Here is a 144179-nt window from a genome sequence, read left to right as displayed (position 1 = left end):
TATACGTTTTTGGTTTTGTTCTTGTAAGGGATTGGTCTCCAAAATATGGCCCGCGGGACACATTGGGCCCAGTGACCACGAGATTTTTCGAGCTCAGACTCGAGTCCGAGAACGCGGCGGCTGTTACCCATTATATCCCTCGAATTGTCATGAAGAAGGGTACAATCAAAGATTATACAACTCAGCTCTATCATCTTTGGGTGCAATGGTGGGCCGGGGATTCGGCGGCGGCGGTTGCAATCAAAGATAGTAGAGTAGCTCTGCTCTATAATCTTTGGTCGGAATGGGACGGCTGAACGTTATAACATGCTATCGTTCCACCCTCCCTCTCCCCCCTACTCCCTCTCCCCCTTCTCCCTCTCCCCTTCTCCTTCTCCCCCCTTCTCCCCCCTTCTCCCTCTCCCCTCTCGATCTCTCTCCCTTCTCTCGATCCCTCTCCCTTCTCTCGATCCCTCTCTCCACTCTCTTCTCTCGATCCCTCTCTCCCCTCTCTTCTCTCGATGGTCTTTGTAAGAAGATTTTAATAAACTCTTCTACATTTAAGGTGAAATGACATATTAGAGGCAAAAAGCATCGTCAATATACAGGTCTCTCCACACAACTGAAAACAATTGCACTTAAGTGATATGTCATCCATTGTGCAGGCATCTAGTTATGATCATTTTTTTTATTATTAGTTAATCATAAATGATATCTCCTGTAATTTCAGATGTCAACGGTGGGTCCAGAATACTCGTCGACAAGATCTCCTACACCGAACTACGGAGAGTACTTGTCAGCCAACTGTTGTCTTTGTTCTTTACACTTTGAACTTGACCAGTTTTCCAACAAGCAGACCAAGAACAGGCTAAATTGGAATGCTGTTCCAACGCTCTTCGACGTTCCTAACCCGCCGAAACGTCTGTCTTCCCAACGCAGGTTACTCAAGAGGACGAATGAGAACCTCCCATCCTCACCAACGCCTTTAAAACAGCAACGAGGCAAGTAATTTTCTCCTTTTTAAAATAAATTATATTCTCTCACTTTGGCTAAATATGAGAAAAAAATTGTATCCAAACTGATATGATTGCTAATGGTCAATATGTAATGGCATGTATGGTACTTTGATTTTCATTTGTGAAATGTTCACAAAACTATAATCACATATAAGACTACACAGTGTGGGTGGTGGAATGCGTACTAGTATTTAATTCAAGTAAGAACATCCATTTAAAACTTCCTCAAGCATAATTATTAGAACATTTAAATTGATTTAATTTATAAAAAACCTACAAAAATATATAGATCATGATTTTATTCTGGTAGATTGAAATTGGTGCATCACATATATTTTTAATTATAACTAGACCAAGTGCAGACCCGTTGTGTGTTCCCCCAACGTGCGGTTGTGGGAGGGGGGCGGCACGCAGCGTCACGCACACTAACTATCCCCCTCTCGCATTCACGCTAATTACCCCCTTGATATAAAATTAATATGATTAATTTGCTCCTTTTACCCCATAACCACCCTATCTACTGAAGCATAGCCCCCAACTTGCAGTCACATCAAGAGCAGGGCGGGGGGCGGGCGGGGGTAGAGAGTGAGGGCAGAGAGAGAAGGGGCAGAGAGAGAGAGAGACAGAGACACAGAGAGAGGGGCAAGAGGGATAGGGGTGGAGAGGAGGATAAGAGGGAGGGGGGGTGTGGGGGGAAAGGTGGGGGGAGATGGGGGGGAGAGAGAGGAGAGAGAGAGGGAGAGTGAGGGGGGAGAGTGAGGGGGAGAGGGGGAGAGAGAGGGGGGTGAGGTGGGGAGCAGGGAGGGGGAGGGAGGGGGGATGGTGGAGGGTAGGGGGTGTGGAGGGGTGGCGGAGGGGGAGAGGCGAGGGGGGTGTAGAGGAAAGGGGGGGATAGAGGAAAGGGGGGGAGAACCTCGGCACACATGCGGCGGAGGGGGGCTCTGAGCGAAACGGCCGTAGGTGGCGGCATTCTCTCGGAAATCGCAGCACAGATGGCAAAAAACGGTCAAGAACAGACTTTCAGTAGTAGATGATTATTTATTTACATGTATATGATTAATCTTTTTAATTAGTATGCTTGCCATTTCATTCCCCCTTTTTCTTTTTTCTTGTATTGGCAGTGCCATACAACATACAGACAGAACATTCTTACTGCTCAGCTGCAGACAAAGTTCCGCGGGAAGAACCCAGCAGTGTCTCTACAACTCCTGAAACACCTGATCTTCAAATCACACCAAATGTAAATGACAGCAGAGCTCTGAAGAAGGAAAGACAGCGTACTTTCCGCCTCAAAAAAAAAGTCCAACTGACCAGATTAGCAATGGGAAAGAATACTACAGAAAGTAAGACAATCAGTCACTTGATCAGAGGGGCTGGTGAATTTTTACAAGAACCAGCACTGTCTTTCTTTGCGTCGCAGTTGCGTAATGCGTCTGGACGTAGAAGTGCAAGAGGAAGACGATGGAGTTATTCAGACAAGGTAGTTGCCTTGTCCCTCTACCACCAGAGTCCCCGAGCATATCAGTTCTGCCAGTGCATTTTCACACTTCCATCAATCTCATCACTACGTAGGTGGTTGTGCAATATTGAAGTGCGGCCTGGGTTTCCCCCTAAGATCTTAGAACTTTTAAAAGACAGGGTTGCGGGGATGTCAGAGAGAGATACATTATGTGTAGTCTCCTTTGACGAAATGAGTTTACGTGCAAGCCTCTCTTACAATATTACTGAGGATTCAGTTGAGGGCTTTGAGGACTTTGGATCTCTAGGGAAGACGTCAAGGCCTGCCAACCATGCTCTTGTTTTCATGGTTAGAGGCTTGATGGGGAAATGGAAGCAACCTGTAGGTTACTTTCTTTCACGGGACTGCACAAAGGCTGACAAACTGAAAACATTACTTGATGAATGTTTACAGAAGGTTAAGGCTATTGGACTACAGCCTAAGGCCGTTGTTTGTGACCAAGGCCCAAGCAATGTACGGCTATACTCCAACTTGGGTGTGACGGAAGACCATCCTTTCATCGTCCACGGGGGAACCAATATCTATTGCATGCATGATCCACCCCACTTGTTGAAAAACACTAGATCAAACTTGGAGAAATATGTTTTTGAGGTCAAGGGGGAGGATGGCAGAAAAAAACATATCAAATGGGCACATATTTACGCATTTTATGAGCATGATTCACAGTTGCCCATTAGAAAAGCCCATAAATTAACCAGAGGCCATTTCGTTTTAAACAGCTTCTCTAAAATGAGAGTCAACAAGGCTGCGCAGGTGCTTAGCCATTCAGTAGCAGCAGGTGTCTACACCTATGCAACTCTTGGAAAGTTACCTGCGGAGGCTGTTTATACGGCAGAGTTTATTGAAATGGTTGATGGACTTTTTGACTCCTTTAACAGCAGGTTTTACAAGGACGCCAAAAAGTTAAGGAGGCCTATGTCTGAAAAGTCTGCACATAAGTCATTCTTTGAATCATGCTTGACTGTACTCCAAAGCCTGACAGTGCTTGGAGCTAAAAATGTGTTGTTTGTCAAGGGATGGCGGCTTGCAATTTCTTGCATTTCACAACTGTGGCAGCACATCAAAGAAAGCACAGACGCCCGTTTTATGTTCACATCCAGGATCAATCAGGATGTAGTGGAGAATTTGTTCTCCACTATTCGGCGAAAGGGCGGATTCAGAGAAAATCCATCTGCAAAGGAATTTCGATGTGCTTTTCGGATGGTTATGGTGGCTGAACTGATCAAGCCGTCTGTGAGTGCAAACTGTTCCCCCGACTCAGACACATTTATCTTGACATTGCAGACATTAACAAAAAACAGAGTCAAAAAAACATCTCCATCTGTCTCTCATACAAATAAAACAAAACAGCACAATGCAGTCTGCAGCATTTCAATTGATCTCCCTGAAGAAAATACACTAGCTTACATCGCAGGTCACATCTGTCACAGGATCATTACTTCACACGAACTGTCGTCGAAATGCATCACGTGCAGAGAAGTTCTCTTACGAACTGATACCACTTTACTTGATCCTGCACTCGTATTTATCCACCATAAAGCCTATGACACTTCAACGTCTGACTTTGGCTCATTGATGGTGCCTTCGGAATACTTTCTTGGGTTCTGTGAAGTGTGCGAGCAAGTGTTCCGCACAGAGTTTGATGATGTTAACATGACCAGGGATAACATTTCTCATCTAATAAACACAGCAATACATAACACACAGCAATACAAAGACATGAACTTGTGCTGCAATAGAGTCAAGGTTAGAATTGTAGCTATCTTTGTGAGTATCCACATGCACTATGGACTCAAATTCAAGAATAGAGAAATGCATGACTTGACTGTTAAAAGGAGATGTAAAAAACTTCAAAAAGTGGGACATACGTAAAGTGCATAATTTTCAAAAATTATGTATTTGAAGTAATACTATTCAAGTTCAAGTGATTTTATTGTCATGTGTCCCTGATGGTACAATGAAATTATTGGCTTTGCTTCAGCACAAGAGAACATAGTAGGCATTGAATACAAAACAGATCTGTGTGTCCATACACCATTATATAAATATATACACACATGAATAAATAAACTGATAAAGTGCAAATAACAGATACTGGGCTATTAATGTTCAGAGTTTTGTCAGAGCCAAGTTTAATAGCTTGATGGCTGTGAGGAAGTTGCTATCACTGAACCTGGTCATTGCAGTCTTCAGGCTCCTGTACCTTCTACCTGAAGGTAGCAGGGAGATGAGTGTGTGGCCAGGATGGTGTGGGTCCTTGATGATACTGCCAGCCTTTTTCAGGCAGCGACTGCGATAAATCCCCTCGATGAAAGGGAGTTCAGAGCCGATGATGGACTGGGCAGTGTTTACTACTTTTTGTAGTCTTACTCTATGGGTGCTCAAGTTGCGTAACCAGGCCACGATGCAACCGGTCAGCATGCTCTCTACTGTGCACCTGTAGAAGTTAGAGAGAGTCCTCATTGACAAACAGACTCTCCGTAATCTTCTACGGTAGAGGCGCTGATGTGCTTTCTTAATAATTGCACCAGTGTTCTCGGACCAGGAAAGATCTTCATAGATGTGCACACACAGGAATTTGAAGCTCTTGACCCTTTCAACCATCCACCCGTTGATATAAACGGGACTGTGGGTCCCCATCCTACTCCTTCCAAAGTCCACAATTATTTCCGTGGGTTTGCTGGTGTTGAGGGCCAGGTTATTGTGCTGGCACCATATGGACAGTTGCTCGATCTCTCTTCTATACTCTGACTCATCCCCATCAGTGATACGTCCCACAACAGTGGTGTCATCAGCGAACTTGATGATGGAGTTCGGATTATGACTGGCTATGCAGTCATGAATATAGAGTGAGTACAGCAGGGGGCTGAGCACGCAGCCTTGAGGTGCTCCCGTGCTGATAGTTATCGAGTCTTAACACATTTCCACCAATACGAACAGACTGTGGTCTGAGAATGAGGAAGTTGAGGATCCAATTGCAGAGGGATGCGCAGAAACCCACTTCTGCGAGTTTGGTAACCAGCTTGGAGGGGATGATTGTATTAAATGCCGAGATGTACTCAATGAATAAGAGCCTGACATATTAGTTTTTGTTGTCCAAGTGGTCCAGAGCACAGTGGAGGGCCAGCGAGATTGCGTCCACCGTTGATCTGTTGTGGCAGTAAGCGAACTGCAGTGGGTCTAGGTTTTTGATGCCCTTTTGAAGCAGGTGGGAACCTCAGACCTCGGAAGTGAGAGATTGCAAATGTCCGTAAAAACTCCAGCCAGTTGGTCCGCACAGGTTGTTTATCTACGTAGTTTTGATTGTTACCCATACAAAATCGTGCCAATGACGATTTATTTATCTACATTACTATATTATTCCACGGCAAGCCCCCTTGATGTGGTTGCAAAGTGTTTGCCAAATTGTCTTGGCTTTTAAAGACTCTTCAGAAAATGTGTTGGCTGCTTGCAAAGTGTTTGCCAAATTGTCTTGGCTTTTAAAGACTCTTCTGAAAATGTGTTGGCTACTTGCAAAGTGTTTGCCAAATTGTCTTGGCTTTTAAAGACTCTTCTGAAAATGTGTTGGCTGCTTGCAAAGTGTTGGACTGATTGGCTTGGCTCTTAAAATCGTCGCAACAGTATGCGGATGGATAAAGCGGCAATGTGGTGCTGAGTGGGTAATTTCCGGTTCGTGGCAAGATGGCGCTGACTGCAGAAGGCACCGAGTGAAGACACCGCTGAATAATTCAAGAGAGCTGACTACTCTGTCAATGGTGAGTGTTATTGTTGGACGTTATTTAAAGCACGTATTTGCTTCAACAGCAGCAGCCTCTACAGGAGGCTTTAAACATTTGAGTGAGTCTGTGTGTGTGCGAGTCTGTGTGTGTGTGTGTGTGTATAGATGTGTGTGAGTCTGTGTGTTTGTATATATGCGTGCTTTTATAAAAGTGTGCTTCATTGAATGATGACCTGATATAAATTATCAGATTTTCTTTGTTAAAGTCTGACCGCTGAATCTCTGTATATTTAAATTGTCTCTTTTTTTTATCAACAACAAAGAGACATAAAGACGCAGTGAGCAGCAACAAGAGGCACAGCAAGAAAGAATTATACTCATCTTTGACATTTAAAATGTTGTTATATTTTAAGAGATGTTAAACTTTAATAAATCATTTTTCCACTTTTCATGCCTGCGTGTTCTTCATCACAATGGGAACCTAATGGGCAGGAATGGATACTCTGTGGGAGTATCTTGCTTCTGCCCAAAGATAGGATCTTCGCTTCGGCCTCTGCACAGATCCTATAGCGGAGCAAACATAGAAACATAGAAAATAGATGCAGGAGGAGTCAATTTGGCCCTTCAAGCTAGCACCGCCATTCATTGTGATCGTGGGTGATCGTCCCCTATCAATAACCCGTGCCTGCCTTCTCCCCATATCCCTTGACTTCACTAGCCGCTAGAGCTCTATCTAACTCTCTCTTAAATCCATCCAGTGACTAGGCCTCCACTGCCCTCTGTGGCAGGGAATTCCATAAATTCACACATTTCTCTGGGTGAAAAAGTTTCTTCTCACCTTAGTCTTAAATTACCTGCCCTTTATTCTAAGACTGTGGCCCCTGGTTCTGGACTCACCCAACATTGGGAACATTTCTCCTGCATCTAGCTTGCCCAGTCCTTTAATAATTTAATATGTTTCTATAAGATTCCCCCTCATCCTTCTAAACTCCAGTGAATACAAGCCTAGTCTTTTCAATCTTTACTCATATACAGTCCCACCAACCCAGGGATCAATCTCGTGAACCTACGCTGCAGAAGAACCTCTTCACTCTATACTGAAATCCTCTTGTTATGAAGGTCAACATTCCATAGCTTTCTTTACTGCCTGCTGTACCTCTAAGCCAACTTTCAGTGGCCGGTGTACAAGGACGCCCAGGTCTCGCTGCACATCCCCCTTACCTAACCTAAATCTATTGAGATAATAATCAGCCCCCTTGTTTTTGCCTTCAAAGTGGATAACCTCACATTTATCTATAGTATACTGCACATGCCATGCATCTGCCCACTCACTCAACCTGTCCAGGTCACCCTGCAACCTCCTAACATCCTCTTCACAGTTCACACTGCCACCCAGCTTTGTGTCATTCGCAAACTTGCGAGTGTTGCTCCTAATTCACTCTTCCAAATCATTAATATATATGGTAAACAGTTGCGGCCCCAATACCAAACCTTACGGCACTCCACTCGACACTGCCTGCCATTCTGAAAAGGACCCGTTCACTCCTACTCTTTGCTTCCTGTCTACCAATCAATTTTCTATCCATGTGATCACCCTACCACCAATACCATGTGCTCAAGATGGACCACTCCTGCAAAAAACAATCGACAATCGGCAATGTAGGCAATACGACTTGTCTTTCTTCAGGTTCCCCATTAAGGAGGAAAGGTAAGAAAACATTTATTACTTCTGTGGCACATTGAAAACTTTATTTGGCCTGTTTCATCTCTCACTGTAGTTAGTTCATTGAGCTCAGATAGTTGAGTGCTCATGGCAACATCCTTGTAAAAATCTTCTCAAGAGCATTTTCTTTCTACATCTCTGTTATTTAATGCAGAATAAGAGCATATTGACTGCAGATATTTTCTGTAATTTCAGATGTCGACATTGGACATGATCTACACCGAACTGCGGAGTATTTGTCAAATAACTGCCCTCTTATGTACATTGTGTGAAATTGTGATTTGTTAACTGCACAAATATAATGCGAATGGCGATTTATTTATTATTGTATCTATGTTGGACATTTTGCTCTTTGGTGAAGCAGGGGTGGGGCTATCATTGTGTTACATACGTTAAATTGTACATCACTTTCACTGGTTAGCTGATATGCTGAACTGCAACCCTGTATAACTCGCGCACAGAATAATGTGAATTGTGTAAATCTTATCCCAACGGGTCCCACTTAGTCTATTGATTGTGTATAAGCTGAAAATTTTGTCCTTTGTTTGAAATGTGTAGAATTTGACATCACTTTTATTGATTATCTGATATTCTAAATTCTGCAAGCCTGTATATGTCGTGCACAAAATGATGTAAATAAAAATTGTTTTCCTGTTTAAGAAGTTCAATTGAGAATTATTTGAAATTGTGGGGGTTGGTACAAAATACTGTTGACCCACAAATGTGTTGATATGAGACATTCACATTTAAAAAATCCATGTCCCAAAAAAAGCAAGAAGGTGCCCATGTTATTTGACCAACTTGCCAGATGAATTTAAATATACACAATACACAATACAATTTATTTGTCACTTGAACCTCATAGAGGTTGTTGGAGCCCCCGGCGTGCGCTAGCAAAGTGCCGCAGCCGTTTAAGCCACGCCGGGCGATGATGTAAGGCCCCGCTCCAGGTCATCCTCGACCCCGCTACTCGGGCGGAATAATTCGCCGTTGCGGAAGCCCCGAAAAGCGGTCTCCCAGCAGGGACCCGCAGGCTCCGATATTACTGTCTGCCAGGCCTGCGGTTGGAGCCTCCGAATCTCCGGGGCTCGGGTCACAGCAGCGCATGGGTACATATGTAGGTATGTATGCATTAGTTTTGCTCCTAATTCCCTTTTCCAAATCATTAATATATATGGTAAACAGTTGCAGCCCCAACACCAAGCCTTGTGGCAAAAAAATCCAGAAGATTAGTCAAACATGATTTCCCTTTCATAAATCCATGTTGACTTGGACAGATCCTTTTACTGCTATCCGAATGCCCCATTATTGCATCTTTAATAATTGACTCCAGCATCTTTCACACCACCAAAGTCGGGCTAACTGGTCTGTAATTTCCCGTTTTCTCTCACGCTCCTTTCTTGAAAAGTGGGATAGCATTAGCTATCCTCCAATCCACAGGAGCTGATCGTAAATCTATTGATCGTTGGAAAATGATAATATATATAAATATATATGTATGTGTATATATGCATGTATGTGTATATATGCATGTATATGTGTGTATATATGTATGTGTGTATATATATATATATATATATATATATATATGTGTATATATGTGTATATATGTATGCATATAAATGTATCAATATGTATGTGCATTTGTATGTGTGCATATGTATGTGTATGTGTGTATATATGTGTGTGTATAAATATATATATATATATATATTTATTATTACTATATAATTATATATATAATTGCCTTTATGGTTTATGTACATCATCTTACAAGACAAATAAATTAATAGTGATGATTTAAATCAAAGTTGCTTCTGATACATGAGAATAAACTTTATTATCTCTAACTTGCCTCTCACACACAGACACACATTCATATAAATATATTAAATATATATACGTTAAATTTAATTTTGTGCAGTGTGTGTTAAAGCAATACAATGCAAGGGAAACTACACAAAGGAGGGGGCTGTTACCGCTACAAGATACTCGAGGATCTTTGCTTTGGATCAAAGATTATAGCGGAGCTCTATAATCTTTGCTTTGGATCACAACAGGTGGCATACCGGAAGTCGCGTGTCGCATTGAAAAATGGCGGCCGTGACGTTCCGTCACGTACTACACGTCAGCCCATTGAATTTCGGAAGAGTGGTCTATCTTGTTCCTCTAGGATCTTTGGTCACGACGCTGTCTGAGCTGTGAATCAACTCAACAGACTGAATGTCTACTGACTGTGAGTGCGGTGTTTTGTGTGGTTTTATGGTGACTTTATGGTGGTTTCTCTCAGCATGAAATAGTATGAAACTGCATTTAAATGTTTGTGGCCTTGCTCCATACTTGAAATGGTAAGAAACTACACTTGAATTTGGTGGCCTTGCACCCTGCTTCAAATGGTAGAGAAATGGATATTTCGTCACCTTATTCGTCATTCTCCGGAGCTGTGTTCCGCGGGCGGGGGCGGCGGCCACCAAGCCAATCCGGGAGCCGTTGCGTGCAGTCGGAGCCTGGAGTGCGAAAGGCGCCGGCGACGGGAGCTGCTGAGTGAGTCCGGAGCCGGGCCCTGGAGCTGGTGGGTGCACTCGGAGCCGGGAGCCGCTGAGCCCACACACCCTCATCCCCCACACGCCCCCTCCCACACACACCCCCTACCCCACACACTCCTTCCCCCATACACCCTCCTCCCCAGCTACAGAACGCTCCAGCCGGACCCATTAATCTAGTCTTTACATCTCCGTGGCCAATGTTATTATGAGTTGTAGAAATGAAAAAGCAAGGCATCCTATATAATTCTGTTTACGTTTGTTGGTAATTTACACAGCAGACGGTGTTCTATGAATGAACCGGATGTTCTGTGCTTTTATTAATATAAACCATGCGTGACGGTCCCTGGTGCAGGTACACTTACAATTCTTTGAAATAATGGAAGGGAAACGCGACGGCCGCGTGCGAGCCTTGTTTATTTTCCTGCAAGTTAACTCTTGCTGCCAGTATAATAATCGTTAGGTATTACTGAGAACAACACACATTCAACAGACCGCTTGTCTCCATTGTGCCCCTATCGCAGGCATCTGAGTACAGCAGGCCTGCCTCAATGCGTGTGCGTATTACAAACCAACGAAGGTAGAAATGACTCCCAAAATGGAATAGAATAGGCTTATTGTAATTGCACAAAAACTGTACAACGAAATTCCGTTGCATCTCCTTCGGTGTGTACATAGAAGACACAGGATAAAAGATTTTAAAAGAACAAAACACAACAGCCATTGACTCGCATATACACAAGATCAGTAAAGAAAATAATAAATAGGTAGCAAAAATATTTTAAAAGAATATTGCGCATTATCTTGCACCCCAAATTATATTGTGCTTCCCCCACTGTTATCTGTTAGAGTTAAGTTATTTTATTGCACATGGGTAGAAACTATTCTTTAGTCTTCAGAGCCTTCAGAGACCTGTATCGCCTCCCAGAGGGTAGCAGAGTGAAAAGGTGGATGGCAGGGTGTGATGTGTCCTGCTTGATGTTTGTAGCCCAGCGCAAGCATCGGGCCCTGTATATGTCATCCAGGGAGGGCAGTTGAGCGTTTGTGATGCTCTGTGCAGTTTTTCTAACTCTCTGCAGCGCTCTCCTCTCAGCCACAGTGCAGCTAGCAAACCACACCAGGATGCCACAGGAGACGATACTTTCCACGGTGCGCTGGTAGAAGGACAGCAGCAGCGGCTGTGAAACGTTTGCTCTCCGCAGAAACCTCAGGAAATACAGCCGCTGCTGTGACTTGTTCATCAGAGTGACGGTGTTTATTATCCATTTGAGGTCCTGGGAGATGTATATTCCCAGGAACTTAAAGTTAGTGACTCTCCACCATGTCTCTTTTGATGTAGAGAGGAGCAGATTCCTCTGTCCTCCTCCTGAAGTCAACAACCAGTTCTTTTGTTTTGGTTGGGTTGAGTACTAGGTTATTTTTAGTGCACCAGCCAGTCAGTTTTTGGACTTCATCTCTGTAGGCAGACTCGTCGTTGTGATTTACCAGCCCCACCACAGTCCTGTCATCTGCAAACTTGACATCGCGCAAAAATGCGCGCCAGGCATCGTCAAAATTGCTTAAGAAGCGGTCTGCTGTTAGTTCTCTAGAAGCTTCATCCGCAGGATTTTCTTTTGTGTTAACATATTTCCACGGCGACACATTAGCAGCATGCCTTACGAAAGCGATTCTGTTCACTACAAGAAACATTTGTTCACATTATTAATGTATATAATCACCAGAGTACTATCACTTGCATCTGAAAAAATGATGCAACTGTGCACTGCTGATCTTACCAAAGTTTGCAGGCTTCATACACCGGTCCAATTTAAACTCCAAGATCTTGTCAAGATGCGTTATTGTGTATTGTGCTCTTTTGTTTGTATGGCTACATGGTAAGTCAAATTCCACTGTACCCTAATTGGTGCATGTGACAATAAATGTGAACTTGAACTTGAACTTGAACTTCAACACCCAAGTGCATTCCCAGTGCTCTATCAATTGGCAAATTGTCTTTTTCCAAATCCAACTCCCTGGTCTCTTTAGCTCTGTTATCTGATGGAATAGTTTCCAACACAGCACGGCGGTTGCTGATCAACTTGGATAGTATGAATCCTCACTTATTGCAGAGGGAACTAAGATGTTTTACCATTTGAATGGCTTCTTGTATCGAAGACATGGATTTTAAACAATCATCCACATGAAAGTTATTCCTAAAGGGCCTGTCCCATGAGCATGCGATTCCAAGCGCCAAGCGCGACCTAAAGGGCCGGTCCCACCAGCATGCGCCTGCATGCGGCAAGCACGACCAAACCAGAAGTGGGGGCCACGCGGAAGTCGTGTGAGTGGCACGAAGTTCGAGCAAAGTCAACGGGAAGTTCATGCGTGACGTACGGCGTCGAGGTGGCTGCGGGCCGGCAGGCCGTTGCTGTGCAGAATTTTTGAACACAGTCAGTTTTTCGGAGCCCCGCGCGATGTCGGAACCAGCTCCGCACCACTCCATACGGCTCCGGTGATCGAAGTGGGACCGGCCCTGCGAGGCCGTACGGCTCAAGCGACCACGTTAGGTCGCGCTTGCCGCATGGAGTCGCATGCTCGTGGGACAGGCCCTTTACAGTGTTTGTCACTTCTGGAAAGTAAGCTTTATTGTCCTCAGTGGTCTTCCTTAATGCAAAGAACACACAACTTGGAGATGACACTGCTGCAAAGAGATGTACCTTCATCCGGCATTCAACAAGATCTTGATGTGCATCACCATCAGGCCACCATAGTAATCGCAAGAAGTCAAAGTGTTTTTCTGATACTTTGACTTGATGAAACATTACTTGAATATCAGCCACCAAAGCAACCGTTTGAATTTAATAAAAACTCCAATCAGTGAGTTTGTAAGGCCCGGATCCTGCAGTAGTTGACAGTTGAGTGATATTCCTTTGAATACTGCAGCATGCTCAAAGACCACCCTCAGTGTCCCTTTCTTCAAGTGATGCAGAATATACCAAAACTCTCCGTCACCTCGATTTAGCTGGTCTGTTAACATATAACATATAACATATAACAATTACAACACGGAAACAGGCCATCTCGGCCCTACAAGTCCATGCCGAACAAATGTTTTTTTTGTGTTGGTACCATTTCCGCATAATCATTGACAATCATGTCTTTTAGGAAAGTTGATTATTCCTCATGAAATGTTGTATTCTTGCCAAACTTGCGTTTCAGATTCTGGGTGTGATGCTCTGCCATGCAAGGATTATTCGGCAGACTAACACTTTCTTGCTTGAAAGGTAAATCTGGACAATAGTGTCCTTCTATTATCTTTATTGAATGGTTCATAATACCCAAAAACGTGGATTCTTCTCTGGGTATTTCTTTCGATTCCTTACCGGTAATTTCTCTGGTCATGATTGTATTGCTTGATCAACAGCTCTTCTAATTTAATAGTAGATGTTTGATTGACAGCAGCGACAGGGTGGTTCTTCTGGTTCCTGCTTTCATTGTTCCTTCTCAAAGAGCCATAGATTACCTATCCTCGTAGGGGTTTCAGAGCAAATGGTTCATCCCCTTGGCTCCTCACAGTCTGTATAGGTTCCAGTGCCTTCAAAGCATTCGTTCCGATAAGTAGGTCGATTCCAGCATTTACTTTAGAAATCTTGACATCCTTCAAGTAAGGCCATTGTTTCAAGTCCTCATGTCTGGGTATATTTTGATGACAAATAAAGTGTGTTTACACAAGAGACAAATGGTCTCCTGTGTAAACCCATCAGATATTTGTATAAAATTGTCTTCATCAAGGCTTGATAATTCCATACGTAATGTAATGACTAATTTACTCTTTCTCTTAATTCATGGTATGCAATAGAATCTTAACCTTTCCTCTTATAATGTCCAGCCTTCTCATCAAACCTTCGTAGAAAAGGTACCCGAACTTCCATGATCCAAAAATGTATTTGTTTGCATCAGTGTAGTCGTCTTGCCGTTCCTTACCTATACTGGTAGGATGGAGAATATACAGCTGTCCAGCCCAGGCCCAATATGGGCAGTTATCTGAGGTGAGGTAACAGTATCAACCATATAGCTGGCTTCGCCTCCTGTACTACCTGCTCCGATTTATTTTCCGTCTTTTCCTGTTCAGTTATCCAGGATGATCCCATTTACTCTTATCGCAAGTCATACGACTTGTGTGGTCTGTAACCATGTGTCCTTTCTTCCAACATCCAAAACAGGACCCCTTCTCCTTTAATAAGTTCACCTTTTCCTTTTATTCTTTCTTCTTGAATTTTAGGCACCACTTCATTGGGTCAACAGCTCATTCACACAACAAACAAAACCCTTGTAGCTTAATAGTAAATGCGTTTCCTTTCTTTTCTACTTTTGTTTTTGCAGGTATGACAGCAGTAACAAAACTACTTCCCTTAGGTCCTGGACTTCCTTTTGTTTTAGTAAATTCAGAACCTTTGACGTGTGCTGATTTTGGATCCTGAATATTCCCATAGCGCTGACTTGACATAAATCGTAGTTCCCTGGCTAGGAAATTCACCAGATCAGGAAACATGGCATCTCGGTTTTCATCTTCCTGTATCTGGCCTGCCTTATCTCTCCAGTTTTCTCTGAAGGGCAGTTTAAGAATAATAGACTGCATATTACCAACAACATTCAATTCGTCAATGTGGTTGAGTTTGCTCATTGAGTTACAATAACCTCTAAGAAACATCGCAAACTCGTTCAAATGCCTCCACATTTTCCACCTTGATCACTGACCAGGCAAAGGCCTTCTTCGTGTAAGCATTAGCAATCATCTGTTCGTAACCAAAACTACCAGATTAGTAGTTTTCATTTCCACACCTTTTTGGAAAGTTTCACCGTTTTATGTAAGTTTCATAATGCAAAGGATCACCGTCATATGTTGGGATTTACTTCAGAGGTAAGGTGGAGCTTGATTGCTGATTTTCATTTGATTCTTCACCTATTCAAAGAATTCATTTTGAGATCTCTGATTGGGCACAAATGTATATTGAACAGGCATCTGTAAAGGGTACTGTCTTGGGTAAGCTTTGTCACAAGTGCCATGGCTAGTTGTTTGTCCATGTCTGGGTACAAATGATTGACAGGCAGCTCGAGCCTGTATATCAGGCCTCTGAAAAGGATACTGAATTGATGGTTTGTTACGAGCCTCAACAGACGGCCCGTAACTTATTTGCTTCGGTCTAGCAGTCGCTGAGATAAAGTTTTGTTGCCCATCCACTGGTGCCGTGCATGTTCTAAGTCATGAGGACGGATATTGTCTGGCTGTAGATTTGATTCAGCTGCTGTTTTCAGCTTAGCAGTCCTTCTTGGGTAGTTTTCGACTCTAATGTAGTGACAGTCTTTATGACGTCTCAAGGATTTAGTCCTCAATAGTCACCAATGTGCTGACTATGGGTCAAATGGTAATCTTGCACATTCCACGAGCTCGCCACATGACACTCAAAACCGTCGAAAGATAAATATTCCAGAAACAGTCTCTTGATTAATAGATTCTTTATTGTAGTGGTAAAAAACAGCAAAGTCGCTATGAAAACGTCTTAAAAATTAAAAAGATTTTAAAATGTCAATGTTCACTCCCGCTATTGCCATTACCTCCTTTAACCATCTGGAGATGGTTTGTGTTGATACCTTCTGATGAGGTTTTTTATGACTGATCAGGACCAATTGCTCAGAGCCTCTGAGGTTCTTCGTAACTCTCAGATAATGATGTAAGTATGTTACCACACACAACCGTGGGTCCTCTGGATATGCCAAGAGCTCTATCTTCATCCCTGGCATTCCTGGCCTGCTCTGTTTTTATCAGGTTCCTGATTATGAATGTTATCTTGTTGATATTGGTGGTCATGTAGTCCAGTCTCAACTTTTGCAGAGTCTGGACTCTTTGTGCTGGTACCAGTGCCATCAGCATGACCACCTTCAGAGTGAGTTTTGACCATGGTAAGGCCATCGGCGATCCCCACTGTGGAAGTAGGGTTAGTACCACGCTCACATCCCAGGTGTCCATGTACCTTGGCCTTGGAGGTATTAAGTTGTAAATACGCTTCATAAATCTGATTATGAGGGGATGCATTCCTATCGACCCATGCCCTGCCTCTAGAATTAGATAGGAGGATAGTGCGCTTCTGGCACTATTGATTGCACTATAGCTTAATTTATGGTCCTAGTACAGGGTTGATAGGAACTCTAGGATATCCGTGATCCGAACTATGTCGTATGAAATTTTGTTGGTATTGCAGAACATTTCCCACTTCTTTATATGTGTGGCGTACAGTCTTTTAGTACTGTCCCTCCATACCGTAGTGATCACATCCACAGTTCGTTCAGACAGTCCAAGACCTTGGTATTACCTCCTCAGAATCTGCAAACCAATAAATTAATTAGGTCATGTAATGGATGATTACTCCCTGTAACTGGGTTCAATAGGAGGTCCCTGCTCTTGGTGTACAGCCATTAATGGCTGGGTTATAATTCCCAATTTTTTGGGGAACCAAGCTTGTGTAGGCCAATCTGGCACTACCAATATGCCTGTGGCTTTGTCTTGCTTGATTTTAGTGAAGCATCGGCTGATGCGACAAAATGGAAGAAATGCATACATAAACATTCCTCCCCAATTGAGGGAGAAAGCATCCACTGCCACTGCTCCTGGATCCAGCTCCCAGGCCACATATCTGGGTAACTGATGGTTTAATCTGGATGCAAACATCTGGAATGCCAAATCGTGTGGTTATTTAGTTAAATGCTGCATGGTTCAACATCCATTCTGTGTTGTCATTAAATATCCGTGACCTGGCATCTGCCACCGTGTTATATCTACCTGGTAGATAGACAGCCGTGACCCAAATATCACTCTCGATACACCAGTGCCAAATGAGGTTTGACAATCTGTCACAAGATACAGATTTTAACACCACCCATGTGATTGATATATATCACCGCTGTAGTGTTATCTATCTGAATCTGAACATGCACATGTTGCATGTAGCTGCAGATAGCCTTGAGCCCATATTGCACCCCAACAATTCCAGGTAATTGATTCCATGTCGTTGGAGAATAACAGACTCCTGCTCATTCCATCTGCCCCCACAGCTCTTGACAGAGTCAGTAGCTCCCCATCCTAAACCGCTTGCATCGGTTTGAAGGACCACCGATGGGCTTTCAAGCAAGATTTCCCTTGAGCTATGACCCATGTTCGTCATCCACCATTGTAATTCAACAATGGCCTCTGCTGGCAATCACATGGGTTTGCCAAATTGACCTGCATGGGATCTGAGTGTTCGTTCCTTTGCTCGTTGTAAATTCTGGCAATGCAAATACAATACACAATACAATACAATACAATACAATACAATTTATTTGTCATTTGGACCCCGTTGAGGTCCAAACGAAATGTCATTTCTGCAGCCATACATTACAAAACGAAAAAGACCCGAGACAACACAATTTACACATACATCCATCACATCGCTGTGATGGAAGGCAAAAAAAAACTTATTTCTCCACTGCACTCCCCCCCCCCCCCCTCCCACCCCCGATGTCAGAGTCAAAGTCAAAGCCCCCAGCGGGCGATGGTGATTGTCCCGCGGCCATTAAAGCCACGCCGGGTGATGCAAGGTCGCGCACCGGGTCTTGGTGTTAGAGCCCCGGCGGGTGCTCGCAAAGTCCCACGGCCATTCCAAGCTGCGCGGGGTGATGGTAAGTACCCGCTCCAGGTGCTCTTCAACCCCGTAACTCGGGTGGGAGAAGTCGCTGTTGCGGAAGCCCCGAAAAGCGGTCTCCCACCAGGGACCCGCGGGCTTCCGGTGTTGCCGTCCGCCAGACCTGCGGTTGTAGCCTCCGAATCTCCGGGGGGTCGGGTCGCAGCAGCACTCCACCACAGCTTCACCCGCTCCGGACTCGGCCAACTCCGCGACGGTTAGTAGGCCCGTAACGTACTGCTGGAAATGCAGCTACTAATTTTCCAATTACACTCGCGGTTTGCCTGATAGACGGCTTATACTTGACTATCAGGTTATTGCAGACTTTTGTTAAATCTTGTTGTTTGCCCCTAGGCAACGCCACCAACATTTGAACTGTGTTAATTGTAAACCCTAGGTAATCAATTACCATTGTAGGTGTCAATTTTGATTTAACTGGATGGATGAGGAAACCAAGTCTCTCAAACATGGTTTTGGTTGCTATGACTGATGCTTCTGCCAATTCTTTGGTGACTGCAAAAATAAAAATATCATCCAAATATGCCATGACTATGTGGTTCTGAGACCGTAGTAGACCCAGAATTGGTTTCAGTAGTTTTATAAATAGCCTGGGGGCTGAGGTCAGATCATTTGGCAATGTCTTGTATTGCCACCTTGACCCATCCAGTTACTCTTCAAATATCTCCTGTACTCTTTGTGAATAGACACCGAATAGTATGCATCTTTAAGGTCGATGCATGCCATGTACCCATTTTTGGAAACCAACTGAATAGCTGTTCCAAAATTGTCCATTTGAAATGTTTATATTGCACATATGTATTGAGTTCCATAAGATCTAGAATGATGCGAACCCCTCCACCTTTCTTCTGTATGTGACCTCTCAATGACATTTGTGTCAGATAATGTTCCAATTTCATTCTGTATATCCATAGTTTCTTATTGAGAGAAAATATATGTGCGATAAGATGAATGTAGTGTGGGTGGTAATGAATCCAAAATGACCTCAATTTTGAACCCTTGTGTACTGTGCAGTATAAACGGATCCATCGTGACCCAACACCATTCTTTCAACAAATGTTTCAACCTTCCTGCCACCGGTACGTGAGGCCTGTCTGAATTGTTCCCCAAGGAACTGGTTTAACTTACCTCTGACATTACTGGCGGTATGGCGCTGGTTTCCGTTCGCGAGGTTTGGAAGGTTGAGCTGGTGATTGCTCTCTCCTCATCCTCGCTGTGGGCCGGTTGGGGCCTGCCTCTAAAAAATACCTTGATTCTGGTGTCGGTCTTCCACCTGTACCTGGCCCTCTAAGTGTGAATCGTCTAGAGCTGTAAGGATGCATCCTTGGCAATGGACCCTTTTGAGTGGCCTGGCCTCTGGTTATGAGGCGGACAGTTTTTGCCTCGTCGTCCAAATCCCATACCTGTCTCGGCAGATCTTCCCCAAACAGGTAGTTTGCTGGTTGGACATTATTGGCGTTACATAGAACAGCAAATTTCAAGTTTATTGATGGCGCAAACAATTGATCTCGAAATGGGCATTACACAATAGTGCCATTGTGTCTTGTTCTCTGTCGGTAAGAAGTCCTCCTTCTACTCCTCCTGCAAACGATGTAATGCCAGAACCCAATAATTTTAATACTTTCTGGAATTTCATTTCTTGATTTCTGATGATTGGTCCAACCTGTCCCCAGATGGCATGGTTTACAGCTTGGACCTTCAGGGAAGCACAGTTAGCAGTACCTGTTTATGGGTTCTTCCATGGCCAGACCTTTTAATTGATGAGGTGCTAGATAATTAATGTTGCTCACCAGATCTTCATCCAGGGGAGCATCCAGTGGCGTTGTAATGGCAAACCTGGATGATTGCAGTGGTACTTCCTCTGCACGTCCCTGAGAATGTTCCCCCCCCCCCCCTTGTACTTCCATACTCTGATTCAGAGTAATTCCTTCCAGATGCACTTCCCCCTTCAATGGAGAAGACATTGTGCTGCCCCATGTACGAGGCTGCTGGCACGGTCTGTTGTGGAGACCCGTGCTGATACTGCTCCCTCCTACGGAGCAGATCATTATGGAGCAACTTCTCCATGTGGGGGAGTTGTCCTCGGAGGCTCCCCATTGAGGGAGGACATTCCTCTTCCCCGGACTCATCCGAGTCAATGGGTCTGGCAGACTTGTGAGTGTCTTTACGTCCCGCGGGACCACAACAGCGTTCTCCACCCGCACCAAGTCTGCTGCTGCCGGTTCTGCTGCCGGCGGCAATGTCGGAGAAAGAGACCGTCGCCCGCTACCCGGAATATCGTGGTCTTCGGTGGCTAACATCCCCACGGACCGTCTCTTCACCTTCGACATCTTGGGCCTGAAAATACAATGATTTCTACACCTGAAAAAGAAGGCAGATAAGTTTTAAACTCTTACCTGCTGCTTACTCGGAGCCCCTGCCAGTCGGTTGTTGCTCGTAGCTTTCAGACGTAATGACGCTCACGCAGACGGACGGCCCTTCTTCACGTAGTCACTCACGTGACTCCGAAGTAAAATTAAAGATAACTAGTTATAATGATAACATACTGAGTTAAGCTAAATAGCTACTACAAACATAAACATCCACCACAGTGACTCCTCCACATTCCTCACTGTGAAGGAAGGCAAAAAAAAAAGTTGCATCTCTTCCCTTCTTTGTCCTTGAGCCTTACATTGATGGGACGATCTTGACTCCCGTAGCCGGCGGTCGGCCCCTCTGTTTCGGGGCGATCAAGTTCACACATCAGAGGGATCTCAGGTCACCCACGCAGGGCGATCGGTCCCCAGGTTGGGGCTAAGTGAACCTCTAGCGACTGTGAAGCTTCCCGACACCAGTCTCTTCGGGCTCCTTAATGTTGAAATCCGCAGCCACGGTTGGAGCGTAGTTCCCAGGCAAGGGATCGCAGGCTCCGATGGTAAGTCCATGGCCCCGCGGTGGGGCTCAAAGTCAGTTTCGAGCAAGGCCACCTTCACCATGATGTTATGCCGCAGAGTAACCGGAGATCCGATCCGGAAAATAATCACATTTCTGGCAAGGTAAGAGATTGAAAAATAAAGTTTCCCCGAACCTCTTCCCCCCCCCCCCCCCCCACCATCCCCCCCCCCCCCCCCCCCCCCCCCCCACACACACACACACACACACACACACACACACACACACACACACACACACAACACATAAAACAAACCAGAGAAGTAGGGATTTGACCCATATAGATAATATAGATAAATGTGAGATTATCCACTTTGGTGGCAAAAACGAGAGGACAGATCATTACCTCTATGGCGTTAGGATAGGTAAGGGGGAGGTGCAGTGAGAAAAGCTGGAAAGCTAATGGAATGTTGGCCTTCATAACAAGAGGATTTCAGTATAGGAATCGAGAGGTTCTTCTGCAGTTGTGTAGGGCTCTGGTAAGACCACATCTGGAGTATTCCATACAGTTTTGGTCTCCTAATTTGAGGAAGGACATCCTTGTGATTGAAGCAGTGCAGCGAAGGTTCGATAGAGCTCTAGGGGCTCGTGAGATCACGGGATATGGGGATAAGGCAGGCACGGGTTATTGATTGTGGATGATCAGCCATGATCACAATGAATGGCGGCGCTGGCTCGAAGGGCCGAAAGGCCTCCTCCTGCACCTATTGTCTATGTTTGTATGACCCGAAACGTCACCTATCAGATCGCTCCATAGATGTTGCCTCACCCGCTGAGTTTCTCCAACAGTCTTGCCTACCTTCGATTTTTCCAGCATTTGCAGTTCTTTCTTAAACAAGAAAACATTAACACTTACTTTACTAAAGCTTTAAAAAAAAGACCGAAAAGACAGGTAGGCCTTTGGCGAGGCTGCCATTGCGGACGGTGCCACCCCGTTGGAATATATAGCATATAGAGGCAGAGATACAGTGCATTATGGGAAATATTTTCCCAACATGCAGAGGGAACAAGCCGAGTCTATCCAATCTTTCCTGTGCTATGACGGTCCAGACAATACCCTTGCAAATCTCACCTACGCCCTCCCCAGTGCAACCTCCTCCTATCTAAAACACGGCGACCAGCGATGCAGCCAATATTCCAGTTCTGGCCATAATAGTAATTCAGTTGAGAGAAATATAGAATAAGAATAAGAATAAGAATAGTTTCTATATTGTCATTGTAACATGAACCATGTACAACGAAATTTAAAAATGTCAGCCAGTCAGTGCAGCATTCAAACATTTCTAAAAGCTAACGATACATACAAGGTAAAATATTAAAAGATAAACAACTAAATAAATATCACGAAAAAAGCACGCATAAACACCCAACTCTCCATCCTTCTGTCGATTTCACAGTGTACCACAGTCCCTTAGTATGTCTCGCCCCTGCGTTCCTTGGCGGCTACATTTAGTGCTTTTATAGCAGTGGGGTAAAAACTGTTTTTTAATCTGTTCGTCCTTGTCCTTGTAGATCTGTACCGTCTGCCTGACGGCAACAGTTCAAACAGGGAGTGTCTGGGGTGGGAAATGTCCTTTATGATACTCTGGGATTTTTTGGTGCAGCGGGAACTGTGTAAGTCCCCCAAGGTAAGGAGCGGGCAGCCGACAATCCTCTGGGCGTTGTCAATGGCCCTCTGGAGCGCTTTCCTCTGAGCCGCTGTGCAACTAGTGTACCACACGCATACACAGTATGTTAGTATGCTCTCAATGGAGCACCGATAAAAGGACAGCAGCAGTCTCTGAGTGATGTTATTCTTCCTGAGCACCCTCAGGAAGTGCAGTCTCTGCTGGACCTTTTTCAGCAGCGCAGTGGTGTTCACGTGCCACGTCAGGTCCTCCTCAATATGGATTCCCAGGAAGTGGAAATCCGCCACCCTCTCTACACAGTCCCCTCTGATAGTCAATGGTACCATGTCCGTTTTATTCTTCCTGAAGTCTATTATTACTTCCTTTGTCTTTAAGGTGTTGAGGAGCAGGTTATTTTCTTCACACCACACTGTCAGCTGCTCCACCTCATCCCGGTAGGTGTACTCGTCCCCCCCGGAGATGAGTCCCACCACCGTAGTGTCATCCGCAAATTTGACAATGTGGATGAAATGTTAGCCCCTATACAAATGTGCATCTGCCACGCACTTCGTGTGGTGGAGAACAAATCTCTCGCAACTTACCCACACAGGCATTGGAAAGTATAAATAGGATAGACACTAAGTGCGTGGACAATTCAACAGGTTAGGCTACAGTCAGATCCCTTCTTCAGACCGTTCTTCATACTCATCAGAGAGTATAACTATATGATTATATCCTTGAAGTGTAGCAGGAATTTGATGACCTAATGGTCCCATTCCCATGCTGTGTGAATCTATAACTCCATTGGCTCTCTAAAAGCTTGAAACAAATTACAATTGTTTTTAATGAAATAGTCACTTAAAAGCAATGCACAACAATGGCCTAAGGCCTCTATTACAATGGCTTTGAACAGCAAAATCATAACATTGGATCTCACCTAAATTTCCAAAAGAGTGGCACACCGGTGCAGCTGATAGAACAAAAATGTGCGAATGTTGATTGCCCTCTGTAAATTGCCCCTCGTGTGTAGGGAGTGGAAGATAAATCGGGATAATCGAACTAGTGCGAACGGGTGGTCGATGCTCGGCGTGGACCGGGTGAGCAGATATGCCTGTTACATAGAAACTAGATGCAGGAGGAGGCCATTCGGCCCTTCGAACCAGCACCGACATTCATTGTGATCATGACTGATCGTCCCCTATCAATAACCCGTCCATGCCTTCTCCCCATATCCATTGACTCCACTAGTGCCTAGAACTCTATCTAATTCTCTCTTAAATCCATCTAGTGACTTGGCCTCCACTGCCCTCTGTGGCAGGGCATTCCATAAACTCACAACTCTTTGGGTGATTTTTTTTTTCTCATCTCAGTCTAAATGACCTCCCCTTTATTCTAAGACTGTGGCCCCTAGTTTTGGACTCGCCCAACATTGGGACCATATTTCCTGCATCTAGCTTGTCCAGTCCTTTTATAATTTTATATGTTTCCATAAGATCCATTGTTGACATTTTATGTTCCTAAATTAAACTACAGTGGAACTGTGAATGTTTCTGACAACAATTTTAAAGCCATGATCTGGTGAAGTAAAGATATATTCAAGGATAACTGAGAACTGTCTTGAATGCATGGCCGTGCCTGCAGTTGTGTACGTGGCACAACCTCCTGAGAGTTGAATTACACAAATCAATTAACATTTGCCTCTGATTTACTGTACCACAAAAAAACGTGTCACTTTCCTGGGCTATGAAGGATGACCAGTGACATCCACCACAAAGAACCGCTTCCGTGCAGTTGAAGATCAACCATTACACCGTCACGCGCCCATCCTCACCAAAGAATCCTGCCAAGCCACGTCACGCCACAAGCTGGTTCAGTACACATACTCGTAAAGGATTCAAACTCTCCTTCTCCGGCTCTCTGACCCAGCCCACGGGACACCGCAGAAGATGACAAGCACACTTTTCTTCGTTTTTGGATTATTGTTGCTGTCTCAGCCATTGGTAGACGGAGGTGAGCTACTTTTCAAGGATGGTAGATATCGTTGGTCGAGGGTATTTCTAAAACTGGTCTATTCTCCGGTTAGCCTTTTCAATAATCAAGCGATGATAGGATCGTACTGGAAAGTAATTTTGAAGATGACATCGCAGACGTGCGTCAGGTTCACCGGCTTCTCATGGGGGTTGCAAATGGACTGAGTGTACAGGTAAAGCCGGAATCCTGTCCCATTTACGCGAGCACCCTATGTCTGAAGAAGGGTCTCGACTAGAATCGTCTCCTATTCCTTTTCTCCAGCGACGCTGTTTGACCCGTTGAGTTACTCCAGCTAGTTGTGTATGTCTTGGTTTGATACCACCAACCATCTGGCGTCGACGAACCACCTTGCTTCCTCAAGTTTATAATCAGCATATTCATCTTACAGATATGAAGGGAGAGGTTATTGTCGGGCACCTGCCAATATATACTCTATCCCCTTCCTGCGCTCGGTTCGTAATTCGGCCAATCAGAGAGTTGTTGTCTGCAAATGTGTTTAAGGAATTAGAACATAACTTAGCTGCATTGTCGTGACTTTACAGGGAGTAGAGTGAACGGGAAGTTGCGGGGCACCGGAGTTGTTGCCACCTATTCACACCGACTGAAATCCGCGGGTAAAGATTTGAGTAGTTTGCGCAGGAATTTGGAATTTGGTATGGATTATGGTACTGAAGGCTATGAATTTGATTTATAATTGATGAAAAACGTAGGAATCCTTGATGGCAGAACGATTGTCGAATGTTAGGAGCCGTAGTCGGCTGATTCGTAGGAGTTTAGTGCCAGTCAAACAGCTCCTTCTGTTCAGCAGATGCAACAGTAAGCAAACAGCCGCGCGTCAAGGCTGGCACAGGAACTGCAGTAAACGTGTACCATCATCAGTTCCTCGAAACACTTGGTGGTCGATGTCAGAACCTCAGGACTGTAGCATCTAAGACAGGCTACTTTAATTTCCTTCGGAACTGGCATTATATGTCATTTTTACGTGAGTGGTGATCACAAAATACAGTGAGAGGTTGAACGAGTTATCGAATACACGTGCCAGCTGGTCCGCATAGGCCATGGAGACGCGGCTATGGGACTCCAGTGGCTCTCTGGGGATTCACTCTCAAGAAAGCCAACTTATGTCAGCCTCTGCAACCGTTGATAGAGACGCACCGGAAACTGGCGGGCAGGTGGAATTGCACTATTTTTAAAGAGGGTAGAGAATGCAATGAGATCACCAGTGAAACACTGATTGTTGACACTTCCCGCCTTCGCTTTGTGGCCCCTTGTAGCCTTGATGTACTGGTGTACGGGTTTCCAGTTAGCCTCGAAGCGACAGTTTTGGCTGGAATTTCCTCCTGTCAAAGTTCCAAAATAAATGTATTGTACCGCTTGGGCTCGTCCGACTTGAATGCTGCAGACTTGTACTTCACCTCTGACTGGTTTCATCTGTGGTTTCCGATTGGGGGATGCACGTGTTGTCTTCTTGGGACAGAGAAGGCTTTCGCCGAAGCTATTATAGGGAAAGATAAGTTCTCCACATTTAGCAACGTTTGCAGCGGTATTGTCAGTAGATTTTTAGTTTAGTTTAGTTTAGATCAAAGATACAGCGCGTAAATTGGCCTTTCGGCCAACCGAGTCCGCATCGATCACCAATCCCCGCACATTAACAGTATCCTACACACACTGGGAAATGTTTTTATTAATACCAAGCCAATTAACCTACAAACCTGTACGTCCTTTGAGTGTGGGAGGAATCCAAAGATCTCTGGAATAACCCACGATGGCCACAGGGAGAATGTACAAACGCCGCGAAGACAATACCCGTAGTCAGGATCGAACCCTGGACTCTAGCGCTGTAAGGAAGCAACTCTATTGCTGCACCACCGCGCTGCCCTGGATGTATTGTCTTTAGATACATTTACAGATCCAGAGTAAGAAGAAGCGTCAAATGCCTCGTGCTATGTGAGCACATATTTCATGAATGCGGTTAAAATGCATTGCGTTGTGTTTAAAACTCACTCAGAGCGATGCAAATGATTTTAATAGACGTATTTATATACAGAGAGGTGATGGATGAGACATTGCTGTCCATTTTCCACACCTTACATGAGGACGGTCCATCAGTAGAGCGGCAACGTGCCTCTGATGATGAGGAATGGAAGTGATGAAGGCAGAAATAAAACAGTGGAAAGCTTCTGTTTAAGGGTCTTGGAATTCAACTGCAGGAATAATTTGAAGAAAAGCAACTCACCCCTCCAAACCACGTCCTCCAAAGCATCCCTTCCCCAGGTACCTTCCTCTGTAACCGTAGAAGATGCAACGCCTGTCCATCGACTTTATCCAGGGAACCCGACAGTCCTTTCAGGCTAGGCAGAGGTTCACTTGCACCTTCTCCAACCTCATCGACTGTATCCCTTGTTCAAGAGGTGGACTTATACATCGGCGAGACCAAACGCAGACTGGGCGATCGTTTCGCGGAACACCTTCGCTCAGCTTGCTTGAACCTACCTGCTCTCGCGTTTGCTGGACACTTTAATCCTTCTTCCCATTCCCGCACAGACGTTTCCGTCCTTGGTCTCCTCCATTGCCAGAGTGAGTCTAAACGCAAATTGGAGGAACAGCATCTCATATTTCGCTTGCCAGCTTACAGCGCAGGGGTATGAATATTGAATCATTTCAGGTAGCCCCGACATTCCCTCTCTCTCTATTGCTCGCCCACCCAAATCGCACTAGCTTCGTATTTTCACCCTACAAACAGCTCACAATGGCCTGTTTAATTTATCATCGTTACGTTTTGGCATACTTTTCATTCATTGTTCTTTATCTCGCCACATCGCCGTCTATATCGCTTGTTTCCCTTATCACTAACTGGCCTGAGGAAGGGTCTCGACATTGTATTGTATTGTATTGTATATCTTTATTGTCATTTCCTGAGTATTCACATACCCAGAGGAAACAAAAAAAACGTTGCTCAACCAGTGTCCATTCAGTGTGCATTAAAAATAAATAGAAATAAAAAATACATGTATCATGAACAAATTTAACACTCTACTAAACATTCAAGGCGTTCCGATCGGCAGCGGCACAACAGTGGCTCTGCTGCAGTGTGTCCAGGTTGGGGGTTTGTGCGCGATACTTGGCAGAGGGAAAAGTCCATTTAACAGTCTTATAGCCTGTGGGAAGAAGCTGAGGAGCATCCTGCTGGTTTTGCAGCTAATGCTCCTGTACCTCTTCCCAGATGGCAGGATGGAGAAAATGTCATGCGATGGGTGGTAGGGGTCTTTGATGATGGAATTGGCTCTGCTGATACATCTCTTCCTGTATATGTCCAGCAGGAAGGGGAGTGGAGCACCAATAATCCTGCTGGCGGTCTTCACAATCCTGTCTAGTTGTTGCCGTTCGTACGCCTTGCAGCTCCCGAACCAGGACGTGATGCCGTAGGTCAATGTGCTCTCCACAGTCCCCCTATAAAAAGTCCGTAGGTGTGTAGTGGGGAGACCTGCTTTACGTAGTCTTCGGAGAGGGTGTAGTCGCTGCTGGGCTCTCTTGACCAGTGCTGTGGTGTTGGCCGTGGACGTGAAACTTCACCCAATCCTTCTCTTCCAACATGCTGCCTGTCCCACTGAGTTACTGCAGCTTTTTGTGCTTACCCATTTTGTGTCATAGAAACATAGAAAATAGGTGCAGGAGTAGGCCAGTCGGTCCTTCGAGCCTGCACCGCCATTCAATATGATCATGGCTGATCATCCAACTCAGTATCCTGTACCTGCCTTCTCACCATACCCCCTTTAGCCACAAGGACCACATCTAACTCCCTCTTAAATATAGCCAATGAACTGGCCTCAACTACCTTCTGTGGCAGATAATTCCACAGATTCACTACTCTCTGTGTAAAACATGATTTTCTCATCTCGGTCCTAAAAGACTTCCCCCTTATCCTTAAACTGTGACCCCTTGTTCTGGACTACCCCAACATCGGGAATAATCTGCCTGCATCTATCCTGCCCAAACCCCTAAGAATTTTGTAAGTTTCTATAAGATCCCCCCTCAATCTTCTAAATTCTAGCGAGTACAAGCCGAGTTTATCCAGTCTTTCTTCATATGAAAGTCCTGCCATTCCAGGAAGCAGTCTGGTGAACCTTCTCTGTACTATGGCAAAAATGTCTTTCCTCAGATTAGGAGACCAAAATTGTACGCAATACTCTAGGTGCGGTCGTGAATTTAGAAAAGCAAGGGGGTAGCGCTTTGTGAAGCAGGGTAATTTGAAACGCAAAGTCGCGACAGTTACCGCCCTGTTTTATCCCGCGCCAACTGAACCCTCATCAGAACTATCAACATGTCAAATCCTCTACTATCACTGCCCCTCTTTTTCCCAACGCCAAGTAAAACCTATCAAAATTTTTAGGGATGACATGAGAAGGACCAGGTGGAGAAATGGGCCAGGTTGTTCGTGTACCGAATACCACAAAATGTTCTGGCCGCGTTCCAGTGACGTCTGTCTAATATCCTCTCCAAACGTTCCTAATGTTGATTTTGTTTCATGATCAGACTGCCAATCGAAACACGGAAAATGTCGCTGGCGCTGTAACCCATACCAGGTGAAGATTGGCTCATGTATTTCTGGGAGAATATGTTGTCAGCAAGTTTACAGCAAGTTGTCAGCAATCCAATGAGACAATCTCCAGGAGAACGTTTAATTGTTTGTGTCCGCACACGCGACTCTATGTAACAATTATATAAACAGCTGAACGAATAAAGAAAATATGTTGCATGATCGCTTTCCTTCACTCCACGCACTTTTATTTTCGAAGATGTCTTCCCTAATAATTATTGTTAGGGGGGAAACTGTCTATTGGATAAAAGGTGGCAAATATTGGTGCGGAAATGCAAAAACTGCGGATGCCAGAAATCCAAAAATCCACACACACTGTGCCATAGTACGGAAGGAGTGACAAACGGAGGGATTTTAATGACGAAGTGACACAATTTGCAGTAGTACTGATGTAGTGAACCATTGAGGGTGGTACTGATGTGGTGACACACTGTTGGGTAGTGACACACTGTGTGATTATATTAATGTCGTGAAAAATGTGTGGGGTGGTAATTATGGAGGGACACACTGAAGGGCAATACTGATGGGGTGACAACATTGGAGCAATACTGATGTACTCACACTCTGTGATGTGGTACTGATGGAAACATAGAAACATAGAAATTAGGTGCAGGAGTAGGCCATTCGGCCCTTCGAGCCTGCACCGCCATTCAATATGATCATGGCTGATCATCCAACTCAATATCCCGTACCTGCCTTCTCTCCATACCCTCTGATCCCCTTGGCCACAAGGGCCACATCTAACTCCCTCTTAAATATAGCCAATGAACTAGCCTCAACTACCCTCTGTGGCAGAGAGTTCCAGAGATTCACCACTCTCTGTGTGAAAAAAGTTCTCCTCATCTCGGTTTTAAAGGATTTCCCCCTTATCCTTAAGCTGTGACCCCTTGTCCTGGACTTCCCCAACATCGGGAACAATCTTCCTGCATCTAGCCTGTCCAACCCCTTAAGAATTTTGTAAGTTTCTATAAGATCCCCTCTCGATCTCCTAAATTCTAGAGAGTATAAACCAAGTCTATCCAGTCTTTCTTCATAAGACAGGCCTGACATCCCAGGAATCAGTCTGGTGAACTGTCTCTGGAGTGACACACCGTTGGACAGTACTGATGGAGGGAATCACACTTGCACATTTCTAGTGGTGTTGTACAACGTGGGATATTTTTGATTGAATGACACCCTGCTGGATAGAACCAATGGAGTGACACACTATGATTTAGCACTGATGAAGAGACACACTGAGGGCTCGTATACATGGAGTGAGGCACGAAAGTAGTATGGGAGTATAGTATCTTTATATTTTTATATTCTTAGTGTTTGTAATACCTGAGATACTTAATTATTATCCTCTGTGTTTTAGCTTTCGTTCTGCATCTTTGGATTAGCTCTTGCTCTGCATGTTGATATAAGGCATTTGTGTGCTTTGGTTTGTTTTTGTAAACCGTGTGCAGGCGTTTGGGTTCTTCTCTCGTAGCTAGGTCGACAATTAGTGTAAATCAATGGTCACAGGCATATGAGCTTTGTATTCTGCAACAAACCTAGCTGGATGAGCAAGATGTACGGGGGGGGGGGGGGGGGGGGGGGGGGGGGCACGATAAGATAAGTCATGTGGTTTGAATAAGGATGAATTGAGAAATTGAAAATAATTGAGGTAGGAGGGGAGCTGTGGATGCAGGTAATTGGTCAATGACAAGGGAATGGCTGCAAGTGCTTGGTTATTGATGAGGGAATGTCTGCAAGTGATTGCGTACCGGGGTTGGGACATACAGAGTTTAAAATGCCATAAAAAGAAGCAATTATTTGTCTGAATTGGGCAGTCAGGTAATTAACTCTTTAATTGTTCCAACTTTGATTTGTAAATAAAGGTTCGAACTTTTTGAATAATTTTCCGCGTGGCCTGACTTAATTTTGAGTATCGGTAACCACAACAAAACTGGCGTTGCGAGAAGGGTTGGAAAGAGGCCAGTTCGGTAAAGAACGGACAGCCAAGGGCGTTTCCCAGCCGCTCAGTGGCTCCCAGAGATAACAGGACAAGTATGGCCACCCACAAAAAGAGAGGCAGTTTTCAGCTTTATTTGGACTAGAATTAGAATTAGATTTCTTTATTGTCATTCAGACCTTTCGGTCTGAACGAAATTATGTTGCCTGCAGTCACACACAGAACCACTAAAAACAAAACCTACAATATATATAAATTAAACATCCACCACAGTGAGTTCACCAAGCACATCCTCACTGTGATGGAGGCAAAGTCTTAGTCTCCGTCTCTTCCCTCCTTGTTCTCCCTCTAATAACCTGTTGTAAACAGGAAGGCATTGGGGACACAGTAGCGTCTAGGTGATCAGAGGGCCTCTCCGATCCAAATAACCTGTCACTAAATTATTCTAAGAGGAAACCTGGAGGATTACTTGAGGAGACTGCGCAGTAGGGTAAGTGGAAAATAATTGATATGAGAAAGTAGATTCTGTGTGATGTGAATTAGACCTTGTGGATACAACCCTAAGAAGAGTAAGGGTATTGAAAGGTCAAAGCATTCCGCCAGCACCGTCCAAGACGAAAAGGGGATCTGTCTGGGCAGAACAGGTAAAGTCAGGGAGAATAGGGACTAATCAGGTAACATAAAATTGCGAATTGTTAAGGGCCAAGGCAGAGAAAGAAAGTGCTGCTACGAAGAGTCAGAAAACAAGCAAATAGCACTTAGGAACAAACCCAGTACTGACAATTTTTCTGGAGACCCCTTGTCTGGCATCACGACCCTGTTTATAGATGAGGGGGATGAAGGAACAAATTCGGTGGGGATTGAGGAATAAAGTTGGGAATAGTGTAGACCACCTCCCCCATATAATATCCCGCAGGGGGAGGCTCTAGCACCCCTACAGGGAAGGGCACACCCAGACGAAAATGATACTGATAGCGACTTCGAGACTGAAAAGGCAGATGAGAAAGAAGAAGGGAAAGGGCTGAGGAAGAAGGAACAGTATTGAACCCAGCAGTGAGAGTGTGAAACAACGCAGAGCACCAGAGAGAGAAACAGCAGACAAACCGGAAGAAAAAAGCATGAGAATCGGGCTACTCAAGACCTGTAAATCCCAGCCAACAGCCTGTACTTTTGTTTAAAACACTTGCCTTCGAACTTGGAATAACTTTTGGCACAGAGCAGCGAGCTTCTCTCTGCTGAATAGAAACAAAGAGGAGGGTGTGTGGCTTTGTTTGTGGGGATTCATGGGTGTGGGGTGTGGCAAGACCCTGAATGACAGGGAGTCTGACTAATCACAATCTGGATCAATGTCCAATCACAGTACCCAGGATCCTGACTGACGGGGACTTGGACCATCCCACTGTGAATTATGCCTGCTCATTCCTAGCAGATAAATCCTTTTTCATATTAACTCTCTCATTCCAACAAGACGACTTTCACAAATTAAAGACAGTTATAGCCAAACTGCAAGCATCAGTACCGCCACTCCACCTGGCCATTATTAAGTGCAATGCCTATATGAGTGGCCCAACAAAGCATTCTGCCAGGGGAATGCCCGAGCTGACAGTACAGCCCGCACGGCAGCTTGCACATTCTTTGTACTGGTCCCCACAGAACCAAATATTCTAGTAAACCGAACGGCCTTGTCAGACAAGGGGAAAAAAGGAACCTCGGTTCTCTTGTAGTATGCGACCATAATTTGTAAGGAATATTAAAGAACAGTTGCGCTGCGCACAGGTGAAGGACACAGGCAATGAGTTCTCGCAACCACGCGTTCAGGCATTTACAGACCTACAGGGCCAAACACGCGAACTCACGCACCTTCACGCTCGCATGCGATCACACATTCTTACACATTTAAAACTCCCACCTCCGCAAATTCACAAACGGAAATATTCTCTCTCACACACGCACTTACACATTCTCACATCATCACGCTCACTCAAACACCAAACACAGACACACATAGTCCAACTCTACCAAACTGCCACACGCAAACACACATGCGCGCCCACAAACACACACACAGACACACACACACACACACACACACACACACACACACACACACACACACAATCAAACGCACTCGCCTTCTCTGTCACGCACCATCGCGCGTTCAAGGACGCTCAATAACTCATATTCACTATTGTCAAAAATGAGTATATGCGTGAGTGTGTGTGTACTCATACTCGGAAACACTTACACCCTAATGGACACTTCCACAGACACATAATCACAAACTCTCACTAACGTTCATATCTCCCCTCTCAGAAACACACACACTTACCCACACACGTGCATCTGCCATACACCGAGCCATACACATTCGCACACACACTCGTGCTATGATTTTGAGTTACCTAATTTAAAGTAACCCATGCACCCGTCTCCCTCCGTGCATCCCCACCCAAGTCGTTGTACTAGCATCTACGCTGTCTTGCACGATCTCATTATCTGTAACATTTCACCAAGGCCGCTGTGAGCAATGGCCTGTTCATTTAGTATCGTTCTTTGTTTACATATCTTTCATTCATTTGTTGTATATCTCTTTATATCACCATCCATATCTCTTGTTTCCCTTTCCTCTGGCCCTCAGTCTGAATATGGGTCTCAACGCGAAACGTCACCTATTCATTTTATACAGAGATGCTGCATTCCCCACTGAGTTACTCCAGCATTTGGTGTCTATCTTCGGCTTAAACCAGCATCTGCAGTTCCTTCCTAAACATACTCTAAGACCCTCACGAAATGCATTACGCATGCTCTTACATTCAGACATTCATGCAATGTCTCACATACAAACAAACACACACAATCACACGCACGCTCCCTCACATTCAACATCATACACACGCCATGACACATTGCCAATCACAAACACATACACGCGCTCTCACATTCAAACACACCAACGCACACACACGTGCTCACAAAAACTCACACTGAAACACTCACTCGCAACCACCAAACGCAGTCACTTACTTAACACTCACGTTGTTACTCACACGCTCGCACTCACGTACTCTCAAACTTACGTACTCACACTCACATATTTAGACACCTTCTCCTTCATATACACCCACTCATACCTTACAATCATTCGAACTCACATACCAACCCATATATACGCAGTTATTCCCGCATGGTCAAACCATTACAATCACATAGACATGCACACACTCACAGATTGTCTCTTACACTCAGACACACTGCCACTAACACATACTTACTCGTTCGTTCAGTTTAGTTCATTTTAGTTTATTGTTGTAACGCCTTCTCGTATAGTCAAAGGCTTGTTTGACCTGCTCTGTCAGGTTGGCTGAGAGGCGGTGGAGGGCGAGCGTGAGAGCAGAAGGAAAGAAAGAGAACATTTGAGTGGGAGAATATGAGGGCGGAGATAGTGAGTTGGGGAGGGGAGACAGAGGCATCATGACCGAGGTAGCGAGCATCAGGAAAGCGAGAGGGAGGAAGAAGAGACGTGGAAGAAGGATGGTGAAGAGAGTCCAAAACGAGAGCAGGTGGTGGATAGGGGAAAGGCGAGCGAGAGAGAGAACGGGCAAGATAAAGACGCAAGAAGAGAAAGATTGAGGGTGAAAGATAGGGGGAGAGAGATGGAGATTGAGGAAAGATGGAGGCAAAATGGAATGGGCGGGACTGAGTTAGGCGCGCGTGCATGAAGAGAGTGAATGTGGAAAAGGGAAGTGGACAGTTGAGCGAGCAATGATAGATGGTTAGGGAAAGCCATGAAAGAATAGGTTGAGAGGGGAACCAACAGAGTGCTATAGAGACGTACGGAGAAAGGGTGGAAAAGAAATAAAGAAGTCACTTTGATGGCGGCATTAGGTTGGCCGGAAGTGATAGGAAACAATGAGTGAGCAAGATAGGGTGTAAGGGAGAGGAGTGAGAGAGATAGGGAGTGTGTAAGAGATGGGGTGGGAGGAGCACGGGGAGTGAAAGTAGGATAGGGGAAGGAGAGCTGATGGCGATGAGGGGGAGATTTGGGAGTGAGATAGGGAGAATAGAGATGGGGGGAGTGGAAGATAGGAAAGGGCCGAGAGAGAGAAGCGAGACTGAGGGATTGTGTAATGGAGAATGCGAAGGCGACCCGACTCGGAGTTGACGCTGCGGGACTCGGAGCTGAGGCGGAGGCAGCGGCGACATCACTTCGGAGGGTCCGCTGGACTGGAGAGCGGCATCTTCGGCCTGGATCCGCCCCCAGCGCAGAGGGAGAACAAGGTGAAACAGACAGAGACTAAGACTTTTGCCTCCATTACAGTGAGGAGGTGCTTGGTGAACTCACTGTGGTGGATGTTAATTGGTGTTTATTTTATGTTTTGTTATTTATTATTATTGTGTATGACTGCAGGCAACGAAATTTCGTTCAGATCGAAAGGTCTGAATGACAATAAAGGAATTGAATCTAATCTAATCGAAAGAGAGAAGGAATGTCAGTGCGACTGGGTGGGATTTTGTGACTTCGGAGTGGCCAAGGCAGATAGGGGAGAGATATAGGGAAAATGGCGGGAGTGAGATTGATGGGAGAGGGAGGAAAAATGGAAGAGTGTGATAGACCGAGAAAGAGGCGCAGCGATGAAACACGGAGAGGGGGTGCGGAAGGAGAGAGTTCAGAATGGGAGCAATAATGTGTGCGAGAGGGAAAGAGGGGATCAGGCTAGGTTAGTTTATTGTCGCATAGAAACATACATACAGAAAAATAGGTGAAGCAGTAGCACCGCCATTCAACATGATCATGGCTGATCATCTAAAATCAGTACCCCGTTTCTGTTTATCCCCATGTCCCTTGAATCATTTAGCCCCAAGAGCTAAATCTAACTCTCTCTTGAAAACATCCAGTGAATTGGCCTCCATTGCATTCTGTGGCAGATAATTCTACAGATTCACAACTCTCTGGGTGAAAAAATGTTTATTCATCTCAGTCCTAAACAGCCTGCCCCTTATTTTTACTATGTGACCCCTGGTTCTGGACTCCCCCAACATCAGGAACACTTTTACTGCATCTAGCCAGTCCAGTACTTTAAGAATTGGTTATGGTTCTATAAGACCCCCCTCATCCTTCTATGTCTCAGTGAAAATAAGGCCAGTCGACCCATTCTTTCATCAAATGTTAGTCCCTAATCCCGGTGAATTTACGCTACACTCCCTCAATAGCAATAATGTCCTTCCTCAAATTAGGATACCAAACTTGCACGCAATATTCCAGGTGCGGTAGGACCTCCTTGCTCCTAAACTCAAATCAGCTCGCAATGAAGGCCATCTTGTCATTAGCTGCTGTGCTTGCAAGCCTACTTTCAGCGACAGCTGTACAAGCACACACAGGCCTCGTTGCACCTCCCCTTAAACCTAACCTGACATAATACAGATAATAATCTGCCTTCCTGTTCTTGCCACCAAAGTGGATAACCTCACATTTATCCACATTACACTGCAACTGCCATGCTTCTGTCCACGCACCCAATCTATCCAAGCTACCCTGCAGGATCATAGCATCCTCATCACAGCTCATACTGCCACCCACCTTTGTGTCATCCGCAAACCTCGACATGTCACATGGAATACCCTCGTCTAAATCGTTAATATATATTGTAAATAACCGGGGTCCCAGCACCGAGCCTTGCTCCCCCCTCCCCCACTAGTCACCGCCTGCCATTCTGAAAAGGACCCATTACTTCCCACTCTTTGCTTCCTATCTGCCAACCCGTTCTCTCTCCATGTCAATCCATCCATGTCAAGACCCTACCCCCAATACCGTGTGCTTTAATTTTGCACACTAATCTCTTCTGTGCGAACTTGTCAAAGGCTTTTAAAAGTCTAGATACACCACATCCATTGCTCCCCCTTATCCATTCTACTTGTTACATTCTCAAAACATTCCAGAGGATTAGTCAGGCATGATTTCCACTTCTTAAATCCATGCTGACTTTGACCAATCCTGTCACTGCATTCCAAATGCGCTGCTAAAACACCTTTAATAATCGTCTCCAGCATGTTCCCCGCTACCGATCTAAGGCTAACTGGTCTATAATTCCCCGTTTTATCTCTTAAAAAGTGGAGTTCCATTGGCTACCTTCCAGTCCACAGGAACTGATTCAGAGTCGAGAGGACATTGGGAAATGATCACCAATGCATCCCCGTTTTATAGGGCCACCTCCTCGAGTAATCTGGGATGCAGACCGTCAGATCCTGGGGATTAATCTGCCTTCAGTCCCACCATTTTACCTAACACCAATTCCTGACTCATGTGGATTCCTTTCAGTTCGTCCCTACCACTAGATCTTCGGTCCCCAAATATTTCTGAGAGATTGGTTGTGTCTTCCTTAGTGATCACAGGACCAAAGTATTTGTTCACTGTTCTGCCATTTCCTTGTTTTCCATTATAAATCCACCTCTCTCTGATTGTAAGGGACCTCCATTTGGCTTCACTAATCTTTTCCTTTTTACATATCTAAGGAAGCTTTTAGAGAATGTTCCAGCAATGGGGATATTGTTTCGAACTGCATCAGATACAAGTCTCCACTTCATATTGTTTGTTTGGTTTCCTTCAATTCTCTTCACGCAGAAAGGAGATTCGTGACTCTAGGGACCCTGTCGGAACTTCTTGTGCCCAGTCGGAAGATGGATTACGCGACCATTCTCCGCATGTTGAGGAATTAGTTTAACAGATCGCCTCGGACTAAAATGGCCCATGCTCTAGACTTTGCCATTCCATGTGTTCGCGGTTCATCTGACCGTAAGTCGCAAACCCACACACCCGGCGACTACGGGAACCATTCATTTCTTGCTTGCCTAATTTGTATCTGTATTTGCTCTATGATGATGAAATACTCCGTCTTCATCACCTCTGAGGAGCAACGTCCCAAAGATTCACGACACTGAAAAGAAACGTTGCTTCCTCAGACATGTCCTACATGTGCATGAAACAAAGAGTGATGAAGCACAGCTCCCTTCTGTCAGGCCCGGTTAATGCGCAATAAAAGCTTTCCATTATACCTCGGTTACGGAGCCATAGCTGCAGGATGACCAAGGCTGGAAGCTAACCATGCAAGGGTATTAAATATTCAGGAAGGATAGACAGAAAGGAAGAGGGGTGGCATTGCTGGAGATTAAAGCTATAGTGAGGAGAGGCATTAGCTTGGATGCTGTAGAATAGTAAGATTAAACGAGAACTTACCAGTTTGAAGTTTGATCTGTATTTTATGAGGAGTTACGATGAGGGATTACGTGAAGAAGCCCGCCCCAGGACGCATTGCGGCATACTTCAAAGCAGCGGTGTGGAATCACAGATAGACACAACGATTTGAAGTAACATAGTAAAGAATAAAGAGACATCAATTATCAGTTTGATCCATGTAATGAGGGTGGGAGCGGAGGGCACGTAATCCCTCATCGTAACTCCTCATAAAATACAGATCAAACTTCAAACTGGTAAGTTCTCGTTTAATCTTACTATTTTACTTCGGAGTCACGTGAGTGACTACGTGAAGATTTCAAAGCTTCTGTGATTTCAAACCGTGTAACAGCTTTATATCACTCGCTGCCGAAGCCTTTGAGGGAGGAAGCGTGTTATCATAATCAACCAATGATTCTGTTTATAGAAAAAACCAATGGTATTTTTACAATAACACTGAAGAATTTTAAATGCTCCCCTTGGCTAATTTGAATATTTGCAGATTGGAATCTTCCTGCAAATAAAAACAGGTTTTGTCAACAGTTTATAATAATTTATTTCTCTGAACGTTTTACCCCCACTATTCTGCTGTAGCCAGGATGTGGTTTACAGGCACGTCCATTCTTTTTGCCGTTGACGTGGAAGCTTCTCCTGTGGGATGACAACTTTATACATGTTAGTTTTATCCCAGGAGCTTTAACCTGCTTGAGCCATTTCAAAAAAGGCTTGTTACCCGACCACAAGGTGTTTTGTGACCAACCCACAAGGCTTTTCATCTCCCTCGCATAATTAGGTTGTGTCTATGTAAGGTAATAGGGTCTTGGCACATACCGTGTTTTCTGGCGGGTAGCCCGGGTTTTATGACTGGATAAGGTGTTCCTGGTCTGGTTTGACCATTCCCTGGACAAATGATAGAGATCTGGTCTGAAGCTGTGAGGATGGTGTCCAGTTGAAAATGGGAGTAGTGACTGGACACTCTGTGCTGCTCCATGAGCCTTCAACATATGTTTTTAGTGCATAGAAGGTTCAGGTTTAGGGCTCTGGCTGGTGGGATCCCCTGAAGTATGGTAACCACTGTGACATCCCATATATAGGTGTACCTAGTCTAGGGGTTTAGAGTTTTAATACCCTTCAAATTTACCTCCAGCCAGTGACCCCATGGCCTGTTGTCCTGTAGCTGTTTTGAAAAAGAACAGGCAGGGCAATTCTAGCTGTGTTGATGGCACTGTAGCCGAATCCTTCATCATGATGAAGGTTCTCCAGGAATTCCAGTTCGTAGTACCTGTATCGGATGAGTAGGTTTCCCCTTTATCCTTGCAGTACTTCTCTTGATGCTGGACAAGTGTTGTAGTCCAGTGGATGTTCAAAAGGATGCTGACATGGTGTCGATTATTCAGTATAACAATCCCAGTCCCAGAGGCTTGCGCAGAATCTGCAGCTCAGGAGCTTATTTCTCATGGCACAGTTGATTTGTGCCCGGCTCCGATTATTAATAATTCTGGGTACTGGAAAACACCATCCAAGTTTCAACAGCCATGTCATGGCGTGAAGTGAAACAAGGGCTGCGTAAGTCCGTCAGGTACTATCAAATACTGAAGCAGAATCCTTTTGTACTGTGCGTTGTTCTCGATTGGTGAGGCAGAAGGGAAAAATACATAGAATTAATTTCACCAATGCAGCGTGAACGCATTTGTCTATCAATATTATAAATACATTCTTGAATGACAACATGACCTATAGGTCAGAAAAGTTAATATATATAGCTGACGATCTTTCTGCTGGAACTATCTGTCCCAGAGAAATTTTTTAATGAGGATTCCACTGCCCCAGGGTCTGGTTTCCCCCCGCGACATACATAGGACATCCCCAAACACCTGGTGATATAGCGTTAATGCAAATAATCGATATCAGTTTCACATTCCATTTTAATTGTCATTGTCAGTGTACAGTACAGCGACAATGAAATGCATTAATATCTGTTGCATCATATAGCTTAATAGTTTTGTTAACTTTATATGAAAACATCTAATTGATGTGGTCCTTAATATTATGTGACCTGGTGTCTGTCACTGTATTTTGCTTACCGCCCAGGTAAGTTGTTGATAGTCAAATACATCTATGGATATACCATTGCCAAATTGGTTTGACCAACTTCTCATATGATACCGACTTTATGCTGCCATATGGTTAATATAGGCCACCTCCATAGTGTAGTCTATTTATACCCATACATGCAAGTGCTTTAAAACTCATAAAATTCACCCGAACATTTTTTAGATAATTAATGCCCAGTATAAGTGGTAACCCCACCACTGTCTTTCTGATATTACTTCAGTGGGTAACTTCATGAGATGCTCAATGACAACCTATATGTTGTTTTTGATACTAACATCTGAATGATGTAGACAGAAATGGTACCATTTTTTTCCCCAATTACTCTGTTATTTGTCGAGTAGTTGGTAGTTTGACCATTACTTTGTGCTTGTTTGTGCCAATTCAACTATGTTGTCTCTTGGCATCCTTATAGTTACGTGGACTGAATTAATATGAAAGCCAAGATAGTCCAAGAAAGCGCTCTATATGCTGGTAGGAACCAGACCCACCTACCTCCATGGTTATTGGCGGTTTTGTGTTTTCTGTTTTCTGAGTGCTTTTGTTCTGAGGATGTGCTGGCGACGTTGGGGGGGGCGCATTTTCCAGGGGGTCCGCGGCGGGCCCTGATCTAAAAGATCTTTGGGGATAGTGCGGCCCCAAGCGTTCACCAGTCCCATATTCTAGACATAGACTGGTGGATGCCGTGAGGTGCTGCTGTTAGGGTATCGAAAGTCGTGGTTTGCTCGTCCCTTGGCCTGCCCTCATGATGCCGAAGGTTTTTGATGCCTCTTCGATCTCCTTCAGCTTTTTGTTCAGATCTCTCCCAAATAGCAGTGAGTCTGCCTCCGCTGCTGGGCTTTGCTCAAGCCTGCATCTTTGAGATTGAGGGCAGGTGTTGTATTTCCCTTCAGAGATTGTTTAGTTCGAATTGTGGTACACCTTAATACCAGCACTTTCTGGTGGCATGTGTTGATCTCGTTATCTCCACAGAACAAGCATAGGCTGTGATAGCTGACATCAGGAGCCTTCGGATCCGCTGTAGCTTGAGTTTTTATGCCCGCATAAGGGCCCCCACTACTTCCAGATTTTGCTGTTTTAGGCTTATTCCCCTTAAGGGCCTCACAGTTCTCTGGTGCTGTATATTCTTGCTGGCTGCCATTGTTTTGGCTCCGGCGGTGCTCCAGCCCGTGGGGTTGCTACGAAGCGGTCCACCACACCCAACAGCTGTTCCTGATCCTGCACCTCATGCATACTCCCGATTTTGTCCGCCTGCCCCATTTGCAGACCAGCCCTGCCCTGGTCACCAATGCTAGCCTCCTGCTCCAACCCGTGGTATGAGGGTAGCAAAGGGCAGTGCCTGATACGACACTATGGAGGAGGTGCCTGTCCTGTCTCGCCGGGAGCGCTGCTGTTCCCGGTGGACCTTCTCCTCCAGGAGCTGCTAAGTGCAGCTCAAGCGGCTGTCTCTCTCTGCTTTGGTAGAGACATGTCCCCCTCCGACGAATCGGAGACGACCGGCCGTTTGGCTTCCTGGCCGCTTTCCCAGTCCGCCATGCAGGCTCTGGCGAGACTGGCTTGGCTCGGTCTCAGGGATAGCGAAAAACGCTCTGCGAGCGACGCTGCCGCCGGTTGCTGCCCCGCTGGTAGAGTTGGAGCGGGGCAGTTTCTCTTTGCGAGTTTTTTGCATTGAGTTCCTGAAATCTGTAATAAAACACAACTGCAAACTCACCTTTCCAATGCCCAAGAGCCGCTCCTGCAGCTCAGGCGGCTGTCTCTCCCCCTCCTGGGTGGAGAGACGTCCTAGTCCGATGTCGGCTCCACCGCCCGGTTTTACACACATCCAGCCCGCTGCTCAGGCGCTAGCGGGCTGGCTCGGTCGCGGTGTCGGGTTTGCGGACCGCCCGCTAAGCGGTCCTACCCCCTGTTTGCTGCCCAATGACGTCCTTTCGTCCAGCGGGCAGGTGCAGCATTTCCCCCCCCCCCCAAGCCCGCAGCTGATGCTGACGGGCTTGGTGCAGTGTCGGGAGCGGGCCGCTGATTAGTGGTCCTCGCTCTCTCTCTCTCTCTGCACTCGGGCTGCTGCTCACCTGCACTCGGGCTGCAGCGCACTCCACGCCAGCACTGCACAGTGGGTCCCCTTACCGGCTCCGCAAATGTCGGAAGCCTCCTCCCGCCCGCTTGCCTGCCTCACCTGGACAGTACTCGAGGGCGAGCGAGGACTGAGGGGAACCCCAACGCAGTGCTAGCGCCGTCTTCCTGCGCTCTTGATGTCGCCCCTGTGGAGAGTTTACCGGCACCGGCACAGCTCTCATCCATGGTCCGCCGGCGCTCTCTCTCCCTAGTAGCGTCTTTCCTCCCCTCGAACGGAAAACTCCTCCCGGAGTCCAAGGGGCCGCTTGCACGCCCTGCGGGAAACAAGCAGACGCAAAGGGGCTGTAAAAGTAAAGGTAAGTACTTACCTAAACTTAGATTTTTTCTCGTTTCTTCGGGAGCCCTGTCTCCCGCCTGCCGCTTTGCATCCTGAAACGTAATGCCGCAATGCGTCCTGGGGCGGGCTTCTTCACGTAGTCACTCACGTGACTCCGAAGTAAAATCGGTATGGGTAGAACTGCGAAATAGTAAAGGGCACAAAACGTTTGTTGGAGTCGTATACAGACCACCAAATAGCAATAGGGAGGTTCAATCAAGAAATTAGGGATGCGTGTAGCAAAGGTGACTTTAATCTACATATAGATTGGGCCAACCAAATTGATAGCAGCGCTGAGGAAGGGGATTTCCCTGAATGTATACGGGATGTTTTTCTCAACCAATATGTAGAATAACCGACTAGAGGGCAGGCCGTCCTAGACTGGGTATTGTGTAATGAGGAAGGATTCGTTAGGGACCTGGTTGTACAGAGCCCCTTGAGCAACAGTGACCATAATATGGTGAACTTCTACATGGTTAATTCAGAGACTAGGATCCTGAACTTAAAGAAATGAGATTTTGAATATATGAGACGAGAATTGGCGAAGAAAGACTGGCAAATTTTTGCTTTAAGGATTGACGGTTAAAAATCACATGGATGAACTGCAAAACATGCTCATCCCTGTCTGGCAAAAAAAAAAATAAACTGCGGAACGCGGCTCAACCCTGCCCAGGGAGGGAAATCAAGGACAGTGTAAAATCCAAGGAAAATGCACATAAATTGCAGCGAGAAAGCAGCAAGCCCCAGGATTGGGAGAAGTTTAGAACACAACATAGGAGGACCAATGGGTTAATTGAGAGGTGGGGGTGGGGGGGGGGGGGAGAGGGAGCATGCAAGAAAGCCTGCGGGGAATATAAACATCCACCACCCCTTGGTCAAACTGACTGTCAGGTCCCGATGTCACTGCTTCCAAATTGGTCTTTACGTTGGCTATCCTTGAACTCCACTCCTAAACCTGCTGCAGAATCTCGACCAAAAATTCCTTTCGGCGAACATTCCTTTCGGCCAAAGATACTGGTCAAATCAGATTTGCATATTTCAGCACTTACAGTATATTGTGTCACGCTCAACCGAGTATTGTGCTTCCCTCCTCTTCGTTCTTGCTCCTGCCCACCCCAAATACGTCTTTCCCTCTCTGCTTCTTTCGGCTTTCTGTCTTGCATTACTTCAATACCTCTCTTTACGTCGTCTATGGTTGATCCAGTGGGTGGCACTGTTCGTCGATGGCGCTGTGGACTGCAGCTGCTCTTCCAGTCCAGGTGCTGTGAGTCGCTGTTGCAGTTTATTGGTGTGCCGAACAACTTTATTCCCTTAGTCCCACCTGCCTGCACTCATACCATAGCCCTCCATTCCCTTCTTATCCATTTCGTTGTCTCTGTACTGTACACTGACAATGACAATTAAAATTGAATCTGAATCTGAATATGCCTATCCAATTTATTTTTAAATGGTATCAACGAACCTGCCTCCACCACTTCCACTGGAAGCTCATTCCACACCGCTACCACTCTCTGAGTAAAGAAGTTCACCCTCATGTTACCCCTAAACTTCTGTCCCTTAATTCTGAAGTCATGTCCTCTTGTTTGAATATTCAAACACATTCTCAAAGGGAAAAGCTGATCCACATCAACTCTGTCTATCCCTCTCATCATTTTAAAGACCTCTATCAAGTCCCCCCTTAACCTTCTGCGCTCAAGAGAATAAAGACCTAATTTATTCAACCTTTCTTTGTAACTTATTTTTTGAAACCCAGGCAACATTCTAGTAAATCTCCTCTGTACTCTCTCTATTTTGTTGACATCCTTCCTATAATTGGGAGACCAAAATTGTACACCATACACCAGATTTGGTCTCACCAATGCCTTGTACAATTTTAACATTATATCCCAGCTTCTATACTCAATGCTCTGATTTATAAAGGCTAGCATACCAAAAGCTTTCTTTACCACCCTATCTATATGAGATTCCACCTTCAAGTAACTATGCACAGTTATTCCCAGATCCCTCTGTTCAACTGTATTCTTCAATTCCCTACATTTACCATGTACGTCCTATTTTGATTTGTCCTGCCAAGGTGTAGCACCTCACATTTATCAGCATTAAACTCCATCTGCCATCTTTCAGCCCATTCTTCCAAATGGCCTAAATCACTCTGTAGACTTTGGAAATCCTCTTCATTATCCACAACAGCCCCATCTTGGTATCATCTGCATACTTACTAATCCAATTTACCACACCTTCATCCAGATCATTGATGCACATGAAAAACAACAACGGGTCCAACACCGATCCATGAGGCACCCCACTAGTCACCTGCCTCCAACCCGATAAACAGCCATCCACCATTACCCTCTGGGTCTCCCATTCAGCCACTGTTGAATCCATCTTGCTATTCCTGCATTTATACCCAACAGTTGAACCTTCTTAACCAACCTTCCATGAGGAACCTTGTCAAAGGCCTTACTAAAGTCCATATAGACAACATCCATTGCTTTACCCTCGTCAATTTCCCTAGTAACCTCTTCAAAAAATTCAAGAAGATTAGTCAAACATGACCTTCCAGGCACAAATCCATGCTGACTGTTCCTAATCAGACCCTGTTTATCTAGATGCGTATATATATTATCTCTAAGTATCTTTTCCATTAATTTGCCCACCACTGAAGTCAAACTAACAGGCCTATAATTGCTAGGTTTACTCTTAGAACCCTTTTTAAACAATGGAACAACATGCGCAGTACACCAATCCTCGGGGACTATTCCCGTTTCTAATGACATTTGAAATATTTCTGTCATAGCCCCGGCTATTTCTACACTAACTTCCCTCAATGTCCTAGGGAATATCCTGTCAGGACATGGAGACTTATCCACTTTTATATTTTTCAAAAGTGTCAGTACTTCTTTTACTTTGAAATTTATAGTATCCATAGCTACTCTACTAGTTTCCCTTACCTCACATAATTCAATATCCTTCTCCTTGGTGAATACCGAAGAAAAGAAATTGTTCAATATCTCCCCCATCTCTTTTGGCTCTGCAGATAGCTGTCCACTCTGTCTCTCCAATGGACCAATTTTATCCCTCGTTATCCTTTTGCTATTAATATAGCTGTAGAAACCCTTTGGATTTACTTTCACCTTACTAGCCAAAACAACCTCATGTCTTCTTTTAGCTTTTCTAATTTATTTCTTAAGATTCTTTTTACATTCCTTATACTCCTCAAGCACATCATTTACTTCATGCTGCCTATAATTATTGTAGATCTCTCTCTTTTTTCGAACCAAGTGTCCAATTTCCCTTGAAAACCAAGGCTTTTTCCAATTTTTACTATTTCCTTTCAACCGAACAGGGACATAAAGATTCTGTACTCTGAAAATGTCATCTTTAAATGGCTTCCATTACTCCTCCACATTCTTCCCATCAAACAAAATGTCCCAATTCACTCCTTTTAAATCCTTTCGCATCTCCTCAAAGTTAGCCTTTCTCCAAACAAAAATCTCAACCCTAGGTCCAGTTCTGACCCTCTCCATAATTATATTGAAACTAATGGTATTGTGATCACTGGACCCGAAGTGTTCCCCAACGCATACCTCCGCCACCTGTCCCGTCTCATTTCCTAACAGGAGGTCCAGCACTGCCCATTCTCTAGTCGGTACCTCTATGTATTGCTGCAAAAACTATCCTGCACACATTTTACAAACTCCAAACCATCAAGCCCATTTACAGAATGTGTTTCCCAGTCTATGTGTGGAAAATTGAAATCTCCCACAATCACTACTTTGTGCTTACCACTAATATCTGCATGTTTCATGGCATGTTTAACTCTGTATGTCCCATCCGTGGTGCATTTCCATACTCAATCACTTGCAGATATTCCCCTATCATCAGCCAATCACACATACCCTCCTTCCCAGTACGTTTCCATTCCATAACAGTTATAAATCACATGATTCCCCTTTGTAAGGCCTCTTGCTTCCCTAGTGGCTTATTACAAAGTCACAAAGGTCATATAACGGTCAGAATGAATAATGCTAATTGCTCCTTGCTAGGATAGCATCGAGAGTTCCATGTTGTTTTTGGTCTCTTTATCGCTCTGATGCAGTTACACAAGAATGGCTTATCGTAGCAGAGACAAGTTAGTCCAGACATACATAGACCCTGGGCCTCTTTTATCGTTCTAGTCATCAAATACTAATTTTAACCCCAAGAATATAATTACATTTAAGTATACAAACGCCAATACAAACGCATTTAAGTATAAAATATAAAGATAATATATTACATAATCCCCCCATTGAGACCTAATTGGTCTCATAGAATATGAAAACCACAAGCTGCACATATCAAGCTGCACATGTCGGCGTCAAATCAAGCTGTAACTAGCCCCAATATCAGGTTCCTTATGTTCAGCCTTGCAGTGTTCTTTCTCTGGAATCATTGGTAACTGGATTAAAAACCCACCCCATTTGGATGTGGCGGGAAAAAAGACCCAGCTCCCCTTACAGACTATTGTTCAATATTCCTCTGATGTCATCGTAGTATACTATCCGCGGAGTCTGCTTCTCTGGGGGAACAGATTCACCTTTTTTCTGGAGCAACGAAAGCTGCTTTACAATGGCTCTTACTTGAAGAAACTCAGTACAGGGTAAGACACAACATAGCACAACAGTAATCACCAGCAGCACAACTCCAATAGTTACCCCCAACTTAGCTAACCATGCTCCCAAACCTCCGAAGAAACCCGCCTTCTGTTTAAGCTCTTATCCGTTGCTTTAGTGTAGGACCCTTGAGGGCTGGTGTTGTTATGTATGAAGGTGCAGCAGTGTTCCCCAAACAATACACATACATTGCCTTATTCTGGCCTCATTTACACCAGCCTCAGGGTCACTAGTATCTCCAAAAAAAACTCACTAACTATCTGGTTAAGGCGCTGGTCTCACCTTACGCCTTTGTCCACCTGTTCACTTACCTCGGGTTTATCATCGAGCCGTACGTGGGGGGACATCCCTTGTGCAATGATTGAGATGGTACCATGTATATCGACCTTCTACCTGAACAGCGGTAGGTGAGGCGTTAATTACTATAACCATATAACCATATAACAATTACAGCACGGAAACAGGTCATCTCGACCCTTCTAGTCCGTGCTGAACACATAATCTCTGCTAGTCCCATATACCTGCGCTCAGACCATAACCCTCCATTTCCTTCCCATCCATATAACTATCCAATTTATTTTTAAATGATAAAAACGAACCTGCCTCCACCGCCTTCACTGAAAGCTCATTCCACACAGCTACCACTCTCTGAGTAAAGAAGTTCCCCCTCATGTTACCCCTAAACTTTAGTCCCTTAATTCTCAAGTCATGTCCCCTTGTTTGAATCTTCCCTACTCTCAGTGGAAAAAGCTTTTCCACGTCAACTCTGTCTATCCCTCTCATCATTTTAAAAACCTCTATCAAGTCCCCCCGTAACCTTCTGCGCTCCAAAGAATAGAGCCCTAACTTGTTCAACCTTTCTCTGTAACTTAGTTGCTGAAACCCAGGCAACATTCTAGTAAATCTCCTCTGTAAACGGCCCTTCTTGGCTCATTTCACTTCCTTCAGAAGGCTCGTACATACATTGTCTCTGGGTTTTACGGGTCCTTCCTCCTGGTCCACCTCCGACTGTTTTTGCTTTGCCTGTGCATAAATAGACGTGTATCATAGTTAACTGTTACATATACTGCTTAAGTTCTAGCTCTAACTGTCCAAACTTGGTCCCTTGAAGGGACCTCTCCATTTTGGCGCCGGCATGGGTCGGCCAGTAAGCATCTCATGTGGTGTCAAAATTTACATGCGACAGCTCATCAGTGCCAATGGCAGGGCATCAATCCAATTCAACTTTGCAGTTACACATATCGTATTTAGCTTAGCCTTCAACGTCCCATTAATTCTTTCCATCATGCCCTGTGACTGAGGATGATACACACAACTAAACACACACCTCACACTGTGACACAATGTGGCTACCAAAGCCTGTAAATAGGGTGACCAGAACCCATCCTTTTATATCTTTCTTATTACTTCCCCCTTTTACAATGATCTAACACATGTACTTCTGAAATAAGAATGGTGAGAAATGGTGTGGGTGCTACCAACAACCTTTCAGTAGTCCACATGCCCTTCAAATTCTGCTTAGCTCTCCTTTGTCTCCACATTGTTTGCTCTGCTAAGGTTGCCTTACCTTACATTTGAATTATGTCATCTATCTATCTATCTATCTATCTATCTATCTATCTATCTATCTATCTATCTATCTATCTATCTATCTATCTATCTATCTATCTATCTATCTATCTATCTATCTATCTATCTAGGTTATATAGCTATCTGGTTATATAGTTATTTAGCTATCCATCTCGCTAATTAGCGATCTAGCCAGCTGGCAATCTGGTTATCTGGCTATCGAGCTAAAGATCTTGTATCTAGTATCTTGCTCTAGCTATCTAGCTATCTGCTAGTGGACTATCTGGCTATGAGCTGGTTATCCTGCTCCCTGCTATATAGCTATCTTGCTGTGTGAGAAAGAACTACAGATGCTGGATACAATCTTAAGGGTCTCGACCTTAAACGTCACCCATTCCTTCTCGCCATATGGACAATATTTCAGAATGGAAAATGGTCTGTAAGTAAAAATGTCATGAATTCATCTTCTGCGCAGATGTTGTCTGACGAATAGAGTTCCTCCAGCTCCTTGTGCTTTTGTCACATAGCGGAATTAACTAGTGATGCTGAAAATTCTCTGTCAAATGTTGCCTAACTACGATCGTTTCCAGTGCTTTCTCTTATGATTCCGTATCTCCGCATCTGCGAGTAGTAGAGTCATACCGCGCCGAAGCTGGCCCTTCGACCAAGCAGATCTAATCCGACCGATATGCTCTACCCAGCCCAATCCTATTTGTCTGCGATTGCCCCTTATTGTTCTAAAGCTTTCATATCCATGTGCGTGTCCAAATTAATATTTGATCTTATTATTGTGCTGCTTCAACAACATCATCTGACGTCTCGTTCCATATACTCTCCATCCTCAGTGTGAAAAAGTTTCCCTACTAACCCTTGCCCCCTCGCCTACTTTTCTTCTTGTGTTACCCACCCTGGGAATTTACACTGTCTAACTCCGTCCTGAATTAATACACATCTACAAGATCACATCTACACCCCCATACGATCGCCTTGCATTTTCGCCCTCGTCTTTTAATATTTCAGCTGATTGACATAGTTCCATAATTGTGAGTGTCCCATGAATACAATTTGTTCGAGTAAATAATTAAAACAAACAATAATAGAAAATAAGGAAATACGCCGTGATCAATGCAACCACGTGTACCATTGGTACAGTTCTTCAACTAATTGTCATCCTATACAGGGTTGTAATTGATCTGACGAGCGGGATAAGTTTCGTGTCGAAGACGCCATGATTCTTAAACTCGCTTGCAGCACTTATGCCCGGAATGGCACCGAACTTCTAACTTCACATCGCCAGGGTAAGAACACAAGTGTTTGCACACTCCTTTTTTTCTGTTTGCAGAGGTCGCCTGGGCATCAACAAAACACTTTTCAACAAAAATAAAAACAAATAATTTTTCAAACGAATCTGAATTTATGAAACCTTATGATGTGCTGTGAGGTAAAACTGTTTTACGTGGAATTCATGCACATATTCCAGATGGCTCTTGTTCTGATCGGGATCAATAAGTGGGACTGGGTTCGATATTGACCTCGGGTGCTGTCTGTGCCGAGTGTACACGTTCTCCACGTGACCGCGCAAATTTAATCTGGAGGAGCCGGTTTGTATCCACACCGCAAAGACCTGCAAATTAATTGGCCTCTATAAATTGTCATTAGTATACAATGAATGGGGAAGTGGGCTAACATTGAACAGGGCCAGTCCATGCTGTCCACTACTCTAAATAAATTAACTGCTCTGTCTTTATTCCAAGAGGATTTGTCGACCCATGATCGAGCAATGGGTGATAATCATCATCGTTTCCCATTTAAACCCCCTTTTCACGGTGCGACTTGACGCAAGAGGTAACCAGAGTTTGACATCGTGGGAACCTCGTGCGGTAACAATACGGCATTCGTGGACCACCGTGGCGCTAACGGCATGTAATCGTGTACCTTGGGTACTCGGGAGAAAATTCAAACATGTTTGAATTTGTCCAAGAGTGACTTGTACACTTGTGGTTAAGCATTGCAACATTTTATGAAAGAAGTGTCCCGTGCGATATCCATAGTAACTCTTGCGGTCACCGGGGGAACTCCTGCCAACGGTGAACCCGGAAGTTGGATAGAGTGAATCCAGCCAGTTTGCTATTTACATACAAATCTAATAAAACTAGCTAAGCATTTCATTAATGTCAGTGTGTCTCTTTTTGTCTGAAAGATGGGGGTGTCTTCATTTACTGGCGGTGGGTGTCTGTCACTGAAACAGGCAGGTAAGATTTCGCATCCACCTTGTCTCTCTCTCTCTCTCCCTCCCTCTCACACTGAACTCCGCGGGCAGACAGCATTTACGAGAGAGGAGGGATCCTGGTCAGGCGTTTGAAGATAGACAGTTGCTTGGAGCAACTCAGCGGGACAGGCAGCATCTCTGGAGAGAAGGAACGTAAATGCTGCCTGGCCCGCGGAGTTCCTCCATCATGCCTGTGTGAGAGTCGGGGGAGGGAGAGTGTGAAGAAGGCTCTCGACCCGAAACGCCACCCGTTCCTTCTCTCCAGAGATGCTGCCTGTCCCGAGAGTTGCTCACCTCTGTCCCCCCCCAGAAAACTCCCAGAATGCGAGAAACTCATTCTAGCAGTCTATGGAACGAAGGAAATAGACAACGTTCGCTGAGTTTCTCCAGCATTCGCGTGTGTGGGTAGTTGGTGTGAGGGGGGGGGGGGGGGAGAGATTAAGGCAAGATGGGTCGCTGTTCATTTCTCTCCGTAATGCTGCCTCCCTCAAATCATGCCTGTGTGATTCAAGCAGAAATCAAAGGGCCAGCACCTGACCGGAGACAAGAGCAACTCAGCGGGACAGGCAGGGTTTAAATTAAAGTTCTTTCATGCGAGACGCTGTTATCGAGTGAAAGTTTCTTCAGACTGAAAGTTTCACCTCTCAAAATAAAATAACACAATACACGGTCAATGTGAGATACACTTTATTCATATTTGACAAAATAAAAAGACGACTTCTTGCACATATTGAGAGAAGGTGCATCACACCAAACAACATTTGTCTAAAAAAACAGATTATTCTTCAGCTCATTAAAGAGCTCGGGTGAAAAAAACGAATAGAGTGTGTGACAACAAAGTAACATAATTTGTGCCACGTGATTAACTACAGGATGCCCCGATCTCTTCCTCGTACACTACACTTCGACGGAGGCATCGTGGGTTGGGAAGCTCAACGTTTAGTTCCCGATGACTGTCTGAATCGGGGTTATTGGAGAATCTGAGACGTTTTAATGTGTACTGGAGATGGCTCACCTCTGTCGTTCAGCAGAAACTCAGAATTGCGAACCATTCTATAGTATACAGATTCGACTCTTTTCTAATAATATTTGCAGATACCCTAACCATCCCTCAAATCACCATTCAAGCATTGAAATCAAAGGGCCGACCGGAGACAAGAGCGGGTTTAAATTAAACTTTTGCGAACGCTGTTATCGAGTGATTAAAAAAAAAAACTACACGCGCATACACATCGACCCACCCTGAGCCAAGAAGAAAAATGCCTCTGTAGTCAGTTGATTCAACACAACTATCGCGAAAACAAATAAAAGAGCGTTTCTCGTCTTCTGCATTTCCCCTTGTTCTGGGTCACTATGGCGAGGACGCAGATTGTAATTCCGATTGATTATTTAGGCATTTATACTGAGCGTGGCTGGGCAAGGAATTGGCAGCAATAGCTTGGTGATGGGTTGGCGCGGTCGTTGTGAATGATATGATCCTGGAGGCGACTCTCAGTCTGAACATTCCATTTTGGCGCATAAATGCTGCTCAGTTGCCGGGAAATATTGCCTGTCGGAGCCAACTGATTTATCAATAATTATCTGCGTTTTGTTACAGCCCAAGATTGAGACGTCAAATTGGTGGCAAGCTGCGAGAGGGCCGTGTGTCAAGCTTCCGGGCACGTCTTCTTCCCCACGGCATTCTTGTGCGTGTGATTATTCCACTGTATTCAGGTTTCTTGCATCATAACCTTAACACAGATTTCAGTTTTTATTAATTCCACTGTGGGTTTACCACTGTACGATGAGGGATTACGTGCCCTCCGCTCCCAACCCTCTCTCATAAAGGTCAGCTGGTAGTTCTAGTTTCTCGAATCTTCCTATATTCAGTTCAACAACTGTTATCCGTGATTTCACACCGCTGCTGTGAAGATTGACGCGCATTCGTCTGGCGGGCTCTTCACAGAATCCCTCAACATAACTCCTCATAAAATAAAGATCAAACTTCAAACTGGTAAGCTCGTTTAATCTTACTATTTTACTTCGGAGTCACGTGAGTGACGACGTGAAGATTTCAAAGCTCTGTGATTTTATGCCGTGGAAACAAGTCCATGCGTCACACCCTGTGTTAGTTGACCAAGGAGGAGTGAAATTATAATGCATGCAGACATGACATGGATTTAAAGCATGCTGATGCTTTATTAATACAAATAATAAATATTGAAATAAAATGACCCCTAACATTCAGAGTAAATTATAAGACAGAATTCAAAATAGAATTAGCAAACACCCCTGGCTTGGCAATTGGTAATGTCTGAAAAGTTCTTTTATTTGACCATCCTGCCGCCACAAGGATGTGGTCCATAGGAACTTCTAATCCTCTCGCCGCCAACGTTGTTGCATCCCTGGTGGAGTGAGATTTTAAAATATCAGTGTCCACACCTGCACAAGCCATCACCTGTCTTAACCACCTCGAGATGGTCTGCACTGACATTCTTTTGTGAGGTTGTTTGTAACTAACAAACACTGCTAGTTCAGTGCCTCTGTGGTTTTTCGTGACCTTGATATATTGTAATAAATGTGTGATTGCACACAAGCAAAAGTCCACGGGGTATGCTACAAATTCCAATTTGAGACCTGATGCCCCTGGTCTGCTCTGCTTGACTAGGCCATGCACATAGAAAGTTATTTTGTTGGCAGCTATTACCATAGTGTCCAGTCACAGTTTATACAGCGACTGGACCCGTTGCGCCAAAACCAGCGCCATGAGCATGACCACTTTAAAAGTTAATTTGGCCAGAGACAGAGATGCATCTGGAGCCCACTGCGGAAGCAGCGCCAGTTTAAAGATCACATCCCAAATCTCCGAGTATCTAGACCTGGGGGGATTGGTGTTGAAGATACCCTTCATGAGTTTCGATACTAGTGGGTGAGACCCCACAGCGTGGTGTCCAGGCCGCAGCAATAAATATGATGATAGTGCACTCCTGGCACAATTGATGGCACTGTAACTCAGTCTTTCATCAAAAAATGGACTAACAGGAATTCCATAACATCTGTCACACGTGCCGTGTTATATGTGATGTTAGACCATAAGCAGAAAGTTTCCCATTTCCTAATATAGATGATGTACTGCTTTTTGGTGGTATCTCTCCAAGCCGCAGTGATCATGGCCAAAGTTCAATCCGTCAGTCCGAGCCCCAGAAACGATCTCCTCAGAGCCTGCAAATCAATACATTTATCCAGTCATGTAATGGGTGGCTCTCCCCTGTTACAGGATGAACCAGCAGATTACTACATTTGGGAATGGTCATACAAGGCTCAGATACCACTCCCAGAATCAATGGGAACCATGACTGAGTAGGCCAGTCGGGTACTACCAAAATACCCGATTCGGAGTCTTGGTGGATCTTTTGCAAGACCCGACTGATGAGGCAAAAGGGAGGAAATGCATAAAAAAACAATCCTCCCCATGTAGCGAGATTGTATCCTTTGCCACTGCCCCAGGGTCTGGCTCCCATGCTACATACTTTGGCAATTGGTGATTAAGCCGGGATGCGAATAGATTGATATCCGGCGTTCCATACCGAGCAACAATGTTGGTGAACACTTTATGGTCCAACATCCATTCGGCGTTGTCATTAACTTTCTGTGACCTGATGTCTGCCACTGTATTGATCCTACCTGGTAGGTAGGTAATTGAGATCAGGTAAATGCTTCTTAATATACACCAGTGCCAAATAAGGTTAGCCAAATTATCACAGGATATTGACTTAATTCCACCCATGTGATTAATATATGCCACCGCTGTGGTGTTGTCAATCTGAAGCTGAACATGCAGATGGTGCATATTTGTACAATAAGCCTAGAGCCCATAGAATGCTCCCAACAACTCCAGATAATTAATACCATGTGACTGAAGAAATGATGACTCATGCAAATCCCATCTGCCACCGCAACTAGAGATGATATTAGTAGCTCCCCATCCTTGAGCGCTAGCATCAGTTTGTAATATAACTGAAGGACTGCTGACTAAAATGGTGTTGGAGCAATGCTGAATGTTGGTCGTCCACCATTGTAATTCTGAAATAGCATTGGCTGGTAATCGCATAGGCCTGTTGAAATGACCTGCATGATTTTTTGTGCTTGCTCCTTTGTTCAAGTTCAAGTTCGTGAGTTTATTGTCATGTGTCCCTGTATAGGACAATGAAATTCATGCTTTGCTTAAGCACACAGAACATAGTAGGCATTTACTACAAAACAGATAAATGTGTCCATATAGCATGATATAAATATATACACACATGAATAAATAAACTGATCAAGTGCAAATAGCAGAAAGTGGTTATTAATAATCAGAGTTTTGTCCGAGCCAGGTTTGCACGTTGTAAATTTTGATAATGCAAAGGTCCAAACAGTGTGGCTGGAAACGCAGCCACTAATGTGCCAATTACCCAGGCCACTTGCCGAATAGATGGTTGCTCAACAACAACAAGGTTGTTACAGGCTTCGATTAATTCTAATCTCCTGTCCCAGGGCAGAGTCACAGACTTGTGAACAGAGTTAATAGTAAACCCCAAATAATCAATAACTGTGGATGGTACCAATTTAGATGTATCTGGATGGATGAGAAACCCCAATCGGCGCTTCCCGGAGCCAATGATTGGACTTGAATTTTGAGTCAGCGGCGGCGCTCCCGTGATCCAAATAATCCTTCCCATACGGGTGGGGCAAAAACCTCACTCTCTCCATACTCCCCATGAAGCTGCTGATCCTATTATCTCTCTATCTCCCCTCCCTCCCTCTCTTTCTCCCCACCATCATAGGCTGTGGGCCGAGCATCAAAAATGTGCCTAGAAATCAATTTCCGTGACCCAAGTCACCAAACTACATGAGATTTTCCACAGATTTAGATGAAATATAATTGAGAAGGATGTCTTAACTCGTCATTGCCAAACTTTGCACATTAATTAATTATAACTAATTAGAAAATGAGATCCGGAAAATAAACGCCATCTAGTGGCCAATGCACGTATTACATCATGGGCAGCCTATGTCCGTGTTGCAGTCCATTTAAACTATATATTATTATACCAATATATATATATAACATATATATATAACATATATATATATAACATATATATATATATATATATATATATTTAACCTGTAAATATGAATGTAATCATATTTTGTGTGGACAGGCTCTGAAGAGTGGAGGGGCAGAAGCTGCAGAAAAAAAATCTTATATTACTTATATAACAAATGAATAAAGATAAAACGTCAATGCCTTACTTTTGATGAAATGCAGCGAGCAAACGCGATAATTCCCGATATTTTCAATATTTATATCTCCACGGCGAATGTTTGCTAACCACTTCCGCTGTTGTTGCCCCTTCTGCTCCCTCTTGTATTTACCTTCGTTTTTATCTATCTTCTGGACTGTAAAGTAAGATAACTGTGCCTCACGGTCACCCCGACTGGCAGTTATTTACACCTCAAAAACGGGCCGTTTTCGCGGTTTTTAACGGGTTTGAAAGTGCGCGTTTTCAGCATCAATAACATGTACTGGAAGTGACGCTTGTACCCCAGTTGGATTTTGCGGTCACGTGGGTGAGGATCTATGATCCAGTGACCTTTCGTGAAATCACCCTATACTCTGTAGTCACATGTACCTCGTAACAGTGGAATTATTTGCTTTTGCATACAATCCAGTAAAATACAGACCTGGCCTCCTCCATGGCCAGAGTGAGTCCCACCGCAAATTGGAAGAGCAGCACCTCATATTTCACATGGGTAGTTTACACACCAGCAGTATGACCATTGACGTCCAATTTCAGGTAGGCCTTGCTGTCTCCCTGCTTCCTCTCCACTTCCCAGCTCCACCACATCCCACTGTCTCCGCCTCTTCCTTCTTCCTCACGCCCCCTCCCCCACCCCACACCAGTCTGAAGAAGGTTGATATTGTCACTTCAATACCAGACACAATAACATCACTTCAATACCAGGCACTGTAATGAAGAAGGGTCTCGATCCTAAACGTCATCCATTCCTTCTCTCCAGAGATGCTGCCTCACCCGCTGAGTTTCTCCAGCATTTTTATCTACCTTCGATTTTTCCAGCATCTGCAGTTCTTTCTGAAACAATCATACTCTATTGTTCAATGTACCTCGGATCAGTGAAATGCCTTGTTTTTCCAAGCAATCCGGTAAAATACAGATCTGACCTGGACGGTACAGCAAGGGCGCCGACTAGGTTGCGACTAAGTTCATGGAAAAGTCAAAGGTGAGAGGACATCGATTTTTGCACAGTAGGGGGATCTTTCAAGGAGATGTGCGGGGCATGTTTCATTACACAGGGTGTAGCAACGTTACAAAATTTTGAGATTTAAAAAATCAAGTCTGCAATTTATCCCATCAGATAAAGCATAACAATAAGTTTAATTTGACACCTAATTCACTTTCATATCTCAAGTAATAAAAAAGTTATGGCCATTTTCATACTCGGAAATTAGCATCTTGTTCCCTATTGATTTTCTATGGACATAACAAAAAAGCTGTGATCGTGGACAGTCAAAAGCACATAACCTTCTTAAAAATTAAGAGAACTGAATGAAATTTTCAGTTATCATAGATTGAACCATTCTGAAACAAATATAAAATAATCTAACTTGGATGACCTGAAATTAAAGCATATAATTAGTTAGTTACCCAATTGTAGCTAATTTCAAACTTCAATTTACTAGATCTAAACATCTATCCATTTCTTAATAAATGATTAACATTTTTAAATAGCCCAAGTGTCCAAATTCACAAATAATTCACAATAAAACATGATTTTAAAATCTCATTTACATCAATTTATAGGCCAAATGGAAGGAATTTAGTGTTCAATTGCTGTAAATTAAAGTCAATTTAAATCGGCTTTCTAGTGGGTTCCTGTGAACGCGCTGGTTTAGAACGTTCACATCGCGCTGGATTTGTGCCTCAAATGCCCAGAAAAATACTGCGGGATATAAAGAGCCCAAAATGAGCTACTCGCTATAGAAAACGTTAATAACAGGGTTATATACATGCCCCATTTAATGTAAAAATAAAGTACATACCTTTAATTGTTTGCTTTATAAAACCCTGGGGCTGCCAGAGGTTTCGGAGTGAGAGAGTAATTTTTAAACTACTCTAACTATTTTACAAGGCCATAAAAAACTAATAATACCTTTTGCGACGGGGTCTTTCAGCGATTTTCCGTTAATGATTTACTAGGCTGAACATTTTCGATTGCAACAGCCTAGTAAAAATCGCGTTTTAAACCCGCCCCCTCTAAACAGCGCCAAAATCACACACAAGGGGTGGGGCAGATGCTCAGCCACGATTCAGGTAGGTTTTGTAACATACCTACAGGATGGCGGGTGCCTGGAACGCGCTGCTGGAGTGGTAGTCGAGGTACATGTGGTAGAGGCTTTGCAGTCTAATGTAGGCTGAAAGAACTGTTCTATTCCATTAACAAAGTTACCCCTCAGGTTCCTCTTAAACGTTTCCACCCTCACCTTAAACCTATGTCCTCTGGTACTTGATTCCCCTCCTCTGGGCAAGAGGCTCTGATCTGTTCCTCTCATGATATTTTACATGTCTTCTAAGATCGTCCCTCATCATGGAAAAGCAGCCAACATAATCAAATACTTGTTCTACCCCGGTCATTCCCTTTTCTCACCCTTCTTGTCGGGCAGAAGGTACAGAATCTTGAAAGCGCCTACTACCAGTCTCAGGAACAGCCTCCTCCCCTCTGTTATCAGGCTTCTGAATGGTCCTTCCATAAGCTGGACATTCTGGGTTGAAGGGCCTGTTCCTGTGCTGTATTGATGACGTCTTGTTTTCTCTGTTGAGCGGCTGTGCAAGGTTGATTTTCTGACCAGAGTGGGGCTTACTTTACTTTAGACATACAGCATGGAACTAGGCCCTTTGGCCCACCGAGTCCACATCGACCATCGATCACCAATTAACACTCGGTCTCTGTTATCCCACCTTCCACCAATGCAACATCTCCAAGTTTGTGGATGACACGAAGCTGGGAGGCAGTGTTAGCTGTGAGGAGGATGCTAGGAGGCGGCAAGGTGACTTGGATAGGCTAGGTTAGCGGGCAAATGCATGGCAGATGCAGTATGATGTGGATAAATGTGAGGTTACACACATAGAGGCGTGAATCTGTGGAATTCCCTGCCACAGAAGGTAGTTGAGGCCAGTTCATTGGCTATATTTAAGAGGGAGTTAGATGTGGCCCTTGTGGCTAAAGGGATCAGGGGGTATGGAGAGAAGACAGGTACAGGATACTGAGTTGGATGATCAGCCATGATCATATTGAATGGCTGTGCAGCCTCAAAGGGCCGAATGGTCTACCCCTGCACCTATTTTCTATGTTTCTATGTTATCCACTTTGGTGGCAAAAACAGGAAAGTAGACTATTATCTGAATGGTGGCCGATTAAGAAATGGGGAGATGCAACGAGACCTGGGTGTCATGGTACACCAGTCATTGAAAGGTGCAGCAGCAGGCAGTGAAGAAAGCCAATGATATGGTAGCATTCATAGCAAAGGGATTTGAGTATAGTAGCAGGGAGGTTCTACTGCAGGTGTACAGGGTCTTGGTGAGACCACACCTGGAGTATGGTGTACAGTTTTGGTCTCCTAATCTGAGGAAAGACATTATTGACATACAGAGATGGTTCACCAGACTGATTCCTGGGATGTCAGGACTTTCATATGAAGAAAGACTGGATAGACCCGGCTTGTACTCGCTAGAATTTAGAAGATTGAGGGGGGATCTTATAGAAACTTACAAAATTCTTAAAGGGTTGAACAGGCTAGATGCAGGAAGATTGTTCCCGTTGTTGGGGAAGTCCAGAACAAGGGGTCACAGTTTAAGGATAAGGGGGAAATCTTTTAGGACCGAAATGAGAAAAACATTTTTCACACAGAGAGTGGTGAATCTCTGGAACTCTCTGCCACAGAAGGTAGTTGAGGCCAGTTCATTGGCTATATTTAAGAGGAAGTTAGATGTGGCCCTTGTGGCTAAAGGGATCAGGGGGTATGGAGAGAAGGCAGGTACAGGATACTGAGATGGATGATCAGCCATGATCAGATTGAATGGCTGACTGGTAGGTTGATTCGTTGATTTGTAGCGGCCGGAGGCTCTTGGCCGCTGAGACCTCCCAATTGGGCCCCATGCTGGAGTAATCTACTCTCGGCTCGGGACCTCGGCTTCCACTCCTGCCGCCGGCCCTCTCCCTCCCTTCTCTCCTTCCCTTCCCTCCCTCCCTCCCTTCTCTCCTTCCATCCCTTCTTCCTCTCTCATTTTCCCTTCTCTCCTTCACTCTCTCCCTTCTTTATTTACTTCCCTCCCTCCATATAACCATATAACAATTACAGCACGGAAACAGGCCATCTCGGCCCTACAAGTCCGTGCCGAACAATTATTTTCCCCTAGTCCCATCTACCCGCACTCAGACCATAACCCTCCATTCCCTTCCCATCCATATACCTATCCAATTTATTTTTAAATGATAAAATCGAACCTGCCTCCATCACTTCCACTGGAAGCTCATTCCACACAGCTACCACTCTCTGAGTAAAGAAGTCCCCCATGTTACCCCTAAACTTCTGTCCCTTGATTCTGAAGTCATATCCTCTTGTTTGAATCTTCCCTATACTCGATGGGAAAAGCCTGTCCACGTCAACTCTGTCTATAACCATATAACAATTACAGCACGGAAACAGGCCATCTCGGCCCTACAAGTCCGTGCCGAACAACTTTTTTTCCCCTTAGTCCCACCTGCCTGCACTCATACCATAACCCTCCATTCCCTTCTCATCCATATGCCTATCCAATTTATTTTTAAATGATACCAATGAACCTGCCTCCACCACTTCCACTGGAAGCTCATTCCACACCGCTACCACTCTCTGAGTAAAGAAGTTCCCCCTCATATTACCCCTAAACTTCTGTCCCTTAATTCTGGTCATGTCCTCTTGTTTGAATCTTCCCTATTCTCAAAGGGAAAAGCTTGTCCACATCAACTCTGTCTATCCCTCTCATCATTTTAAAGACCTCTATCAAGTCCCCCCTTAACCTACTGCCCTCCAGAGAATAAAGACCTAACTTATTCAACCTATCTCAGTAACTTAGTTGTTGAAACCCAGGCAACATTCTAGTAAATCTCCTCTGTACTCTCTCTATTTTGTTGACATCCTTCTTATAATTAGGCGACCAAAATTGTACACCATACTCCAGAATTGGTCTCACCAATGCCTTGTACAATTTTAACATTACATCCCAACTTCTATACTCAATACTCTGATTTATAAAGACTAGCATACCAAAAGCTTTCTTTACCACCCTATCTACACGAGATTCCACCTCCAGGGAACTATGCAGTTATTTCTAGATCCCTCTGTTCACCTGTATTCCTCAATTCGCTACCATTTACCATGTACGTCCTATTTTGATTTGTCCTGCCAAGATGTAGCACCTCACACTTATCAGCATTAAACTCCATTCTTCCAAATGGCCTAAATCTCTCTGTAGACTTTGGAAATCTACTTCATTATCCACAACACTACCTATCTTAGTAACATCTGCATACTTACTAATCCAATTTACCACACCTTCATCCAGATTATTGATGGACATGACAAACAACAGTGGACCCAACACAGATCGCTGAGGCACCCCACTAGTCACCTGCCTCCAACCTGACAAACAGCCATCCACCATTACTCTCTAGAACCCTTTTTAAACAATGCGACATGCGCAGTACGCCAATCCTCGGGCACTATTCCCATCTCTAATGACATTTGAAATATTTCTGTCATAGCCCCTGCTATTTCTACAATAACTTCCCTCAATGTCCCAGGGAATATCCTGTCAGACCCTGGAGACTTATCCACTTTTATATTTTTCAAAAGTGTCAGTATTTTTTCTTTGAATCTCATAGTATCCATAGCTACTTTACTTGTCTCCCTTACCTCACATAATTCAATATCCTTCTCCTTGGTGAATACCGAAGAAATGAAATTGTTCAATATCTCCCCCATCTCTTTCGGCTCTGCAGATAGCTGTCCACTCTGTCTCTCTAATGGACCAATTTTATCTCTCATTATCCTTTTGCTATTAATGTAGCTGTAGAAACCCTTTGGATTTACTTTCACCTTACTTGTCAAAGCGACCTCCCTTCTCTCCTTCCTCCCTTCTCTCCTTTCCTCCCTTCTCTCCTTTCCTCCCAGACACATCATGCACAGACAACTAACAGACACACAACTATCACGCACAGACAACTAACACACACACACACACACACACACACACACACACACTAACACACACACAAAATGTGGTTTTCTACCGCCTGTCCTGGATATATTTTCTCGGGGAGCTAGGTAACGCTGAAGGTACACAGAAATGCTGGAGAAACTCAGCAGGTGCAGCAGCATCTATGGAGCGAAGGAGATAGGCAATATTTCGGGTCGAAACCCTTCTTCAGACTGATACGGGGTGGGGGGAGGCGGGAAGAAGAAAGGAAAAAGGAGGAGCCCGAGGGCTGAGGAAGGAAGGGGAGGAGACAGCAAGGGTTGACAGAATTGTGAGAAATCAATGTTCATGCCACCAGGATGCAGACTCCCCAAGCGGAATATGAGGTGCTGTTCCTCCAATTTCCGGTGTTGCTCGCTCTGGCCATGGAGGAGACCCAGGACAGAAAGGTCGAATATGGAATGGGAGGGGAAGTTGAAGTGCTGAGCCACCGGGAGATCAGGTTGGTTTTTGCGGACCGAGCGGAGGTGTTCGGCGAAATGGTCGCCAAGCCTCCGCTTGGTCTCACCGATGTAGATCAGCTGACATCTAGAGCAGCAGATGCAGTAGATGAGGTTGGAGGAGGTGCAGGTGAACCTTTGTCGCACCTGGAACGACTGCTTGGGCCCCTGAATGGAGTCGAGGGGGGAGGTAAAGCAACAGGTGTAGCATCTCTTGCGGTTGCAAAGGAAAGTGCCCGGGGAAGAGGTGGAGCGGGAGGGAAGGGAAGAATTGACAAGGGAGTTACGGAGGGAGCTGTCTTTGCGGAAGGCAGACAGGGGGGAGATGGGAAGATGTGGTGAGTGGTGGGGTCACGTTGGAGGTGGCGAAACTGACGGAGGACTATTTGTTGTATGTGCCAGCTAGTGGGGTGAAAGGTGAGGACCAGGGGGACTCTGCGCTTGTTGCGAGTGGGGGGATGGGGAGAGAGAGCACTGTTACGGGGTATGGAGATTCCTCCAATTTCCAGTGTTGCTCACGCTTTCCTCCAATATCTGGCGTTGCTCCACGCCTCACCCCACCCCCTATTGAATTGAATTGAATTGAATCCTTTATTTGTCATTCAGACCTTTCGGTCTGAACGAAATGTCTTCCTCTACTTCTTCTTCTTATAGGATTCTGGCAGTGTAGACGCTGCTAAGCGTATTGTTAAAGAGGGAACTGCAGATGCTGGAGAATCGAAGATTACACAGAAAAGCTGGAGAAACTCAGCGGGTGCAGCAGCATCTATGGAGCGAAGGAAATAGGCAACGTTTCGGGCCGAAACCCTTCTTCAGACTCAGATTCACATTCTGAAGAAGGGTTTCGGCCCGAAACGTTGCCTATTTCCTTCGCTCCATAGATGCTGCTGCACCCGCTGAGTTTCTCCAGCTTTTCTGTGTAACCTGCTAAGCGTATTACTGCCCTCCACAGGTTAAAGTTTGAACTAAATTCTTACATACAGTCCTGTAACTTGCAGGAATTGAAGAACAGCCCTGGATATCAGTTGATGTTTCTCACTGTGTCCAAACAAAGATGAAACAGAAAAAGCCTCAACTCCAAGTCCTGTGAACGAAATGTCGTTGCCTGCAGCCATACATGTAATAATAAACAACACACAATAAACACAAATTAACATCCACCACAGTGAGTTCACCAAGCACCTCCTCACTGTGATGGAGGCAAAAGTCTTAGGGTTGCTGTCTCTTCCCTCCTCTTCTTCCTCTGCACTGATGCAATACCCCACCGGGCGATGGTGAGTCAGTCCCGCGGTTCAAGCTCCGCAGCCCGGGGGTGGTCGGCGCTGCCGCCCTCCAGTCCAGCGGACGCAGTTGTTGCCAAGGGAGCTCCGGAAAACAGGCATCAACCTGTGACCCGCGAGCTCCCGACGATGTCATCCACTGGCCCGCGGTCGAGCCCCGGATTCAGGTCGCCGCCGCCAGAACGCAGCATTAGCCACCGAAGCACCGTCTCCACCCCGCACCGGGCCGCCCCCACGGGAGCGCCATTGCAGCCACGAGCCGGGCCGCCGTCACGGGAGTGTCTCAGCCCCGCACTGGTCTGAAGAAGGGTTTCGGCCCGAAACGTTGCCTAGCTCCTTTGCTCCATAGATGCTGCTGCACCCGCTGAGTTTCTCCAGCATTTTTGTGTACCTTCGGTTTTCCAGCATCTGCAGTTCCTTCTTAAACACTAGGTAACGCTGAAGATTTGTTCAGATTCAATTTTAATTGTCATTGTCAGAGTACAGTACAGAGACAACGAAATGTTCCGACTGCCGGTCTGCGAAAATGTTTTATTTTAAATCGCTGGACCATTTCAGCGCTGGAGTAAACTAAAAAGCCGCTTCTAATGTCGTGAACGCCAACAACAGTGACGGATTTCAGGTACTGGACAGGTATTTTACATATAAACGTGCTTCTTAGGATTACCTTAATCCACATTTTACATTGTGAAAAGGTGACTTGGGCCCCATACGAACCGGTAGTATTTTTCCTGCCAATATGGGGGTTTAAATTCACTGCAACCGCAACGTTCCAAACGATCGCATTCCACAAAATCTCACTCGCAAGATGATTAAAATGGCCATTAATTTACAGGAATTAAACACTAAATTCCTTCCATTTGGCCTATAAATTCATGACAATTAGATTTAAAAATCATGTTATATTGTGAATTCTTGGGTAAATGTTATTTGGACACTTAGGCTATTTAAAAATGTTAATTTTTTCTTAAGAAATGGATAGATGTTTAGATCTAGTAATTGAAATTTGGAATTAGCTACAATTGGGTAACTAACTAATTATATGCTTTAAATTGCAGGTAATCCAAGTAAGATTGTTTCATATTTGTTTCAAAATGCTTCAATCTATAATAACTGAACATTTCTTTCAGTTCTCTTATTTTTTAAGAAAGTTATGGGCTTTTGACTGTCACATCTCCAGTTTAAATTCCAGTTGGAATATTTTGGAGGACCAAGTAACCAAGAACAGCTTTTGTGTTAAGTCAAATTAGTGTCAAATTAAACTTCTTTTTATGCTTTATCTGATGGGATAAAATGCAGACTTGATTTTTAAAATCTCAAAATTTCATAACATTGCTACTTAAACTTTCTCTCTCCCCCTCCCCCCCCCCCCCCCCTCTCTCTCTCTCTCTCTCTCTCTGTGTCTCTCTCTCTCTCTCTCTCTCTCTCTTCTCTCTCTCTCTCTCTCTCTCTCTCTCTCTTTAAGACTTATTAGATGTTCACTTTGGAAGGATTTCATCATATTTTAAAATCATTTTAAGTTGCTACACTGCCCACAACAAAAATGGCAGAGGGAAGCGGCGATAATGGGAACGGATGGACACAGCTGCCCTTAACAAAGATGCCCCCCCCCCCCCCGGACCAGTGACCTAAGATCCTATGGCAAGGATCTTTGGGTGACACTAGTGCCCCTAACAAAGATGGCCACCCCCCTGGGTCTTTAGTGCCCCTGACAAAGATGGCCACCTTCCCCATGCACATTAGTGCCCCTAACTAAGATGGCCAACCTCCCCTGGGACATTAGTGCCACTAACAAAGATGGCCGACCTCCCCAGGGACATTAGTGCCACTAACAAAGATGGACGACCCTTGTCTCTGCGTGTTCGTGCCCCACCGAACTCATCTCCACATACCTTGACTCCATACTATCCCCCTTGGTCAAATCCCTTCCCACCTATGTTCTAGACACCTCAGACACTCTCCGCCGCCTCCGCGCATTCCACCCTCTAGGGCCCCACCCCCTCATTTTCACCATGGACGTCCAGTCACTCTACACCTCCATCCCCCACCAGGATGGCCTCAAAGCCCTCCGGTTCTTCCTCGACCAGAGGAGCAACCTATACCCAGCAACTGACACCCTCCTCCGCCTAGCGGAGTTGGTCCTCACCCTCAACAACTTTACGTTTGACTCCTCCCATTTCCTCCAAACACAAGGCGTAGCTATGGGCACACGCATGGGCCCCAGCTACGCCTGCCTCTTTGTCGGGTACATTGAACAATCCTTGTTCAATATGTACCAGGGCCCCATCCCCAACCTCTACCTCCTGCACATTGACGACTGCTTTGGGGCCACCTCCTGCACCCACACACAACTGACTGACTTCATCCACTTCACCACCAACTTCCATCCAGCACTCCATACACCTGGACCATTTCCGACACTTCCCTACCATTACTTGACCTCACCATCTCCATCGCAAGGGACAGACTTCTGACCGACATACACTACAAACCCACTGACTCACATGGCTATCTGGACTACATGTCTTCCCACCCTTCCCCCTGTAAAGACTCCATCCCCTACTCCCAATTCCTCCGCATACGCCGCATCTGTACCCAGGATGAGACCAGGGCATCGGAAATGTCCTCGCTCTTCAGGGAACGGGGATTCCCCTCCTCCGCCATAGATGAGGCTCGCACCAGGGTCTCGTCCATACCCCGCAACACTGCTCTCTCTCCCCATCCCCGCACTCGCAACAAGGGCAGAGTCCCCCTAGTCCTCACCTTTCACCCCACCAGCCAGCAAATACAACAAATAATCCTATGCCATTTCCGCCACCTCCAACGTGACCCCACCACTCGCCACATCTTCCCATCTCCCCCTATGTCTGCCTTCCGCAAAGACTGCTCCCTCCGCAACTCCCTTGTCAATTCTTCCCTCCCCTCCCGTACCACCCCCTCCCCAGGCACTTTCCGTTGCAATCGCAAGAAATGCACCACCTGTCCCTTCACCTCCCCCCTCGACTCCATTCAAGGACCCAAGCAGTCGTTCCAGGTGCGACAAAGGTTTACCTGTATCTCCTCCAACCTCATCTACTGCATGCATCCGCTGCTCTAGATGTCAGCTGATTTACATCGGGGAGACTAAGCGGAGGTTGGGCGATCGTTTCGCCGAACACCTCCGCTCAGTCCGCAATAATCTACCTGAACTCCCGGTGGCTCAGCACTTCAACTCCCCCTCCCATTCCCAATCCGACCTCTCTGTCCTGGGTCTCCTCCATTGCCAGAGTGAGCAACACCGGAAATTGGAGGAACAGCACCTCGTATTCCGCCTGGGTTGCTTGCGTCCGGTGGCATGAACATTGAATTCTCCCAATTTTGCTAGCCCTTGCTAGCTCCTCCCCTTCTTTAACCCTCGAGCTGTCTCCCATCCCCCCGCCCTCGGGCTCCTCCTCCTCCCTTTTTCCTTCCTTCTCCCCCCCACCCCCCATCAGTCTGAAGAAGGGTTTTGGCCCGAAACGTCGCCTATTTCCTTCGCTCCATAGATGCTGCTGCACCCGCTGAGTTTCTCCAGCATTTTTGTGTACCTTTGATCTTCCAGCATCTGCAGTTCCTTTTTGAACCCTTCATCAAGGTTGCCTACTCAGAAGTTCTCCTCCTACTTACTGTGAAATATCCATCAGTTCAGTGACATTGGTGCCTGTACCAAAGATGGCCGCTCTCCGTGAGGCGTGCCCGCAACAATGATGGCCATCCCGCCGTTTCCGGTGCCAGTGACGATATCGGGGGAGCAGCGATGGCGGTTGATTTTCCCCAGCGAGGAGGAGGAGGCGCTGCACAGAAAGTACAGCAAGCTGAGGAAGAAAGTGGTGTGGAGCAAAGATCTTATAGCAGAGCAAGATGGGTTACTCCCACGCAAACGTGTAGTACGTTCATGGGCGGATTCATGGGTGATTATAGGACTCATTTTAGCAACCAGTCCCCGCCATCTTGTTCCGCCATCTTGCTTCCGGTCAAAGATCGGATCTTTGTTTCCGCAGCGGGGAGGGAGTGTGGGGCCCGGGTCAGCGGGGAGAGGGGGTGTGGGGCCCGGGGAGAGGGGCATAGGAGGGGGGGCAGGCGAGGGAGTGAGGGGTGGGATAAGGCCTAGTGTGTGAAGTTGCGGGAAGGTTTACAATGTTTCTTATTTAATGTCCCTTGTCTAGTCTGAAATAAAGTTCATCATTGGATCAGAAAAATATAATTGTGTGTGTTATATGATTCTATACATTTATATCACATTCATGTATGTGTGTTTATAAACATTTTATTATTTAACAAGAATTAACAGAATTATGAATCTAACCCTACATTACGCACAAAAACAACCCCCGCAATGTCAATTACCCTGCGAGTCGGGTCGGTTCCGGTTACTACAAAATCAACTCAAACCATATAATATAATACCATATAACAATCACAGCACGGAAACAGGCCATCTCGACCCTTCTAGTCCGTGCCGAAAACATAATCTCCCCTAGTCCCATATACCTGCGCTCAGACCATAACCCTCCATTCCCTTCCCATCCATATAACTATCCAATTTATTTTTAAATGATAAAAACGAACCTGCCTCCACCACCTTCACTGGAAGCACATTCCACACAGCCACCACTCTCTGAGTAAAGACGTTCCCCCTCATGTTACCCCTAAACTTCAGTCCCTTAATTCTCAAGTCATGTCCCCTTCGTTCTATGTTCTACTATGATTCTGTAGAGCCATTTCAAAAGAAATGATTTAAAAAAGACAATTACAAGAGTCAAATTTTATTCTTGACAAGTATGAACTGACAGAATTATGAATCTAACCCTATAATCACACACACAAACTGTTGCCCCGCAACATTGATTACACTGCGAGTTGGGTCGGGTCAGGTAGGCTCCGGTTACTAAAATGGGCGGGGGATAATGCCCAGGATCCCCTCCGTAGCGGACTACACGTCAGCCCATTGTATTTCGCAGGAGTGGCCCATCTTGCTCTGCTCTAAGATCTTTGGTGTGGAGAGGGTGGGGAGAGACACGGGGAGACAGGGAGGAGGGAGAGTGGGGGAGAGAGGAGGTGAGTGAGAGGGAGAGAGAGTGTGGAGGAGAGAGGGGGAGAAAGTACAGCAAGATGAGGAAGAAGGAGAGGTGGAGAGGGTGGGGGAAGTCACTGCAGTTCTACACTGGTACTGCACAGAGAGAGAGGGTGGAGGAAGACGGGGAGAGAGCGTGGGAGAAGACACAGGGAGCGAGACGGGGAGGAGGGTTGGGGGGAGAGAAAGGAGGAGGGAGAGACACGGGGATAGAGAGTGGGGGAGGGGGAGAGGGAGAGAGTGGGTCGGGCATGGTGGGGGGAGAGTTCAAGTGAGTTTATTGCCATGTGTCCCTGATAGGACAATGAAATTCTTGCTTTGCTTCAGCACACAGAACATAGGCATTTACGACAAAACAGATCAGTGTGTCCATATATCATAATATAAATGTATAAACATATGAATAAATAAACTGATGAAGTTCAAATAACAGGTAATGGGTTATTAATGATCAGAATTTTGTCCGAGCCAGGTTTAATAGCCTGATGGCTGTGGGGAAGTAGCTATTCCTGAACCTGGTCGTTGCAGTCTTCAGGCTCCTGTACCTTCTACCTGAAGTTAGCAGGGAGATGAGTGTGTGCCCAGGAAGGTGTGGGTCCTTGATGATACTGCCAGCCTTTTTGAGGCAGAAACTGCGATAAATCCCCTCGATGGAAGGAAGGTCAGAGCCGGCAGAGTGTGGAGGAGGGTGAGAGATGGAGAGAGAGCGAGAGAGTACAGCAAGCTGAGTGTAGATTGATGTCACTCAGGTTATGTCAAGCTTTGTCAGTTACGCCCACTTGCTTTTTACATGAGTCCTGCTTGCCTTTTCCCTTCTAGTATTAGAGATGAGCAAGCAGGAAGTCATATTTACTGTATTGTTAATAACGTTCTGCACTTTTATTATCGTGTAAAATAATGGCTCTTTCTCACGGTGCGACCTGAAGCAAGGCTTAACAAGAGTTTAACATCGTGGGAACCTCCTGCGATAACAGTACGGCATTCGTGGACCACCGAGGACCTCCGTGGCGCTAACGGCAGGTAGTCGTGTAACTTGTTAAGGTCGGGAGAAAATTCAAACATTTTTGGCAATGTGTCTCCAAGAGTGACTTGAGCAGCGTCTGGTATCCTGCTTCCAACGCTCTGATACCTGGAACTGAAAAGGATTTGCACATAGAACTCAAGACACATAAAAACATAAATTACATAAAACATTTAAAAAAGCCAATGCCAAAAAATTTTCAAAGGCGTACATCTGCTTCTCGATGGCCTCCTTTCAGCCGGTGTTGTGCTCAACCCATATTACCGTTCGCAGGAGTTCCCCACAGTACCCGGAAGAGTCATTACGGATATCGCACGGATATCGCACTGGCATCTGCGTTCATACAATGTTGCAACGCTGCTCAAGTCACTCTTGGAGAAATTGGGCTTCAGTTATTATACAGCCAATGAACACTGAGATAGAAGGTGGACTGGAGAGGGAGGGAGGAGGGTGAGGGAGAGAGAGAGGGAGGAGGGGAGGGGGAGAGAAGGAGAGAAGGAGAGAGAGAGAGAGGGGGGGAGGGTGTGGGAGAGAGGAGAGGGGGATGAGAAAGAGGGGAGAGAGAGGGTACGAGAGAGAGGGGGGGAGAGGGAGGCAGGTTAATTTCACAGCATGTAATGTGCATGTGACAAATACAATTGACTGACTTTGGGGGAGAGAGAGGCGAGGGAGAGAGATAGAGAGTAGAGCAAGCTGAGAAAAAAAAAGGTGGGGTAGATGGGAGAGAGGGGGAATACAGTAATCTGAGGAAGAAGGTGGGGGAGACACGTGGAGAGAGAGGGGAGAAGGGTGGGAGAAGACAGAGACAGAGAGGGTATAGTGGGAGATAGAGAGCTTGGAGGAGAGCGAGGAAAGTACAGAAAAACTAAGGAAGAAGGTGATGTGCAGAGGGTGGGGGGAGACAGGAGAGGGTGGAGGATGGAGTGGAGGAGAGAGGGTAGGAAAGAGGGGGGGGGAAGAGAGTGGGTAGGGCACGATTGGGGAGAGAGAGGGGGCAGAGTGGGGGAGTGTGGAGGAGTGAGATGGAGAGAGAGAGAGAGAGAGAGAGTGAGAGAGAGAGAGAGAGAGAGAGAGAGAGAGAGAGAGAGAGAGAGAGAGGGAGAGGAGAGAGGAGAGAGGGAGAGGAGAGAGGGAGGGGAGAGGGTGGAGGAGAACGGAAGAATGGGGGGAGAGAGATTGCAGGAGAGGGGGGGGGAGAGAAGGAGGGGAGAGACGGGCAGTGTGGAGAGAGAGAGGAGGAGGGGGGGGGGAGGGGGGATTTGGGGGAGGGTAGATGGGCACAGAGAGAGAGAGAGGAGAAAGTACAGCTTGCTGAGGAAACAGGTTCGAGGGTGACAGTGGGGGAGAGAGCGGGGAGGGGAGAGGAGGGTGGGGTGTAGTGATGGGGGGGCGAGAAGATAGATGGGAGGAGAGGTATTGGGAGGGATGAAGTGGGAGGAGAGGCCAGTGATGGAAGAGGAGGTGGAGGGAAGGGAGGATAGTGGGAGAGGGTGAGGGAGGTGGATGGAGGGGATGAGGGGGGGGGAAGGAGTTGGAGGGGGGTTGGGGGCGAGGGTGGAAGTCTGTGGGGTGAATGTCCGTGACATTTGAGGTGGGGGGATGAGAGAGGGGAGGGGGTAAGGGGGGGGTGAGGAGGAGGTGTGAGGGGGGAGCGAGAGAGGGTAAGGGGGGGGTGAGAGGGAGGGCAGTGTGACAGAGGGAGGGGGTGAGATGGGGGTGTGAGAGAGAGAGAGGGGGAAGTGTGAGAGAGGGGGGGGTGTGAGAGGTGGGGGGGTGAGAGAAGGAGTGGGGTGTGAGAGAGGGTCTTTGTGGCTCCCGGTACCTGGCCAGGGATGTTCCGTTTGCAGAAGAAAGCGCTGCTGGTCTTGAAGAAGCAGAGTTCAGGAGCTCAGAGCAGCCAGGGAGGCATCAAACGCTGTCGGTGACCTCGCAGTGACCTCCTCCTCGCTGAATTACACTCAACACCTCCGCTCAGTCCGTCTACCAACTACAGGCTCGGCGAACGCTTTGCCCAACACCTCCGCTCAGTCTGCCTTAACCCACCTGATCATCCGGTGGCTCAGCACTTCAACTCCCCCTCCCATTCCCAATCCTGACCTTTCTGTCCTGGGCCATCTCCATTGTCAGAGTGAGGACCAGCGCAAATTGGAGGAACAACACCTCATATTTCACTTGGGTAGTTTACACCTCAGCAGTATGAACATTGACTTCTCTAACTTCAGATAACCCTTGCATTCTCTCTCTCTTCATCCCCTCCCCCTTCCCAGTTCTCCCAACAGTCCTACTGTTCCCGCCTACATTCTTTCTTTGACCCCCCCCCCTCCACTGACATCAGACTAAAGAAGGGTTTTGACCCGAAACGTGGCCTATTCCTTCTCTCCAGAGATGCTGCCTCACCCCAGGGCTCGAAATTAGCGGTTGCCCAGGTGCCATTGACTCCCCCAAAGTGCCGCCGGGCAACCTAAACGCCAAGTCATTTGGCCCAGCTTGGCACTGCATATACTGTTTATACTGATAGACACAAAAAACGGAAGTAACTCAGCAGGTCAGGCAGCAGCTCTGGAGAAAAGGAACATGACTTTTCGTGTCGGTGACGGCTGTATTGCAGGGCAAAGATACTAGGTGCGTGGTGACGAAGGGTCGGAGCGAATAATGGGCCCCGAACAGCGGCAGCAGCGGCCTTGACAGAGGCTCCATTTCCTCCTCCCCGGCACCCCGCCCGCCCTGATAGCGGCCACTGCTTGCAAATCCGCTAACGGCGCTTTCAAAACAAACCCACCACATGCCGAGGCTGGGAGGAGGGAGGGAGGGGGAGGCCTCCTTCCATCGTCTGAAGCAGCTGCACTAAAGATCCTATAGCTATATGATCTTTGAGCTGCACTGCTCAGCCCCGCACCTTGCTGTTGGCTGGCGAAGGAGGAGAAGCAGTGGCGAGGAGATCCCAACCGCCTCCCCCTTTGGCGGCGACACTTGGCGTTGGACAGGGATGGCCAAGGTAGCAGGGCAATGTTGCCCGAGGAGCGCTGACCTTCCTTCCTCCCCACCTCCTTTGCCCCTTCCCCTCTCTCTCGCGCTCTCTCTTGTACGCCCCCCTCCACCCACCTACCTTACCCTGAGACCCCTCCTCTCCATCCCGCACTGATCCCCATTCCTGCCTCTATTCAGTCCTCACTGACATACCCTGTGCTCCCCTCCCCATCAAAGCCCAATCTAGTCATCACCCTACCCACCTTGCATTGATTCTCCTGCCACCTCTCCATCCATCCTACACTGGTCCCCCAATTCATCCTGTACTGACCCCCCTTCCCATCCATCCTGCACTTCTCCCCAATTTATACTGCACTAATCCACCCATTCATCCCATACTGACCCAGCCTCCATTTACCCTGCACCGCTCCTCCCATACATCCTGTAGTGATCTCACCATTCATCTTTTACTGATCCCCCATTCGTCCTGTGCTGATCATCCTGTACTGATCCCCTCATTCATCCTATATTGATCCCCTCATTCATCCTGTAGTGATGACCCATTCATCCTGCACAGACCCTCCGATCCACACTGTCTGACCCCCCTGCCCATTCATCCTGTATTGATCCCACCCATTCATCCTGTGCTGAACCCCCCCCCCATCCATCCTGTACTGATCCCCCTCCCCATTCATCCTGTACTGATCCTACCCATTCATCCTGTGCTGCACCCCCCCCCCATCCATCCTGTACTGATCCCTGCATCCATCCTGTAGTGATCCCCTCATTCACCTGTACTGATCCCCTCCCCCCCATCCATCCTGTACTGATCCCCTTCCCCCCCATCCATCCTGTACTGATCCCCCGATTCAAGATGAATGGGGGGAACAGTCTGAAGAAGGTTCTCGACCCGAAACGTTGCCTATTTCCTTAGCTCCATAGATGCTGCCTCACCCGCTGAATTTCTCCAGCATTTTGTGTACCCCCATTCATCCTGCACTGACCCCCCCCCTCCATCCCGTACTGATCCCCCCATTCAACACCACTGACATCCCCCGTGCTCTCCCCTCACAATTTGACAAACTCCAACCAACACGTACTAATTCACCTGCCTCAATCCATCCATTCCGCACTGATTGCCTTCTCAACCTCCCTCCGCCATCTATCCACCCCGTACTGAGTCACACACCCCCTGACCCTATTGTGCTTCATGGTCTTCAGAGCGAACATTGACTATGTTTGATAATGGAATGCAATCAAATGTGTTTTAATTCCCAATGTTATTATTTGTTTTGACACCTTTAAACATATTACCAAAATAACTTTTGCTGCAGTTATGTCCTTTGACCATCTCTTGTCAGTTAGTGTAACGTTTAACCTGTCAGATGGGTATAGTCGGTTTTAACAGCTATTATCATAAAATGCCTTTAGAAATGTCCTCACAACCTGTATATTTTGTTATGGATAAATTAAGTGGGAAGCGAGAGTGTTTCTGTTCCAATAGCAATAACGACCCATGCTATGGCCATGTCATGGTAATTTTCGGTCCCTCACAGAAAAAATGCTAGCATCAATCAGTAGTGTGTATGGTTAAGCATATATGTTACCATGGTCCAGGATTTATTGACTCAGGTCGATCATTTGCTGAATAATCCAACCACATTTGTGTTGGGAAGTGGAAAGAACTACCTGTAATAGAAATTGCATTAATTGCAATGTGTAAAAAGAGTTGAGATATTGTATTATAATTTTGCTGCATGTCATTATGGTATATACCATGTCTTGATAGGTGAATATGTTTAGTTTGTGGCTTTATTTGAAGCAAAAATAATATGTGAATGTAGACAAAAGTGCTGGAGAAACTCAGCAAATGTGGCAGCATCTATGGAGCGAAGGAAATAGGCAACGTTTCGGGCCGAAACCCTTCTTCAGACTGATGGGTTTCGGCCTGAAACGTTGCCTATTTCCTTCGTTCCATAGATGCTGCTGCACCCGCTGAGTTTCTCCAGCACTTTTGTCTACCTTTGATTTTCCAGCATCTGCAGTTCCTTCTTGAACATAATATGTGAATGCTTCATTGAGCATAATTCCAACTGGTAACTACGCACTTCGTCCGAACACATTATCGTGCGCATCATGCAAACCGTCTTAAATGACCACCTAAACTGTCATTTGGAAACCTAAAAAGCTGTCACGGTTGCCCGGCTGGCAACAGGGAAAAAAAGTTAAGCGAGAGCCCTAGTGTAACCGCATGGGATTTCTCCACGATCTTCATAGATACCATTTGCTCGCATGTGAGCAGTCAATCCAGCGACAGCTAACCCAATCCCATTTTACAAACATTAATCCGATCCCTACACTTTTGGACAAGATGCTAAAAATGAAGTAAACTTACAGTCTTTAATGCTTCCTTCACGAGTTCATCCTCGATGTTGGCCTGTATGTGTGCTACAAAGCAAAGGGAATAAATAATCATCTTAGAAGATAGGCAAATGCTGGTTTAAACCGGTTAAACATAAAAAGCTGGATTAATTTAGTAGGACGAAGTATCTCTAGAGAGAAGGAATAGTGGACATTTCAGGTCGAGACCCTTCTTCAGATTGAGAGTCACGGGAGAGGGAAACGAGAGATATGGTCGGTGATATAAAAAAAAACAAATGAAATCTGAAAAAAAGCAATGATGATAAAGAAAACACATCATTGTTAGCTGTAGGTACACAGCTGGAGGTACACAAAAATGCTGGAGAAACTCAGCGGGTGCAGCAGCAACTATGGAGTGAAGGAAATAGATGACGTTTCGGGCCGAAACCCTTCTTCAGACTGGTTAGCTGTAGGCTAGGTGAAAATGAGTTACAGACAATGAGACTTCACAAGATGACATTGAAGCTGGAACAACAAGCAGGATGGAGGAGGGACGGAGAAAGAACATTATTTGAAGTTAGAGAGATCAATATTCCACCGCTGGGTTGTAAGCTGCTCAAGCGGAATATGAGGTGCTGTTCCTCAAACAGACTTACAGGCTTTGATGAAGCCTAACGTTGTGCACAAATTAAGTGTTCAACAGGTTGGTGCACTGCAGCGCAGATGAAAGCGGCAATGCAAAGTAAAATTGAAAAGGAATGATTTGCAAATTGCAAGCTGGAGACACAAGAAAGTGCAGATGCTGGAATCTTGAACAAAACACAAACTGCTGGAGGAACTCAGCAGTTCAGGCAACATCTGTGGAGGCAATGGACAGATGACGTTTCATTTTGGGATGTTTAAGAAAGAACAGCAGATGCTGGAAAAATTGAAGGAAGACAAAAATGCTGGAAAAACTCAGCGGGTGAGACAGCATCTATAGAGCGAAGGAATAGGTGACGTTTCGGGTCGAGACCCCTCTTCAGACGAAAGAAGGGTCTCGCCCTGAAACGTCACCTATTCCTTCACTCCATAAATGCTGCCTCACCCGCTGAGTTTCTCCAGCATTTTTGTCTACTTTCATTTTGGGATGCTTCCTCAGACAGCAATGATCAAGGATCCTAGAATCATATCGTGCAGAAACAGCCCTGTTGGTCCAACTCCTGCATGCCAAGCGAGATGCCCCATCCTGCCCGCATTTGGTCCAAATCCCTCTAAATCTTTCCGATCCATGTACCTGTCCAAATGCCATTTTAACCTTGTTATAGATTTGCCACAGCTACTTCCTCTAGCGGCTCATTGCAGAAATCCATCATCCTCTCTGGGTAAAATACATTGTACAATCTATTCCCCTCATGATTCCATGCACCTCTTTAAGATCACCTCTCAGCCTCCTGCGCTCCAAGTACAGAAATCCAAACATGCTGCAATAAGAAAACATACAGAAAATGTGTGGACATTTGTGAACTCTTGAATCTGATGACGTTTACAATAAAAGTGACACAAATTGTACCATGTCCTGGCTACAACAATCCAATATTAAACCTAGCACCTTAATTCCCACCAACCACACAGACAATTCTGCAAAGGTTTTATTAAAAGCCACAAAGTGCTCGAGTAACTCAGCGGGTCAGGCAGCATCTGTGGAGAACATGGATAGGTCACATTTCACAGAGTGCTGGAGTAACTCAGCGGGTCAGGCAGCATCTCTGGTAAACATGGATTGGTTGAGACCCTTCTTACTCAAAACATTGCTTATCCATGTTCTCCAGAGGTGCTGTCTGGCCACACATTGTTACTCCAGTACTCTGTGTCTCATTATAAACCTACATCTGCAATTACTTGTATCTCCTTTTATTAACAGCTATCGTGTGAAGATGAGCAAGCAGCCCCCATCGTGCGTTAGGCTCAGCAGGAACGGTACTCACTGTCCACTTCGTCCAGGATAAACTCATCGGAGGTGATGTCCCGTTCACCCATCAGCATCTCACCGCCCACTGCCTACATCCGCTGCCCCTACAACACAGAAAACGCCGGTATCATCGTACAAACTCCAAAGACCAACAGGTTTGTGCGTTAAAGACTTCTGTAAAAATTGTAAATTGTCCCCAGTGTGTGTGGATAGTGATAGTGAGCGGGGATCGCTGGTCGGCACGGACTCGCTGGGCCGAAGGGCCTGTTTCCGCGCAGTGTCTCTAAACTAAACTAAACCCATGCTGGCATCTCCACCCGACTAGCGCAAGGGGGGTTTATGCTGGATGGTGATTTGGGGAAGATTTCCACCATGATGTCTACAGGTGGGTAGTTTATGGCCTCTGTGCCTTCAGTCTCCATTAGAGGTTAAAGGTCGGCTGAGCAAGGCCAGTTCTTGCCTTGGGTTTGGCCAAAGATCTTATAGCGGAGCAAGATAGGCCACTCCTGCTAAATGCAATGGACTGACGTGTAGTACGCTATGGAGGGGATCATGGGCATTTTTCCACGCCCATTTTAGCAACCTGAGCCTACCTAACCCGACCCGACTCGCACTGTAATCAATGTTGCGGGGCAACAGTTTGTGTGGGTCAGATTCATAAATCTGTCAGTTCAAACTTCTTGTCAAGAATAAAATTTGATTCTGGTAATTGTCTTTTTTAATGTTTTTTAAATCATTTCTTTTTAAATGGCTCACAAGCAGTGTTTGAGTTGATTTTGTAGTAACCGGAATCGACCCGACTCGCAGGGTGATTGACAGGGGGGAACTTTTTGTGCGTGATATAGGGTTAGATTCATAATTCTGTTAGTTCATAATTCTGTTGATTATTGTTAAGGAATAAAATGTTTATAAACACACATACATGAAAATTATATAAATGTATATAACACACACATATTTCTTCTAAACCAATAATGAACTTTATTTCAGACTAGACAAGGGACATTAAATAAGAAACATTGTAAATAAGAAACATTGTCTTGGGCACTCCTTCTCCCCGCTGCCCCGGGCCCCGCACTCCTTCTCCCCGCTGCCCCGCACTCTCTCTCCCCGCTGCCCCGGGCCCCGCACTCTCTCTCCCCGCTGCCCCGGGCCCCGCACTCTCTCTCCCCGCTGCCCCGGGCCCCGCACTCTCTCTCCCCGCTGCCCCGGGCCCCGCACTCCTTCTCCCCGCTGCCCCGGGCCCCGCACTCTCTCTCTCCCCGCTGCCCCGGGCCCCGCACTCCTTCTCCCCGCTGCCCCGCACTCTCTCTCCACGCTGCGGATCCAATCTTTGGCCGGAAGCAAGAAAGCGGAGCAAGATGGCGGAACAAGATGGCGGAGTCAGCTTGCTAAAATGTGTCCTGTAATCACCCATGAAACTGCCCATGAGCGGACCTCACGTTTGCGTGAGAGTAACCTATCTTGCTTCGCTCTAAGATCTTTGGGTTTGGCCATTCATGATTGCTGCAACCAAAGATCCTATAAAGATCCTCTGCTATATGATCTTTGGCTGCAACTGTTCACGACGTTGCTGTCAGTGGCCCAACTTACACTGGTACCTCACCCCCTCCATCACCACCGTCGTCATCGCGGCCACTTCCGGGAAATGGCGGACTACAACTCCCAGCAACCCCCGCGGCGCGGCCTAGCCCGGGACCCGCAGCCTGGACCTGGAGTTGATCCGCAGCCCCCTGGGCCTGGAGTTGTGCTCTCTGCCGCTTGCGGCTGGATTTCTGCTCCTTGCGGCGGGGCAGCGGCCTAGCCCGGGTCCCCACAGCCTGGGCCTGGAGTTGTACAGCCGGCCTTCTCCCTCTGCCTTGTCCCACAGTCTAACCCAGGCCAACAGACCCACAAACAACAGCAGCCTCTCTTCCTCCTTCCCCCTGACCACATCACCCCTCGCTGCTGTGGAGCAAGGATCTGCCCTTGTTGCTTCACACTGAAGACAGTCACTACATCCTGCAGTTACTCAGCGGGTCGAGCAGCATCTGTGGAGAGGAAGGAATAGGTGACGTTGCAGGCCGAGACCCTTCTCCAGAGACACCTTGAGGCCTAAGGGATCTCCAGCAGTGGATATAATCCTCTCAGGAATGAACTCCAAGCCATTGACTCCTTGCAGAGACCAGATGAATTATTATGTGTGGGGTGAAAGACCAAGAGCATTGATGCTTATTTTATTTCTGCTCTGAAGCTGTGCGCTGGCACCATCGAGACAGGCTGCTCAGTTGGGATATTGTTGACCGAGGTACAGTGAAAAGCTTCTGTTTGCAATGAGCTGCCGGCAGCTGATCAGCTTCACCCGGGCGGTGGAGGATGGAGACGCTTGGAGGGACGGTGAACGGCGTGTGCCCTGCTCTCCCCTCCCCAGGGGGGGAGGGTTGGATGGGGAGCAGGCCAGGAGCTTCTATGAGAGCGTCCTTGCTTCCAGCAGCCAGGCCAGCACCAGCAGCCGGGCCAGCACCAACTCCAGTGCAGTCCGTAAACACAAGGCCGAGTGGAGGGGAGTGCGAGCAGGTGGCCCCAGCGGGCATCAGGTCGAGGGAGGGCAGAGGAACGGGCATCTGCTGCTGAAATCTGCTCAGAACGGGGACCTCAAAATGCTTCGGAGGTTGCTGGAGACAGGAGTGAGCGATATAAACTTCCGGGACAGTTACTACTGGACTGCCACCATGTGTGCAGCGTACAGTGGGCAGCTGGAAGCAGTGAGATACTTGCTGAGTCTTGGAGCTGCATGGGTCGGAGTGTGTGACTGCACGGGACGCGATGCTCTGGATTTGGCCCGACAGGCTGGACATGCAGAAATTGTCACCACTCTGGAGGAATATCACACTCCAGAGGAACAAGAAGACCGCAGGTATGAGGCTCTTGGTGGTCTGGGCAGTGCAGTGCCTCTGCGGAAACCCGCAACCTCTTTCCCTTCCAGCCTCTCACCTGCACATTTCCAAATCGGGAGGCTAAAATAAAAGATAGACACAAATAGATAGTTTGAGGAATTCTCTGGAGGCCGGTTCTCTGGGTACTTTCAAGAGAGAGCTAGATAGGGCTCATAAAGAAAGCGGTCAGGGGATATGGGGAGAAGGCAGGAACGGGGTACTGATTGTGGATGATCAGCCATGATCACATTGAATGGCGGTACTGATTTGAAGGGCCGAATGGCCTACTCCTGCACCTATTGTCTATTGTCTAGATTGCTGGAGAGACTCGGGTATGGTGACACAGGCAGCATCTCTGGAGAGAAGGAATGGGTGACGTCTCGGGCCAAAATCCTTCTTCAGAAGTTAAAATAAAAATGAACTGCAGATGCTAGTTTATACCAAAGATAGACACAAACTGCTGGAGGAACTCAGCAGGTCAGGCAGCATCTCTGGAGAAAATAGACGTTTAATTGATTAGCACGGGTGTCATGGGATATGGGGCGAAGGCAGGGGAATGGGGTTGAGAAGGAAAGATAGATCAGTCATGATTGAATGGCAGGGCAGACTTGATGGAGGAGTAGGCCATTAGGCCCTTCGAGCCTGCACCGCCATTCAATATGATCATGGCTGATCATCCAACAGTACCTGCCTTCTATCCATACCCCCTGATCCCTTTATCCACAAGGGTCACATTTAACTCCCTCTTAAATATAGCCAATGAACTGGCCTCAACTACTTTCTGTGGCAGAGAGTTCCAGAGTTTCACCACTCTCTGTGTGAAAAATGTTTTTCTCATCTCGGTCCTAAAGGATTTCCCCTCTATCCTTAAGCTGTGACCCCTTGTCCTGGACTTCTCCAACATCGGGAATAATCTTCCTGCATCTAGCCTGTCCAACCCCTTAAGAATTTTGTAAATTTCTATAAGATCCCCGCTCAATCTCCTAAATTCTAGCGAGTACGAGCAGAGTCTATCCAGTCTTTCTTCATATGAAAGTCCTGACATCCCAGGAATCAGTCTGGTGAACCTTCTCTGCACTCCCTCTATGGCAATAGTCCTTCCTCAGATTTGGAGACCAAAACTGTACGCAATACTCCAGGTGTGGTCTCACCAAGACCCTGTACAACTGCAGTAGAACCTCCCTGCTCCTTTACTCAAATCCTTTTGGTATGAATGCTAACATACCATTGGCTTTCTTCACTGCCTGTTGCACCTGCATGCCTACTTTCAATGACCGGTGTACCATGACACCCAGGTCTCATTGCATTTCCCCTTTTCCTAATCGGCCATCATTTAGATAATAGTCTGCTTTCCTGTTTTTGCCACCAAAATGGATAACCTCACATTTATCCACATTATACTGCATCTGCCATGCATTTGCCCACTCTCCCAGCCTATCCAAGTCACCTTGCAGCCTCCTAGCATCCTCCTCACAGCTAACACTGCCCCCCCCCAGCTTAGTGTCATCAGCAAACTTGGAGATGTTGCATTCAATTCCCACGTCCAAATCATTAATATATATTTAAATAGCTGGGGTCCCAGCACTGAGCCTTGCGGTACCCCACTAGTCACTGCCTGCCATTCTGAAAAAGACCCTTTTACTCGTACTCTTTGCTTCCTGTTTGCCAGCCAGTTCTCTATCCACATCAGTACTGAACCCCCAATACCGTGTGCTTTAAGTTTGTATATGGGACCTTGTCGAAAGCCTTCTGAAAGTCCAAATATAACACATCCACTGATTCTCCCCTATCCACTGTACTAGTTACATCCTCGACATTTCGGGTAGGTCTTCAATCTGAAGAGTCCTAACCCGAAACGTAACCTATCCATATACCCATAGTCTATCCCTCTCATCATTTTAAAGACCTCTATCAGGTCCCCCCTTAACCTTCTGCGCTCCAGAGAATAAAGACCTAACTTATTCAACCTATCTCTGTAACTTAGTTGTTGAAACCCCAGGCAACATTCTAGTAAATCTCCTCTGTACTCTCTCTATTTTGTTGAAATCCTTCCTATAATTGGGCGACCAAAATTGTACACCATACTCAGATTTGGTCTCACCAATGCCTTGTACAATTTAACATTACATCCCAGCTTCTATACTCAGATCCATCTTCTCCAGGGATGCTGCCTAACCCGATGAGTTCCTCCAGCATTTTGTATTCATCAAGGGAGGTTATAATTCAGTTATGTAGGGCATTGGTGGAATACATTTGTAGCTGTATTCAGAATTTATCTCAGCATTTAAGGATGGATATTAATGTGTTGGAAGGAGTCAGGGAAGGTTTATTGAGAAAGTCGAATGTGCTAATTGTTAAACAAAGGACACAGAATGGTGGAGTAACTCAGCGGGTCAGGCAGCATCAGTGGAGAACATGGATAGGTGACATTTCACAGAGTGCTGGAGTAGCTCAGCGGGTCAGGCAGCATCTCTGGAGAACATGGACAGGTGATATTTCAGATTGTCCTCCATGTTTAGAATTCTCTACCCTGGGGAAAGACTGCAAGTGTTCACTTTATCCATGCCCCTCATGATCTTGTACATCTTAACAAGCTCACACATCTACCTCATAAGTCGTTTATTGTCATATGTCCCAGGTAGAACATTGATATTCTTTACTTGCAGCAGCACAACACAATATGTAAAAATAGTACACTGTAAACTGCATAATAAACGAGAAAAAACTTTCAGATTACACACCCACACACATACACACATACACACACACACACGCACACACACGCACGCGCACACACACGCACGCAGAAATGCTGCCTTCTCTGCAGAGATGCTGCCTGACCCGCTGAGTTACTCCAGCATTTTGTGTCTGACTTGAACTAAGGATGGTTCCTCATTCACTTGGCAGGGAGCGGCCGGAGGAGGGGAGGAGGAAGCTGTGCCAGGTTTGCGAGCTGGAATACCGAGAGGACAGCGTGCAGCAACATGAGAGATCCACCCTGCACCTTGTGAGCAAAGGCAATACTCCAGCACCCACACATTACTCCATCCCCGACACCAACGTGGGCTTCCGCATGATGCTGCGGGAGGGCTGGGACCGGGAGAGGGGCCTGGGCCCCTGCGGGAAGGGCCGCAAGTTCCCCGTCAGCACCGTGCTGAAGAGGGACCAGCGGGGGCTGGGCTTCCAGAGGGGCCCACGGCCCAAGGTCACTCACTTCCAGGCCCGCGACCCCGAGGCGGTGCAGCAGCCGCGCGGCGCTCCTGGCCGCGTCCACAGGGTGGCGACTGTGAGCCGCAGGGAGGAGCGGCGCAGGGAGGCCAGGGGCAGGGAGTGGGAGAGGGATCTCAGAGTCTACATGGACCTGTAGGTGACCAGATACCTCTCCAACGGACTGATCCATCTTCCAGCACCTCCCCACTGCTCTCACACCTCCCCACACCTCTCCCACTGCTCTCCCTCCTCTCTCTCCAATCTCCATCCCTTCCCCTCCCCTCGTACCCCACCCACACCACTCCTCTCCCACCCCACCCCTCTCCTCCCACCCCTCACTCTACCACCCCCACCGCTCACCCAACTCATCTCCCTCTCCCACCTCCACCCCCTCACCTACTGTCCCACCCCTCTGCCGTAACACACTCCTACCACTCTACCCTCTTCAACCATCACCCCATCCCACCCCCCTCCTCATCCGCACCCCTCCTCAGAATGGACAATTAACAAAATAAAGCAATGATTTTCAACAGCAATTTTATCAGCCTCCATATCACATGCTGAATATTCTTTCTCTTGAGGGAGCGCAGCGTAGGTTCACCAGGTTAATTCCCGGGATGGCGGGAATGAAATATGATGAAAGAATGGATCGACTGGGCTTATCTTCACTGGAATTTAGAAGGGCGAGAGAGCATCCTAGAGAAACAAACACAATTATTAAGGGATTGGACAGGCTAGATGCAGGAAAAATGTTCCCGATGTTGGGCGATCCAGAATCAGGGGGGTCACAGTTTAAAAATAAGGAGTCGGCCATTTGGGACTGAAATAAGCAACAACTTTTTCACCCAGAGAGTTGTGAATCTGGAATTCTCTGCCACAGAAGGCAGTGGAGGCCAAATCACTGGATGTTTTCAAGAGAGAGTTCGATATAGCTGCTAGGGCTAATGGAATCAAGGGATATGGGGAGAAAGCAGGAACTGGGTACTGATTATATGTGATCAGGCATGAATATATTGAATGGCAGAGTAGACTCGATGGACCGAGTGGCCTAATTCTTCTTTTGGAGGGGGTGGGAGGGGAGGGGAGGGGGACGAGCGATGGACAAACCAGGCGGGTCGGGCAGCTTCGGTGCATCAGGCGGTGTCTAGACCCCCAGCAATATAACCATATAACCATGCTACATACCGCCCCACAGACGCTGCCCGACCCGCCGTTCCTGCAGCCCGGGTCGTGAGGGGAGCAGCGGGGTCTGTCTACAATTTTAGACCCAGCGTTTGGACAGGAACTCTCCGTATTGGTGTGTAGGAAGGAAGCGCAGATGCTGGTCTTTACCGAATATAGACACAGAGTGCTGGAGTAACTCAGCGGGTCAGGCAGCGTCTGTGGAGAACATGGATAGCTGACATTTCGGGTCTGAAGAAGGATCCCGACCAGAAAAACGGCACTTTTTTCTCTGGGGAACATATCTTTTCCCCCCAGAGATGCTGCCTGGCCCGCTGAGTTTCTCCAGCACTCTGTCCATCTACTGTGTCGGACGCAACTTTAGATGAGGGTTTACACGGAAGTTTGTGGTAAACTGGCAGTTTGTGTCGATATACTACGACGTGAGACCCCCAGCGACCACCCCACAAGGACCCCCCCACCACCCCCACCCCCCCCCCCCCACGGCACTGTGTGGATCAGCAAAGCCCACATTACAATACAGTATAAACCAAAGATCTTATAGCGGAGCGCTTCGCTATATTTGGTATAAACACGAAGACGCTGCAAGCCCCGCCCTAACCCCACTCATTGGCTGAGCAATAATGCGGGATTTAAACTTTAAACCAATTCACCATCAGAGGTAAATCCAAGATTGTAACCGACAGCAAAGATCCTATAAGATCTTTGACCGACAGCGCTCAGTCTGTATCGCAGTTTCTCCGCCGTTGCTGGTGAGTTTCTGTCTCCGCTCCCGGCAGCTCACAGCCCAGTGGGATGAATATTGATTTCGCTCACTTCAGAACGTCACCCATTTATTCTCTCCATAGATGCTGCCTGTCCTGCTGAGTTACTTCATCTTTTTATATCCAGCTCCTCTCCCCCCCTCCCCGCACCTCTTCCCCCATCCCATCTCCTCCCGCCGCATCTCCCCCCCCCCCCCCCCCGCATCTCTTGCCATAACCCCCCCCCCCCCCCCCCCCCCCCCCCCCCCCAATGCATCTCGCACTCTCCTCCAGCCCAGCGCGCCCCTTGACTCGGGGGTGACTCGGTGCAGCGTGGAGTCGGCGCCCGTTGAGCAGAGGGGATATGCGGCGCTCTATCGGGAAGGTGGATGGTCTGATGTGGCTGCTGTGGCTGCTGGCAGGTACAGAGAGCGAGAGGCCACTCGGCCCGCACGTTACTGCTGCCTCACAGCGCCAGGAACCCTGGTTTAGATGCTGACTCCGGGCGCTGTTTGTACGGTCTCCCCGTGACCGCGTGGGTTTCCACCGGGTGACATTTCGGGTCTGAAGAAGGGTCTCGACCCGAAACGTCACCCATTCCTTCTCTCCAGAGGTGCTGCCTGTCCCGCTGAGTTACTCCAGTTTGTTGTGTCTATCTCAGGTTTGTAGGTTAATTGGCTTCTGTAAATTGTCATAGAAACATAGAAAATATGTGCAGGAGGAGGCTTTTCGGCCCTTCGAGCCAGCATCGCCATTCATTGTGACCATGGCTGATCGTCCCCAATCAATACAGCATGGTATGGCAGCTGCACCATGGCAGACAGGGAGAGGCTTCAGAGGGTAACTAGGACAGCACAGAAGATCATTGGTTGCCCTCTCCCCTCCCTGATGGATATTTACACCTCCCGCTGCCTTAGCAGGGCAAATAATATCATCAAGGACAGCTCCCATCCTGCGTTTGGACTGTTTGACCTGCTGCCCTCTGGAAGGCGCTATAGGTGCATGACCGCGTGGGTTTCCACCGGGTGACATTTCGGGTCTGAAGAAGGGTTTCGGCCCGAAACGTTGCCTATTTCCTTCGCTCCATAGATGCTGCTGCACCCGCTGAGTTTCTCCAGCTTTTCTGTGTAACCTACATAGGTGCATCAAATCTAGGACAAATAGACTCAGGAATAGTTGTTTTCCGAAAGTCATAACTGCTCTTAATTCACACATGCACTGACTTCACAGCCCAACACCCGGACTTCCATCTATTCTATCCACATACTGAAATTTGGAACTGTAATGTGTATTGTAACTAATTTTTAATATTTAAATTTTTTTTTTAAATATTTAATATAATCTTTAAACATCTGCCTAAGAATACTACCTATTCATCCTTCACCATTTAGCCTTTATAGATATGTATATAGCGCCGCAGAATTGTGCACCTATCCCCCCCTCCCCCTTTTGTTTTGTTTTCTGTTTCTTGTTTTTTGTACTAAATTATATGTATGCACTGAGTACGAGCTGCTTTTAATCTCATTGTACATGTATAGTGACAATACATGGCATATCTAAATATCTATCTAATAACCCGTGCCTGCTTTCTCCCCATATCCCTTCATTCCACTAGCCCCTGTCGCTGATGTATGTAGGTTAGAATCAGCGTACGTGGTGATCGCTGGTCGGCGCGGACTCGATGGGCCGAAGGGCCTGTTCCCACGCTGTTCCCAAACTGAAATAAAACCAGTCAGGAGTGCACAATTGTCGGTAAAACACAGAGTGCTGGAGGAAAGCAGCGGGTCGGGCAGCGTCTGTGGGGGGAATGAACAGGCGACCCTTTAGACTGGTGGAGAAGGGGGAGATGTGAGAGGAAATCAGGGCACCCAGAGAAAACCCACGCAGTCACAGGGAAAACTTTCAAACTTATTACAGACAGCACCCGTAGTCAGGATGGAACCCGGGCCTCTAGCGCTGTGATGCAGCATGTCTACCGCTGTGCAGACCCTGTTCTTGGCTCCTGTACCTTCTTTAAGATGTGGGTTCATCTGAGCACTGCTTTGATATAGTTTCAGACACAACAACAAAATGCTGCAGTAACTCAGCGGGACAGGCAGCATCTCTGGAGCGAGGGAATGGGTGACCTTTCTTCAGACTAGTTGGGGTAGAAAGGTCCCCTAACAAGTTGTGAATCTGTGGAATTCTCTGCCACAGAAGGCAGTGGGGGGGGGGGGGGGGGGGTTTGTATAGAATGAGCTGCCGGAGGAAGCTTAAAGGTTGGTATATTAAACATTTGGACAGGTCCTTGGATATGGAAGATTTGAAGGAATATAGAAACAGTAGGTGCAGGAGTAGGCCCATCGAGCCAGCACCACCATTCAATAAGATTGTGGATGTTCATCATTCCTGCTTTTTCCCCTATCCCTTAATTCCGTTAGCCCTGAGCGCCATATCAATCTCTCTCTTGAAAACATCCAGTGAATTGGCCTCCCTTGCCTTCTGTGACAGACAATTCTGCAGACTCGCAACTCTCTGGGTGAAGAAGCTTTTCCACATTTCAATAGACAATAGGTGCAGTAGGCCATTCGGCCCTACATGCCAGCACCGCCATTCAATGTGATCGTGGCTGATCATCCACAATCAGTTCCTGCTTTCTCCCCATATCCCCTGAATCTGTTCTTTGAGAGCCCTCTCTTGAAAGTTTCCAGAGAACTGAGGCAGAGAATTCCATAGACTCACAACTCTCCGTGTGAATAAATCCTAAATGGCCTACCCCTTATTCTTAAACTTGGTTCTGGACTCCCCCAACATGGGGAACATGTTTCCATATGGGCCAGATGTAGGCAGGTGGGATGGGTTTGTGTAGACACCTTGGTTGGCAGAGATGAGATAGGCCGAAGTGCCTGTTTCTTTGCTGTATCTGTGCTGGTGAACCTCCACTGCACCTTGCTACAGCACGGTGACCAGAGGTCCACACTGGTGCGGCCACTACATGTTGTCTATCGTGTTGCACGGTGCATTGTCTGCGCTTGACCCATGTCTCCAGTCAGCCCCCATCACCGCTGGATTGTGTACCATTCCCGGCCCTTGTGTTGCAGGCCTCCACACTGCGGCGCTGTGCAGAGCAGGAACGGCAGCCACCGCGGGCTCCATCACCACCGTCCCCGTGGGTGGAACGGTGATGTTCCCCATCCTACATCACAGCCAGGAGAGGTTCGAGGTAGCGATGGGGCGGGTCCATCCCGATCTTGCAATCCTGGCCTGGAAGTCTGACAGCCCGGAGTATCCATACATGGTGCGCCAGTCCTACAGGAACAGGGTCCGCTTCCGACGGGACACCTTCATCGAGCTGCGGGCCGTGAGGCCGGGTGACCAGGGGACGTACGAGGTGCAGACAAACTACTTGGGGAAGGAGCTGAGGGACCGTGACCGGGAGCACTTTGAGCTGCGAGTGATCGGTGAGTAGCGTCGTGGAGAGTTGTACAGTATCCAGACTGGCCCTTCGGCCCACCTGGTCCATGCTGACCCCCTGGGCATTCTGGCCCAGTCCCACCCGCCTGCACACAGAACTCTAAACCCTTTCTCTCCGTCAATGAATGAAACTTTATTGCCACATGTTCTTTGTTTTTCACACCCAAGGTAAGCAAAGAGTCGCCACCTAAAGGGCACTGAAAGCATTGCAAATAATTCCATTTTACACAAAGCATTTAACACTTTCCATTTGTGGTCCCCCTTAGTTCCCGGCGGTCCCCCCACGCTGAGATGGAATTCTCGGCCTCAGAGGGCGGTGGAGGCCAATTCTCTGGATGCTTTCAAGAGAGAGCTAGACAGAGCTTTAAATATAGTGGAGTCAGGACAGAAGGCAGGAACGGGGTACTGATTGTGGATGATCAGCCATGATCATATTGAATGGTGGTGCTGGCTCGAGGGGCCGAATGGCCTACTCCTGCACCTATTGTCTATATATGGAGTAGAATTGAGGCAGTGTGGCCCAAGTCCACTCCGCCATTCAATCATGGCTGATCTATCTCTCATTCTCCATTTCCTGCCTTCTCCCCACAACCCCTGACAACCGTACTAATCCAGAATCTATCTATCTCTGCCTTAAAAATATCCATGACGGACTCCACAGCCTTCTGTGGCAAAGAATTATTTGTGGAGTCCGTCATGGATATTCGCCACTCTCTGACCAAGGAGATTTCTCCTCCTCTACGTCCTAAAAGAAAGTCCTTTAATTCTGAGGCTATGACCTCTTCTCCTGGACTCTCCCACGAATGGAAACATCCTTCCGCATCCAAATCCAAAATCAACCCAACCTCTCACTCTAGCTGAAACCATGTAATCCAGGCAGCAGTCTGGTAAAACTACCTCTGCACCTTCTCCAATCCCTCCACATCTCCCATTGTAACGGGGTGACCAGAACTACACACAATACTGCATATGGGGCTTAACCAGAGCCGTATAGAGCTGCATCATGACTTCCTGCATCTTGTGTTCAATGCCCCTATACATTGAAGGCAAGCACACCACACGTCTTCTTTACCACCCTATCTGCTGGTGCTACCACCTTTAGTGGGCTATGGGCTTGAACTCTCTGCGGTTTAGCTGGACTTTGCACTGTGCTGCTTTGCAGAGCCGATGTCCACACCGACCGTGGAGGTCAGCCACAACTCGTCGCATCTCACGCTGAACTGCTCCACCACCAGCGGCTGCCCCGTCACCTACCGGTGGGAGCGGCGATCGCAGGATCCCGGCGTGGGGAACGCCACCTTCCCCGGAGCCGTGCTGTACCTGCCGCAACCGGAGCAGCACACCTGCACCTACAGCTGCGTCGCAGAAGATTGCTGCAGCAGCCGTGCAGTCCCTGCAACGCTGCACTGCCACGCCCAACACAGAGGTGAGTGGGTGAATGCTGGGTCTCTGTCCAATGGGAGAGTCATGCAGGATGGAACAGGCCATTTGGCCGGTCTGCTCCCTGCCCATCAACATGCCCCATCTACACTAGTCCCACTTGCTCGCGTTTGGCCTATATCCTTGGTGTCCTTGGTGTCCTTGGGCAAGACACTTCACCCACCTTTGCCTGTAATGGAATGTTACGGCGGCAGGCGCGGGCACACTGCGACGCCCTGTGTCTCCCTTTCAAGGGAGATGCTAAAAATGCATTTCGTTGTCTCTGTACTGTACACTGACAATGACAATAAATTGAATCATTTCATTTCATTTCATTTCATATCCCTATAATAATAATAATAATATATATATTTTATTGTCAACGAGATTTAGTATGCACCTTCCAACCGATGTAAAAGAAAAGTAAAATAAATAAATAAGCTGTGTGACGTGACCATCCGAGGGAGACAGTCCAGGGGGGATGGGGGGCACTCAGCAGGGCTGGTTCAGAGCCGCTATAGCTCTGGGAATAAAGCTGTTTCTGAGTCTGGAGATTCGGGCGTAGAAGGTCTTGCAACGTCTGCCGGAGGGAAGTAGTTCGAACAGTCCGTTACAAGGGTGTGAGGAGTCTTTATGGATGCTGACGGCCTTCCTGAGGCACCATGTGTGGTAGATGCCCTCCAAGGCTGGTAGCTGTGTCCCAATAATCCACTGCACTCTGTGGACGACGCGCTGAAGAGCTCTCCTCTCCGCCTCCGTGCAGCTGAGATACCACACAGAGATGCCATACATTAATATGCTCTCTGTGGTGCAGCGGTAGAACGTTGTCAGCAGCTGTTGGGGCAGACCAGTCTTTTTTTAATGTCCTCAGGAAGAACAGTCGTTGCTGTGCCTTCTTGGCCAGCGCAACGGTGTTGGTGGACCATGTGAGGTCCTCTGAACTGTGAGTGCCCAGAAACTTAAAGATGGACACTCTCTCCACACTTTCCCCGTAAATGGAGATTTAAAATGTATTCTCCATTATGGGACCTCCTGAAGTCAATATTCAGCTCAGGGGGGTTTCACGGCAGTCGGGTCACAACCCATGACTCGTACAGTTACTACGCTACTCCAAATGGATTACACGCGATGTACTGTGGGTAGGCACTTCCCATTGTTTCCAGCATAGCGGGCCCGTTAAAACCCGCCAAAATTGTCACTTTTTGCGCTGTAAATAATTATCGAAATCGGGATAAGCGTGTGAGACATTTAGCCTACTTCAGAATTCCAAAAGTGAGGAGAAATGACGGTAGATAGAAGCGAGATCTCAAGGGACAACAACAGCCAGAGCGAACATTAACCGTTTGCTCACTGCATTTCATCAACAGACGTTATTTGTGTTTTTTCTTGATTACTTTGGCATCTAAAAAGTTTCAGAAGTGATAAATCTGGCTGTAATTTTTTGAAATCGCCCATGGTTCTCAAGTGGGTTTTTACATACGAAATGAAAAAGCATCTGAAGAAAAATTTACAGCCAGATTTATCACTTCTGAGAATTTTTAGATACCAAAGGAATCAAGAAAAAACACAAATAATGCCTTACTTGATGAAATGCAGTGAGCAAACGCGATAATTCCCAATATTTTCAATGTTTACCAAGCACTTTAGCTGCTGTAGTCCCTTCAGTTCTCGCTTCTCTATACCTTCATTTCGCTTCACGTTTGGAATTCTAAAGTTGGGTACATGTCTCTCACACTTACCCCGACTCCCACAATTTTTTTCAGCGCAAAAACATTTTGGCGGTTTTTAACAGGTAGGAAAGTACGCGTTTCTAGCATTAATAACATATACCGGATGTCTTCCAGTTGGATTTAGCGGCTCCGTGCGTCGAGCCCTATGACCCAGTGACCTTACGTGCAACCCCCCATAAACGTTTCCAGAGGGCGGCACGTTGCCACAGCGGATAGAGTTGCCGCCACCAAGCGCCAGAGACCCAGGTTCAATCCTGACTACGGGTGCTGTCTGTATGGAGTTTGCACGCTCTCCCCGTGACCTGCGTGGGTTTATCCGGGATCCTCCCACATTCCAACGACGTGCGGGTTTGTTGGATATTTGACGATAATTATAAGTTGTTCCCGGTAAATTGTCCCCGTGCAGGGTGGTGTTAGTGTGCGGGGATCGCTGGTCAGTGCGGACTCAGTGGGCCGAAGGGCCTGTTTCCGTGCTGTTTCTCTAAATTAAACCAGACTCCAGGTTCACCACCATGTGGCGATATCTCCTCCAGGGTCCAGGAGTCGTTGGGTGATCGTTCTCTCCGTGTCCCTTCTCGCTGTGATCCTTCTCACTGTTGCCGTGCTGGGAGTCTGGGCATCGAATCTCCGCAGAAACCGTGCTGTGAGTGTCCTCCTCACCTTCACACTCTCGCCCCCCCTCCCTCTAACCCGTCCCTCCCCCCTCTCCGCTCCCCTTTCCTCTTCCCCCACCCCTTTCCTCTTCCTCCTCTCCCGCCCCGTCAACCATCCCCGCACCCCTCTCTCTCCCGGCTAACAATGTGGGGTCTCTCTCTCTCTCTCTCTTTCTCTCGCAGGAACAAGGAGCGGGGTGTGGGACCGGGAAAGTTGCAGAGTGTGGACCGGTGTACGTGGGGGTCACAGTGCACCCAGTCGCTGGGTGATGGGGAACGAGTTTGCTGCTGTCCCATCTCTGTGGCAGATATGAGTCCCCTGTCCCTGGTTCCAGAGCCCCCCAGCCTGACACTGTGGGGACGTGTAGGGGGAGGGGAGATCACTGGACAGATGAAGACTACAGAATGTATGAGCTATGAGGAATTGAGGACCACGGCCACCAACAAACCATGATGTCACTGATTGGGGTTTGAAGATTCTGTCTGTGTTCTCCGTCTATTTGTCTGTCTTTTCTCTGTATTTTGCTTTATACCTAACGCAGTACAATGTCCATGCCGAACATGATGCCTTCAGACTTTAGAATCACGGTGTTAAATTTTAAAAGATTAATATGTGAATGATTTGTAAAATATACCATCAACCTGAATAAAACTTGATACAACACACCACAGGACAATGGTGATTAAGGTGGTCCAAAATTGTAGCGCTATCTTGTACCGTTTTGGAGTTTCAGGAACTCCGCACAGACAGACATAGAAACAAACAAGATGAGAGTTTTAGTAATATTTAGACGTGTGGGTAAGTTTTACTTTGTTACAAAGTGATGGGGGCCCGGAACACGTGGTCAAGGGTGGTGGTGGAGGCAGATATGATAGTGGAGGTTCACAGGCACATGATTATGGGGGGGGATGTGGATCATGTACAGGCAGATGTAATGAGGTTATTTTGGCATTGTGTTCAGAATGGACATTGTGGGCCGAAGGGCCTGTGTTGTACTTCTCTATGTTCTATAAGAATCTTGTGGTAAACTTTACCAAAGTCTATATATACAACATCTATCCAATCCCCATTGACTATTGTTGCATTTGGTGCTCTTTGGGAAAGTGTAATTTATACAAAGTCTGACTATTGATGCAATGGATGTTTGTTCTGCATGTTTTAGTGCAGCTTGTGATGACATTGTAACATACGCTTTGTACATATTAAATCAGATTTATTGTAACACCTGCTGTCTGACATGTCAGCCCCTGTCTGATGTAACAAAGGCCATTGGTGTTGGTTCATTGTTGTATGTGTACAGGGATCCAGTGACAAACTCCTGTCTCTGTGTTAGCCAGTTAAGTACAACAGGCAGGACTGACATATGTTGGAAGAATGCTGGGCTTTTATTCACTGGAATTTAGAAGGATGGAATCTTATAGAAAAGTGTCAAACAGGCTATCGACAATAGGTACAGGAGTAGGCCATTCGGCCCTTCGAGCCAGCACCGCCATTCAATGTGATCATGGCTGATCTTCCCCAATCAGTACCCCGTTCCTTCCTTCACCCCATATCCCCTGAGCCCGCTATCTTTAAAAACTCTATCTAGCTCTCTCTTGAAAGTATCCAGAGAACCGGCCTCCACCGTCTTCTGAGGCAGAGAATTCCACACTCACAACTCTCTGTGTGAAAAAGGTTACATGCAGGAAAATGTGTTTGCGATGTTGGGGGGGGGGGGGGGGGGGGGGGGCAGTCCAGAACCAGGGGGGTCACAGTTTAAGAATGAGAGGTGGGCCATTTAAGAAAGATGAGGGAAATATTTTTCATCCTGCTTTAGGATGACCAGCAGTGATTATATTGAATGACGGTGCTGGCTCGGACGGGGAGGGGGGGCTAAATGGGAAAAGTGGGAGGCGGGGTGGGAGATGAGGGTACGGGGGAGGGTAGAGATGAGCAGGGTGAGGGGGAGCCAATGATAGATGGTGGGAATGATGTGTGACCCCGGGGAGGAGCTGGTAAAAGCCGGTGGGTCGGGCACCATCTGTGCATCAGGCAGCGTCCCGAACCCCAGCAATGACCGTCTCACCGCCCCCACAAAGTCCCTGCAGCCCGGGGACGTGAGGGGGGGGGGGGGAGCGGAGGCCCAGTTATGGACGCCACCGCGTGTAGACGTGTAACTGCCTGCTCTCCTGTGTTGGAGAGAACCGCCCATACAATGCGCGTCCCGAGGGGGCGTGAACTAAACCACTTCTGGTTTAACCAGAGAGGGTTGAATTGTAGGTACACAAAAATGCTGGAGAAACTCAGCGGGTGCAGCAGCATCTATGGAGCGAAGGAAATAGGCGACGTTTCGGGCCGAAACCCTTCTTCAGACTGATGGGGGGTGGGGAGGAGAAGGAAGGAAAAAGGGAGGAGGAGGAGCCCGAGGGCAGGGGGATGGGAGGAGACAGCTCGAGGGTTAAGGAAGAGGAGGAGACAGCAAGGGCTAGCAAAATTGGGAGAATTCAACGTTCATGCCACCGGACGCAAACAACCCAGGCGGAATATGAGGTGCTGTTCCTCATCATTGTCAGATTTGGAGACCAAAACTGTACGCAATACTCCAGGTGTGGTCCCACCAAGACCACGTACAACTGCAGTAGAACCTCCCTGCTCCTATACTCAAATCCTTTTGCAATGAAAGCTAACATACCATTCACTTTCTTTACTGCCTGCTGCGCCTGCATGCCTACCTTCAATGACTGGTGTACCATGACACCCAGGTCTCGCTGCATCTCCCCTTTTCCTAGTCAGCCACCATTTAGATAATAGTCTGCTTTCCTGTTTTTGCCACCAAAATGGATAACCTCACATTTATCCACATTACACTGCATCTGCCAAACATTTGCCCACTCACCCAGCCTATCCAAGTCACCTTGCATCCTCCTCACAGCTAACACTGCCCCCCCAGCTTAGTGTCATCTGCAAACTTGGAGATATTGCCTTCAATTCCCTCATCCAGATCATTAATATATATTGTAAATAGCTGGGGTCCCAGCACTGAGCCTTGCGGTACCCCACTAGTCACTGCCCGCCATTGTGAAAAGGACCCGTTTACTCATACTCTTTGCTTCCTGTTTGCCAGCCAGTTCTCTATCCACATCAATACTGAACCCCTAATGCCATGTTGGGACAGGGTGGGGAGAAACTCCTGCCCGCAATATAACCATATAATAAACCATATAACAATTACAGCACGGAAACAGGCCATCTCGGCCCTACAAGTCCGTGCCGAACAACTTTTTTTTCCCCTTAGTCCCACCTGCCTGCACTCATACCATAACCCTCCATTCCCTTCTCATCCATATGCCTATCCAATTTAAAGTAGAGAGGAGATTTAAATGTAGAGAGGAGTTTGTGGTCTGCACCCTCAAGGTGAATCGGGCCTTGGTGAGTGTCTGAGAAAGCTGAACCTGAATCGGACAGAGAAGGAAAGTAAACTTCAGTGCGAGAAACATCAGGAAGAACTGAAGCTGTTTTGTGAAACAGACAAGAAAGTGTGATTTGTCGCGATGCGCGGGAACACAAGTCTCACAGCTTCACACCGATAGAAGAAGCTGTTGAAACCTACAAGGTAAAAGCAAAACCGATATTGATCACATCATTGTGTCATGTTTTGTTTATTTGCTGACATTTTTATTCTCTGATCTGAAACCCAACTCCAGGATCAGGTGAAATCTTACAGCGAATGCAGCGCCGGAGACCCAGGTTGGATCCCGACGACGGGTGCTGTCTGTACGGAGTTTGTACTTTCTCCCCGTGACCTTTTCTCTGAGATCTTCGGTTTCCTCCCACACTCCAAAGACGTACAGGTTTGTAGGTTCATTGGCTTGGTAAATGTAAAAATTGTTAATGTGTGGGGATCACTGGTCGGCGCGGACCCGGTGGGCCGAAGGGCCTGTTTTCGAGGTTGTATCTCTAAACTAAAAAAAAACGAAACATATTTTGTCAGAGGGTAATTAATATATGGAACTCATTGGACATGTTGGGCCAAATGACTTATTTCTGTGCTCCATGCCACAAGGTTGATTGGCCAACTACCTCCTTGCATATCATTAGGAAACACAATTCACAGGAAGAGTCGCACAACCTTCAGTCACTGATCACGTCCCAGTTTGCTGAACTACACCAGATTTTCACTGAGAAAGAGCGGCGTGTACTCGCAGATATCCGGGAAGAAGAGATGAAAATTCGGAACGCAATGGAGAAAAGGCTTCAAGAGATTCAAGCAAATTTAAATTCCATCCAAAAGGAACTCTCAACGTTGCAGGAACAGATAGATCAAAAAGACAACGGGATATTTCTGAAGGTACACAAAAATGCTGGAGAAACTCAGCATCTGCAGTTCCTTCTTGAACACAGGATATTTCTGAAGGTGAGGGGTTACACTACAGTTAGGCGAAGTGAAACTGCACAGTCACAACATGGTGGGTGACATTTCGCAAACGAATGCATCATTTACCAGTAATTCAGAGCTGGGTCAATGTTCCGTCTGTTCCAGCGATGTGCTGCTGTTATTCCCAAACTAAATGGCCTCCTGCATAAATTATGGGATCTCAGGACAGGCTGCAAACTCCTTGAGAAAGAGTCGCTGTGATCGAGTCGCTGTGATCTCCCCCGGTTATTTTTCTGCTGGTAATATACTTGTACAATCTTGTAGAGGGATTTGTCACAATTATCCAAGCCACACCGAGAGCATTTTACCTAGACCTTAACGATGAAATGATGATACAGCATTGGAGGCAACAGCAAACTGAATCACCAGGATATTGCAGGATGAGGGGCTTGGCTCATCAGCAGGGTTTATCGAGGTTGGATCGATGTATCCTCGCAGTTTAAAAGAATGAAGAGTCATTTTACCATTGTCCCCAAGGTCCACGACTGGATAGAGATTCAGATTCAGATTCAGATTCAATTTTAATTGTCATTGTCAGTGTACAGTACAGAGACAACGAAATGCATTTAGCATCTCCCTGGAAGAGCGACATAGCGAACGATTTGAATAAATAATAATAAGTGTCCGGGGGGGGGGGGGGGGTGGTGATTGGCAGTCACCGAGGTACGTTGTTGAGTAGAGTGACAGCCGGCGGAAAGAAGCTGCTCCTCGACCTGCTGGTTCGGCAATGGAGAGACCTGTAGCGCCTCCCGGATGGTAGGAGGGTAAACAGTCCATGGTTGGGGTGAGAGCAGTCCTTGGCGATGCTGAGCGCCCTCCGCAGACAACGCTTGCTTTGGACAGACTCAATGGAGGGGAGTGAGGAACCGGTGATGCGTTGGGCAATTTTCACCACCCTCTGCAATGCCTTCCGGTCGGAGACAGAGCAGTTGCCATACCATACTGTGATGCAGTTGGTAAGGATGCTCTCGATGAGCAGTGAATCTCTGGAATTATCCAACCCAGAGCCTTTGGGGATTGAAACTTTCAGCAGTATTTGAACCAGAGGGAGAGACCTTTTTTTTTCAATTCCAGGGGGGGCCATGAGGGGAATGGGGAAAAAAGGGAGAGTTCTGTCCTGTACAAGATTAGCTATGACCACATTGTGGGGATTAACATTAATCTAGAACGTGGCGCACACATCATAATTTATCATCTGTCATCTATGAATTGAACTTGCTGGGAATGGGGCAAACAGGGGGGAATCTCTTGTGCTTATCCTGCTTCCCCTTCAATGTATCTCCAACATTGGCTTCGGCCACTTTTGTGCGATTGAGTTCCACGTTCCCTTTGCTGCATGACTAATGGGATTTATTAAAGGCTATCGCATATTTCATCTTTGAATTTTGGTCTCCCTAAAAGTAGCAATACTATTTGTCCTCCCCACCCATTTAAATCCACAGATAATTTTAAATCACCCCATCCCTTCATTCCCTGGCATCTTCTTCAGATAACACTCACCACCTTCTCATTCTTGCCCGTAACTTGCACCCTCCCAATGATGGCATCATTTGGTCAGAGAAGGTGGTAGGACACGCTCTTCAATGAAACACTATGTTTTTGTAGAACAGCTCCGAAATTGTGGAAGCTCGGATTCTGACCAGCTGTTAAATATTTGCAGGGGTAGTGATGAACTTCGTTCATTGTCAGTGACAGATGGTGCCTTGCCGATTGAAAAGATTCATCACCACTTTGTGTTGAACACGCTGTGGAGAGAAACTTGTGCCATTCAGCGAGGTAAAACTTGTTCAGTTTCCATTCTTCTCATTGATTACACCTTTAAGTACCACAAATGCAAAGATTACGCTGAAATTGTACTCATCTCCACCTCTGGCAACTCGTTCTATCTCTCTACCATCCACTGTCTGAAAACATTGACCTTCAATGCCTTTTCCAACTTTACCCTCTCACTTTAAACTGATGCCCTCAATCTTTAGACTTTAGAAAATTCTGTCTTCCATTGTTCAGCCCATTAGACCTGCTAATTAAAATCACATTTCAGCTCAGGTCACCTTCTTCACTCTCCATGACGCTACCAATGTTAGTGTCCTCCACAAACCTACTAACATGCCAACCATATACTCATACATAGCGTTCGTACAAATAACGACCAACAATGGAGATAGAGTCGAGCTCTATGATGCACCCTTTGCGAGAGCCTCCAGTCTGACAATCATTCCTCCACCAACCCTCTGTCTCCTGCCTTCAGGCCACGGTTATGCTCCATTGTGTAATTCTTCCTGGATTCGATCAGATCCAAACATCCAGACCACGTACCACGCAGATGGTTTAAGTTGTTTCTCCAACATAGCAGTAAATATCTGGAATTGTGTGACGTCATTGATGGTGACGGGCCAGATTTTTGAGTATAGGTGAAGGGGAAATAGTTGGATATTGGAAAGATCATTAAACTGAGGGTGATGGGGAAGTCACACTGAAGAGGAACTGGAGCCAACTTCGTTCAGCCATTATCACATTGAACAGAGGATGGGCCTGAGAGGCGGAGCCATTTTCTTCCTGTCTCATGTTTTTTTTCTACTTATACAAAGATAAACTTTGCACAGAGCGAATGTAGCAACGATTGACAATACTTGGTTCCGTAACGATATTTGTTGTGCGGGTGACATTGAGTAGACTCTGCTCGAGAGTCCAATTGTATTTGAGGAGATCGCTGGGAAATACAAAGTTCCTACACGGCTCAGTGGGCCGGATGCAGGGAGGATGTTTCCCCTGTCTGAGGGGTTTGGAGCCAACAGAAAACCCTTTTCAGAATGTGGGCTGGACCATTTAGGACAGAGACAAGGAGACATTACTACACACAGAGACTGGGCAACCTTTGGAATTCCCTGCACACCCGGTGGCTGTGGATAATCAGTCATTCAGTGTTCTTGGAGCCAGAGAGCCATGGTTGTACATTACATAGTCAGGCCCTTTGACCCATCGCGTCCATGACCACCTTTATTCCCAGCTATTCTAATCCCATTTGGCCACATTAGAAACATACATTGCTAAATCGGAATGCCTCTTAAATGTAGTGGTTACATCTGATTCCACCACCTCTTCAGGCAAAATATTCCAGTTATTAACAACTCCGTGTGTGAAGAAAACTTACTACTCAGATCTACTTTAAAACTCCATCCTCTCGTGTTAAACCCGTGCCCTCCAGTTTTTATATCGCTGTACGAGCATAAGGTTTCAATGATCAAGCCTATATCCCTCAGCAGACTTTGACAGACTTCCTTGCTATCCCCAACATTACCCGTTCTCCACAAACCTAGTAGTCACACCTCCTACATTCACATCCAAGCCATGAAAATATAGGCTTGGATGTGACAGGAGTCCCGGATGGTAGTTTGCCTCCCTGGTGCCAGGGTCAGGGATGTGTCTGAATGGGTCCAAGAAATCCTGAAATGGGAGGGAGAGGAGCCTGAGGTTGTGGTGCATATAGGTACCAACGACATAGGGAAAAAAAGAGAAAAGGTCCTGAAAGAAGAATGTAGGGAGTTAGGTAGAGAGTTAAGGAGAAGGACTGGAAAGGTAACAATCTCAGGATTACTGCCTGTGCCACGCGACAGTGAGAGTAGGAATGGAGCGAGGTGGAGGATAAATGCGTGGATGAGGGACTGGTGCAGTGGGTATGGATTGAAGTTTCTGGATCATTGGGACCTCTTTTGGGGAAGGTGCGACTTGTACAGAAAGGACGGGTTGCACTTGAACTCAAGGGGGACCAATATCCTGGCGGGGAGATTTGCAAAGGCTACTGGGGAGACTTTAAACTAGTATGGTTGGGGGGAGGGACTCAAATTGGAAAAGCTAGCAGTCAGTGTGTGAAGCAGGGGGCAGAGAATGTTAGCACTCTGACCCAAAATGTAGGGGAGAGAGAAGAAAAAGAAAATAATCAGAGAATAAGAGAGGGTGGGTTTCTTAAATGTGTATATTTTAATGCTAGGAGCATTGTAAGAAAAGTGGATGAACTTAGAGCCTGTATTGACACCTGGAAGTATGATGTTGTGGCGATCAGTGAAACATGGTTGCAGGAGGGCTGTGATTGGAAACTAAATATTCCAGGATTTCGTTGCTTCAGGTGTGATAGAATAGGAGGGGCAAGAGGTGGAGGTGTTGCATTGCTTATCAGGGAAGATATTACAGCAGTGCTTTGGCAGGATAGATTAGAGGGCTCGTCTAGGGAGGCTATTTTGGTGGAACTGAGAAATGGGAAAGGGGTAGCAACACTTGTAGGGGTGTATTATAGACCGCCAAATGGGGAGCGAGAATTGGAAGAGCAAATATGTAAGGAGATAGCAGATATTAGTAGTAAGCACAAGGTAGTGATTGTGGGAGATTTCAATTTTCCACACATAGACTGGGAAACACATTCTGTAAATGGGCTGGGTGGGTTGGAGTTTGTAAAATGTGTGCAGGATAGTTTTTTGCAACAATACATAGAAGTACCTACTAGAGAAGGGGCGGTACTGGACCTCCTGTTAGGAAATGAGATAGGTCAGGTGGCAGAGGTATGCGTTTCGGAACAGTTTGGGTCCAGTGATCACAATACCATTAGTTTCAATATAATTATGGAGAGGGACAAAACTGGACCTAGGGTTGAGATTTTTGATTGGAGAAAGGCTAACTTTGAGGAGATGCGAAAGGATTTAAAAGGAGTAAATTGGGACAGTTTGTTTTATGGGAAAGATGTGGAAGAGAAATGGAGTACATTTAAAGGTGAAATTTTAAGAGTACAGAATCTTTATGTCCCTGTTCGGTTGAAAGGAAATCGTAAAAATTGTAAAGAGCCATGGTTTTCAAGGGAAATTGGACACTTGCTTCAGAAAAAGAGGGAGATCTACAATAATTATAGGCAGCATGGAGTAAATGAGGTGCTTGAGGAGTATAAAGAATGTAAAAAGAATCTTAAGAAAGAAATTAGAAAAGCTAAAAGAAGATATGAGGTTGCTTTGGCAAGTAAGGTAAAAGTAAATCCGAAGGGTTTCTACCGCTATATTAATAGCAAAAGGATAACGAGGGATAAAATTGGTCCATTAGAGAGTCAGAGTGGACAACTATCTGCAGAGCCAAAAGAGATGGGGGAGATATTGAACAGTTTCTTTTCTTCGGTATTCACCAAGGAGAAGGATATTGAATTATGTGAGGTAAGGGAAACAAGTAGAGTAGCTATGGAAGCTATGAGCATCAAAGAAGAGGAAGTACTGACACTTTTGAGAAATATAAAAGTGGATAAGTCTCCAGGTCCGGACAGGATATTCCCTAGGACATTGAGGGAAGTTAGTGTAGAAATAGCACGGGCTATGGCAGAAATATTTCAAATGTCATTAGAAACGGGAATAGTGCCGGAGGATTGGCGTACTGCGCATGTTGTTCCATTGTTTAAAAAGGGGTCTAAGAGTAAACCTAGCAATTATAGACCTGTTAGTTTGACGTCAGTGGTGGGCAAATTAATGGAAAGAATACTTAGAGATAATATATATAAGCATCTGGATAAACAGGGTCTGATTAGGAACAGTCAACATGGATTTGTGCCTGGAAGGTCATGTTTAACTAATCTTCTTGAATTTTTTGAAGATGTTACTCTGGAAATTGATGAGGGTAAAGCAGTGGATGTTGTGTATATGGACTTCAGTAAGGCCTTTGACAAGGTTCCTCATGGAAGGTTGGTTAAGAAGGTTCAATGGTTGGGTATTAATGGTGAGTAGTAAGATGGATTCAACAGTGGCTGAATGGGAGATGCCAGAGAGTAATGGTGGATGGTTGTTTGTCAGGTTGGAGGCCAGTGACGAGTGGGGTGCCACAGGGATCTGTGTTGGGTCCACTGTTGTTTGTCATGTACATCAATGATCTGGATGATGGTGTGGTAAATTGGATTAGTAAGTATGCAGATGATACTAAGATAGGTGGGGTTGTGGATAATGAAGTAGTGTTTCAAAGTCTACAGAGAGATTTATGCCAGTTGGAAGAGTGGGCTGAAAGATGGCAGATGGAGTTTAATGCTGATAAGTGTGAGGTGCTACATCTTGGCAGGACAAATCAAAATAGGACGTACATGGTAAATGGTAGGGAATTGAAGAATGTAGGTGAACAGAGGGATCTGGGAATAACTGTGCACAGTTCCCTGAAAGTGGAATCTCATGTAGATAGGGTGGTAAAGAAAGCTTTTGGTGTGCTGGCCTTTATAAATCAGAGCATTGAGTATAGAAGTTGGGATGTAATGTTAAAATTGTACAAGGCATTGTTGAGGGCAATCCTGGAGTATGGTGTACAATTTTGGTCGCCTAATTATAGGAAGGATGTCAACAAAGTAGAGAGAGTACAGAGGAGATTTACTAGAATGTTGCGTGGGTTTCAGCAACTAAGTTACAGAGAAAGGTTGAACAAGTTAGGGCTTTATTCTTTGGAGCGCAGAAGGTTAAGGGGGGACTTGATAGAGGTTTTTAAAATGATGAGAGGGATAGACAGAGTTGACGTGGAAAAGCTTTTCTCACTGAGAGTAGGGAAGATTCAAACAAGGGGACATGACTTGAGAATTAAGGGACTGAAGTTTAGGGGTAACATGAGGGGGAACTTCTTTACTCAGAGAGTGGTAGCTGTGTGGAATGAGCTTCCAGTGAAGGTGGTGGAGGCAGGTTCGTTTTTATCATTTAAAAATAAATTGGATAGTTATATGGATGGGAAGGGAATGGAGGGTTATGGTCTGAGCGCAGGTATATGGGACTAGGGGAGATTATGCGTTCGGCACGGACTAGAAGGCTCGAGATGGCATGTTTCCGTGCTGTTATTGTTATATGGTTATATAAACAGCAAAGGTTGCAGCACCGTTCGACTTAGATCCCACCTGTCTTTGCCTTCTGGAAAACATAGCAGCCTTACATGCAAAACATAGTCAAGTCCCACAGTGAGTTCATATAAAGAAAGCAAGTAAACAGTAGCAGATTGCCTCACCCGTCCAAGTAATAAATATATACAGTGTTTACAGTGCGAAAATTCCATCTGACATTTTCATTTCCACAAATAATGTCCCCCACCCGTGCCACTCATGTGGCCCCCTGGCGTGGGCTACCTTCCCTTAATTTAATTGGAGGGGCGTCTCCATCATACCGTGCCCCCTATGTCCAGCAGCGGAAGGACCCTAGACTGTGGTCCTCCCCCACCGAGCCTTGGCGTTGGCTGCACCAAGCTTCAGCGAGTCCCTTAGCACGTACTCCTGCAATCTGCAGTGGGCCAGTCGGCAACATTCCCTGACGGACATCTCGCTCTGCTGGGTGGTGAGCAACGCTCGGGCAGACCAAAGAGCGTCTTTGACCGAGTTGATGACCCTCCAGCAGCACTCGATGTCAGTCTCTGAATGTGTCCCTGGGAACAGTCCGTAAATCACAGAGTCCTCTGTGATGGAGCTGTTCGGGAAAAATCGTTCCAGGGACCCTTGCATACCTCTCCAGACTCTTTTTGCAAACCCACACTCTGCAAAGTGGTGGGCAACCGTCTCCTCTCCACTGCAACCGTCCCGGGGGCAGCGTGAGCTGGTAGTGAGGTTCCGGCGGTGCAGGAAGGATCTAACTGAGAGGGTTCCCCTCACCACCAGCCAAGCCAGGTCTTGGTGCTTGTTGGTCAGTTCTGGCGATGAGGCATTTTGCCAGACAAGCTGGGCAGTCTGCTCTGGGAACCACGCCACCGGATCCATCGAGTCCTTTCCCTGCAGTGCCTGCAGGACATTCCGTGCTGACCACTGCCCGATGGACTTGTGGGCAAAGGTGTTGGTCCGGAAGAAGCTTTCCACAGACGACAGGCAATGTCCACCTGACTGGCACTTTGCGTGGCATCTGCGCCAGGCCCATCCTTCGCAACACCGGGGACAGGTAGAACCTCAGCAGGTAGTGACACTTAGTGCCCACGTGCCTTGGCTCTACACTCCGCCTGATGCAGCCACACACAAAGGTGGCCATCAGGGTGAGGGCGACGTTGGGCACGCTTTTACCCCCGTTGTCTGCCGACTTGTACATTGTGACCCGTCGCACCCGGTCCATCCTCGACCCCCAGATGAACTGGAAGACGGCCCGGGTGATCCCCGTGGCGTAGGAGGGAGGGACAGGCCACACTTGTGCCGAGTACAGCAACCCCGAGCACCGCACACCTGATGACCACATTTTTCCCGGTTATGGAGAGGGAGCGTTGCCTCCACAGCTCCAGCTTCCTCCCCACCTTGGCTATCCGCTCCAGCCAATTCTTGTTACTCGCCTCAGCCCCCCCAAACCAGATCCCCAGCACCTTCAAGAAGTCAGGCTTGATGGTGAAGGGGATGGAAGATCAGTCGGGCCAGTTGCCAAAGAGCATGGCCTCGCTCTTCCTGCGGTTCACCCTGGCTCCCGTGGCCGACTCAAACTGGTCGCAGATGCTGATCAATCTGCGGACCGACCTTGGATCCGAGCAGAAGACGGCGACATCGTCCATGTACAGGGAGGTCTTTACTTGAATGCCCCCACTGCCTGGTAATGTCACTCCTCTTATGCTCACATCCTTCCTGATGAACTCGGCAAAAGATAGCAAAAGGTGTCTCCACCACACCCTGCCCTCCATGTTCAGCATCGGAAGGACCTGAGACTGTGGTCCTCCCACACCGAGCCTTGACGTTGGCTGCACCAGTCTTCAGTGCGTCCCTCAGCACGTACTCCTGCAGTCTGCAGCGGGCCAGTCGGCAACATTCCCCGATGGACATCTCGCTCTGCTGGGTGGTGAACAACGGGCAGACCAAAGAGCGTCTTGGTGACCTTCCAGCAGCACTCGATGCCACTCTGAATGTGTCCCTGGGTACAGTCTGTAAATCACAGAGTCCTCTATAACCATATAACAATTACAGCACGGAAACAGGCCATCTCGACCCCTCTAGTCCGTGCCGAACACATAATCTCCCCTAGTCCCATATACCTGCGCTCAGACCATAACCCTCCATTCCCTTCCCATCCATATAACTATCCAATTTATTTTTAAATGATAAAAACGAACCTGCCTCCACCACCTTCACTGGAAGCTCATTCCACACAGCTACCACTCTCTGAGTAAAGAAGTTCCCCCTCATGTTACCCCTAAACTTCAGTCCCTTAATTCTCAAGTCATGTCCCCTTGTTTGAATCTTCCCTACTCTCAGTGGGAAAAGCTTTTCCACGTCAACTCTGTCTATCCCTCTCATCATTTTAAAAACCTCTATCAAGTCCCCCCTTAACCTTCTGCGCTCCAAAGAATAAAGCCCTAACTTGTTCAACCTTTCTCTGTAACTTAGTTGCTGAAACCCAGGCAACGTTCTAGTAAATCTCCTCTGTACTCTCTCTATTTTGTTGACATCCTTCCTATAATTAGGCGACCAAAATTGTACACCATACTCCAGAATTGGCCTCACCAATGCCTTGTACAATTTTAACATTACACACAGAGAGTGGTGAATCTCTGGAACTCTCTGCCACAGAGGGTAGTTGAGGCCAGTTCATTGGCTATATTTAAGAGGGAGTTAGATGTGGCCCTTGTGGCTAAGGGGATTAGGGGGTATGGAGAGAAGGCAGGTATGGGAATCGCCTATCCGACCCCCTGACTATAGAGTCCCCTATTACAATTGCCCTCCCCTTCTTTTCCTTACCCTTCTGAGCAACAGGACCTGTCTTTGTGCCAGAGGCCCGGCCGCTGTCGCTGCCCCCAGGTAGGCTGTCTCCCCCACCCTTACTCAAGCATGAGTACTTATTTTCAAGGTGTACAGCCACTGGGGTACTCACCAGTCCCTGCCTCTGCCCGTTGCCCTTCCTAACTGTGACCCAGTTTTCTGTCTCCCGTGGTCTTGGAGTGACCACCTCCCTGTAACTCCTTTCTATGACCTCCTCGCTCTCCCTGAGCAGACAGAGGTCATCGAGTTGCTGTTCCAGGTTCCTGACACGGTCCCTTAGGAGCCCCATCTCGACGCACCTTGCGCAGATGTGGACGTCTGGAGGGCACTCCGACTCCATGACCTCCCACATCTGACATCCAGAACAGTAAACTGCCCTGGCCTTCATTCTCCCCCTTATCCAAATACAATAAAGCCTTACAATTACAATACAAATACAATACAAGCCAATCAGCTGCTTCTGCTGGTCCTCTTCTATGACGGAGCTGTTCGGAATAAACCATGACAGGGACCCTTGCAGACCTCTCCAGACTGGCTTTGCGAATCCACACTCTGCAAAGAGGTGGGCAACCATCTCCTCTCCATAGCAGCCGTCCCGAGGCAGCGCGCACTTATAGTGAGGTTCCGACGGTGCAGGAAGGATCTGCCTGGGAGGGCTCCCCTCACCCGCCAGCCAAGCCAGGTCTTGGTGCTTGTTGGTGAGTTGTGGTGATGAGACATTTTGCCAGACAAGCTGGGCAGTCTGCTCTGGGAACCACGCCACCGGATCCATGGAGACATTCCCCTGCAGTGTCACCAGGACCTTCCATGTTGACCACTTCCTGATGGACTTGTGGTCAAAGGTGTTGGTCCGAAAGAACCTTTCCACGAATGACAGATGGGGGCGGCAATGTCCAGCTGACTGGCACATTGTGTGGCATCTGCGCCAGGCCCATCCTTCGCAACACCGGGGACAGGTAGAACCTCAGCAGGCAGTGGCACTTGGTGCCCACGTGCCTTGGCTCTAGGCTCCGCGTGATGCAGCCACACATGAAGGTGGACATCAGGGTGAGAGCAACGTTGGGCACCCTGGTCTGAGCAGAAGACAGCGACATCGTCCATGTACAGGGAGGTTTTGACCTGAGTGCCCCCACTCACTCCCACTCCGACTTATTGGTCCTCTATAACTCTGTGAAGATAGGGAATACAAGTAATAATTAGGTATAGAAAGGAACTGTAGATGTGAGTTTAAACCAAAGATAGACACAAAAATACTGGAGCAACTCAGCGGGACAGGCAGCATCTCTGAAGAGAAGCAATGGGGGACGTTTTCCTAAATGTCTTAACAAATAAACGTTTAGTGGCAGGTCGACTAAATGTTTCACTTTGCATTGAGAACGATATAAATCATTTAAAAAAAACAGTCGTCAGTGAGACATAACAGACGTGTGGAGCTTCTTGAGTGGTTACATGTAGGCGGCGGGATCTAGGACCCGGGTGAGCACAGGGCTAGTCGCGAGAGCGAGCGCGGCTGGTCGGCTCCCATTGAAGCGGATAGTGGTGCGCGGGCACGGGGGGAACGCAGCGCTGGGACTGGGTGGGTCGGGCGGCCACGGGGTCCGCTCGCTCGTCCGTTCACCGGAGACCAAAGTGAGGGCGGATCGAGCAGCGGCAGCTTAGCGCAGCAACAGAGTAGAGCCCAGCGCCTTGTGGCCGTGTCTGTCTGTCTGTCTGTCTGTCTGTCTGTCTGTCTGTCTCCCGGAGGAGGGGAGGGGGACTGCGGAGGCGGGGGATCTGGGCTGTGTCTCGGCTGCCAGCGGCCGCCGAGACGTTCCTGAGCGAGGGCAAGGGGAGAGGTCTATAGGGTGATTTCACTAAAGGTCACTGGAGCGTAGATCCGCACCCACGTGACCAAAATTCTCAAGTGGAGGACACTCGAGGGTTCGGTACATGTTAGTGGATGGGAAAAAACGCATTTTCCCACCCGTTAAAAACATAGAAAACGGCGAGGTTGTGAGCTGCAAATTACTGTGCCAGTCGAGGTGACCGTGAGGCACAGCTACCTAGATTTACAGGGGGAAAAAAAGATAGCAAGTAAGGTAAATTCAAGAGGGAACTGAAGGTGCCAAACCGACGGAAATGAACAGCCGACATTTGCCGTGGATATTTACAGGTCCAAAATATCGGGAATTATCGCGTTTGCTCGCTGAATTTATCAAAAGTAAGTTAATAATGCCTTACTTTTGATGAAATTCAGCGAGCAAACGCGATAATTCCCGATATTTTGGACCTGTAAATATCCACGGCAAATGTCGGCTGTTCATTTCCGTCGGTTTGGCACCTTCAGTTCCCTCTTGAATTTACCTTACTTGCTATCTTTTTTTTCCCCTGTAAATCTAGGTAGCTGTGCCTCACGGTCACCCCGACTGGCACAGTAATTTGCAGCTCACAACCTCGCCGTTTTCTATGTTTTTAACGGGTGGGAAAATGCGTTTTTTCCCATCCACTAACATGTACCGAACCCTCGAGTGTCCTCCACTTGAGAATTTTGGTCACGTGGGTGCGGATCTACGCTCCAGTGACCTTTAGTGAAATCACCCTATAGACAAGCAAGGGCCTGCAGAGCAAAGATCTTATAGCGAAGCAAGATAGGCTACTCCTGCTAAATGCAATGGACTGACGTGTAGTACGCTATGGAGGGGATCATGGGCATTTTCCACGCTCATTTTAGCAACCTGAGCCTACCTAACCCGACCCGACTCGCACTGTAATCAATGTTGCGGGGCAACAGTTTGTGTGGGTCAGATTCATAAATCTGTCAGTTCAAACTTCTTGTCAAGAATAAAATTTGATTCTGGTAATTGTCTTTTTTAATGTTTTTTAAATCATTTCTTTTTAAATGGCTCACAAACAGTGTTTGAGTTGATTTTGTAGTAACCAGAACCGACCCGACTCGCAGGGTGATTGACAGGGGGGGACTTTTTGTGCGTGATTATAGGGTTAGATTCATAATTCTGTTAGTTCATAATTCTGTTGATTCTTGTTAAAGAATGAAATGTTTATAAACCCACATACATGAAAATTATATAAATGTATATAACACACACAATTATATTTCTTCTAATCCAATAATGAACTTTATTTCCGACTAGACAAGGGACATTAAATAAGAAACATTGTCTTGGGGCACTCTCTCTCCCTGCTGCCCCGGGCCCCGCACTCTCTCTCCCCGCTGCCCCGGACCCCGCACTCTCTCTCCCCTCTGCCCCGGGCCCCGCACTCTCTCTCTCCCCGCCCCCGGGCCCCGCACTCTCTCTCCCCGCTGCCCCGGGCCCCGCACTCTCTCTCCCCGCTGCCCCGGACACTCTCTCTCCCCGCTGCCCCCGGGCCCCGCACTCTCTCTCTCCCCGCTGCCCCGGGCCCCGCACTCCTTCTCCCCCTCCCTCTCCCCGCTGCCCCGGACCCCGCACTCTCTCTCCCCGCTGCCCCGGGCCCCGCACCCCTTCTCCCCGCTGCCCCGGACCCCGCACTCCTTCTCCCCGCTGCCCCGCACTCTCTCCCCTCCCCGCTGCCCCGCACTCTCTCTCCCCGCTGCCCCGGGCCCCGCACTCTCTCTCCCCGCTGCCCCGGACTCTCTCTCCCCGCTGCCCCGGGCCCCGCACTCCTTCTCCTCGCTGCGGATCCAATCTTTGGCCGGAAGCAAGAAGGCGGGAGCAAGAAAGCGGAACAAGATTGCGGAGTCAGGTTGCTAAAATGTGTCCTATAATCACCCATGAATCCGCCCATGAGCGTACCTCACTTTTGCGTGAGAATAATCCATCTTGCTTCGCTATAAGATCTTTGGTTGGGGGGAGAGAGGGGAGGAGGGAGAGAGGGGGAGGAGGGAGAGACACGGGGATAGAGAGTGGGGGAGGGGGAGAGGGAGAGAGTGGGTCAGGCAAGGTGGGGGGAGAGATCAAGTGAGTTTATTGTCATGTGTCCCTGATAGGACAATGAAATTCTTGCTTTGCTTCAGCACACAGAACATAGTAGGCATTTACTACAAAACAGATCAGTGTGTCCATATAACATAATATAAATGTATAAACATATGAATAAATAAACTGATAACGTTCAAATAACAGGTAATGGGTTATTAATGATCAGAATTGTGTCCGAGCCAGGTTTAATAGCCTGATGGCTGTGGGGAAGTAGCTATTCCTGAACCTGGTCGTTGCAGTCTTCAGGCTCCTGTACCTTCTACCTGAAGTTAGCAGGGAGATGAATGTGTGGCCAGGATGGTGTGGGTCCTTGATGATACTGCCAGCCTTTTTGAGGCAGAAACTGCGATAAATCCCCTCGATGGAAGGAAGGTCAGAGCCGGCAGAGTGTGGAGGAGGGTGAGAGATGGAGAGAGAGAGAGAGTACAGCAAGCTGAGTGTAGATCGATGTCACTCATGTTATGTCAAGCTTTGTTAGCTACACCCACTTGCTTTTTACATGAGTCCTGCTTGCCTGTTCCCTTCTAGTATTAGAGACGAGCAAGCAGGAAGTCATATTTACTGTATTGTTAATAACGTTTCTGCACTTTTATTATTTTGTAAGGCTTCAGTTATTATACAGCCAATGAACACTGAGATAGAAGGTGGACTTGAGAGCGAGAGAGGAGGGTGAGGGAGAGAGAGAGGGAGGAGGGTGGGGGGGGAGAGAGAGAGGGGGAGAGGGTGGGGGGGGGAGAGAGAGGGGGGAGGGTGGGGGAGGGGGATGAGAAAGAGGGGGAGAGAGGGTGGGAGAGAGAGACGGGGAGAGGAGGGAGAGGGAGACAGAGGAGGGGGTGGGGGGGTGGTTAATTTCACAGCATGTATTGTGCATGTGACAAATACAGTTGACTGACTTTGGGGGAGAGAGAGGAGAGGGAGAGATCGAGTAGAGCAAGCTGAGAAAAAAAAGGTGGGGTGGGGGGGAGAGAGGAGTTGGGGGAATACAGTAAGCTGAGGAAGAAGGTGGCGGAGACACGGGGAGAGAGAGGGGAGGAGGGTGGGAGAAGATAGAGACAGAGAGGGTATAGTGGGAGATAGAGAGTTTGGAGGAGAGCGAGGAATGTTCAGAAAAACTAAGGAAGAAGGTGATGTGCAGAGGGTGGGGGGGGAGACAGGAGAGGGTGGAGGATGGAGGGAGGAGAGGAGAGAGGGTAGGAAAGAGGGGGTGGGGGAGAGTGGGTAGCAACGATTGGGGAGGAGAGAGAGGGGGCAGAGTGGGGAAGTGTGGAGGAGGGAGTGAGAGGAGAGAGAGAGAGAGAGAGAGAGAGAGTACAGCATGCTGAGAGAAAAGGTGGGGTGGAGAGAGAGGGAGAGGGAGAGGGTGGAGGAGAATGGAAAGAATGGGGGGAGAGAGATTGCAGGAGAGGGTGGGGAAGAGAAGGAGGGGAGAGACGGGCAGTGTGGAGAGAGAGAGAGGAGAAGGGTGGGGGAGGGGGTATTTGGGGGAGGGTGGATGGGCACAGAGAGAGAGAGAGCGAGGAGAAAGTACAGCTTGCTGAGGAAACAGGTTCGAGGGTGACAGTGGGGGAGAGAGCGGGGAGGGGGGAGGAGGGTGGGGTGTAGTGATGATGGGGGGGGGCGAGAAGATAGATGGGAGGAGAGGTATTGGGGGGGATGAAGTGGGAGGAGAGGCCAGTGATGGAAGAGGAGGTGGAGGCAAGGGAGGATAGTAGGAGAGGGTGAGGGAGGTGGATGGAGGGGATGAGGGGGATGAGGGGGAAGGAGTTGGAGGGGGGGTTGGGGGCGAGGGTGGAAGTCTGTGGGGTGAATGTCCGTGACATTTGAGGTGGGGGGGAGAGAGGGAGGGGGGGGTAAGGGGGGGGTGAGGAGGAGGTGTGAGGGGGGAGTGAGAGAGGGTAAGGGAGGGGTGAGGAGGAGGTGTGAGGGGGGAGTGAGAGAGGGTGATAGAGGGGGGTGAGAGGGGCGGGCGGTTGTGACAGAGGGAGGGGGGGCGAGATGGGGGTGTGAGAGAGAGAGGGGGAAGTGTGAGAGAGGGGGGGGTGTGTGAGAGGTGGGGGGGTGAGAGAAGGAGTGGGGTGTGAGAGAGGGTCTTTGTGGCTCCCGGTATCTGGCCAGGGATGTTCCGTTTGCAGAAGAAAGCGCTGCTGGTCTTGAAGAAGCAGAGTTCAGGAGCTCGGAGCACCCAGGGAGGCATCAAACGCCGTCGGTGACCTCGCAGTGACCTCCTCCTCGCTGAATTACACTCAACACCTCCGCTCAGTCCGTCTACCAACTGCAGGCTCGGTGAACACTTTGCCCAACACCTCCGCTCAGTCTGCCTTAACCCACCTGATCACCCAGTGGCTCAGCACTTCAACTCCCCCTCCCATTCCCAATCCTGACCTTTCTGTCCTGGGCCATCTCCATTGTCAGAGTGAGGACCAGCGCAAATTGGAGGAACAGCACCTCATATTTCACTTGGAGGAGGGAGGGAGGGGGAGGCCTCCTTCCATCGTCTGAAGCAGCTGCACTAAAGATCCTATAGCTATAGGATCTTTGAGCTGCACCACTCGGCCCTGCACCTTGCTGTTGGCTGGCGAAGGAGGAGAAGCGGTGGCAAGGAGATCCCAACCGCCTCCCCCTTTGGCGGCGGCACTTGGCGTTGGACAGGGACGGCCAAGGTAGCGGGGCAATAGTGTCCGAGGAGCGCTGACCTTCCTTCCTCCCCACCTCCTTTGCCCCTTCCCCTCTCTCTCGCGCTCTCTCTTGTACGCCCCCCTCCACCCTCGAGGTGGCCTGTATGTGTGCTACAAAGCAAAGGGAATAAATAATCATCTTAGAAGATAGGTTGTGCAGGAAGAAATTGCAAATGCTGGTTTAAACCGGTTAAACATAAAAAGCTGGATTAATTCAGTAGGACGAAGTATCTCTAGAGAGAAGGAATAGTGGACATTTCAGGTCGAGACCCTTCTTCAGATTGAGAGTCACGGGAGAGGGAAACGAGAGATATGGTCAGTGATATAAAAAAAACAAATGAAAGATCTGCAAAAAAAGCAATGATGATAAAGGAAACACATCATTGTTAGCTGTAGGTACACAAAAATGCTGCAGAAACTCAGCGGGTGCAGCAGCAACTATGGAGTGAAGGAAATAGATGACGTTTCGGGCCGAAACCCTTCTTCAGACTGGTTAGCTGTAGGCTAGGTGAAAATGAGTTACAGACAATGAGACTTCACAAGATGACATTGAAGCTGGAACAACAAGCAGGGTGGAGGAGGGACGGAGAAAGAACATTATTTGAAGTTAGAGAGATCAATATTCCACCGCTGGGTTGTAAGCTGCTCAAGCGGAATATGAGGTGCTGTTCCTCAAACAGACTTACAGGCTTTGATGAAGCCTAACGTTGTGCACAAATTAAGTGTTCAACAGGTTGGTGCACTGCAGCGCAGATGAAAGCGGCAATGCAAAGTAAAATTGAAAAGGAATGATTTGCAAATTGCAAGCTGGAGACACAAGAAAGTGCAGATGCTGGAATCTTGAACAAAACACAAACTGCTGGAGGAACTGGACAGTTGTCGTTTCATTTTCAGACGAAAGAAGGGTCTCGCCCTGAAACGTCACCTATTCCTTCACTCCATAAATGCTGTCTCACCCGCTGAGTTTCTCCAGCATTTTAGTCTACTTTCATTTTGGGATGCTTCCTCAGACAGCAATGATCAAGGATCCTAGAATCATATAGTGTAGTAACAGCCATGTTGGTCCAACTCCTGCATGCCAAGCGAGATGCCCCATCCTGCCTGCATTTGGTCCAAATCCCTCTAAATCTTTCCGATCCATGTACCTGTCCAAATGCCATTTTAACCATGTTATAGATTTGCCTGAACTACTTTCTCTAGCGGCTCATTGCAGAAATCCATCATCCTCTCTGGGTAAAATACATTGTACACTCAACCAATCTATTCCCCTCATGATTTCATGCACCTCTTTAAGATCACCCCTCAGCCTCCTGCCCTCCAAGTACAGAAATCCGAACATGCTTCAATAAAAAAAAATACAGAAAATTTGTGGACATTTGTGAACTTTGAATCTGATGACGTTTACAATAAAAGTGACCCAAATTGTTCCATTTCCTGGCTACAACAATTCAAAAGCCCGAACAAGTTAGGGCTTTATTCTTTGGAGCGCAGAAGGTTAAGGGGGGACTTGATAGAGGTTTTTAAAATGATGAGAGGGATAGACAGAGATGACGTGGAAAAGCTTTTCCCACTGAGAGTAGGGAAGATTCAAACAAGGGGACATGACTTGAGAATTAAGGGACTGAAGTTTAGGGGTAACATGAGGGGGAACTTCTTTACTCAGAGAGTGGTAGCTGTGTGGAATGAGCTTCCAGTGAAGGTGGTGGAGGCAGGTTCGTTTTTATCATTAAAAATAAATTGGATAGTTATATGGATGGGAAGGGAATGGAGGGTTATGGTCTGAGCGCAGGTTATGGGACTAGGGGAGATTATGTGTTCGGCACGGACTAGAAGGGTCGAGATGGCCTGTTTCCGTGCTGTAATTGTTATATGGTTATATGGTTATAATATTAAACCTAGCACCTTAATTCCCACCAACCACACAGACAATTCTGCAAAGGTTTTAATAAGAGCCACAACGTGCTCGAGTAACTCAGCGGGTCAGGCAGCATCTGTGTAGAACATGGATAGGTCACATTTCACAGTGCTGGAGTAACTCAGCGGGTCAGGCAGCATCTCTGGTAAACATGGATAGGTTGAGACCCTTCTTACTCAAAACATTGCTTATCCATGTTCTCCAGAGGTGCTGTCTGGCCACATATTGTTACTCCAGTACTCTGTATCTCATTATAAACCTACATCTGCAATTACTTGTATCTCCTTTTATTAATAGCTGTCGTGTGAAGCTGAGCAAGCAGCGCCCATCGTGCGTTATGCTCAGGAGGAACGGTACTCACTGTCCACTTCGTCCAGGATAAACTCATCGGAGGTGATGTCCCGTTCACCCATCAGCATCTCACCGCCCACTGCCTGCATCCGCTGCCCCTACAACACAGAAAACGCCGGTATCATCGTACAAACTCCAAAAACCAACAGGTTTGTGCGTTAACGACTTCTGTAAAAATTGTAAATTGTCCCCAGTGTGTGTGGATAGTGATAGTGAGCGGGGATCGCTGGTCGGCACGGACTCGCTGGGCCGAAGGGCCTGTTTCCGCGCTGTGTCTTTAAACTAAACTAAACCCATGCTGGGAGTTCCACCCGACTAGCGCCAGGGGGGTTTATGCTGGATGGTGATTTGGGGAAGATTTCCACCATGATGTCTACAGGTGGGTAGTTTATGGCCTCTGTGCCTTCAGTCTCCATTAGAGGTTAAAGGTCGGCTGAGCAAGGCCAGTTCGTGCCTTGGGTTTGGCCATTCATGATTGCTGCAACCAAAGATCATATAAAGATCCTCTGCTATATGATCTTTGGCTGCAACTGTTCACGACGTTGCTGTCAGTGGCCCAACTTACACTGGTACCTCCCCCCCCTCCATCACCACCGTCGTCATCGCGGCCACTTCCGGGCAATGGCGGACTACAACTCCCAGCAACCCCCGCGGCGCGGCCTAGCCCGGGACCCGCAGCCTGGACCTGGAGTTGATCCGCAGCCCCCTGGGCCTGGAGTTGTGCTCTCTGCCGCTTGCGGCTGGATTTCTGCTCCTTGCGGCGGGGCAGCGGCCTAGCCCCGGTCCCCACAGCCTGGGCCTGGAGTTGTACAGCCGGCCTTCTCCCTCTGCCTTGTCCCCCAGTCTAACCCAGGCCAACAGACCCACAAACAACAGCAGCCTCTCTTCCTCCTTCCCCCTGACCACATCGCCCATCGCTGCTGTGGAGCAAGGATCTGCCTTTGTTGCTTCACACTGAAGACAGTCACTAAATCCTGCAGTTACTCAGCGGGTCGAGCAGCATCTGTGGAGAGGAAGGAATAGGTGACGTTGCAGGCCGAGACCCTTCTCCAGAGACACCTTGAGGCCTAAGGGAACTCCAGCAGTGGATATAATCCTCTCAGGAATGAACTCCAAGCCATTGACTCCTTGCAGAGACCAGAGGAATTATTATGTGTGGGGTGAAAGACCAAGAGCATTGATGCTTGTTTTATTTCTGCTCTGAAGCTGTGCGCTGGCACCATCGAGACAGGCTGCTCAGTTGGGATATTGTTGACCGAGGTACAGTGAAAAGCTTCTGTTTGCAATGAGCTGCCGGCAGCTGATCAGCTTCACCCGGGCGGTGGAGGATGGAGACGCTTGGAGGGACGGTGAACGGCGTGTGCCCTGCTCTCCCCTCCCCAGGGGGGGAGGGTTTGGATGGGGAGCAGGCCAGGAGCTTCTATGAGAGCGTCCTTGCTTCCAGCAGCCAGGCCAGCACCAGCAGCCGGGCCAGCACCAACTCCAGTGCAGTCCGTAAACACAAGGCCGAGTGGAGGGGAGTGCGGGCAGGTGGCCCCAGCGGGCATCAGGTCGAGGGAGGGCAGAGGAACGGGCATCTGCTGCTGAAATCTGCTCAGAACGGGGACCTCAAAATGCTTCGGAGGTTGCTGGAGACAGGAGTGAGCGATATAAACTTCCGGGACAGTTACTACTGGACTGCCACCATGTGTGCAGCGTACAGTGGGCAGCTGGAAGCAGTGAGATACTTGCTGAGTCTTGGAGCTGCATGGGTCGGAGTGTGTGACTGCACGGGACGCGATGCTCTGGATTTGGCCCGACAGGCTGGACATGCAGAAATTGTCACCACTCTGGAGGAATATCACACTCCAGAGGAACAAGAAGACCGCAGGTATGAGGCTCTTGGTGGTCTGGGCAGTGCAGTGCCTCTGCGGAAACCCGCAACCTCTTTCCCTTCCAGCCTCTCACCTGCACATTTCCAAATCAGGAGGCTAAAATAAAAGATAGACACAAATAGATAGTTTGAGGAATTCTCTGGAGGCCGGTTCTCTGGGTACTTTCAAGAGAGAGCTAGATAGGGCTCTTAAAGAAAGCGGTCAGGGGATATGGGGAGAAGGCAGGAACAGGGTACTGATTGTGGATGATCAGCCATGATCACATTGAATGGCGGTACTGATTCAAAGGGCCGAATGGCCTACTCCTGCACCTATTGTCTATTGTCTAGATTGCTGGAGAGACTCGGGTATGGTGACACAGGCAGCATCTCTGGAGAGAAGGAATGGGTGACGTCTCGGGCCGAAATCCTTCTTCAGAAGTTAAAATAAAAATGAACTGCAGATGCTAGTTTATACCAAAGATAGACACAAACTGCTGGAGGAACTCAGCAGGTCAGGCAGCATCTCTGGAGAAAATAGGCGTTTAATTGATTAGCACGGGTGTCATGGGATATGGGGCGAAGGCAGGGGAATGGGGTTGAGAAGGAAAGATAGATCAGTCATGATTGAATGGCAGGGCAGACTTGATGGAGGAGTAGGCCATTAGGCCCTTCGAGCCTGCACCGCCATTCAATATGATCATGGCTGATCATCCAACTCAGTACCTGCCTTCTATCCATACCCCCTGATCCCTTTATCCACAAGGGTCACATTTAACTCCCTCTTAAATATAGCCAATGAACTGGCCTCAACTACTTTCTGTGGCAGAGAGTTCCAGAGTTTCACCACTCTCTGTGTGAAAAATGTTTTTCTCATCTCGGTCCTAAAGGATTTCCCCTCTATCCTTAAGCTGTGACCCCTTGTCCTGGACTTCTCCAACATCGGGAACAATCTTCCTGCATCTAGCCTGTCCAACCCCTTAAGAATTTTGTAAATTTCTATAAGATCCCCCCTCAATCTCCTAAATTCTAGCGAGTACGAGCCGAGTCTATCCAGTCTTTCTTCATATGAAAGTCCTGACATCCCAGGAATCAGTCTGGTGAACCTTCTCTGCACTCCCTCTATGGCAATAGTCCTCCCTCAGATTTGGAGACCAAAACTGTACGCAATACTCCAGGTGTAGTCTCACCAAGACCCTGTACAACTGCAGTAGAACCTCCCTGTTCCTATACTCAAATCCTTTTGCTATGAATGCTAACATACCATTGGCTTTCTTCACTGCCTGTTGCACCTGCATGCCTACTTTCAATGACTGGTGTACCATGACACCCAGGTCTCGTTGCATCTCCCCTTTTCCTAATCGGCCATCATTTAGATAATAGTCTGCTTTCCTGTTTTTGCCACCAAAGTGGATAACCTCACATTTATCCACATTATACTGCATCTGCCATGCATTTGCCCACTCACCCAGCCTATCCAAGTCACCTTGCAGCCTCCTAGCATCCTCCACACAGCTAACACTGCCCCCCAGCTTAGTGTCATGAGCAAACTGGGAGATGTTGCATTCAATTCCCACGTCCAAATCATTAATATATATTTAAATAGCTGGGGTCCCAGCACTGAGCCTTGCGGTACCCCACTTGTCACTGCCTGCCATTCTGAAAAGGACCCTTTTACTCCTACTCTTTGCTTCCTGTTTGCCAGCCAGTTCTCTATCCACATCAGTACTGAACCCCCAATACCGTGTGCTTTAAGTTTGTATATGGGACCTTGTCGAAAGCCTTCTGAAAGTCCAAATATAACACATCCACTGGTTCTCCCCTATCCACTGTACTAGTTACATCCTCGACATTTCGGGTCGGTCTTCAATCTGAAGAGTCCTAAACCGAAACGTAACCTATGCATCTTCTCCAGGGATGCTGCCTAACCCGATGAGTTCCTCCAGCATTTTGTATTCATCAAGGGAGGTTATACTTCAGTTATGTAGGGCATTGGTGGAATACATTTGTAGCTGTATTCAGAATTTATCTCAGCATTTAAGGATGGATATTAATGTGTTGGAAGGAGTCGGGGAAGGTTTATTGAGAAAGTCGAATGTGCTAATTGTTAAACAAAGGACACAGAATGCTGGAGTAACTCAGCGGGTCAGGCAGCATCAGTGGAGAACATGGATAGGTGACGTTTCACAGAGTGCTGGAGTAACTCAGCGGGTCAGGCAGCATCAGTGGAGAACATGGATAGTTGACGTTTCACAGAGTGCTGGAGTAGCTCAGCGGGTCAGGCAGCATCTCTGGAGAACATGGACAGGTGATATTTCAGATTGTCCTCCATGTTTAGAATTCTCTACCCTGGGGAAAGACTGCAAGTGTTCACTTTATCCATGCCCCTCATGATCTTGTACATCTTAACAAGCTCACACATCTACCTCATGAGTCGTTTATTGTCATATGTCCCAGGTAGAACATTGATATTCTTTACTTGCAGCAGCACAACACAATATGTAAAAATAGTACACTGTAAACTGCATAATAAACAAGAAAAAACTTTCAGATTACACACACCCACACACACACACACACACACACACACACACACGCACGCACACACACACACACACACACACACACACACACACACACACACACACACACAGAAAACACAGGGCCTTTTGGCCCACCGGGTCCATGCCGACCAGCGATCCCCGCACATTTACACCATCCTACACCCACTAGGGACAATTTTTTCTTTTACATTTATCAAGGCAATTAACCTACAACCCTGTACGTCTTTGGAATGTGGGAGGAAACCGAAGATCTCAGAGAATACCCATGCAGGCCACGGGGAGAACGTACAAACTCCGTACAGACAGCACCCGTAGTCGGGATCGAACCCGGGTCCCTGGCGCTGCAAGCGCTGTAAGGCAGCAACTCTACCGCTGCGCCACCATGATTTCCCCAAGTCTGTGTAGATCAGACGTTATTTGGCGCTCCTATGCTCCAAGGAAATAAGTAGCAACCGACCAACCTCTCCCTGTACCTCAAGCCCAGGTAACATCCGTTTAGTTTAGTGTCGTTTATTGTCATGTGTGCTGAGGTACAGTGAAAACATTTTGTTGCGTGCTAACCATTCGGCGGAAAGATAATAGATGATTACCATCGAGCCATCCACAGTGTAGATACATGATAAGGGAATAACGATTAGTGCAAAGCCAGTAAAGTTTGATCGAAGATAGTACGAGGGTCACCAGAGAGGTAGATAGTAGTTCAGGACTGCTCTTGAGTTGTGGTAGGATGATTCAGTTCCCTGATAACAGCTGGAAAGAAACTGTCCCTGAATCTGGAGGTTTGCGTTTTCACATTTCTGTACCTCTTGCCTGATGGCAATGGGGAGAAGAGGCAGTGACCGGGGTGAGACTGGTGTTTAAGGAACTGCAGATGCTGGGGAAATCGAAAGTAGACAAAAATAGCTGGAGAAACTCAGCTGGTGAGGCAGCATCTATGGAGAGCAGGAATAGGCGACATTTTGGGTCGAGACGTCGCCTGAAGAAGGGTCTCAACCTGAAATGTGGCCTGTTCCTTCTCTCCATAGATGCTGCCTCAACCGCTGAGTTTCTCCAGCAGTTTTTGTCTACTTGGGGTGAGACTGGTCCTTGATTGTGCTGCTGGCCTTTGCAAGGCGCCGTGAGGTATAAATGGAGTCAATGGAAGGGAGATAGACTCAAAGAGATGGAGAACTCAGTGGGACAGGCAGCATCTCTGGAGTGAAGGGAGGTTGGTTTGTGTGATGGTCTGAGCTGTGTCCACAACTCTGTGATTTCTTGCAGAGTCCTGGTGAATCTCTTAGGCACCCTTTCCAGCGCAGTAGGACGCGGGATCTGAAGAAGGGTCTCGACCCAAAACGTCACCCATTCCTTCGCTCCAGAGATGCTGCCTGTCCCGCTGAATTACTCCAGCATTTTGTGTCTATTTCAAGACACAGGACATGTTTCTCCCTCCTCCTCCACTGGCTCACAAGGTGAGACTCTGCCCCCTCCTGGTCACTATCTCTCAGCACAGTCTGTGTCAGGCCACGGAGACAATAGGTGCAGGAGCAGGTCATTATGCCCTTCGAGCCAGCACCGCCATTCACTGTGATCATGGCTGATCATCCACAATTAGTACCCCGTTCCTGCCTTCTCTCCTTATCCCTTGATTCCACGAGTCCGAAGAGCTCTATTTAACTCTCTCTTGGATGCATCCAGTGAATTGGCCTCCATTGCCTTCTGAGGCAGAGAATTCCACAAATTCACAATTTTTCCTTATCTGTTCTAAATTGCCTACCCCTTATTCTTAAACTGTGGCCCCTGGTTCTGGACTCCCTCAACATCGGGAACATGTTTCCTGCATCTAGCGTGGCCAATCCCTGAATAATTTTAAATGTTTCTATAAGATCCATTATAAGTTTTAATGCATTATCCATCTATAAGTTTCTTCCTGCACCAAAATAAAATAAAGTAAACTAAACCCTGAACTAAACTAAGATAGACACAAAAAGCTGGAGTAACTCAACGGGACAGGCAGCATCTCTGGAGGGAAAGAATGGGTGACGTTTCGGGTCGAGACCTTTCTTCAGACCTGAATTGAAACTGAACTAAACTAAACCCGAACTAAATTAAATTGAACTGAACTAAATAAGGGTCTCGACCTGAAACGATTCTCCAACTAGTCTTTGGACTGATGTGGGGGGGGAGCGGGATAAATAAAGGAAGAGGCGGAGACAATAAATAGCTTGATGGCGATGTGCTACATAAATGTGAGGTGCCTTGGGGAGAGCTGGGGAGGGGTTGAACAGAGGGATCTGAATAGGAGGTGGAATCTCATATAGATAGGGTGGTAAAGCAAGGGCCACCTTTAAAATTTGAGTAGAGGGGATCAATGTTCAAACAAGGCATGCTGGGGGGTAAACAAATTACCTAAAATAGAAGAGTATGAGGTGAATGTTCCTGGGTTTTCCAATTTACAGAGATGGTTGCTGTTAGGTCTCATTCTCTGGACGCAAAGGAGGAGGCCCATCTGACAGAAAGGTCAGATTGGTGAAAGCTGGAGAGGGGGATTCAAACAAGCTGAAGTACTGAGGACAGACCGGGAGGGGTATATGAGGGGGAACTTCTTTACGCAGAGAGTGGTGGCGGTGTGGAATGAGCTCCCAGTGGAAGTGGTGGAGGCAGGTTCATTGGTATCATTTAAAAATAAATTGGATAGGCATATGGATGAGAAGGGAATGGAGGGTTTTGGTACGAGTGCAGCGACTAAGGGGAAAAAAATCACTGTAGGGCCGAGATGCCGCTTGTAATTGTCTATGAAGAAGGGCGGAGACAATCTCGACCCGAAATTAGTTGCCATACTTCCTTCTCTGCAGAGATGCTGCCTGACCAACCGGGAGATCTGGTAGTTACTCCAGCATTTGCGCTTGTGTCTGACCTTGAAATAAGGCTGCCTGGAGTTCCTCATTTGAACTTGGCAGGGAGGGAGCGGCCGGAGGAGGGAAGGAGGAAGCTGTGCCAGGTTTGCGAGCTGGAATACCGAGAGGACAGCGTGCAGCAACATGAGAGATCCACCCTGCACCTTGTGAGCAAAGGCAATACTCCAGCACCCACACATTACTCCATCCCCGACACCAACGTGGGCTTCCGCATGATGCTGCGGGAGGGCTGGGACCGGGAGAGGGGCCTGGGCCCCTGCGGGAAGGGCCGCAAGTTCCCCGTCAGCACCGTGCTGAAGAGGGACCAGCGGGGGCTGGGCTTCCAGAGGGGCCCACGGCCCAAGGTCACTCACTTCCAGGCCCACGACCCCGAGGCGGTGCAGCAGCCGCGCGGCGCTCCTGGCCGCGTCCACAGGGTGGCGACTGTGAGCCGCAGGGAGGAGCGGCGCAGGGAGGCCAGGGGCAGGGAGTGGGAGAGGGATCTCAGAGTCTACATGGACCTGTAGGTGACCAGATACCTCTCCAACGGACTGATCCATCCTCCAGCACCTCCCCACTGCTCTCACACCTCCCCACACCTCTCCCACTGCTCTCCCTCCTCTCTCTCCAATCCCCACACCTCTCCCACTGCTCTCCCTCCTCTCTCTCCAATCTCCACCCCTCCCCTCATACCCCACCCACACCACTCCTCTCCCACCCCACCCCTCACACCCCTCTCACTCTACCACCCCACTCTACCCCCCACCCACTCATCTCCCTCATCTCCCCTCCCCCTCACCCCCTCACTGTGTCCCACCCCTCTGCCGTAACACACTCCTACCACTCTACCCTCTTCAACCTTCACCCCATCCCACCCCCTCCTCCTCCGCACCCTCCTCATCCGCACCCTCCTCTCCCGCACACCCCCCATCCTCCCCCCCCCCCTGCTACCCCCCCATCGCCCCACCCCCCCTTCCCCCCACCTCCTTCCCCCAACAAACCTCTTTCCCCCACCCATCCCATCACTCCCCATTCTACCACCTCCGCACTCCCTCGTCACTCCCCCCCCCCTCCATCCCCCCTCCTCCCATCCCATTCCCCTTAAACCCCCCCCCCCCCCCCATTACCCCTTCTTCCACCCAATCCGCCCAACCCCCCCCCCCCCCCCCCCCCCCCCCAATCCCTTTGTTCATCTCATCCGATAAGTTGTTCCTGTGTCTTGTGGGACATGTTTTCAAGATTTAGCATCTTCTGCCTGACAGGATACTGGGCTGCAGGGAATGAAACTGCAGAATGGACAATTAACAAATAAAGCAATGATTTTCAACAGCAATTTTATCAGCCTCCATATCACATGCTCAATATTCTTTCTCTTGAGGGAGCGCAGCGTAGGTTCACCAGGTTAATTCCCGGGATGGCGGGAATGAAATATGATGAAAGAATGGATCGACTGGGCTTATCTTCACTGGAATTTAGAAGGACGAGAGAGCATCCTAGAGAAACAAACACAATTATTAAGGGATTGGACAGGCTAGATGCAGGAAAAATGTTCCCGATGTTGGCGGATCCAGAATCAGGGGGGGGTCACAGTTTAAAAATAAGGAGCCGGCCATTTGGGACTGAAATGAGCAACAACTTTTTCACTCAGAGAGTTGTGAATCTGTGGAATTCTCTGCCACAGAAGGCAGTGGAGGCCAATTCACTGGATGTTTTCAAGAGAGAGTTAGATATAGCTCCTAGGGCTAATGGAATCAAGGGATATGGGGAGAAAGCAGGAACTGGGTACTGATTATATGTGATCAGCCATGAATATATTGAATGGCAGAGTAGACTCGATGGGCCGAGTGGCCTAATTCTTCTTTTGGAGGGGGTGGGAGGGGAGGGGAGGGGGACGAGCGATGGACAAACCAGGCGGGTCGGGCAGCTTCGGTGCATCAGGCGGTGTGTAGACCCCCAGCAATATAACCATATAACCATGCTACATACCGCCCCACAGACGCTGCCCGACCCGCCGTTCCTGCAGCCCGGGTCGTGAGGGGAGCAGCGGGGTCTGTCTACAATTTTAGACCCAGCGTTTGGACAGGAACTCTCCGTATTGGTGTGTAGGAAGGAAGCGCAGATGCTGGTCTTTACCGAATATAGACACAGAGTGCTGGAGTAACTCAGCGGGTCAGGCAGCATCTGTGGAGAACATGGATAGCTGACATTTCGGGTCTGAAGAAGGATCCCGACCAGAAAAACGGCACTTTTTTCTCTGGGGAACATATCTTTTCCCCCCAGAGATGCTGCCTGGCCCGCTGAGTTTCTCCAGCACTCTGTCCATCTACTGTGTCGGACGCAACTTTAGATGAGGGTTTAAACGGAAGTTTGTGGTAAACTGGCAGTCAGTGTCGATATACTACGACGTGAGACCCCCAGCGACCACCCCACGGCACTGTGTGGATCAGCAAGGCCCACATTACAATACAGTATAAACCAAAGATCTTATAGCGGAGCGCTTCGCTATAAGATATTTGGTATAAACACGAAGACGCTACAAGCCCCGCCCTAACACCACTCATTGGCTGAGTAACAGTGCGGGATTTAAACTTTAAACCAATTCACCATCAGAGAGGTAAATTCAAGATTGTAACCGACAGCGCTCAGTCTGTATCTCAGTGTATCACTCTACCCTCTTCAACTTTCTCCCCATCCCACCCCCTCCTCCGCGCCCCTCCTCATCCGCACCCCTCCTCTCCCGCACCCCACCCCTCCTCCCCACCCCTGCTTGTATTCTTGTATTCAAATTTTATTGTCGTTGCCTCACTTTGAGACAACGAAATGAATTTCCCGTACAGCAGTATCGTTAAAAAAAAAATCACAAGAAAAATAATAAAAATAAATAATAAATAAATAATAAAACATATTAAAAAAAATAAAATTGAAATTGAATTAAAAATTTAACAAAAGCACAAACACAAAAAGTCCACAACACAACATAACATAAATGGCACCCAGGTGAGGACGGCACCATAGTCCAGCCAGCCTCCCCTCCGTGTCCATCCGTAGTCGGGGCCTTCCGAGCACCTGCAGTCGCCGCCCCGGGTGGCCCGATGTTCAGGCCCTCACGCCGGGCTGGTGGAACGCTGACGCCGAGCCCCGACGGTGAGCAGCCTCCTCCTCAGCGGCCCGGACCTTCTGATCAGCCGCCTCCCGCTGCCGTAGTCTGCAGCTCCCGAGTCCGCTGGCCGAGCCGGGCAGTCGCAGGACCCCGCGTTGTAATCAGCGCCGCCCGCGTTGGGAGCTCCGCAAACCGCAGCTCCAGGATGTCGGTGCAGCAAGTCCAGCACTCCGGGCTCCAGACGGCGACCCCCGGTAAGGCATCGCCAGCCCCCATCGATGTTCCAGCGCTGTCCCGCCCCCGGCAGGAAAGGCCGCCCAATCCAGGTAGGTAGGCCGCTGTGGGGGGGGGGGAGGACGCGACTCGAATAATAGTCTACCCCCCACCTCCTTCCCCCAACAAACTCCCTCGTCACCCCATCCCCTCCTCCCATCCCATTCCCCTTAACCCCCCCCCATCCCCGTTACCCCATCCGACCAACCCCATCCGACAAACCAGGCGGGTCGGGCAGCTTCGGTGCATCAGGCGGTGTCTAGACCCCCAGCAATATAACCATATAACCATGCTACATACCGCCCCACAGACGCTGCCCGACCCGCCGTTCCTGCAGCCCGGGTCGTGAGGGGCGCAGCGGGGTCTGTCTACAATTTTAGACCTAGCGTTTGGACAGGAACTCTCCGTATTGGTGTGTAGAAAGGAAGCGCATATGCTGGTCTTTACCGAATATAGACACAGAGTGCTGGAGTAACTCAGCGGGTCAGGCAGCATCTGTGGAGAACATGGATAGCTGACATTTCGGGTCTGAAGAAGGATCCCGACCAGAAAAACGAACATATCTTTTCCCCCCAGAGATGCTGCCTGGCCCGCTGAGTTTCTCCAGCACTCTGTCCATCTACTGTGTCGGACGCAACTTTAGATGAGGGTTTACACGGAAGTTTGTGGTAAACTGGCAGTTTGTGGCGATATACTACGACGTGAGACCCCCAGCGACCACCCCACAAGGACCCCCACCACCCCCACACCACGGCACTGTGGGGATCAGCAAGGCCCACATTACAATACAGTATAAACCAAAGATCTTATAGCGGAGCGCTTCGCTATAAGATATCTGGTATAAACACGAAGATGCTGCAAGCCCCGCCCTAACCCCACTCATTGGCTGAGCAACAATGCGGGATTTAAACTTTAAACCAATTCAAGTAGAACCTCAGCAGGCAGTGACACTTGGTGCCCACGTGCCTTGGCTCTAGGCTCCGTCTGATGCAGCCACACATGAAGGTGGACATCAGGGTGAGTGCGACGTTGGGCACCCTGGTCCGAGCAGAAGACAGCGACATCGTCCATGTACAGGGAGGTTTTGACCTGAGTGCCCCCACTCACTCCCACTCCGACTTATTGGTCCTCTATAACTCTGTAAAGATAGGGAATACAAGTAATAATTAGGTATAGAAAGGAACTGTAGATGTGAGTTTAAACCAAAGATAGACACAAAATGCTGGAGTAACTCAGCGGGACAGGCAGCATCTCTGAAGAGAAGCAATGGGGGACGTTTTCCTAAATGTCTTAACAAATAAACGTTTAGTGGCAGGTCGACTAAATGTTTCACTTAGCATTGAGAACGATATAAATCATTTAAAAAAAAGTCGTCAGTGAGACATAACAGACGTGTGGAGCTTCTTGAGTGGTTACATGTAGGCGGCGGGATCTAGGACCCGGGTGAGCACAGGGCTAGTCGCGGGAGCGAGCGCGGCTGGTCGGCTCCCATTGAAGCGGATGGTGGTGCGCGGGCACGGGGGGAACGCAGCGCTGGGACTGGGTGGGTCGGGCGGCCACGGGGACCGCTCGCTCGTCCGTTCACCGGAGACCAAAGTGAGGGCGGACCGGGCAGCGGCAGCGGCAGCTTAGCGCAGCAACAGAGCAGAGTAGAGCCCAGCGCCTTGCGGCCGAGTCTGTCTGTCTGTCTGTCTCTCTGTCTGTGTCTCTGTCTGTCTGTCTGTCTCCCGGAGGAGGGGAGGGGGACTGCGGAGGCGGGGGATCTGGGCTGTGTCTCGGCTGCCAGCGGCCGCCGAGACGTTCCTGAGCGAGGGCAAGGGGAGAGGTCTATAGACTAGCAAGGACCTGCAGAGAGGCGAGCTGCTCGTCACATGCCACCTATAGGGTGATTTCACCAAAGGTCAAATGAGCGTAGATCCCCCTTCACGTGCCCGGTCCGCCCTCACTTTGGTCTCCGGTGACCAAAGAAGCTCCACACGTCTGTTATGTCACCCTATAGGTGTATAGGAAGGAAGCGCAGATGCTGGTCTTTATCGAATATAGACACAGAGTGCTGGAGTAACTCAGCGGGTCAGGCAGCATCTGTGGAGAACATGGATAGCTGATATTTCGGGTCTGAAGAAGGATCCCGACCAGAAAAACGGCACTTTTTTCTCTGGGGAACATATCTTTTCCCCCCAGAGATGCTGCCTGGCCCGCTGAGTTTCTCCAGCACTCTGTCCATCTACTGTGTCGGACGCAACATTGGATGAGGGTTTAAACGGAAGTTTGTGGTAAACTGGCAGTTTGTGGCGATATACTACGACGTGAGACCCCCAGCGACCACCCCACGGCACTGTGTGGATCAGCAAGGCCCACATTACAATACAGTATAAACCAAAGATCTTATAGCGGAGCGCTTCGCTATAAGATATCTGGTATAAACACGAAGACGCTGCAAGCCCCGCCCTAACACCACTCATTGGCTGAGCAATAATGCGGGATTTAAACTTTAAACCAATTCACCATCAGAGAGGTAAATCCAAGATTGTAACGGACAGCAAAGAGCCTATAAGAGCTTTGACCGACAGCGCTGAGTCTGTATCGCAGTTTCTCCGCCGTTGCTGGTGAGTTACTGTCTCCGCTCCCGGCAGCTCACAGCCCAGTGGGATGAATATTGATTTCGCTCACTTCAGAACGTCACCCATTCATTCTCTCCATAGATGCTGCCTGTTACTTCAGCTTTTTATATCCAGCCCCTCTCCCCCCCTCCCCGCACCTCTTCCCCCATCCCATCTCCCTCCCGCCGCATCTCCCATCTCCCCCCCCCCCCCCCCCCCCCGCATCTCTTGCCATAACCCCCCCCCCCACTAATGCATCTCGCACTCTCCTCCAGCCCAGCGCGCCGCTTGACTCGGGGGTGACTCGGTGCAGCGTGGAGTCGGCGCCCGTTGAACAGAGGGGACATGCGGCGCTCTATCGGGAAGGTGGATGGTCTGATGTGGCTGCTGGCAGGTACAGAGAGCAAGAGGCCACTCGGCCCGCACGTTACTGCTGCCTCACAGCGCCAGGAACCCTGGTTTAGATGCTGACTCCGGGCGCTGTTTGTACGGTCTCCCCGTGACCGCGTGGGTTTCCACCGGGTGACATTTCGGGTCTGAAGAAGGGTCTCGACCCGAAACGTCACCCATTCCTTCTCTCCAGAGGTGCTGCCTGTCCCGCTGAGTTACTCCAGTTTGTTGTGTCTATCTCAGGTTTGTAGGTTAATTGGCTTCTGTAAATTGTCATAGAAACATAGAAAATATGTGCAGGAGGAGGCTTTTCGGCCCTTCGAGCCAGCATCGCCATTCATTGTGACCATGGCTGATCGTCCCCAATCAATACAGCATGGTACGGCAGCTGCACCATGGCAGACAGGGAGAGGCTTCAGAGGGTAACTAGGACTGCACAGAAGATCATTGGTTGCCCTCTCCCCTCCCTGATGGATATTTACACCTCCCGCTGCCTTAGCAGGGCAAATAATATCAAGGACAGCTCCCATCCTGCGTTTGGACTGTTCGACCTGCTGCCCTCTGGAAGGCGCTATAGGTGCATCAAATCTAGCACAAATAGACTCGGGAATAGTTTTCCGAAAGTCATAACTACTCTCAATTCACACATGCACTGACTTCACAGCCCAACACCCGGACTTCCATCTATTCTATCCACGTTCTGAAATTTGGAACTGTAATGTGTATTGTAACTAATTTTTACTATTTAAATTTTTTTTTTAAACATTTAATATAATCTTTAAACATCTGCCTAAGAATACTACATATTCATCCTTCACCATTTAGCCTTTATAGATATGTATATAGCGCCGCAGAATTGTGCACCTATTCCCCCCCCCCTCCCCCTTTTGTTTTGTTTTCTGTTTCTTGTTTTTTTGTACTAAATTATATGTATGCACTGAGTACGAGCTGCTTTTAATCTCATTGTACATGTATAGTGACAATAAATGGCGTATCTAAATATCTATCTAATAACCCGTGCCTGCTTTCTCCCCATATCCCTTCATTCCACTAGCCCCTGTCGCTGGTGCATGTAGGTTAGAATCAGCGTACGTGGTGATCGCTGGTTGGCGCGGACTCGATGGGCCGAAGGGCCTGTTCCCACGCTGTTCCCAAACTGAAATAAAACCAGTCAGGAGTGCACAATTGTCGGTAAAACACAGAGTGCTGGAGGAAAGCAGCGGGTCGGGCAGCGTCTGTGGGGGGAATGAACAGGCGACCCTTTAGACTGGTGGAGAAGGGGGAGATGTGAGAGGAAATCAGGGCACCCGGAGAAAACCCACGCAGTCACAGGGAAAACTTACAAACTTAGTACAGACAGCACCCGTAGTCAGGATGGAACCCGGGTCTCTAGCGCTGTGATGCAGCATCTCTACCGCTGTGCAGACCATGTTCTCGGCTCCTGTACCTTCTTTAAGATGTGGGTTCATCTGAGCACTGCTTTGATTTAGTTTCAGACACAACAACAAAATGCTGCAGTAACTCAGCGGGACAGGCAGCATATCTGGAGCGAGGGAATGGGTGACGTTTCAGATCGAGACATCTTCAGACTAGTTGGGGTAGAAAGGTCCCCTAACAAGTTGTGAATCTGTGCAATTCTCTGCCACAGAAGGCAGTGGGGGGGGGGGGGGGGGGGCAGGAGTAGGCCCTTCGAGCCTGCACCACCATTCAATAAGATTGTGGATCATCATCATTCCTGCTTTTTCCCCTATCCCTTAATTCCGTTAGCCCTGAGCGCCATATCAATCTCTCTCTTGAAAACATCCAGTGAATTGGCCTACATTGCCTTCTGTGACAGACAAGTCTGCAGACTCGCAACTCTCTGGGTGAAGAAGCTTTTCCACATCTCAATAGACAATAGGTGCAGTAGGCCATTTGGCCCTACATGCCAGCACCGCCATTCAATGTGATCGTGGCTGATCATCCACAATCAGCACCCCGTTCCTGCTTTCTCCCCATATGCCCTGAATCTGTTCTTTGAGAGCCCTCTCTTGAAAGTTTCCAGAGAACTGAGGCAGAGAATTCCATAGACTCACAACTCCGTGTGAATAAATCCTAAATGGCCTACCCCTTATTCTTAAACTTGGTTCTGGACTCCCCCAACATGGGGAACATGTTTCCATATGGGCCAGATGTAGGCAGGTGGGATGGGTTTGTGTAGACACCTTGGTTGGCAGAGGTGAGATAGGCCGAAGTGCCTGTTTCTGTGCTGTATCTGTGCTGGTGAACCTCCACTGCACCTTGCTACAGCACGGTGACCAGAGGTCCACACTGGTGCGGCCACTACATGTTGTCTATCGTGTTGCACGGTGCATTGTCTGCGCTTGTCCCATGTCTCCAGTCAGCCCCCATCACCGCTGGATTGTGTACCATTCCCAGCCCTTGTGTTGCAGGCCTCCACACTGCGGCGCTGTGCAGAGCAGGAACGGCAGCCACCGCGGGCTCCATCACCACCATCCCCGTGGGTGGAACGGTGATGTTCCCCGTCCTACATCACAGCCAGGAGAGGTTCGAGGTAGCGATGGGGCGGGTCCATCCCGATCTTGCAATCCTGGCCTGGAAGTCTGACAGCCCGGAGTATCCATACATGGTGCGCCCGTCCTACAGGAACAGGGTCCACTTCCGACGGGACACCTTCATTGAGCTGCGGGCCGTGAGGCCGGGTGACCAGGGGACGTACGAGGTGCAGACAAACTACTTGGGGAAGGAGCTGAGGAACCGTGACCGGGAGCACTTTGAGCTGCGAGTGATCGGTGAGTAGCGTCGTGGAGAGTTGTACAGTACCCAGACTGGCCCACATGTTCTTTGTTTTTCACACCCAAGGTAAGCAAAGAGTCGCCATCTAAAGGGCACTGAAAGCATTGCAAATAATTCCATTTTACACAAAGCATTTAACATTTTCCATTTGTGGTCCCCCTTAGTTCCCGGCGGTCCCCGCACGCTGAGATGGAATTCTCGTCCTCAGGGGGCGGTGGAGGCCAATTCTCTGGATGCTTTCAAGAGAGAGCTAGACAGAGCTTTAAATATAGTGGAGTCAGGACAGAAGGCAGGAACGGGGTACTGATTGTGGATGATCAGCCATGATCATATTGAATGGTGGTGCTGGCTCGAGGGGCCGAATGGCCTACTCCTGCACCTATTGTCTATATATGGAGTAGAATTGAGGCAGTGTGGCCCAAGTCCACTCCGCCATTCAATCATGGCTGATCTATCTCTCATTCTCCATTTCCTGCCTTCTCCCCACAACCCCTGACAACCGTACTAATCCAGAATCTATCTATCTCTGCCTTAAAAATATCCATGACGGACTCCACAGCCTTCTGTGGCAAAGAATTATTTGTGGAGTCCGTCATGGATATTCGCCACTCTCTGACCAAGGAGATTTCTCCTCCTCTACATCCTAAAAGAAAGTCTTTTAATTCTGAGGCTATGACCTCTTCTCCTGGACTCTCCCACGAATGGAAACATCCTTCTGCATCCAAATCCAAAATCAACCCAACCTCCCACTCTAGCTGAAACCATGTAATCCAGGCAGCAGTCTGGTAAACTACCTCTGAACCTTCTCCAATCCCTCCACATCTCCCATTGTAACGGGGTGACCAGAACTACACACAATACTGCATATGGGGCTTAACCAGAGCCGTATAGAGCTGCATCATGACTTCCTGCATCTTGTGTTCAATGCCCCTATACATTGAACCACGCCACACCACACGTCTTCTTTACCACCCTATCTGCTGGTGCTACCACCTTTAGTGGGCTATGGGCTTGAACTCTCTGCGGTTTAGCTGGACTTTACACTGTGCTGCTTTGCAGAGCCAATGTCCACACCGACCGTGGAGGTCAGCCACAACTCGTCGCATCTCACGCTGAACTGCTCCACCACCAGCGGCTGCCCCGTCACCTACCGGTGGGAGCGGCGATCGCAGGATCCCGGCGTGGGGAACGCCACCTTCCCCGGAGCCGTGCTGTACCTGCAGCACCCGGGGCAGCACATCTGCGCCTACAGCTGCGTCGCAGAAGATTGCTGCAGCAGCCGTGCAGTCCCTGCAATGCTGCACTGCAACGCCCAGCCCAGAGGTGAGTGGGTGAATGCTGGGTCTCTGTCCAATGGGAGAGTCATGCAGGACAGAACAGGCCATTTGGCCGCATTGCTCCCTGCCCATCAACATGCCCCATCTACACTAGTCCCACTTGCTCGCGTTTGGCCCATATCCCTATAATAATAATAATATATTTTATTGTCAACGAGATTTAGTATGCACCTTCCAACCGATGTAAAAGAAATGTAAAATAAATAAATAAGCTGTGTGACGTGACCATCCGAGGGTGACAGTCCAGGGGGGATGGGGGGCACTCAGCAGGGCTGGTTTAGAGCCGCTATAGCTCTGGGAATAAAGCTGTTTCTGAGTCTGGGGGTTCGGGCGTAGAAGGTCTTGCAACGTCTGCCGGAGGGAAGTAGTTCGAACAGTCCGTTACAAGGGTGCGAGTAGTCTTTATGGATGCTGACGGCCTTCCTGAGGCACCATGTGTGGTAGATGCCCTCCAAGGCTGGTAGCTGTGTCCCAATAATGCACTGCGCTCTGTGGAAGACGCGCTGAAGAGCTCGCCTCTCCGCCTCCGTGCAGCTGAGATACCACACAGAGATGCCATACATTAATATGCTCTCTGTGGTGCAGCGGTAGAACGTTGTCAGCAGCTGTTGGGGCAGACCAGTCTTTTTTTAATGTCCTCAGGAAGAAAAGTCGTTGCTGTGCCTTCTTGGCCAGCGCAGCGGTGTTGGTGGACCATGTGAGGTCCTCTGAACTGTGAGTGCCCAGAAACTTAAAGCTGGACACTCTCTCCACACTTTCCCCGTAAATGGAGATTTTATATGTATTCTCCATTATGGGACCTCCTGAAGTCAATATTCAGCTCGGGGGGGGGGTTTCACGGCAGTCGGGTCACAATCCATGACTCGTACAGTTACTACGCTACTCCAAATGGATTACACGCGATGTACTGTGGGTAGGCACTTCCCATTGTTTCCAGCGTAGCGGGCCCGTTAAAACCCGCCAAAATTGTCACTTTTTGCGCTGTAAATAATTATGGAAATCGGGATAAGCGTGCGAGACATTTAGCCTACTTCACAATTCCAAAGGTGAGGAGAAATGACGGTAGATAGAAGCGAGAGCTCAAGGGACAACAACAGCCAGAGTGCTTAGCGAACATTAACCGTTTGCTCACTGCATTTCATCAACTAAGACGTTATTTGTGTTTTTTCTTGATTACTTTGGCATCTAAAAAGTTTCAGAAGTGATAAATCTGGCTGTAAATTTTTGAAATCGCCCATGGTTCTCAAGTGGGTTTTTACATACGAAATGAAAAAGCATCTGAAGAAAAATTTACAGCCAGATTTATCACTTCTGAGAATTTTTAGATATGAAAGGAATCAAGAAAAAACACAAATAATGCCTTACTTGATGAAATGCAGTGAGCAAACGCGATAATTCCCAATATTTTCAATGTTTACAAAGCACTTTAGCTGCTGTAGTCCCTTCAGTTCTCGCTTCTCTATACCTTCATTTCGCTTCACGTTTGGAATTCTAAAGTTGGGTTCACGTCTCTCACACTTACCCTGACTCCCACAATTTCTTTCAGCGCAAAAACATTTTGGCCGTTTTTAACAGGTAGGAAAGTACGCGTTTCTAGCATTAATAACATATACCGGATGTCTTCCAGTTGGATTTAGCGGCTCCGTGCGTCGAGCCCTATGACCCAGTGACCTTACGTGCAACCCCCCTATAAACGTTTCCAGAGGGCGGCACGTTACCACAGCGGATAGAGTTGCCGCCACCAAGCGCCAGAGACCCAGGTTCAATCCTGACTACGGGTCCTGTCTGTATGGAGTTTGCACGCCCTCCCCGTGACCTGCGTGGGTTTATCCGGGATCCTCCCACATTCCAAAGACGTGCGGGTTTGTTGGATATTTGACGATAATTATAAGTTGTTCCCGGTAAATTGTTCCCGTGCAGGGTGGTGTTAGTGTGCGGGGATCGCTGGTCAGTGCGGACTCAGTGGGCCGAAGGGCCTGTTTCCGTGCTGTTTCTCTAAATTAAACCAGACTCCAGGTTCACCACCATGTGGCGATATCTCCTCCAGGGTCCATGAGTCGTTGGGTGATCGTTCTCTCCGTGGTCCCTTCTCGCTGTGATCCTTCTCACTGTTGCCGTGCTGGGAGTCCGGGCATCGAATCTCCGCAGAAACCATGCTGTGAGTGTCCTCCTCACCTTCACACTCTCGCCCCCCCCTTTAACCTGTCCCTCCCCCCTCTCCGCTCCCCTCCCCTCTTCCCCCACTCCCGTCTTCCTCCCGACGCCCCCCTCCCCCTCCTCTTCTTTCCCACTTCCCCCCTCCTCTCCCCCCTCTCCCCGTCTCCCCATCCCCGCACCCCTCTCTCTCCCGGCTAACAATGTGGGGTCTCTCTCTCTCTCTCTCTTTTTCTCTCGCAGGAACAAGGTGGGACCGGGAAAGTTGCAGAGTGTGGACCGGTGTACGTGGGGGTCACAGTGCACCCAGTCGCTGGGTGATGGGGAACGAGTTTGCTGCTGTCCCATCTCTGTGGCAGATGTGAGTCCCCTGTCCCTGGTTCCAGAGACCCCCAGCCTGACACTGTGGGGCCGTGTAGGGGGAGGGGAGATCACTGGACAGATGAAGACTACAGGATGTATGAACTATGAGGAATTGAGGACCATGGCCACCAACAAACCGTGATGTCACCGATTGGGGGTTTGAAGATTCTGTCTGTGTTCTCCGTCTATTTGTCTGTCTTTTCTCTGTATTCTGTTTTATTCCTAACGCAGTACAATGTCCGTGCCGAACATGATGCCTTCAGACTTTAGAATCACAGTGTTAAATTTTAAAAGATTAATATGTGAATGACTTGTAAAATATACCATCAACCTGAACAAAACTTGATACAACACACCACAGGACAATGGTGATTAAGGTGGTCCAAAATTGTAGCGCTATCATGTACCGTTTTGGAGTTTCAGGAACTCCGCACAGACAGACATAGAAACAAACAAGATGAGAGTTTTAGTAATATTTAGATGTGTGGGTAAGTTTTACTTTGTTACAAAGTGATGGGGGCCCGGAACGCGTGGTCGAGGGTGGTGGTGGAGGCAGATATGATAGTGGAGGTTTACAGGCACATGGTTATGGGGGGGGGGGGGGGATGTGGATCATGTACAGGCAGATGTAATGAGGTTATTTTGGCATCGTGTTCAGAATGTTGTACTTTTCTATGTAAGAATCTTGTGGTAAACTTTACCAAAGTCTATATATACAACATCTATCCAATCCCCATTGACTATTGTTGCATTTGGTGCTCTTTGGGAAAGTGTAATTCATACAGTCTGACTATTGATGCTATGGATGTTTGTTCTGCATGTTTTAGTGCAGCTTGTGATGACATTGTAACATACGCTTTGTACATATTAAATCAGATTTATTTTAACACCTGCTGCCTGACATGTCAGCCCCTGTCTGATGTAACAAAGGCCATTGGTGTTGGTTTATTGTTGTATGTGTACAGGGATCCAGTGACAAACTCCTGTCTCTGTGATAGCCAGTTAAGTACAACAGGCAGGACTGACATATGTTGGAAGAATGCTGGGCTTTTATTCACTGGAATTTAGAAGGATGGAATCTTATAGAAACGTGTAAAACAGGCTATCGACAATAGGTACAGGAGTAGGTCATTTGGCCCTTCGAGCCAGCACCGCCATTCAATGTGATCATGGCTGATCTTCCCCAATCAGTACCCCGTTCCTTCCTTCACCCCATATCCCCTGAGCCCGCTATCTTTAAAAACTCTATCTAGCTCTCTCTTGAAAGTATCCAGAGAATCGGCCTCCACCGTCTTCTGAGGCAGAGAATTCCACACTCACAACTCTCTGTGTGAAAAAGGTTACATGCAGGAAAAATATTTGCGATGTTGGGGGTGTGGGGGGGGGGGGGGGGGGGGGGGCAGTCCAGAACCAGGGATAACAGTTTAAGAATGAGGGGTGGGCCATTTAAGAAAGATGAGGGAAATATTTTTCATCCTGATTTAGGATGACCAGCAGTGATTATATTGAATGACGGTGCTGGCTCGGACGGGGAGGGGGGATAAATGGGAAATGTTGGAGGCGGGGTGGGAGATGAGCGTACGGGGAGGGTAGAGATGAGCAGGGTGAAGGGGGTCAATGAGAGAGGGCGGGAATGATGTGTGACTCCGGGGAGGAGCTGGTAAACCCGGTGGGTCGGGCAGCATCTGTGCATCAGGCAGCGTCCCGACCCCCAGCAATGACCGTCTCACCGCCCCCACAAAGTCCCTGCAGCCCGGGGACGTGAGGGGGGGGGGGGGGGGGGGGGGGGGGGGGGGGTGGGAGCAGAGGCCCAGTTATGGACGCCACCGCGTGTAGACATGTAACTGCCTGCTCTCCTGTGTTGGAGAGAACCGCCCATACGATGCGCGTCCCGAGGGGGGCGTGAACTAAACCACTTCCGGTTTAACCAGAGAGGGTTGAATTGTAGGTACACAAAAATGCTTGAGAAACTCAGCGGGTGCAGCAGCATCTATGGAGCGAAGGAAATAGGCGACGTTTCGGGCCGAAACCCTTCTTCAGACTGATGGGGGGTGGGGAGGAGAAGGAAGGAAAAAGGGAGGAAGAGGAGCCCGAGGGCGGGGGAATGGGAGGAGACAGCTCCAGGGTTAAGGAAGGGGAGGAGACAGCAAGGGCTAGCAAAATTGGGAGAATTCAACGTTCATGCCACCGGACGCAAGCAACCCAGGCGGAATATAGGTGCTGTTCCTCCAATTTCCAGTGTTGCTCACTCTGGCAATGGAGGAGACCCAGGACAGAGAGGTCGGATTGGGAATGGGAGGGGGAGTTGAAGTGCTGAGCCACTGGGAGTTCGGGTAGGTTATTGCGGACTGAGCGGAGGTGTTCGGCATAACGATCGCCCAACCTCCGCTTAGTCTCCCCGATGTAAATCAGCTGACATCTGGAGCAGCGAATGCAGTAGATGAGGTTGGAGGAGATACAGGTGAACCTTTGTCGCACCTGGAACGACTGCTTGGGTCCTTGAATGTAGTCGAGGGAGGAGATGAAGGGACAGGTGTTGCATTTCTTGCGGTTGCAACGGAAAGTGCCCGGGAATGGGGTGGTATGGGAGGGAAGGGAAGAATTGACAAGGGAGTTGCGGAGGGAGCGGTCTTTGCGAATGGCAGACATGGGGGGAGATGGGAAGATGAGGCGAGTGGTGGGGTCACGTTGGAGGTGGCGGAAATGGCGGAGGATTATTTGTTGTATTTGCCGGCTGGTGGGGTGAAAGGCGAGGACTAGGGGGACTATGCCCTTGTTGCAAGTGCGGGGATGAGGAGAGAGAGCAGTGTTGCGGGGTATGGATGAGACCCTGGTGCGAGCCTCATCTATGGTGGCGGAGGGGAATCCCCGTTTCCTGAAGAGCGAGGACATTTCCGATGCCCTGGTCTCATCCTGGGAACAGATGCGGTGTAGGCGGAGGAATTAGGAGTAGGGGATGGAGTCTTTACAGGGGGCAGGGTGGGAAGACGTGTAGTCCAGATAGCCATGTGAGTCAGTTGGTTTGTAGTGTATGTCGGTCAGAAGTCTGTCCCCTGCGATGGAGATGGTGAGGTCAAGGAATGGTAGGGAAGTGTCGGAAATGGTCCAGGTGTATTGGAGTGCCGGATGGAAGTTGGTGGTGAAGTGGATGAAGTCAGTCAGTTGTGTGTGGGTGCAGGAGGTGGCCCCAAAGCAGTCGTCAATGTTGAATTGTAGATGGACACAAAAAGCTGGAGTAAACACACTTAGACAATAGTTGCAGGAGGAGGCCTTTCGGTCCTTCGAGCCAGCACCGCCATTCATTGTGATCATGGCTGATCGTCCCCAATCAATAGCCCGTGCCTGCCTTCTCCCTATATCCCTTGATTCCACTAGCCCCTAGAGCTCTATCTAACTCCCTTATAAATCCATCCAGTGATTTGGCCTCCACTGCCCTCTGTGGCAGGGAATTCCACAAATTCACAACTCTCTGGGTGAAAACGGTTTTTCTCACCTCAGTCTTAAATGGCCTCCTCTTTATTCTAAGACTGTGGCCCCTGGTTCTGGACTCGCCCAACATTGGGAACATTTTTTCTGCATCTAGCTTGTATAGTCCTTTTATAATTTTATATGTTTCCATAAGATAACCCCTCATCCTTCTAAACTCCAGTGAATACAAGCCTAGTCTTTTCAATCTTTCCTCATATGACAGTCCCGCCATCCCAGGGATCAATCTTGTGAACCTACGCTGCACTACCTCAATCACAAGGATGTTCTTCCTCAAATTAGGAGACCAAAACTGTACTCAATACTCCAGATGTGGTCTTACCAGAGTCCTATGCAACTGCAGAAGAACCTCTTTACTCCTATACTGAAATCCTCGTGTTATGAAGGCCAACATTCCATTAGCTTTCTTCACTGCCTGCTGTACCTGCACGCCAACTTTTAGTGACCGGTGTACAAGGACACCCAGGTCTCGCTGCACCTACCCCTTACCTAACCTAACCCCATTGAGATAATAATCTGCCCTCTTGTTTTGCCACTAAAGTGGATAACCTAACATTTATCTATATTATACTGCATCTGCCATGCATCTGCCCACTCACTCAACCTGTCCAGGTCACCCTGCAACCTCCTAACATCAACTCAGCGGGACAGGCAGCATCTCTGGAGAGAAGAAGTGGATGATGGGTTGAGACCCTTCTTTAGAAGGTTGAATTGTGTTTAGTTGACAATTGTATTGGAGAGAGAGAGAACTCCGCCCTGACGCCGGTGAGTTGCCCCGTTTTCTCCGTAACATACATAGGTTCTCAAGGGATTGGGCAGGCTATCCTTAAGAATAAGGGGTAAGCCATTTAGAACGGAGATGAGGGAACACTTTTTCTCACAGAGTGTGGCGAGTCTGTGGAATTCTCTGCCTCAGAGGGCGGTGGAGGAAGGTTCTCTGGATGCTTTCAAGAGAGAGCTAGATAGGGCTCTTAAAAATAGTAGAGTCAAGGGATATGGGGAGAATGGGGTACTGATTGGGGATGATCAGCCATGATCACATTGAATGGTGGTGCTGGTTCGAATGGCCGACTCCTGCACCTATTGTCTATTGTCTATTGCTAGATGTAGAAAACATGTTTCCGATGTTGGGGAGTCCAGAAACAGGGGTAGCAGTCTAAGAATAAGGGCTAGGCCACTTAGGACTAAGATGCGGAAAAACATTTTCACCCAGACAGTAGTGAATCTGTGGAATTTTCTGCAATGGAAGGCAGTGGAGGCCGATTCACTGGATGTATTCTAAGAAAGAGTTAGAGCTCTTGGGGCTAAAGAAATCAAGGGATTTGGGGAGAAAGCAGGAATGGGGTACTGATAACGGGACTCAGGGTGGATAACAGGGAAACGGGGTCTTGGAGATGGGAGATGAGTGTGTGGAAGAGGGGAAATGAGCAGGGTGACTGGGCAGAGGTGGGAGATGATGATAGAAATGTGTGCACTCAAATGTTCAGTCATCTCCCCACCCCACCCCTCTCTCTCTTTCCCCTTTCCCTCCCACGGCAAAATCTGTGTGCACATCCGATCTTCTAGAAGCGTATTGGTCTTATAGAGGTGTATAAAATCATGAGAGGAATAGATCGGGTAGAGTCTCTTGCCCAGAGTAGGGGAATCGATGGATGACCAGAGGACATAGGTTCAAGGTGAAGGGGAAAAAATTGAATAGGAATCTGAGGGATCTACAGGAGGCGCTGTCTCAACAAGGCAGCTGGCATCATCAGAGACCCACACCACCCTGGCCACGCTCTCATCTCGCTGCTACCATCGGGAAGAAGGTACAGGAGCCTGAAAACTGCATAGGCCACACATACATCAGACTATTAAACACTCCAACTTCCAAATACACTCCAAACTATATAAACTTGTGGGGATTATTTTTTGACTTTGCACTACCATTTTCTATTTATTTATGTGTGTTTGTTTTTAAATACACTGATGTGTTTTGTGTGTATCCTGGGTTTTACAAAGCTGTATGCTGCTGCAAGCAAGTATTTCATTGTTCTGTTTCGGGACATATGGCAATAAATCACTCTTGACGCTAATATTTAGTTTAGCGAAAGAAGGGAAGAGATTGAACTTTTTTTCACCTTCGATCACAGTGGGGAATGTGGAGGAGTCACTGTGGTGGATGTTTATGTTAAAATGTATTTTGTGTGTTCAGTTGCTTTTTATTAGTGTATGACAAATCAATTTCCTCGTATGTTGCAAAACAGACGGCTGATAAAGTATAATTGTGATTATGAGAAACAGGCCCTTCAGCAGGCCAAGCCCACGCCGACCAGCGATCCTCGCACATTAACACTATCCTACAGACACTAGCGCCAATTTACATTGACACCAAGGTCAATTGACCTACAAACCTGTACGTCTTTGGCAAGTGGGAGGAAAACATAAGATCTCGGAGAAAAACAACGCAGGTCACGGGGAGAAAGTACAAACTCCGTACAGACAGCACCTGTAGTCGGGATTGAACCTGGATCTCTGTCGCTGTAAGGCAGCAACTCTACCGCTGTACCACCTTGCACCGACTGTTGTATTACAATAGCCCTTTAAATCATTGAATGATGTTAATGTCGTGGGCAGCTCGAAGCACCCACTGATTGGCTGTCAATGCAAATTTACACCAATTTCCTCCATCCTTGAGTTTGAACCCATTCTTCCAAAGATCTGTTTGGAAGAAAATGAATCTGTTGTGTGGAGAGCAACTGCTGCAAACACACTTTAAATTCTCAGGTAGACAAAAATGCTGGAGAAACTCAGCAGGTGAAGCAGCATCTATGGAGAGAAGGAATAGGTAACTTTTCGGGTCGAGACCCTTCTTCAGACTGATGTGTGTGGGCGGGAAAGAGAAAGGAAGAGGCGGAGACAGTAGGCTGTGGGAGAGCTGGGGAGGGGAAGGAGGGAGAAAGCAAGAACTACCTGATATTTGAGCAATCAATTTTCATACCGCTGGGGTGTAAACTACCCAAGTGAAATATGGGGTGCTGCTCGTCCAATTTGCAGATGGACTCACTCTGGCCATGGAGGAGGCCCAGGACAGATAGGTCGGATTCGGAATGGGAGGGGGATTTGAAGTGCTGAGCCACCGAGAGATCAGGTTGGTTATTACGAACTGACCGGAGGTGTTGGGCGAAGCGATCGCCAAGCCTGCGCTTGGTCTCACCGATGTAGAGAAGTTGACAGCTGGAACAGCAGATGCAATAAATGAGTTTGGAGGAGGTGCAGGTGAACCTCTGCCTCACCTGGAGAGACTGCTTGGGTCCTTGGATGGAGTCGAGGGGGAGGTAAAGTGACAAGTGTAGCAGTCTCTCCAGGTGAGGCAGAGGTTCACCTGCACCTCCTCCAAATTATCCTCTAAACCCGCGACCGCCGACAACGGGACGGATCTCATAAAGTGGACAACGGAAGGTAGGTTGTTTATTTTTACATTAAAAAGGGCTTCTTAAGATCCCTTTATACCGAGTTTTATGTTGCGAGTAGCTAATTTGGGGCCCCATTAAATCCCGCAGTATTTTTCTGGGCATATGGGGTACAAATCCACCACAATGGGAACGTTCCAAACCAGCGCGTTCCACAGAGTTCCACAGGATCCCACTTGAAAGCTGATTTAAATGGCCATTATTTACAGCGCAATTGAACGCTAATCCTTCCATTCGGCCTATAAATTAATGTAAATGAGATTTAAAAATCATGTTTTATTGTGAATTATTTGTGAATATTATTTGGACACTTAGGCTATTTAAAAATGTTAATCATTTATTAAGAAATGGATAGATGTTTAGATCTAGTAATTGAAGTTTGAAATTAGCTACAATTGGTAACTAACTAATGTATGTTTGTAAATTGCAGGTAATCCAAGTAAGATTGTTTTCATACTGTTTCAGAATGGCTTCAAATCTATAATCTGAAAAGTTATTTCAGTTCCTTAATTTTTAATAAAGTTATGGCCATTTCACTGTCCTCGATCATAGCTTTGGGTTTAGTCAA

General features: G+C 47.7%; 4 protein-coding genes and 2 long non-coding RNA genes across 6 annotated transcripts; 3 read left to right on the top strand and 3 right to left on the bottom strand.

Moving 5' to 3' along the window:
* Positions 1 to 74828: 74828 nt before the first annotated feature.
* LOC129716438 (uncharacterized) lies at positions 74829 to 78470 on the bottom strand. The gene is made up of 3 exons (XR_008726638.1): positions 78068 to 78470; positions 76135 to 76187; positions 74829 to 75428 (listed from the first exon to the last, which is right to left on the bottom strand). It is a non-coding gene; the product is annotated as an uncharacterized LOC129716438 (long non-coding RNA).
* A 1214-nt stretch (positions 78471 to 79684) lies between these two features.
* On the top strand, positions 79685 to 84549 carry LOC129716436 (G patch domain and ankyrin repeat-containing protein 1-like). Its single transcript, XM_055666310.1, has 2 exons — positions 79685 to 80947; positions 83874 to 84549. Exons 1-2 carry the CDS (start codon positions 80364 to 80366, stop codon positions 84331 to 84333), a joined length of 1044 nt encoding a protein of 347 aa, XP_055522285.1. The 5' UTR covers positions 79685 to 80363; the 3' UTR covers positions 84334 to 84549.
* A 1466-nt stretch (positions 84550 to 86015) lies between these two features.
* LOC129716439 (uncharacterized) lies at positions 86016 to 137840 on the top strand. Its single transcript, XM_055666311.1, has 7 exons — positions 86016 to 86110; positions 86396 to 86523; positions 89182 to 89541; positions 132456 to 132815; positions 133879 to 134142; positions 136204 to 136314; positions 136554 to 137840. Coding segments are annotated over exons 2-7 (1155 nt in total). The 5' UTR covers positions 86016 to 86110; positions 86396 to 86465; the 3' UTR covers positions 136556 to 137840.
* LOC129716441 (uncharacterized) lies at positions 106197 to 108644 on the bottom strand. Its single transcript, XM_055666313.1, has 2 exons — positions 107890 to 108644; positions 106197 to 106634 (listed from the first exon to the last, which is right to left on the bottom strand). Exons 1-2 carry the CDS (start codon positions 108376 to 108378, stop codon positions 106197 to 106199), a joined length of 927 nt encoding a protein of 308 aa, XP_055522288.1. The 5' UTR covers positions 108379 to 108644.
* LOC129716440 (G patch domain and ankyrin repeat-containing protein 1-like) lies at positions 115566 to 124381 on the top strand. The gene is given in 3 exon segments (XM_055666312.1): positions 115566 to 117758; positions 117760 to 118238; positions 123728 to 124381. Coding segments are annotated over 3 exon segments (1044 nt in total). The 5' UTR covers positions 115566 to 117653; the 3' UTR covers positions 124188 to 124381.
* LOC129716442 (uncharacterized) lies at positions 124830 to 128869 on the bottom strand. The gene is made up of 3 exons (XR_008726639.1): positions 128619 to 128869; positions 127967 to 128171; positions 124830 to 125153 (listed from the first exon to the last, which is right to left on the bottom strand). It is a non-coding gene; the product is annotated as an uncharacterized LOC129716442 (long non-coding RNA).
* Positions 137841 to 144179: the final 6339 nt, after the last annotated feature.

The sequence above is a fragment of the Leucoraja erinacea genome, unplaced genomic scaffold (genome assembly GCF_028641065.1).
Source record: "Leucoraja erinacea ecotype New England unplaced genomic scaffold, Leri_hhj_1 Leri_236S, whole genome shotgun sequence".
Lineage (NCBI taxonomy): Eukaryota > Metazoa > Chordata > Chondrichthyes > Rajiformes > Rajidae > Leucoraja > Leucoraja erinaceus.
This window is presented reverse-complemented; position numbering and strand designations above follow the sequence as displayed.

What these genes read in the sequence shown, in the direction of transcription:
- LOC129716436 (XM_055666310.1), top strand. Translation starts at nt 80,364, where the DNA reads ATGAGCTGCCGGCAGCTGATCAGCTTCACCCGGGCGGTGGAGGATGGA. An exon ending in GAGGAACAAGAAGACCGCAG is followed by an intron (nt 80,948 to 83,873) that starts GTATGAGGCTCT and finishes TTCACTTGGCAG; the next exon opens with GGAGCGGCCGGAGGAGGGGA.
- LOC129716439 (XM_055666311.1), top strand. Translation starts at nt 86,466, where the DNA reads ATGCGGCGCTCTATCGGGAAGGTGGATGGTCTGATGTGGCTGCTGTGG. An exon ending in GCTGCTGTGGCTGCTGGCAG is followed by an intron (nt 86,524 to 89,181) that starts GTACAGAGAGCG and finishes CTTGTGTTGCAG; the next exon opens with GCCTCCACACTGCGGCGCTG. An exon ending in CTTTGAGCTGCGAGTGATCG is followed by an intron (nt 132,816 to 133,878) that starts GTGAGTAGCGTC and finishes GCTGCTTTGCAG; the next exon opens with AGCCAATGTCCACACCGACC.
- LOC129716441 (XM_055666313.1), bottom strand. Translation starts at nt 108,378, where the DNA reads ATGTGCCAGTCAGCTGGACATTGCCGCCCCCATCTGTCATTCGTGGAA. An exon ending in ATTGTATTTGTATTGTAATT is followed by an intron (nt 106,635 to 107,889) that starts GTAAGGCTTTAT and finishes TGTGATTTACAG; the next exon opens with ACTGTACCCAGGGACACATT.